This window comes from Pantherophis guttatus, chromosome 16, assembly GCF_059756535.1.
Source record: "Pantherophis guttatus breed Tessera chromosome 16, ASM5975653v1, whole genome shotgun sequence".
Lineage (NCBI taxonomy): Eukaryota > Metazoa > Chordata > Lepidosauria > Squamata > Colubridae > Pantherophis > Pantherophis guttatus.
The window spans coordinates 4,186,997-4,300,891 of NC_142078.1; the positions used below are offsets into that span (position 1 = coordinate 4,186,997).

General features: G+C 47.9%; 1 protein-coding gene and 1 long non-coding RNA gene across 4 annotated transcripts; one reads left to right on the top strand and one right to left on the bottom strand.

The window, feature by feature from the left end:
• Positions 1-1,338: 1,338 nt before the first annotated feature.
• NR6A1 (nuclear receptor subfamily 6 group A member 1) lies at positions 1,339-90,549 on the top strand. 3 transcript variants are annotated; one of them, XM_087879884.1, is made up of 11 exons: positions 1,339-1,479; positions 21,495-21,536; positions 25,109-25,165; positions 68,578-68,808; positions 71,659-71,714; positions 71,921-72,078; positions 72,218-72,448; positions 74,138-74,392; positions 84,905-85,026; positions 88,180-88,332; positions 89,534-90,549. In XM_087879884.1, the coding sequence occupies exons 1-11, from the start codon at positions 1,413-1,415 to the stop codon at positions 89,620-89,622; spliced, it is 1,461 nt and encodes a 486-aa protein (XP_087736010.1). In that variant the 5' UTR covers positions 1,339-1,412; the 3' UTR covers positions 89,623-90,549. The 3 variants fall into 3 exon arrangements, with proteins under 3 accessions (XP_087736010.1, XP_087736011.1, XP_060541006.1); XM_087879885.1 differs by having other exon boundaries at positions 1,397-1,479; positions 72,221-72,448; XM_060685023.2 differs by lacking the exons at positions 1,339-1,479; positions 21,495-21,536; positions 25,109-25,165 and adding an exon at positions 57,198-57,306.
• LOC117658831 (uncharacterized) lies at positions 33,257-43,106 on the bottom strand. Its single transcript, XR_004589344.3, has 2 exons — positions 42,700-43,106; positions 33,257-35,034 (listed from the first exon to the last, which is right to left on the bottom strand). It is a non-coding gene; the product is annotated as an uncharacterized LOC117658831 (long non-coding RNA).
• Positions 90,550-113,895: the final 23,346 nt, after the last annotated feature.

Here is a 113,895-nt window from a genome sequence, read left to right on the forward strand (position 1 = left end):
AGATGTGGCTTATTCTTCTGCATTCAGGAATAACATCTGGGCGGCATCGATCGTCTGAAAATCATTGTCCACTGCCACAGGTAGTGCTCGACTTACGACCAGAATGGAGGCCAACATTTCCGTTGCTAAGTGAGAAAACTTGTTTAAGGGATTTTTGTCCCTCTTTGACGACCTGGCTTGCCACCGTTGTTAAGTGAGCCGCCGTGGATGCTAAGCTAGTCACACCGTCGTTAAGTGAATCTAGCTTCCCCGTGGGACTTTGCTTGCCCGACGGTCGCGAAAAAGGGGAATCGCCTGACTCCTGGACACTACGACCGTCATAAATAGTCGTTTGGCCAAATTTGGCTCACCGGGATTGCTGCAATGGGGTTGTCCAGGGTGGAAAAACTCGTGTCACTTTTTTTTCAGGGCCATTGTGACGTCGGAATGGTCATTCAACGAACCCGTCACAAGTCGAGGACGGCCCGCGTTCTTCTATCGAGAATAAAAACCGTAAAAGTTTTGATTCCACAAAATACGCAATATTTAATTTTTGTAAATCATGCACGAAAAACACCACAAATAGCTGCTGTTGAGCGAAATTATTTTTTTAAATGTTTTTAATGTAATAAAAAGCTTAATAAAGTGTATTGGGAAAAAAAAAAGTTTTGGTTCCATTGGCGGCTACCTCCCCATTGACCTTCACAACAAGCCGAAGAGGTAGGCCCTGATGTGGCTCGAGACTCCTCCCCTTCCTAGGCCACGCCCCCTCTTTCCTCCTCCTTGCCCCTCCCCTCGGGGAAAACCCTTCCCTGACCGGCCAGCTGAGAGAGCGCGAGCAGCTCGCTTTCCCTCTCTTTAGAATATTCATGACGTGGGCGGGGTTCTGACGCCACCGCCCCAAACGGTTGGGCGAACCCATTACCCTCACAAAGGAGGGGGGGATAAAAAGAAATTAAGAAAGGGAAGAAGGAAGGAAAGGGGATATAACGCGAGGTCCAAGACGGGAGGGTCGCATCAAAGATGAGAGGGGTCCCCACTCCCCGGGAAAAAGCGGAGGGGGAGAAAGGGACGGAGTGAGGGGCCGCGCGGGGTGGATGGTCCTCCCCGCCAGGACTACGCTTCCCGGCGTGCTCCCTGGCGTCTGCGCATGCGCGGGGGCTCTGAGGAGAACGGCGGTGCCGGCCGGCCGTTCAGTCGGGACGAGGCGGCGGCGCGGCGGGAGCGTCGCTGGGCGGGCGGGAGGCTCGGTCGGGGCAGCGGAGCCGGCCGTGGCCCTGAGCGGAGGGGCGTCTCCGTGCGCAGCGGCCGCCGAGGGGCGAGCGGGGGGCGGCGGCGGCGGCGATGGGCCCCCGGCGGGGCGGCGGGCGAGGGGTCCGGGCTGCGGGGGAGACTCTGCCGCCGCCGCCGCCGCCCTCCGCCTCCTGAGCGCCATGGAGCCCGACCCGCCGCCCGGCGCGGGGGCCGCCGAGAGGAAGGACGAGCCCCCGCCCCCCAACGGTAGGAGAAAGCCCCTTGGCTGGGGAGCATGGGTGGGGGAGTCCAAGGGGAATGGGGAGGGTCGTCCTCCAGGGAGCTTTATCTTTACTGGCTGGGGAGTATGGGTGGGGGAGTCCAGGGGAGGGGGGGTAATGGGGAGGGTCGTCCTCCAGCGAGCTTTATCCCCCTTGGCTGGGGAGCATGGGTGGGGGAGTCCAAGGGAAGGCGGGGGAATGGGGAGGGTCGTCTTCCAGAGAGCTTTATCCTTCCTGGCTGGGGAGGATGGGTGGGGGAGTCCAAGGGAAATGGGGAGGATCGTCCTCCAGAGAGCTTTATCTTTCCTGGCTGGGGAGGATGGGAGGGGGAGTCCAGGGAAAGGGGGGTAATGGGGAGGGTCGTCCTTCAGCGAGCTTTATCCTTCCTGGCTGGGGAGGATGGGTGGGGGAGTCCAAGGGAAACGGGGGCAATGGGGAGGGTCATCCTCCAGCGAGCTGTATCCCCCCTGGCTGGGAAGCATGGGTGGGGGAATCCAGGGGAAGTGGGGAGGGTCGTCCTCCATCGAGCCTCCCCACGCCCTGATTGGGAATCATGGAGGGGGGGAGTCCAGGGAAGGGGAGGAAATGGGGAGGGTCGTCCTCCAGCAAGCTTTATCCCCCTTGGCTGGGAAGCATGGGTGAGGGAGTCCAGCGAAGGGGGGGGTAATGGGGAGGGTCCTCCTCCAGGGAGCTTTTACCACTGTGCCTGGGAATCATGGGTGGGGCAGTCCAGAGAAGGGGAAATGGGGAGGGTCCTCCTCCAGAAGCCTTCCCCCTCTCCATTCTGGCTGGGAATCATGGGTGGGGGGAGTCCAGGGAAGGGGCAGTAAATGGGGGGGAGGGTCGTTCTTCTCCAGCGCTGGATCTAGCAAAGAGATGAGGTTGGGGAAGTGAGCGGGTGGCGGGTATGTGGGGGTGTTTGTGGGGGTCCCTTCTGCATCCGAAGAGCCCCCCCTCTCCTATAACAAGTTGGGGGGCTTGCAAAGTCTCCTTCATTCCCCCCACCCTTGGCAGGACCCCTCCCTCCCCTACCATGACTGGGACTCATGGGTGGGGGAGTCCAGCGGAGGGGGCCAAAGGGATCATGGGAAAGAAGAAGGGTGTCCTCCAGTTTTGGGGGGGGGGCATGCGCCCATTTGAAGAAGCGAAGGAGTTATGGCTGAGGGGGGGGGTCCAGCCTGCCTTAGAAGAAAGAGACTCCCAATAATGGGTGGGGGGCTCCCCAATTTTTCTTGGGAGTCCCCCCATTATGAGTTGGGGGGGTTTCCAATAATGGGTTGGGGGTTTGCAAGGTCTCCATCTCCCCCCTCCTTGGCAAAGCCTGCCCCCTCCCCCACTTTGGAGGGGGGGTCCTTCCTGCCCCCACCCCCACCCTGCCTTCTAAAGGACCTTCCTCCTCGGGCACTTCCTGTGCGAGGCAGTGATCAATCTCGGGCCGCTCAATGGCAGCGGGTGAATATTTTATAACTCCGGGATCCTGCTTTTTGAAAGGCTCGGGGATCAATAAAAGACCCCCACCCCATAGAAATGCAAGGGAGGCCCTACATTGTGATGGGAAACTTGGAGAGGTGGGGGGGAGGGAAGGGAGGGGGCGGTCCTCTCCTTCCCCCCCACACCACAACAACAACAAAAAAAAACACACCCCAGGCCCCCTCCCTCCCTCCCTCCCTCCTTTCTCCCTTTCCTTTCTTCCCTCTCCTCTCCGCCAACTTCAAAATGTGTTTTTTCCAAGAGCTTTTGTGCCTTATTTTGCAACCTGGGGTGGGTGGGGGGGAGGAGGAGGAGAAGCAGGTCGGGTGTTTATCCCACCCACCCTCTTATCTGGCCTCTGGTCATTGTGTTGTAATTTCGGCTTCCCCTCGATTTTCAAGAGGGAGGGTCCCGTTGCCACCCACCCACCCCCCAATCTCGATTCCCTCCCTGAACTGAATTTGACAAAGCTTTTAACACAACGAGGAGCTCAGGTTCACCCCACTTTCCGAGTCGGGAAGGGGGGTTTGCAGCCTTCTTCCCTCCCCACGTTTTCTCTCCTCTCCTGCAAGGCAAAATCCTTAAAAAAGTGGGGAGTGGGATTGGGGTCTCTCAAGAGACCATTCTCTCTTTGTGTCTTGTCTTTTCTTTCTTTCTTTCTTTCTTTCTTTCTTTCTTTCTTTCTTTCTTTCTTTCTTTCTTTCTTTCTCTCTTTTTCTTTCTGTCTTCCTCTCTCTCTCTTTTCCTCTTTCTCTCTTTCTGTCTTTCTCTCCTCTCTTTCTCTCTCGCTCTCTCTTTCTCTTCTCTCTTTTTCTTTCTCTCTCCTCTCTCTCTCTCGCTTTCTCTTTCTTCCTTCTCTCTCTTTCTGTCTTTCTTCTTTCTCTTTCTTTCCTCTCTTTCTCCTCTCTGTCGCTCTCTTTCTCTTCTCTCTCTTTTTCTTTTTCTTTCTGTCTTTCTCTCCTCTCTTTCTCTCCCTCTCTCTTTCTCTGTCTTCTCTCTTTCTATCTTTCTCTCCTCTCTTTCTCTTTCTGTCTTGCTCTCCTCTCTCTCTCTTTCTCTTTCTTCCTTCTCTCTCTCTTTCTGTCTTGCTCTCCTCTCTTTCTCTCTCTTTCTCTCTTCCTTGTCTCTCTCTCTCTTGCTCTCCTCTCTTTCTCTTTCTTTCCTCTCTTCTCTCTGTCTCTCTTTCTTTCTCTCTCCTCTCTTTCTCTCTCTCTCTGTCTTGCTCTCCCCTCTCTTTCTTTCTTCCTTCTCTCTCTCTCTCTCTTTCTGTCTTGCTCTCCTCTCTTTCTCTTTCTTTCCTCTCTGTCTCTCTCTTTCTCTCCTCTTCTCTCCTCTCTTTTTCTTTCTCTCCTCTTTCTCTTTTTGTTCCTTCTCTCTCTCTCTCTTTCTGTCTTGCTCTCCTCTCTTTCTCTTTCTTTCCTCTCTTTCTCCTCTCTGTCTCTCTCTTTCCCTCCTCTCCTCTCTTTTTCTTTCTCCCTCCTCTCTTTTTTCTCTTTTTCTCTCTGTCTTTCTCTCTTCCTGACTTTCTCTCTGTGTCTTTCTCTCTCTCTCTCTCTCCCCCCCCATTCCCTTTTTGGGTTGGGGTCTCCAGGGAGACTTCATCCTGCAACAAGACTCTACTTGGGTGCAGCCCAGTTTTAGCTCTTCTCGGTCTCCTCCCCACCAGGTTTTGTGTTGCACAAACAGCCCAGAGTCCCACAAAAAGTTAAGTTGCTTCGGTTGTATCCTGAACACTTCGCCCCCCCCACTCCTCCTTCCCTTTTTTTTCAGCTGGTGGTGTAGGATTGCGACCTTAAATTCTAGCCATTGCAGAAAAAGAAAGGGCGTTTTGCTGCTCTTTAAACTGAGCTTCCAGAATCTCAATATTCAATTATCTTCAATAATTTGAAAGGGATTTGAAAGCTGGCGGCCGGCATATTTTTTTTTTTCAGGGGTTGTTAACACTTTATTTCTGCCTGCTCTAAAATCCTTGAGGTTGTTTGTCCTGGAGAAACATGGCCCCTCTTAAAGCTCACTTGATTTTTTAAAAAAAAAACAAAAAAAAAACAAACAAAAATCCACCGTCCGGCTTCAGATCAATTAAATCTGTCGATTGGTGATTAGAAAGCGAGCTTTGCATTGGCTCTTAAAACTAAGACATCGACTTTACGGGGGTCTTTGTGACCAGAGCTTTGTGAGCTGTGGAAATTTCCACTTTTTTTTTTTAGTAGCCCCACGTAGAGATTTCAGGAAATGCTATTTAATGGTCCTACCTCTTTTTTTAAAAAATAAATAAATAAATAAAATGTGTTAGTTGGGAATATTGCAATGATTTTTTTTTTTGTGGGGCCAAGTCAGATTAAGCCAGCGTTCCTCTGTTATTTTTCAGAAAAGTGTGTATTTGGCTATCTCAAGATCTGGCTAACCATTTGCCTAGGTTCAATCTTGTTTCCTTGCCCCCTCCCTCCCCCCAAAAAGCTTGAAAGCCATTTGGGAGGGCGTCTCGCTGTGTTCCCCCTTGCCATAAAATGAGAATATGGAGGACTGGGCTGCGTTTTGTTGAACTGGTGAGAAAAAAAATCCTAGCAGGAAGGGGGAAATTTTTGCAGAGTAAATGACTCTTGCGGGTCCGATTAAAAGAGGACACGGCCAGTTTATGGTCTTTGTAGTGCCTCGAAACTCTTGCCCTCTTCCTGCCATTAGGCGGATGCTGTTTTTGGGGAAGGCCTGGTGCCTCTGGTGGAACTGCACTGTGCAGGAATAGTCTATCGTACCCAGGAGTGTGAGTGCTCGGATCGGTTGAGTGGAACAAAATTTCTTTGGATAAGCAGGAGCTTTGGATTGTGTAGCGTTGTGTCTTGTTGAGTAGAGTGTGGAACCATCACAATGCTCTCAATGCCACTTTAGTTTGGGAGAAATAGCGTGTAGGTAGGTAAGTAGGTAGGTAGATAGAGATAGATGGTAGATGGTTGATAGAGCTAGATGATAGATTATCGAGAGAGAGAGATGATAGATAAATAGATAGATAGATAGATAGATAGATAGAGCTAGATGGTAGATAGTAGATGGTTGATAGAGATATAGATGAGAGAGAGAGATGATAGATGATAGGTAGATAGAGATAGATGGTAGATGGTTGATAGAGATAGAGATAGATAGATGAGAGAGAGAGATGATAGATAGATAGATAGATAGATAGATAGATAGATAGATAGATAGAGGTAAGTAGGTAGAGATAGATGGTAGATGATAGAGAGAGATAGATGATAGATTATCGAGAGAGAGAGATGATAGATAGATAGATAGATAGATAGATAGATAGATAGATAGATAGATAGATAGATGGTTGATAGAGATAGATCGATGATAGATTATTGAGAGAGAGAGAGAGATGATAGATAGATGATAGATAGATAGAGATAGATGGTAGATGATTGATAGAGATAGATGATAGATTATCGAGAGATGATAGATGATAGATAGATAGATAGATAGATAGATGGTTGATAGAGATAGATCGATGATAGATTATTGAGAGAGAGAGATGATAGATAGATAGATAGATAGATAGTTGATAGAGATAGATCGATATAGATTATTGAGAGAGAGAATGATAGATAGATGATAGATAGATAGATAGAGATAGATGGTAGATGGTTGATAGAGATAGATGATAGATTATCGAGAGAGATAGATTGATAGATAGATAGATAGATAGTTGATAGAGATAGATCGATATAGATTATTGAGAGAGAGAGATGATAGATAGATGATAGATAGATAGAGATAGATGGTAGATGGTTGATAGAGATAGATGATAGATTATCGAGATAGATAGATAGATAGATAGATAGATAGATAGATAGAGGTAAGTAGGTAGATAGAGATAGATAGTAGATGATAGAGATAGAGATAGATGATAGATTATTGAGAGAGAGATGATAGATAGAAGATGGTTGATAGAGATAGATCGATGATAGATTATCGAGAGAGAGAGAGAGAGAGAGAGAGAGAGAGAGAGAGAGAGAGATGATAGATAGATAGATAGATAGATAGATAGATAGATAGATAGATAGTTAGATAGGGTTTTCCTGCTTGGACTAGAAGACCTTCGAAGTCCCTTCCGACTTTTGTTATTCTATTCTGTTAATTGAATCTTTTCGGAGGATAAAACTATGCAGGTCGAATATAAAAATAGGTCTTACTGGGTAATGCAAAGCCTTTAAAAAGAATTTGCTTTACATTTGAAAGGGGCTGTTCTTGGACCCCCCCCCCCCCCCGCCCGAAGGATTTGGAGCTCCTAACTTCCCCCTTTTCAAACTCCAAAAACCGCGTTTTGAACTCAGGACAGAATTGTTGCCAAACAAAATCTTCCTTTGGAACGTGCCAGAAATTGTGGCTGGGCTGAGACCTGAAATTTGAAATGTTTCAGGTTCAATTTTGCTTGCTCCTTTCAAACAAACAAACAAAGAAAAACTTTTTTTTTTTTGCAAAAAGAGGAACATTGAAATGGCCATTTCGTGGCTAGCCATATAAGCATTTAAAAAAAAAAAGTGTGTGTGGGGGGGGGTAAGCCAGGATATTCTGATTTATTGTTGCATCTGAATGCCGACCACGATAACACCAACCACTGAATTTCCGATGCAGAGCCAAAAACATTTTTCCATTTGTGTCCTTCAGAAACCCCAAGATTCTGGCATGTTTTTTCTTTTTAACCTACCGAAAAATGCCGAGTCAACTAACTCCTTTTCTTGGCTTGCAAAAATGTGGCTCGCTTGGGATTCTGGCAGCTCTTAAGACCATCCCTTTCTGGCTGAATTACTGACCTAGAGAGAAACAGCAAACTGTTTGCAAACCTTAAATAAACCTTAGCCTTGGTGAATACGATCCTAAAACAGCACCCAGGATCAGCTACTCCCTTTGGGCTCATCCTCGGAGGAGTATTTTAGCTCTTTTTGAAGGGGGGGGCTTCATCCTGTGGCTTATGGAAAGGTGCCCCCTCCCTCCTTTTCAAAAGCACATGAAATGCTGCTTGGGGAAAAAAAAACGGAAAGTCAAAATCTTTTAAAAGAGAGGAGAAACAAAGGGGGGAAATATCCCAAAGTTTTTCTTTTTCAAAAGTCAGCTGGATTTTCTGCGGCGGTTTTTTTCCCCCCTCTTAAAGACGTTTCGCTTCTCGTCCCAAGAAGCATCCTCCGTTCTGACTGAACGCCGGGAGGATTTTATAGGGAGTTGTTATCGGATTTATTTATTTTACTTGTGGAATTATTGTGGGCTTTGTGGATGGAAGAGGGGAGAAAAGGAAAGGCATCGGCAAGATGCGTTTTTTTCTGTTCGTTGTCCAGCAAAGTTTTTTTTAAAAAAAAAATAGGAGAAGTTACACCGGTGTTTGCCTTTCTTGAAATCTTGAGCAAAAGGGAAAAACAAGCTCTCCGGCTGTGTTTTGTAACAATCAGTTTTCATCCTTTTTCTTTTTTTGAACGCGAGTCCACCAAGATTTTTTCCTCCCCTTGGCAGCCTGGTTATATTTTAACCTGGGCCTTTCAAGAGTGGGTCCCTCCCTCCGAACAATAGGGAACAAGGGACCCTTGCTGATCTTTTGCAAATCAACTCTGGGATCTACCAGCAGCTAGATCTACCTGATTTAGCTCCTGTGGGTTCCTGTCGTAAAAGGATCTGAGGGTGGTAATAACCCGTCAGAAGGGCTGCCCAAGGGGTACATGGTCTGGGAGGGGTGGGTGGGTGTGACGAGGTTGGGAAGCCTGCTCAGTGGGGCTCAGTAGCTGTGGGGTAACCCGAAAGGGGGGGGGTCGGAAGAGGCCTTCTGCTCGGGCCAGGGCCCCCCCAATAAGATACCGAGCGAGGCAGAAAAGACTGGGAAAATATTCTGCCCCCTTCCCTTTGTGCGTTGCAAGTCCAAACAGGAGAGGGTCTTATCATTTCCCACCGGTCTCCTTTGCAAACATCGTAAAAGCGATGGGGGACGTGACACGAAAACTATTTATGGCTTTAGATGCCGGAGCTGAGCCTTCGGCCAAACCTCGGCAGCATTTTTCTGGGCGAGCCAGAGGAACGGGACGGCACGAAGGCCTCCGTCGGCGCTCACTCACTCACGTCTGTCTCTGGCTTTTCAAGTCTCTGAAAGCAGAAAAGTTGGCAGTGGTTGACATCCTAGATCAGGGGTCCGCAACCTTAAACACTCAAAAGATCTATTTGGACCCGTTTCCCACAGAAAAGAAAACACCAGGAGCCACAAAACCCTTCCCGTGCCTGACTATTTCCTGAGCGGCCACAAAACTAGCATACGTAGTTGAATTAAGCATTCTGTTTTCTTCTTGAAACTTTTCTGTGCTTGGATTTATCCATGGTTGGCCTACCGGGGGTTGAAAAGCTCAATAAATCACGTGCCGGCGGGTGTCGCACATTAGCAGTTGTGATGCAAATTTTGAGTGACAGGGAGCCACAGCAGAGGTGTGAAAGAGCCACATACGGCTCCAGAGCCGCAGGTTGCTGACCCCTGTTCTAGATATAATAACAGAGCTGGAAGGGATCCTGGAGGTCTTTTAGTCTGACATCCTGCTCAAGCAGGAGACCCTTGACCAGTGTCCCCCCCAAAAAAACCTTTGGGCACCAGGAACCGGTTTTGTGGAGAGATGTGGAAAGGACGTGGTTTCGTGTGCTGCCTGCATTCTGCGGATGGGGCTATGTTTGTGCGGCCTGATTTCTGGCATGCTGTGGCCTGGACCGTGGATTGGGGACCCCTGCCTTAGACCATTCTGGACAAATGGCCACTTTTAAGGTTGTGTCCCTCATTTGCCTCTTCATCTTCTCGGGATTTTGAATTGTTTCACTCCAATGTAATTCCCAGTCGGTTGCTCCATGGTTAGAACCAGAGGTGGGATTCAGCTGGCTCGGACGAACCGGTAGTGGCAACCTGGCCGCTATCCCGTCCTATATCGCTGTGTTTTTGATGCCATATGTGTGGACGGCGCGTGAGAGCGAATTGCCGTGTTTTGTGATGCCGCACACTTGCGCGGATGGCGCCCATGCGTTCATATTTCTGGTGCTGGGCAAACTGGTTGTTACAGTATGGTTAGAAATACTGAGGTTGTATGACTGTATTAGCATTAAAGTTTCCCCTCACACATCTGTGCTAGTCATTCCCGATTCTAGGGGGCGGTGCTCATCTCCGTTTCCAAGCCGAAGAGCCAGCGCTGTCCGAAGACGTCTCCGTGGTCATGTGGCCGGCATGACTCAACGCCAAAGGCGCACAGAACGCTGTTCCCTTCCCACCAAAGGGGGTCCCTATTTTTCTACTTGCATTTTTTACCTGCTTTCGAACTGCTAGGTTGGCAGAAGCTGGGACAAGTTACGGGAGCTCACCCCCATTATGCGGCGCCAGGGATTCGAACCGCTGAACTGCCGACCTTTCGATCGACAAGCTCAGTGTCTTAGCCGCTGAGCCACCGCGTCCCTGTATTAGCATTAATATGGGTCAAACAAGACATCTCTTTCTCACGAGGATGTTTCCTTCTGGGGCCAGCGGAATGACAGGATAAGAAAGGGACCTCGGCGGTCTTCTAGTCCAACCCCGTGTTCATACCATTCCAGACAAATAGCGGTCCAGACTTTTCTTAAAAGCCCGCAGTGTTGGAGCCACCCACAACTTCTGGAGACAAACCGTTCCCCTGCTTGATTGTTCTCAGAGTCAGGAAATTCTCTCCTTGGTTCTAGGTCAGTGATGGCTAACGTTTTTGCCCTTGTGTGCCAAAAGCGGGGGAACGCAGTGGGTCACGTCCGTGTTTGCCCACACCCATAATTCAGTGCGCCCCTCCCCCCCGCTTTTGGCACACAGTGGGCCAGGTAGGCCCATTTTTCGCCCTCTCCAGGCTCCAGAGGCTTTCTTGGCACCTGGGGAGGGACAAAACAGCCTTCCCTATCCCCCCCCTGAGGCCCTTCGGAGGCCGGAAACGACCCATTTGCTGACTTTTGATTGGACCAGAAGGCCCGTTTTTCGCTCTCCCCAGGCTCCAGAGCCTTTCTAGGAGCCTGGGGAGGGCAGAAACAACCTCCCCCACCGGAGGCCCTCTGGAAGCTGGAAACGGCCTGTTTGCCGACTTCTGGTGGGACCGGAAGGCCCGTTTTCGCTTTCCCCAGGCTCCAGAGCCTTTCTAGGGGCCTGGGGAGGGCAAAAACAACCTCCCCCCCCCGGAGGCTCTCCGGAAGCCGGAAACGGCCTGTTTGCCGACTTCTGGTGGGACCGGAAGGCCTGTTTTTCCCTCTCCCCAGGCTCCAGAGCCTTTCTAGGAGCCTGGGGAGGGCAAAAACAACCTCCCCACATCCCCCTGGAAGCCCTCCGGAAGCTGGAAACGGCCTGTTTGCCGACTTCTGGTGGGACCGGAAGGCCCGAAAATCAGTTGGCTGAGCTAGGGCAACACCCGTGTGCCTACCGATATGGCTCCACTGTCACCTGTGGCACGCGTGCCATAGGTTCACCATTGCAGTTCTAGGTTGCTTCTCTCCTGGGTTAGTTGATGTAGATCTGCAACTATGGATGGGAGAACGGTTTCCTCTCCCACCCGGCTGCTGGACACGTTGCTTTGTGCCAGATCCCAGGATAAGGAAGGCATACGTGAGGATCAGGCCTTCAGGCCAGGACAAAGAGCAAATTCCTAATCGCCAGTTTTCCAAACAGCCTTGAAACGACCTTGAAAAACTGCTGGCTCTGGGGTGGGGGGGGGAGAGAATGGGGAGTGGGAAAGGCAGAAGGTGGACGAGGGACTGCGCAGATCAGAAATAAGTCAAGCCGGGTTACAAATTGACCCAGGTTTCAAGGGGGAGGCCCTGAATTTGGGACGGTCCTCTTGGGCTCAAGATGGCCCCTTCTCAACCCAAGCTGGTGATGTATTTTCTACTGAAAAGTCGTGGAGCAAGTGAAATTTTTGGTCTTCCTCCAATCAGTTGGGTAGAAAGCCATTTTTAAGTCTTAGCCGATCTTTTTTTGGATCCCCGCCCAGCGACCCCCGTCCTAGTCGGTAGCACGGCGGTCAGTTCAGTGGTCTTTCAATCAGAATAGAGCTGGAAGGGACCTTGGGAGGTCTTCTAGTCCAGCTCCCTGCTCAAGCAGGAGACCCTAGACCATTTCAGACAAGTGACTGTCCAGTCTCTTCTTAAAAACCTCCAGGGATGGAGCGGCCATTATTAAAAGTCTTTAATACAGCTAGTCCTTGACTTGCGACCAGCATTGAGCCCAGAACCTATGTAGCTAAGTGAGAAATCCGTCAAGTGAGTTTTGCCCCACATTGTACGACTTTTCCTTGCCACAGTTGTTAAGTGAATCACAGCAGTTGTTAAATGAGTAACATCGTTAAGTGAACCTGCCTTCCCCAGTGCTCGTCAGGGAATCCGTCACCCCTATTTCCCCAAAAATAAGACCTCCCCTGATAATAAGCCCAATCGGGCTTTTGAGCGCATGCACTAAAATAAGCCCCCTCCCCTGAAAGTATTTAAACGCATGTGTATCTGGTGCCCACCGTTTCCTCTGGTTAGGGTTAGGGAGACAGAACTGGGAATCAGGTAAGACGGCAAGAGGAGCCCCATCTTGCTCCAGGCGCCCCAAAAGAATAAGACCTCCCCGAAAATAAGGCCAAGCACTTATTTTGGGGTTCAAAAAAATATAAGTCAGGGTCTTATTTTTGAGGAAACACAGTAGGTAGGTAGGTAGATGGGCAGACAAGAATTATTTGTAGGTAGGTAGGTAGGTAAGTAGGTAGATATGGAAGTATTGAAAAATTGTAGGTAGGTAGATGATAGATAGATAGGGAAGTATTTAAGAGTTGTAGGTAGGTAGGTAGGTAGATTAGATAGATAGATAGATAGATAGATAGATAGATAGATAGATAGATAGATAGATAGATAGATATGGAAGTATTTAAGAGTTATAGGTAGATAGATAGATAGATAGATAGATAGATAGATAGATAGATAGATAGATAGATAGATAGATAGATAGACATGGAAGTATTTAAGAGTTTTAGGTAGGTAGGTAGATTAGATAGATAGATGATAGATAGATAGATAGATAGATAGATAGATAGATAGATAGATAGATAGATAGATAGATAGATATGGAAGTATTTAAGAGTTATAGGTAGATAGATAGATAGATAGATAGATAGATAGATAGATAGATAGATAGATAGATAGATAGATAGACATGGAAGTATTTAAGAGTTTTAGGTAGGTAGGTAGATTAGATAGATAGATGATAGATAGATGATAGATAGATAGATAGATAGATAGATAGATAGATAGATAGGGAAGTATTTAAGAGTTGTAGGTAGGTAGGTAGATAGATAGATAGATAGATAGATAGATAGATAGATAGATAGATAGATAGATAGATAGATATGGAAGTATTTAAGAGTTATAGGTAGATAGATAGATAGATAGATAGATAGATAGATAGATAGATAGATAGATAGATAGATAGACATGGAAGTATTTAAGAGTTTTAGGTAGGTAGGTAGATTAGATAGATAGATGATAGATAGATGATAGATAGATAGATAGATAGATAGATAGATAGATAGATAGATAGGGAAGTATTTAAGAGTTGTAGGTAGGTAGGTAGATAGATAGATAGATAGATAGATAGATAGATAGATAGATAGATAGATAGATATGGAAGTATTTAAGAGTTATAGGTAGATAGATAGATAGATAGATAGATAGATAGATAGATAGATAGATAGATAGATAGACATGGAAGTATTTAAGAGTTTTAGGTAGGTAGGTAGATTAGATAGATAGATGATAGATAGATGATAGATAGATAGATAGATAGATAGATAGATAGATAGATAGATAGGGAAGTATTTAAGAGTTGTAGGTAGGTAGGTAGATAGATAGATAGATAGATAGATAGATAGATAGATAGAGAAGTATTTAAGAGTTGTAGGTAGGTAGGTAGGTAGATAGGGAAGTATTTAAGAGTTGTAGGTAGGTAGATAGATAGATAGATTAGATAGATAGATAGATAGATAGATAGATAGATAGATAGATAGATAGATAGACATGGAAGTATTTAAGAGTTTTAGGTAGGTAGGTAGATAGATTAGATAGATAGATGATAGATAGATAGATAGATAGATAGATAGATAGATAGATAGATAGGGAAGTATTTAAGAGTTGTAGGTAGGTAGGTAGGTAGGTAGGTAGGTAGATAGATAGATAGATAGATAGATAGATAGATAGAGAAGTATTTAAGAGTTGTAGGTAGGTAGGTAGGTAGGTAGATAGGGAAGTATTTAAGAGTTGTAGGTAGGTAGATAGATAGATTAGATAGATAGATAGATAGATAGATAGATAGATAGATAGATAGATAGAGAAATATTTAAGAGTTGTAGGTAGATAGATTAGATAGGTAGGTAGATAGATGATAGGTAGGTAGGTAGGTAGGTAGATAGATAGATATGGAAGTATTTAAGAGTTGTAGGTAGGTAGATAGGTAGGTAGGTAGATAGGTAGGTAGATAGGTAGATAAGGAAGTATTTAAGAGTTGTTTATAGGTAGGTAGGTAGGTAGGTAGGTAGGTAGGTAGATTCTATTGTCAAGCATCTGAATGTAAATCAGGAGATTATGGGGTTGCTGCAGTGGTCGTAAATCTGAAAAATGATCATGTCTCTCTTCAGTGCTGTTGTTACTTCGAACAATCTGTTGTAAGTCGAGGACTACCTGTAAGCAGGTGGTCAGAGTGAAGATCTGGCATGGTTCTAGCAGCCTCGTACCACCCCCAAGGTGGTCTCGAGGCAGACCAAGGAAAGACCCTCACAAAATTCACCGGCCGCCTTTCTTCTTGCGTGTCCCACTCGCCAAGTCCAGTTAGCTCCGCCGACTTTAGAAAGAGACGAGGCATCTGTAGAGGTTGTAACCTGATCTAGCCCACCCACCACCCCTAGGACGCTGAGCTGGGAGATGCACAGGATCTTGCTACCACCATATGCTTGTTGGGGAGGTGGGGGGCTTCTCATTTCCACCACCTCCCGCATTTCGGTATCGCATCGTCTTTTCTCCTTTCGCCCTGCCTGCTTCTTGGGTGTCCCAATTTCCTGGGTTTCGGTGTCACCCTCCGAGAAAGGGCACTCTGGGCAGTTGGCGGTGCGCTCATATGACAGCTCTGCACCGCCGGCCAAGCAGAACTCCGGCCACCTGTGACGAGTGACGGGTGTCGGGATCCTTCTTGTTTGCTCTCTCTCTCTCTTTCTCTCCCCCCCCTTCCCACCCGCCCGGAGCCGTTGGCGCAAACGAAGAGATTTCGCACCCGGCCGAACTTTCCCGGCTCCTGGGAAATTTCGAAAGCTGTCCTTTCCCTCCACGAGAACCGAGACCAGCCGCACTTCCGATTTCGACCGCTTTCGTAAGATACACCGCCCATGGGACTTGCGGGTGGGGGTGGGAGGCCAGGCCCCTGAGCCACTGTCCTTTCCAGTTGCGCCACCCGCCCCGCAGAGCCGGGTCTCGTACGGCACGTAAGCGGAGGCGCCAAGCTTCGCTCGCCTTTCCTGCAACTTGGCCCTTGGCGGCTGCATCAGAAGCCCCATGGGGCAAACCGGAGGCTGGAGAGGAGCACAGAGGCACACCTCTCGGCGCTTAACCCCCTAAGGCTCTCCCAAAATGAACCTGAGCTTGCTTGCGTTCCGGTTATCCAAGGCAGGGGTGAGGCCGGCCCCGGAGCTCCTGTCCCCGGCCCTCTCCGCCCTCCTGCCACATGGCCCGGGCATGCTTTTCCAGGCTGACCCCCCCATGGGGAATTGCCGCTTCCTGGCTTTTGGGGAGCTTGGTGCAAATAAAGGTGTAGGGTGGGTGTTTTTTTTTCCTCTCCTCCCTCCTTTCGCCGGCTCGGAGCATGCAGGCCTGACTGCCCCCTCCCCTCCCCACGGGTCACTCTTCAGTGGCCGCCTCGACAAGCAGTAGAGATATGAGGGATGATTCAATCAGGCTGTCTTCACTGCCTACGTGCAGGAGTAGCAGCTGGACGGGGTTCCAAAGCTGGCGGGAACAGCTGGATGAAGGGAGAAGCTGTTTACCACTTCCCTATTTGAAACATTTTTCTTTCTTTCTTACTCTCCCTCTTTTCTTTCTTTCTCTCTCTCTTCTCTCACTTCTCTTTCTTTCTATAGTCTTCTTTCCCTCTTTTTCTTTCTCTATGTTCATCTCCCTCTTTTTCTTTCTTTTTCTATGTTCCTCTCTTTCCCTCTTTTTCTTTCTCTTTCTATGTTCTTCCCTTTCTTTTTTTCTCTCACTCTTTTTCTATGTTCCTCTCTCTCTCTCTCTGTCCCTCTCTCTCTCTTTCTTTGTCTCTCTTCCCTTTCTCTGTCTCTTTCTCTCTTTCTCTCTTTTTTATGTTCCTCTCCCTCTTATTCATTCTTTCTCTCTCTTTCTGTGTTCCTTTTTTTTTCTTTCTTTCTTTCTTTCTTTCTTTCTTTCTTTCTTTCTTTCTTTCTTTCTTTCTTTCTTTCTCTTTCTATGTTCCTCTGTCTTTTCCTCTCTTTTCCTCTTTCTCTTTTTATGTTCTTCTCTTTCCCTCAATTTTTCTCTCTATCTCTCTGTCTCTTTCTATGTTCCTCTCTCTTTCTCTCTCTCTCTCTGTCCCTCTCTTTCTCTCCCTTTCTTTGTCTCTCTTCCCTTTCTCTTTCCCTCTTTTTTATGTTCCTCTCCCTCATATTCTTTCTTTCTCTCTCTATGTTCCTCTCTCTTTTCCTCTCTTTTCCTCTATTTCTCTTTTTATGTTCTTCTCTTTCCCTCTCTTTTTCTCTCTATCTGTCTCTTTCTATGTTCCTTTCTCTTTCTCTCTTTCTCTCTCTCTTTCTCTGTCTCTCTTCCCTTTCTCTGTCTCTTTCTTTCTCTCTTTTTTATGTTCCTCTCCCTCTTATTCTTTCTTTCCCTCTCTATGTTCCTTTCTCTTTCTATGTTCCTCTCTCTTTTCCTCTTTTTCTTTCTTTCTATGTTCTTCTCTTTCCTCTCTTTTTCTCTCTATCTCTCTATCTCTTTCTATGTTCCTTTCTCTTTCTCTCTTTGTCTCTCTGTCCCTCTCTTTCTTTCTCTCTTTCTTTGTCTCTCTTCCCTTTCTCTGTCTCTTTCACTCTTTTTTATGTTCCTCTCCCTCTTATTCTTTCTTTCTCTCTCTTTCTATGTTCCTCTCTCTTTCTCTTTTTTCTTTCTCTTTCTATGTTCCTCTCTCTTTTCCTCTATTTCTTTCTTTCTATGTTCTTCTCTTTCCCTCTCTTTTTCTCTCTATCTCTATGTTCCTTTCTCTCTTTTTCTCTCTATCTCTCTCTTTTTCTCTCTCTTTCTTTGTCTCTCTTCCCTTTCTCTGTCTTTCTCTCTTTTTCGATGTTCCTATCTATCTATATCTGCCCCCCTCTCTTTCTCTCTCTCTTTCTTTCTCTTTCTCTCTAGAGCAAGTTTGGTCCTTGCAGACATCTCAGGATATCTAATTAAATCAGCGGTCCCCGATTGCATATTTCAGAGTCAAAATCAGAATTTGCCTAAAACTGGCTTGTACAGATGTTTTTAGCACAGAAGAACACATTCAATCTTTAGAAGAGCGAGGGGAAGAGAGCAGGGAAAAGCAAATTACAAATACGGGTAATCCTCAACAGTTCATTTAGTGACATTCAAAGTTACAACAGCACCGGAAAAAGCGACCAATTTTCACAGTTACGACTGTTGCAGCATCCCCAGGGTCACATGATCAAAATTCGGACACTTGACCACTGACTCACCTTTATGACGGTCGCAGCGACCTTCTGACAAGCGAAGTCAACGGGGCGGGGAAGGCGGATTCATTTAACAACCGTCGTAAAATGGAGCAAAACTCACTTTAAAAAATTCTCACTTAGCAACAGAAATTTGGGTGTGTATGTATGTGTCAGTTTGTGGTCATACGTCAAGGCCTACCTGTATCTCTCTAGTCGCATGATCCAAATTTGGATGCTTGGCCAGTGTCTCATACTTACGACGGTTGCAGTGATCTGGGGGGGGAGGGGGCTCACCTGATTCCCCTTTTTGACAAGCAAAGTCAGTGGGGAAGCCACATTCCCTAAACAAGGGGTCTCCAACCTTGGTCACCTTAAGATCTGTGGACTTCAACTCCCAGAATCCCCCCAGGCAGCATGGAATTCTGGGAGTTGAAGTCCACAAGTCTTAAAAGTGGCCAAGATTGGAGACCCCTGCCCTAAACCAACATGTTACTAACTGCAGTGATTTCCTTAATGAGGGTCGTTAAATGGGACGAGACTCCCTTCACCACAGTCTCGCTTAGCGACAGAAATTTTGGGCCCCATGGCAGCCGTAAGTCGAGGACAACCCGCATTTCAGGATGGGGTGCGAGGGAAACCCCATCCACTGGACAGATTTGTCCATCTCTTAGTGCTGGAGTTTGGCAAGCCCAGGACTGAAATTTAAACCTCAATTCTAGGCTTTGTCGTCGTCAACCTGGTTTGTTGTGCCCAATCTGCAGCGGCCATTTTGCGGCTCCCGAGTGGAAGTGGCCATAGCACCCAGTGGTTAGGCAAGGTGGACGGGCCCTTCCCCACCTTCCTTCCTTCCTTCCTTCCTTTCTTTTTTCTTTCCTTCCTTCTTCCTTTTTCTTTCTTTCTTTCTTCTTTCTTTCCTTCTTTCTTTCTTCCTTCTTCCTTCTTTTTTCTTCCTTTCCTCTCTTTTTCTTTCTTTTTTCTTTCCTTCCTTCCTTCCTCCCTTCCTTCCTTCCTTTTTTCTTTCTTCCCTCCCTCCCTCCCTCCTTCCTTCCTTCCTTTCTTTTTTCTTTCCTTCTTCTTTATTTTTCTTCCTTTCTTTTTTCTTTCCTTCCTTCCTTCTTTCTTTCTTCCTTTTTTCTTTCTTCCTTTTTTCTTTCCTTCTTTCTTTCTTCCTTCTTTCTTTTTTCTTTCTTCTTTTCCTCTCTTTTTCTTTCTTTTTTCTTTCCTTCCTTCCTTTTTTCTTTCTTCCCTCCCTCCCTCCCTCCTTCCTTCCTTCCTTCCTTTCTCTCCCCACCCCATCCCAAACTCAAACCAAAAGAAATTCCTTCCCAAATCCGGTTAGGCCTGGTTTGGCCATCGCACTCCACACTGTGGTTGTAAAAGTTTGTGTAATCTCCCCAGGGATTACGCTGCGGTGTCTGATTAACTCGCTGCATCTCCTTGAATTATCTCGGCGAAAGGTGAAAGAGACGGGAATCTTTCTAAGATCGGTGGAGAGTCGCTTTCTCCATAGTTGGTGCCCTGATGACCGAACGAGTCCGGCTGCCATTTTTTTTTTAACCATTGCTGATTTTCTCAAGCGTTTGGAGTCGTTTCATCTCCCCAAATAAGTTAAGTGAGATCCAGGGATCTTCTGAGGTATAGTGTGACTTTAGGATATAATCTGGAGAAGTCCACCCTTGGCCATTTTTAAGGCCCGTGGACTTCAACTCCCAGAATCCCTCAGGCAACATGGAAGGAAGGAAAAAGTTTGGGAAGGGCTGGGTTAGGGGCTATGTTGGGGTGTCCAACTTTGACCACTTTTAAGACCTGTGTACTTCAACTCCCAGAATCCCCCAGGCAGCATGGAATTCTGGAAGTTGAAGTCCACAAGTCTTAAAGTGGCCAGGGTTGAACAGCCCCGATATGCCCCCAGCCCAGTTTCTCCCAATTTTTTTTCTTCGTTACCTTAAACTACTCATCCGAAAAATCTTACCAAGCTTCAAGGACCTACCTTAAGTCTCTACCTTTAGCACTGTCCTCACTTTGAAGCGTCACAGAACAACCCCTTCATATCTCGAGGACTAAAAACGACAGCGTGGAATGATTTTCGCGTCCTTCCCACACCTTCCCCGCGGTTGTTTTCATCGATTAAGTTCATCTTATGTTGGCAGATTTTCAAATATATCGCAGGACACTGTGGCAATCTTTTTAAGTCCATTTCAACGTCCCTCTGGTGGTGGTCGTGGGTTGGTGGACTGTGGCCCAAAGAAAGACCACTTTTATCTAATTTTGGATAGTTTGCCCAGGGTTCAGAAGCCCCACCCTTACGCCTTTCCCAAAGGTTGGTCATGGGTTAATAGGGAAGAAGGTCTTTCCTAGAGCAGGGGTCTCCAACCTTGGCAACTTTAAGACTTGTGGACTTCGACTATTCTGGAAGTCGAAGTCCACAAGTCTTAAAGTTGCCAAGGTTGGAGACCCCTGTCCTAGAGTGTCCTTGGTATGATTCCCTGAAGAGCTGGCCAATCCTAGGGTGACTCCCTGACTGAACCCCATCTGGATTGGGGTCCTGGATTGCTTTCAGGCCCACACCTCAAAATGTGGCCAGCGGGACTTTCCTGGCATTGATTCACCAGCATCTTCAGCTAGTATGGAAGGGCAGGTGGGACTTCTTTAGACCTCAAGCTCTCAAGAACCGTCCCAGGAGTTGGGCGTCCTCTCAATTTTCTGCTTGCTTACTTGCCTGGATCATATCTTGGAAGAGGGTCCCTGTCCTGGGTGGGTGGGTGAGTGGGTTTCCAGAGCCTCCTTTGCGTTCGTTTGGCCCGGGATCAACCCTACGCTTCCATCCAGAAGTGGCCAACTTTGGAAGGCGAAGGATGGTGGGGGGACCCTTCCTGTACCCCAAAAAGGCTAGTGATGTCTTGCCCATGGTCTCCTTTGACGAGTTGGGCAGAAGCCCCCCCCCTTTTAAGGCCAGCGTTAAAAAAATGAGTCCCGGTTTATAGCAATAAGGCTATGTTGGGAAATGTAACCAAAAACCGGGCACATTTTATCACATGTGGTGGACTTGTGCTAAAGCAAAAAAACGTTGGGCAAAAATACACAGGTGAAATGAAAAGGTGATACGGAAACATAGATTTTTAAACCTGGACTGTTTTTATTAGGCATAATACCAGAAAAACTTGATAAGCAAAGTATACTGTGTTTCCCCGAAAATAAGACCCTGTCTTATATTTGGAAAAACGGAGAAACACCGCGAGACGGAGAGATAATTAGGAAGATAGTAGATTGTGCAGAAATGGATAGACTTAAAATTAAACGGAACGAAGACACACAATATTGTCAAACATGGAATTTATTTTATCAGCGGTTGGAAAAAAAGGGGTGGAGATTAGAGGTTCGTATTCAGCCGGTTTGATCGGTTCGTGCGAACTGGTAGCGCAATCCCGTCCTATATCGCTTGTGTTTTTTAACGGTGCATGCATGTGCGGGCAAATTGCCGTGTTTGACACCGCACGGGTGTGCGGATGGTGCGCACAAGTGAATTGCCATGTTTTGTGACGCACTGCGCACGCGTGGATGGCGTGCACGCAAAGTGAGTGCACACGCATGCTCACATTTCTGGTGCTGGGCAAACCGGTTGCTACAAGTATGTGAATCCCACTTCTGGTGGAGATGAAGAATGCAAAGCTGTATCATTCATCGAACTAAATACCCAGACGACACAATGTTGATTAAGCGCTCAGAAATGTGATTGATAGAAAATTAATAACATTTATATTTAAAAAAGGCTGTCTCTTTTCTCTTTCAGGGTTCCCTCAAGAGCCTTCAGCCGAACATGACCCGCCCTTTGGTAGGTGTGAAGATGCTTTCTTTCCAACTTGTCTACCCTCCCCTCTTCGGAAGATGAACATTAACAAAACTTATTTATTTATTAGTTCAATTTATATGCCGCCCTTCTCCAAAGACTCAGGATGGCTAACAATGCACTTATAGCAATAGCCTTCATTCTTTTTTTGTATATACCTGCTTATTAGGGCTTTTGGCTCCCCATAAGCGGTGTTTCTACAAAGTCAGCTTATTGCCCCCACAATCCGGGTCCTCGTTTTACCTACCTCGAAAGGATGGAAGGCTGAGTCAACCTTGAGCCTGGGGAGATTTGAACTCGCAATAATTGCAGGCAGCTGGCAGCTAAATGCTACATAACAGCACTTAGTCCGCTGCACCACCAAGGCTCCTTATGAGAGCCCCTCCCCTCTTTCCGCCCCCCCCCTTTTGTCCGGCTGCTTATTCCTCCTTGCTCCATAAAGGACGAACGCCGTTCTTCAAAACGGACAGTCCCATATCTTTTCTGCAACCTGATGGGGATGGTGCAGGTATGAAATTCAATTTTTTTCCCCTACCGGTTCTGTGGGCGTGGCAGGGGAAGGATACTGCAAAATTCCCATTTTCCTCCCTCGCTGCTCAGATATTCCACCGATTGGGCTAAGATCCACTGTCATTGGACTGACTGGGTGCCATTCAAACTTCCTCTACAGCCTGGTCACGCCCCTTTCTTCTGCGCATGTCCAGTCTTTTCACTCAGTCACAGGTGATTAGACTGGTGTGCCTTTTGTTCTTAGGTTAAATTGTTTCAAATAGCAGGATTTTTAGTTAATTTTTGTTCGGAGAGTTGTGGATTCAAGGATATTGCAAAATCTCCATTCCCTCCCCAATCCTGGAGGAAGGATATTGCAAAATCTCCATTCCCTCCCCACTCCTGGGGGAAGGATATTGCAAAATCCCCATTCCCTCCCCACTCCTGGGGGAAGGATACTGCAAAATCTCCATTCCCTCCCCACTCCTGGGGGAAGGATATTGCAAAATCCCCATTCCCTCCCCACTCCTGGGGGAAGGATACTGCAAAATCCCCATTCCCTCCCCACTCCTGGGGGAAGGATATTGCAAAATCCCCATTCCCTCCCCACTCCTGGGGCCAGACAGAGGTGGTATTTACCAGTTCTCCAAACTACTCAAAATTTCCGCTACCAGTTTTCCCGAACCTGCTGAATCTCACCCCTGGGATGGTGTCTTCCCAGATGCTTCCGGCTAGGGATGCTGGGAGTTGTAGTCTTTAAACCCCCTTCCCCCCCCAATATTTCCCAGGTTTCCTTTGAGGCGCCACTGAAGAGTTGAGATATTGGCCAAGTCACGGTCTCACCTGGGGGGGGCCTTCAAAGTCAACTCCTTTCCTGCAGGTTCAGGCGAAGTTCATTTCTGGGGTGGGGAGGAAGGACCCTCTCTCCCCCCCCCCCCAAAATCCATTTTGGTGAGGATAAACAGAGGCAAGGCCAGCCACGGGTCAGGAGAAGGTCAGACCGGGGCAACCTTTCCCCCCTCCCCTGCGGTGTGTCCCCCCTCGCCCCCCAACTCTGCAGTGGTGGCCGGACTTTTCTTCTCCTCCTCCTCTCCTTGCGTTGTTGACCGTACAGCTGTAAAAACTCAAAAAGAACCGAGCCAAAAGGCTGAGAAGGGAACTGGGAGCCGGAGAAGAATGGCACCCATTGTCCCTTAAAACAGGAGAAATAATTGATTTATGTTATGGCACCCAATTAGGCTATAAAAGAGGAGGGGGCACCCTTTAAAGCTACCCCAGGGCTTGATTGCAGCCCCAAAGAACCCCCCTCCCCAGAAAAAGGTCATCAGCTCAGCGTGCTAGATTATTTATTCCTTTCAAAAGCCGAGACAATGCCTCCGGTCAACAATTGGCCGTCCCCCTTCACATCGTGGCCGGAGGAGAGGGCAAAGGTCAAGGAGCCCCCGCCAGCAACAGCTGGTCCTCTCGGGTCAAGCAGTTTTTGATTGGGATGTCCTTTCCAATTTCTCTGCAGGGCAGATCATTCTCCCCCCGCCCCTCGTTGTCGCCCCCCCCCCCATTTTCATAGGCCTACGCCAGGGGTGGGTTCTAATTTTTTAAACTACCGGTTCTGTGGGCGTGGCTTATTTTATGGGCGTGGCTTGATGGTCATGTGACAATTCTTTAGGATTTAGCAGAGGTACTGGTCTACCAGGCTTTTAACTGCTTGCAGAGCTGTACCTGTCTACTCATTCATTTTTGCAGGCACCGGTCTACCCATGTATTTTTGCAGGCACCAGTCTACTCATGTATTTTTGCAAGCATTGGTCTACCCATTTATTTTCGCAGGCACTGATCTACTCATGTATTTTTGCAGGCACCGGTCTACTCATTTGTTTTCTTTTAACACTGATCAGCTGTAGGGCGGCCCTTTGAAGCCCCCCCGGCAAGAGTTTAAACAGTTTTTTTCCCTCTAGCCATCAGCTGGGACTCAGGAGGCAGCAATAGATTGGGGGTGGGACCAAATAAAAGGTAAGAATAACGTGGGGGGGGGCCCAGAACCGGTTCAGTGACGTCATATTGTCACCGCTACCGGCTCGGCCGAACCGGGAGGAACCCACCACTGGCCTATGCCTCTCCGCCCCCCCTCCGCAAGTGCTCGGGGGTATCCGGACCGGACTTGTGCCGGTGTAAAGTTGGTGTAAAGTTTGCAGGCCGAACCTCCCCAGTTTGTAATGGCGCTTTTGGATCCTCGCTGGCCCTTCTGTGGCCAAGGATGATGGGGCTGGTTCTGGCAGCTCCGTTCGGCAAGTCGCGACCCATTTTTTGACTCGCATATCAGCACATGCGCGCCTTGCAAACATCTTAAGGTGCTTTTAAATTGGGTGTTTGTTAGTTTTTAATTTCGTGGGCCAAATTTTATATATTTGTTTTAAATTGTTCTTAAATTTTGTGGTTTATATGTGTTTTAATATGGCTGTACACCGCCCTGAGTCCTTTGGGAGAAGGGCGGTATAGAAGTTCAATAAAATCTAAAATAATCTAAATCTTCCATCAGGTGGCACAGCCATAATCCTCGACCTACAACCCCAGTTGAGCCCCAACATTTACGTGGCTAAATGAGACATTGGTCAAGGGAGTTTTTTGCCTGCCTCATGTTACGACGTTTCTCATCTTAACCATTCATACGGTTGTTAAATGAACTTCACTTGTCGGACGGTCGCCAAACGGGAGCACTTGACCCCCGGGATAGCGCAACTGTCATAAATGCGAGTCCGTTGTCAAGCATCCGAATATAAATCTTGGGGATATATTTTATATATTTCCAAAAAAAACAGGCCGAGAAAAGCCTTAAAAGCGGGTCAGAAAAATCCCCGAAAACGGGCTGGAAAAAAAGCTGCAAAAGGCCCGAAAAAAAGGGAGTCCAAAACTTTTTTTTTGTTTTTGTTTTCCTCTTCTAAATTTAGGTGTGTCTTGCAGTCCGAAAAATACGGTAAACGACACAGCTCTCTATACCTGTTCAACAAAAATCTTAATTTTTTCCCCCAAACGCGTCTTAACTCTCTTTTCTTTCTTTTCTCTCTTCCCAGCTGCAGATGTTGAACAGATGAACGCCCCTCCTTCCGTGCTTCTCTTGAACGCCGGCAGTAAGTGTGACTTTCTCTAAAACGGTTTTTTTTGGGAGGGGAGGTGTCCTCTCCGTTCCCCCCTCTGTACCCATCTGCAGGTAATCCCCAATTTACGACTGCAATCAGGTGTGATTGAAAAATTTCAGCAACTGGTTGCTGGATGTGCGTGGCCTACTCGGCCTCCTGTACCACGCCAGGGAAAGGAGGAGGCATTTTCACCCTCCCCAGGCTCCGGAGGCTTTTCTCAAGCCTCCAGGAGGGCTAAAACAGCCTCCCCCGGGCTCCAGAGGCCAGAAACAGGCCTGTTTCCGGATTTCCAGTACTTCCGGTAGGTCCGTTTTTCACCCTCCCAGAGCCTCCATACGGTCCCTGCACTTACGTGGCATCCAAAACGGGCCGCGTGGAGACTCCTGGGAGGGGAGGGGCGGGATGGGCGGGGCCAGCCAGTCCTTGCAACAACTGTTTCGGCGAACCAGATTAAAATTAACATCCGGTTTGGGTTAAACGGGTCCGAATGGGTTGAATCCCACCCCTGACCTCAATTGAGCCCAGCATTTCTGTCGTTCAGTGAGACATTTGTTCCGTGACTTTTGTCCCCATTATACGGCTTTTCTCGCTAAGCGAATCCCTGCAGTTCATAAATTAGAAACTTGGTTGTTAAGTGGACTTTGGCTTCCCCGTTGACTTGACTTGTGAGAAGGTTGCAAAAGGGGAATCACATGACCCCGGGACACTGTCACTGTCATAAATATGAGACCGTGGCCAAACGCCTGAATTTTGTTCAGATAGCGGCCACCTTTCACCTGACTATCCACTAGAGGGCAGTATCCAGAGTCTACCCATTTTGGTTGCTTCTTCCCTGGCATCAAATCATGGTTTAGGGTTTGTTTCAAGGGCTCTTTTGATTGGCAGAGAATGTCCTCCTTATGAGGAACCCCCAAATCTCCTAGAAATTTTGGGGAGCGGGCTCTCAAAAGTCACCCCTTGCCTTCCCATTCAGAAGTTAGCAAGAGCGAGCTGAGGTTTGCGCCTTCCTGAAGAGGTTGGTCCAGACCAAAATCTATCATTCTTAACTCTCTATAGTTAAAGGTTCCATAAAGCCTTGGTAAGGCCACATCTAGAATAGATAAATGTAAATAGTTTTGGTCACCACACTATAAAAAAGATGTTGAGACTCTAGAAAGAGTGCAGAGAAGAGCAACCAGCATGATTCAGGGACTGGAGGCTAAAACATGCGATGAACGGTTCCAGGAACTGGGCATGGCTAGTCTAGTGAAGAGAAGGACCAGGGAAGACAGGAGAGCATCTTCCAAGATTTGAGGGGCTGCCACAGAGAGGAGGGGGTCAACCTGTTTTCCAAAGCACCCGAAGGCCAGACAAGGAACAATGGATGGAAACTGACCAAGGAGAGATTCAACCTGGAAATAAGGAGGAAATTTCTGACCGTGAGAAGAATCAACCCATGGAACAGAAGTTGCCTTCAGAAGTTGTGGGAGCTTCATCACTGGAGTCTTCCAAGAAGAGTCTGGACTGCCCTCTGTCAGAAATGGTGTAGGGTCTCCTGCTTGGGTGGGGGTTGGACTAGATGACCTACAAGGTACCTTCCAAATCTGAATCTATCTAAGATGATCAAAGGCCTAGAGGCTAAAACATACAATGAACGATTGCAGGAACTGGGCCTGGCTGGTCTAGGGAAGAGAAGGACCAGGGGAGACATGATAGCAGTCTTCCAAAATTTGAGGGGCTGCCACAGAGAGGAGGAAGGGGTCAAGCTATTTTCCAAAGCACCCTAAAGACAGACAAGGAGTAATGGATGGAAACTGAACAAGGAGAGATTCAACCTGGAAATAGGGAGACATTTTCTGACAGTGAGAACAATCAACCCATGGAACAGAAGTTGCCTTCGGAAGTTGTGGGAGCTTCATCCCTGGAAGCTTTCAAGAAGAGCCTGGACTGCCATCTGTCAGAAATGGTGTAGGGTCTCCTGCTTGGGTGGGGTGGGGTTGGACTAGATGACCTACAAGGTCCCTTCCGACTCTGTTAACCTCTCAATCTGTCTTTTGGGGATGCTCAGAATTGCTCCCTCTGCACAACAGCAACGTTGTGTTATAAGCAGAACGCAGGTAGTTCTCGACTTAACTCGCTTCGTGTCCGTTCGAAGCTGTAATGGCACTGAAAAAAGGGACATATGCCGTTTCCACGCTTACGACCCGTTGCAGCCTCCCCGTGGTCATGGGATCGAAATTCGGACGCTTGGCAAGGGACTCATATTTATGACGGTCGCCATTTCCCCGGGTCCCCGCCATTTCCCCTTTTGTGACCTTCTGACAAACAGCACTGATGGGGGAGCAACATTCCCTTAACAAACCCGGTGATTAATTTTAAGACCTGCAGTGATTCACTTAACAACCGTGGTGAGAACGGTCGTCAAATAGGGCAAAACTCCCTTAGCAAATGTCTCACTTAACAACAGAAATTTTGGGCTCAACTGGTCGTAAGTCGAGGAGTGCATCTACGAAAAGACTTAAAACTGGTCGTAATTCACCTTTTGCGTTCCGATTCTGAGAAGCAAAGTCAAAGGGGAAGGCGGGTTTAACTTAAACTGCATGATGCTAATCTGACAATGGCCACCATTCACATAACAACGGTGGCCAGAGAGGTCGTAAAACGGGGCATAACTCCCTTATCAAACGCCTCGCTTAAACAACCGAAAATTTTAGGTCAGTTGTGGTCGTAAGTGGTAAGGATTATCTGCTTTGTGTGTGTCTGGATGTTTGCATTTGTCAAGGCCGAGGATACTTGGGCCTGACGGAGGAGATTTAACAGAGTTGGAAGGGACCTTGTGGGTCATCTAGTCCAACCCCCTGCCCAAGCAGGAAACCCTACACCATTTCTGACAGATGGCAGTCTGGTCTCTTCTTGAAAGCCTCCAGTGATGAAGCTCCCACAACCTCCGAAGGCAACTTTTAGTTTCATGGGTTGATTGTTCTCACTGTCAGGAAATTTCTCCTTATTTCCAGGTTGAATCTCTCCTTGGTCAGTTTCCATCCATTGTTCCTTCTCTGGCCTTCAGGTGCCTTGGAGAATAGCTTGACCCCCTTCCTCCTCTCTGTGGCAGCCCCTCAAATGTTGGAAGATGCTCTCCTCTCTCCCCTGGTCCTTCTCTTCACTAGACCAGCCAGGCCCAGTTCCTGCAATCGTTCATCGTATGTTTGAGCCTCCAGTCCCCTCATCACCCTGGTTGCTCTTCTCTGCACTCTTTCTAGGGTCTCCACATCTTTTTTATAGTGTGGGGACCAAAACCGGATGCAGGATTCTAGGTGTGGTCTTGCTAAGGTCCTGGGTCACAGTGGGGTGTCCAGCCTCCGTCTGGGTGCTGTTTGATCCGCAGTTTGCATTCATTAGCCAGAGGGCTGACCAAACCCAAAACCCACCGACAGCAATGAATGTTGAGTGCAGCCATTATTTCTGAGCAAGGGGTCCCCTCGGGATGACTCAGGCATTGGGTTCGAGAAGCGACAGGGGTCTGTTTGAGCTTTTTGCTTTTTTTCCCCCAAGAGGCAACTGGACTTCCTTGGTTTTTCTTTGAAGGCGTTTCGCTTCTCATCCCCAGAAGCTTCTTCAGCTTCCCGAAGAAGCTTCTTAGATGAGAAGTGAAACGCCTTCAAAGAGGAACAAGAAATGAGGGGGTCCTTGGTGCTCTCTGAGCTTGCCTGTTTTCTTAAGGACGTTTCGTTACCCAACTGGGTAACATCATCAGTGCTACAAGGGAGGAGGAGGAGGATTGTGGGGTCCTTGGTGCTCTGTGAGCTCACTTGTTTTCTTGCAGACGTTTCATGACCCAACTAGGGAACTCAAGGGCCTGGTTGCTCAGCAGACTGATAGCATTGTGATTAATACCAGCTGCCTGCAATTACTGTAAGTTCAAATCTCACCAGGCTCAAGGTTGACTCAGCCTTCCATCCTTTCTAAGGTTGGTAAAATGAGGACCCAGTTTGTGGAGGCAATAAGCTGACTTTGTATAAAAAATATACAAAAGTATGAAGGCTATTGCTTAACGCACTGTAAGCCGCCCTGAGTCTCCGGAGAAGGGTAGCATATAAATCAAATTAAAAAAAAACAACCTTCATCAGTGCTAGATCATTGCTTCCTCCTCCTCCTCCTCCCAATCTCACTCCCTCTAACACCGATGATGTTACTTAGCTAGGTAATAAAACGTCTGCAAGAAAACCCCGCCACCATCCCAAGTCAGAGCCGAAGAAGCTTCTCGGATGAGAAGCGAAACCTCTTCAAAGAAAAAAACCAGAAAGCCCAGTTGCCTCCTGAAAAAAATCTCCTTTGGGACAACCGCGACCTGGAGGGACTGAGAATCTCCATAGGCCTTTCAGCCTTTTTTTTGGGTGAGTTTTCCTTCTTCACGCATCACAACCCGTCCGGTGGATTGTCTGCCCGGAGGCGTTTTTCCGAGGATTGTGATAAACCTCAAGGTACAGTCAACGATCGGTGGTTTCTCCTGAAGGACCAAACTCACCGACAGCGTTGAATGTTCGCTGAAGCTATCGTAAGCCGCAAGAACTTTTCTTCGCGTCGCTCCTGGCTTGCGGTAAGCTGGGCGCGGCCATCTTTGTTGGTCATCCCGGGCAGTTGTAGCGTGAGCTTTGCAACCTTCCTTGGTTTGAAACCATGCCGTGTCCTAACCAGGCCAGCTTTGGAGATCGTACGCTTGTCCTTCCATCTCTCCGGAAAGCCAATCGCTACCGTAGCTTTCATATTGACTTGTCGGCTTATCTTCAACCCTTGATGATGGGAATGATTCAGTGGTGGGTTCCTCCCGGTTCGGCCGAACCGGTAGCGGTGATGATATGACATCACCGAACTGGTTCTGTGCATCCCTACCACCCCCCGCGTTATTCTTACCTTTTATTTGGCCCCACCCCCAATCTATTGCTGCCTCCTGAGTCCCAGCTGATGGCTAGAGGGAAAAAAACTGTTTAAACTCTTGCCGCAGGGCTTCAAAGGGCTGCCCTACAGCTGATCAGTGTTAAAAGCAAACAAATAAGTAGACCGGTACCTGCAAAAATAAATGGGTAGACCATTGCCTGCAGAAATACATGAGTAGATCAGTACCTGTAAAAATACATGAGTAGATCAGTGCCTGCAAAAATAAATGGGTAGACCAGTGCCTGCAAAAGTACATGAGTAGATCAGTGCCTGCAGAAATACATGAGTAGATCAGTACCTGTAAAAATACATGAGTAGATCAGTGCCTGCAAAAATAAATGGGTAGACCAGTGCCTGCAAAAGTACATGAGTTGATCAGTGCCTGCAGAAATACATGAGTAGATCAGTGCCTGCAAAAGTACATGAGTAGATCAGTGCCTGCAGAAATACATGAGTAGATCAGTGCCTGCAAAAATACATGAGTAGATCAGTGCCTGCAAAAATAAATAGGTAGATCAGTGCCTGCAAAAATACATGAGTAGATCAGTGCCTGCAGAAATACATGAGTAGATCAGTGCCTGCAGAAATACATGAGTAGATCAGTGCCTGCAAAAATACATGAGTAGATCAGTGCCTGCAAAAATAAATAGGTAGATCAGTGCCTGCAAAAATACATGAGTAGATCAGTGCCTGCAAAAATACATGAGTAGATCAGTGCCTGCAGAAATACATGAGTAGATCAGTGCCTGCAGAAATACATGAGTAGATCAGTGCCTGCAAAAATACATGAGTAGATCAGTGCCTGCAAAAATACATGAGTAGATCAGTGCCTGCAAAAATAAATAGGTAGATCAGTGCCTGCAAAAATACATGAGTAGATCAGTGCCTGCAAAAATACATGAGTAGATCAGTGCCTGCAGAAATACATGAGTAGATCAGTGCCTGCAAAAATACATGAGTAGATCAGTGCCTGCAAAAATACATGAGTAGATCAGTGCCTGCAAAAATACATGAGTAGATCAGTGCCTGCAAAAATAAATAGGTAGATCAGTGCCTGCAAAAATACATGAGTAGATCAGTGCCTGCAAAAATACATGAGTAGATCAGTGCCTGCAGAAATACATGAGTAGATCAGTGCCTGCAGAAATACATGAGTAGATCAGTGCCTGCAAAAATACATGAGTAGATCAGTGCCTGCAAAAATACATGAGTAGACCAGTGCCTGCAAAAATAAATGGGTAGGCCACATGTACAGAGAGCAATGATGCGCCAACAGCCGTAAAAAAATGTTTACTCAGCGCATACGGTAGTCCAGAGACGTCCAAGAAGGGGAAGGAAGTTTTCATGGAGGGGAGCGTGTCTTTTTTGGGGGGAGTTCCTTCTTTGAAAGCCCCTTCAGAACATGTTCTTTTCCCTCCTCCTCCTCCTCCACTTGTTGGGGAGAAACTCCGATGAGATTTTGCTAGGAGCAGGCTGATGGCGCACGAATGCATATTTATTATTATTATTCTGACGCCCTTTTCTCCGAAACGGTCCCAAGGCAGAACCCATAAAACATCCGCCGCAGACAATACCTTCTTCCTTCCGTTTAAACGTCTTTCCTTACAAGGGGATCTCCCCCTCCTTCCCCCATTTTACTAGTGACTTCTCAGTTTTCAGGTTTCCTTTCAAAGGGCGGCATTTGAAAGAGGACACAGAAGAGTTTTCGGGGCCTGCTGTAAATGTTCCCCCTGGGCATCCGTTTATTGGATGTCTTGGCATACATTTGTTCTAAAAAACCTGGGCGCAGTGATTTTTATCCTAGCTCTGCTATGTGCGGTTGGCCAATTTTTACTTGTGTGGTTATCGCTCTACAAAAATGTTCAGGGAGGCGCGTAAACCAGAGGCTACCTGTTTAAATCAGAAACAGGGAAGGGAAGGGAAGGGAAGAAGAGAAAACAGAAGAGAATAAAATAGACTAGACTAGAAATAGAAATGAAGGGAAGGGAGGAGAGGAGAGGAGAGGAGAAGAGAAGAGAAGAGAATAAAATAGACTAGACTAGAAATAGAAATGAAGGGAAGGGAAGAGGAGAGGAGAGGGGAGGGGAGAGGAGAGAAGAGAAGAGAGAGAAGAGAGAGAAGAGAAAATAAAAGAGAATAAAATAAACTAGACTAGAAATAGAAATGAAGGGAAGGGAGGAGAGGAGAGGAGAGGAGGAGAGAGGAGAGAAGAGAGAATAAAATAGACTAGACTAGAAATAGAAATGAAGGGAAGGGAGGAGAGGAGAGAAGAGAAGAGAGAGAAGAGAAAACAGAAGAGAATAAAATAGACTAGACTAGAAATAGAAATGAAGGGAAGGGAAGAGGAGAGGGGAGGGGAGAGGAGAGAAGAGAAGAGAGAGAAGAGAAAACAAAAGAGAATAAAATAAACTAGACTAGAAATAGAAATGAAGGGAAGGGAGGAGAGGAGAGGAGAGGAGGAGAGAAGAGAGAATAAAATAGACTAGACTAGAAATAGAAATGAAGGGAAGGGAAGAGGAGAGGGGAGGGGAGAGGAGAGAAGAGAAGAGAAGAGAGAGAAGAGAAAACAGAAGAGAATAAAATAGACTAGACTAGAAATAGAAATAGAAATAGAATAGAGCTGGAAGGGACCTTGGAGGTCTTCTAGTCCAGCCCCTGCTCAAACAAGAGAATCTATCGAAGAATAAGGATAGGGTAGGATGGAATGGAATGGAATAGAATAGAAGGGACCTTGGAGATCATCTAGTCCAACCCCATGCTTAAACAGGAAACCCTACCTACACCATTTCTGACAGATGGCTATCCAGTCTCTTCTTGAAAGCTTCCAGGGATGAAGCTCCCACAACTAAGGTGGTAATTGTTCTTTAAAAAAAAAAAAGAAAGAAAGACCCTGCCCTATTATTTTCCTGCCTACCCTAGCAACTCGTCCTCTAATCAATGGGATGGTGCTTTGTTTGGAGTCAGGAAGAGCCTCAATCAAATGCATTCAATTAATGGCGGCTGTGCTAAAAAGTAAGGGAGTTTGCACCTGCCTGTGTGACTCTCTTCGCTCTCTTTGCAGTCTTGACATAATTAGGTTGTCGAGTTTCTGTTTGGCCCTAAAGTACAGATAGTCCTCGGCTTACGACCACAATTGAGCCCAGAATTTACGTTGCTAATTTGTTAAGTGAGTTTTGCCCCATTTTACTTTAATTTTTAACGACTTGCCATAGTTGTTAAGTGAATCACGGCAGATGTCAAGTTAGTAACATGGTTGTTAAGTGAATCAGGCTCCCCCCCCATTGCTTGTCAGAAGGTCACCAGAGGGGATCCTCTGACCTTGGGACACTGCCACCGTCATAAATATGAGTGCAGTTCAGGGGTGAAATGCTACCGGTCCGGTTCGGGAGAACCGGTAGTGATAAGAACTACCAGTTCGGACGAATCGGTAGTAAAAAAAAAAAAAACCTACCGGTTCCTTCGAACCGTATTTCTGACGATCAGCTGTGCAGCGGGGTTTAGCGCACCACAGCTGATCCCTCCCCTTCGCTTCTACTTACCTTCCCAAGCCTCCTTTTGGCACGTACTGCGCATGCAAATTTGGTGCGCGCTGCACATGCGCACACAGCACATGTTTGACATGCATTGCACATGTGCGGACAGCGAAATGGTAGCAGACTGTTTTGGATTTCACCACTGGTTCAGTTGTCAAGCATCCAAATGTAAATCACGTGACGATGCTGCAGCGGTCGTAAGTGTGAAAAACTGTTTCTAAGTCCCTTTTTTTTCCGGTGCCTTTGTAACTTTGAACGGTCACTAACCGAAGTGCCGTAAGTCGATGACTGCCTGTACTTCTCTGTTCCGAGAATACGCGTATCTTTAAAATCTGGAAATTTCAAGGAGATGGCTCTCCAAAGGAGATTTGTCTATCATGGGCTGTGAAGGGCTTGTCTCCCACCTGATCTCCACCAGTAGCGAAGAAGAAGGGAGATTGCTGTCCTAGTTGAACCTACCAGAAAAGTCTCCCACCTTACGTGGTACTCAGCCGGTTCAAACAGGTTTGGGAGAACTGGTAGCAGAAATCCCGCCTGCAATTTCCACTACCGATTCGCCCGATCCGGCCGAATGCCACCTCTGTTCTAAGGTGAGAGACCTTTAGGCACGTTTTTGAGGCCGGGAGCATGCGCGGAAGGCAGGTGGGCACACGGCGAACCGGTAGTAACAAACTGTGAAACCCACCGCTGCCTTAGAGCCTGAATAAGTGGTCTCCTACTCTAGGGAAGCGTGCCTCCAAATCCGAATGGGAAGCGAAAGTGGAGAATATTCCAAAAAAGACTTGTGACCTGTGGCCAGGCTAAGCATCTCAGGTGGCTTCCCGTTGTGTTGTAAGCTTGTTGGCGCGTTTGACGCTTGGGTTGCTCGTTCAAAGGCCGCGAAGGGCATCCTGCCCCACAAAGCCAGACTTCCATCTTCCCCCACCTATCTTTCCACGCCCATTCACCTTCACCTTCCTTAACCAAGAGGACTAACCTCTTGGGGTAGCTTTGGTATATGGTCACCATAGCACTGTATCCTCCTTGGTGGGGGAAAAGCTCTCCTCATGAGGGAAGGTGGGACTTCTCCTTCAGGCCCAAAACAGAAGGAAAAGGAGTTGAGAAGCCAACTTGACGTTCAGAATATCAAAGGGAGGGTAGCAGTCCCTTGCAATCAATCTCCTTAGAATTCTTGGTTTTATTTAGCTCAGCGTGGTGGGAAGAAACCAGTTTCCCTTGGTTTGCAAATATTCCAACATGTCCCGTGTTTATTTTGTAGTGGATCCTTTTTTGGGATCTGTCCTCCCCTAGACAGTGCCGCCAAAGTGCAGATCCATCCCCAAGTCTTGAGGCTTCCTTCCGAGATATCTTGTGAGCAGCCACTATCCAACTGAACGTCTTTAGGAGTCTCCGGAACATCTCGGGGGGTCTTTTCTGCAAAAAAAGCACAGCTGTTAGTAAATCTGAAATTGTGAACATAACAAAAGTTGTACAGCCATGACCAGTCCCTAGCTAGGCCTAGAAGGAAGAAGAGGTTGGTTGCAAGAGTGTGGCAGCTTGGCCTTCAGGGAAGTCTTGCGTTGGGCACCTAAGTAGGGATTGTGGTCATTCAGTTTTGGTCGCCACGATGTATAAAAGTTGTGGAGACTCTAGAAAGAGTGCAGAGAAGAGCAACAAAGAGGATTAGGGGACTGGCAGCTAAAACATATGAAGAACGGTTGCAGGAACTGGGTATGTCTAGTCCAGTGTTTCCCAAACTTGGCTATTTTAAGATGCATGGACTTCAATTCCCAGAATTCCCCAACCAGTATGCCTGGTTGAGGAATTCTGGGAGTTGAAGTCCATACATCTTCAAAGGGTCAAGTTTGGGAAACACTGGTCTAGTCTGATGAAAAGAAGGACTAGGGGAGACATGATAGCAGTCTTCCAATATCTCAGGGGTGGCCCCAAAGAAGAGGGAGTCAAGCTATTCTCCAAAGCACCTGAAGGCAGGACAAGAAGCAATGGGTGGAAACTAATCAAGGAGAGAAGCAACTTAGAACTTAGGAGAAATTTCCTGATAGTTACAAACAATTAATCAGTGGAACAACTTGCCTCCAGAAGTTGTGAATGCTCCAACACTGGAAGTTTTTAAGAAGATGTTGGATAACCATTGGTCTGAAGTGGTGTAGGGTTTCCTGCCTAAGAAGGGGGCTGGACTAGAAGACCTCCAAGGTCCCTTCCATACTCTGTTATTCTATTCTATTTACAAAGACTAGAAGTAGCCAGATCTGACTATCTGCATCTTCATAACGTAGCTTAAGGTTCCTTTCAATGGTAGTTCGTTAGCCCTGCTTTTAAAAAAAATGCCAGGATATTGTCCAGAACCTGGGATTTGAAATTTGGGGGTTGTATTGTGGCCTACCAGACTTGGGACAATGAGGAGGTTGGGGAAGAACTTGGGCCAGTTCTGGAGCCTGGGGAAGGCTCTGATGGATGCTCAGCGTCGGACACAGAGATAGAGCCAGGACCATCCAGCATTTCCTAGCCAGAAAGGCAGCTGCCTTTGGAGTCAGAGATGAGTGAGGAGGAGGAGGAACAGCTGGGGCCGGTTCCAGATGCACATATGCGCAGAGCAGTTAGGAGAGGAGAATAACAGAGGACAAGGAGCCGCCTTGGGAGGCAAAACAAATGTGGATGCTGACTGGCCCCTCCCTGGCTGGGGAATAATTAGGAGGAAAAAGGAGTGGTTATCGTAGGAGACAACCGTTCGCATTTCTGGAAAGTTTGCTCCTTGTGTGTTTCGTGGGACAAAGGCTGCCTTGCCAGAACTGAGGTTGTCTAATTCTCTGTTTGAACTGACTTAATTTGCAGCCTCACAACATAGCATTTATCCTAACGAGCTGATAAGGACTATTGTTTCAGTTAAACTCCTTGCAGGGCTCTTGCCTGGACTTTCTGTTGGGGAAGGCAGTGAATAAAGAGGGGGTTTTCTTTGCGGTCAGAACAGTTTGGATTCTCTTGCTTTGCCAATTTTCTGGCAAGGGCAGGGGTGGGCTGCTGGGGGTTCGCAGGGTTTCGGGAGAACCTCTAGCTAAGATTCTGTGCAGTTCGGAGAACCCCGAAATCCCATTCCTGCTGGTCCCTCCTGCCCCACCGCTCCAAGGAATCCCCATGTGGCCCGTTTTGGTTGCATGTAAGTGCAGGGCATGCACAAAGGCTCAGGGAGGGTGAAAAATGGGCCTACCGGAAGTTTCCAGCCTCTGGAGCCTGGGGAGGCCGTTTTTGCCCTCCCGGAGGCTCAAGTAAAGCCTCTGGAGCCACGGAGCCTCCACCGTGGTGCAGGAGGCTGACTAGGCCACACCCACCCAGCAACTGGGCAGAGAACCTCTTGCTAAAATATTAGAAGCCCACCCCCTGGGCAAGGGCGAGCATCCACAACCAAAGAAGAGACCTCTGCCCCACCCTCCCTCCCCTTGTCCCACAGCAAGCATTCGCTTGATTCTGCAGCTTGGTTGAGGACGCCTGCCTTTCCCTTCCTGATGCACCTCGCAACCCCAGAATGTCCCACCAGCTTGGCCAAATTGACCGAGTTGACCGGGAATCCTAGGAACCCGAAAACGTTCTCGTTTTGAAGATGGCGGATCTGGATTCTCTGCGGGAATAACCTAGAACCACGATGGCGAACCTATGGCACGCGTGCCACAGGTGGGCACACGAGCCATATCGGTGGGCACACGAGCTCAGCTCAGCCAGCTGATTTTCGGGCCTTCTGGGCCCACCGGAAGTAGGGAAACAGGCTGTCCTACCTCCGGAGAACCTGGGGGTATGGGGAAGGCCCATTTTTGGCTCTCCCCAGGCTCCAGAGTCTCTCTAGGAGCCTGGGTAGGGCAAAAACAGCCTCCCCCCCCCCAGAGGCCAGAAACGGCCCGTTTGCCAACTTCCGGTGGAACCGGAAGGCCCGTTTTTTGCTCTCCCCAGGCTCCTAGAGAGGCTCTGGAGCCTGGGGAGAGCAAAAAACGGGCCTACCGGGCCCCCGTGCCAACACATGCCAAAAGTGGGGGGAGCGCGGGAGGGATCACATGCACATGCATAGGGGGCAGGGCACATAGAATTATGGGTGTGGGCACACACATATGTGAACCCCTCCGCCCCCCGCTTTTGGCACGCGATGGCAAAAAAGTTAGCCATCACTGACCTAGAATGTTCCGTACGGGCCTCCAGAGCTCCCTTGTGGACGAGATGCCCTTTCGGCGCCGGGAAATGTCAGTTATGTTTGCCCGAGAGAGCTGGCGGTGGGGAGCAAGATGGCGCCGTTGCCACGTTTGAATGTTCAGCAAAGCAAATAAATTCGGGTTCTGCCGAAATCTAGGTCACGGTGACGGACAAGGCTTGGCCCGGTCCTGAGCATCGGGGATGCCTAATCTGCTTGGTGAGCTCTCGCCTTACATTATGCCTAATTGACCTTAATATTCACTGAACGGAAAAGGGGAAGCCGAAGGCTGCGCAAGTGGAAATCGTTTGTAGAAGCTCTGGTGATGGTGGCAGTGACATAATGATTCTAACGATGAAAACCCCAAATCTCCGGTAGGTCTCTTGGCATCATGTTGGGCTTGTCACCTCGGCGCTGGGATCCGGTTTGTCATCTCAAGTTAAGGAGATGATGCATAAAAGCCTGGTGGAAAAGGAGGCCTCCTGGTTGAAGGAGAAGGTGAAGGAGACCACTGGTTCGGGTTAGAAATGACGGAAACTGGGCGCGTGAGAGCAATGGCACGGAAGGGCGGTTTGGGCTTAGGAAGTCCTCAGTTGGTGAGAAGTTTCCTTCAAGTTTCGTCTTCCCTGTTGCTTTTCATTTAGAGAGCGTGGGAACCAGAAAGGGTTTTATGAAGGTGTCCAGCTACAAGCTTGTTTGGTTGGATCGGGTCATGGAGATGATGATCCACAGCTGGTGGTGACGTAGAATGGATCCTTCTGAAGGCCACTTCCATGCCACTTCCATGCCCAAGTCAGGTCTTTGTCTCAAGTAGGGTGCAGGCTGTGGTTTATGGGGTTTGCCAAGCAGCTCTTTTATAATAATAATAATAACAACAACAACAACAGAATAACAGGGTTGGAAGGGACTTTGTAGGTCATCTAGTCCAACCCCCTGCCCAAGCAGGAGACCCTAGACCCATGATGGCGAACCTATGGCACGCGTGCCACAGGTGGCAAGCAGAGCCATGTCTCCTGGCACTCCCGCTCAGCTCCGGCGCTAGGAATCTCTGGAGGCTGGGGACAGCAAAAAAGTCACCTCCTGTCCAACCGGAAGTTGGGAAATGGGCCGTTTCGGGCCTCCGGAGGGCCTCCGAGAGGATGGGGAAGGCTGTTTTCGCCCTCCCCAGATGCATAGAGAGGATCTGGAGCCAGGTGAGAAAGAAAAACGGGCCTAGTGGGCCATCGCGTGCCAGGAGCGGGGGATAGGGGGGTCACGTTCACATCCGTGGAGCGGGACGCATAGAATTATGGGTGTGGGCCCCCCTTTCCTGGCACACGATGGCAAAAAGGTTAGCCATCATTTCCCTAGACCATTTTCTGACAGAGGGCAGTCCAGTCTCTTCTTGAAAGCCTCCAGTGATGGAGCTCCCACAACTTCCTAAGACAACTTCTGTTCCATGGGTTGCCTGTTCTCACTGTCAGAAAGTTTCTCCTTATTTCCAGGTTGAATCTCTCCTTGATCAGTCTCCATCCATTATTCCTTTGTCTGGCCTTTTAATTTAATTTAATCACGTTACTGGCATTGTACGTGTATACACAGTCTACCCATACAACAAAATTCACTTAACACCCAAAGACCAGGTCCAACACATATAACAATCCCCAAACACACCCCCACCCACCACAAATAATCCCCCACCCCTAAATCACCAAAACGTCCACACAACAGACCAAGTAATGCTGTCCAACAGCTCACGGACGGTGGCCCTTTAGTTCATTGTTGAGTGCAATTATAGCTCTGGGATAAAAACTATTCAGAAAACGTGTGGTCCGAGTTTTGGGGTCTTTGGAGAATAGCTTGAGCCCCCTCCTCTCTGTGACAGCCCCTCAAGTATTGGAACATTGCGATCATGTCTCCCCTGGTCCTTCTCTTCACTTTTAGTCCAAGATGACCCAACCTAATCATGACACTGTTCTTAGTTGACTGGAGGCTTGATGTGGGAGTCCCAACCAGAGGCCATGTCCTCTCTTGGCCACCAGGCATGGTGCTGGGCCAAGAGGGGAGTGAATTTTCTCCCTTGCCTTCCTTAGAAAAGGTCCAAAGCCAAGGTGAACTTCATCACATCTGTGAAGTTTGGAGCTGGCTTCTAGCTCAGTCTCCCTCTGAGGACTTCTATCTTTAAGACAGAGGAACTTCTCCAGGACTTCTGTCTTTAAGACGGAGGAGCTTCTCCAGGACTTCTGTCTTTAAGACGGAGGAACTTCTCCAGGACTTCTGTCTTTAAGACAGAGGAACCTCTCCAGAACTTCTGTCTTTAAGACAGAGGAGCTTCTCCAGGACTTCTGTCTTTAAGACAGAGGAACTTCTCCAAACGCTTCCATCTCTCATCTAAGCATCCCCGATGCAAGAACTGAAAGTCAGCCTTAGAAACTAGCTTCCTTTACCCCTGAATGAGAGTTTGCTGTGCTGTCCTTAAAGCCAAATGATGTCTCTGGCAGTCCTGATGGTCGAAGGCGATCCCTGGAAGCCGCTCTCGTCAAAGAGGCGAGAACCGCCTCGAAATTCAAGAGATGGCTGATGTCCAGAGATGCTCTTCTTTGGAGAATAAGAATCCAAGCCAAGTCAACATTTTAAGGAATATTCCTTACTACATTGACTTGATTTGAGGGGGGGCGGGGAGTTGCCTGAAATCTGGGGTGCAGAGTTTCCATGGTGGGAACTACTGGTTGGACAGATGAAAATGATGACGGTGATGATAAGAAGAATTTGTCCCGTTGGCTTAGCTCCTCAGGAAGCCCTTCATGTCCTGTATAGAGGTCCTTAGGCCAGAGGTCTTCAAACGTGGCAGCTTTAAGACTTGTGGACTTCAACTCTCAGAATTCTCCAGCCAGCATGGCTGGAGAATTCTGGGAGTTGAAGTCCACAAGTCTTAAAGTTGCCAAGTTTGAAGACCTCTGCCTTAGGCCATCCTCAGGGCTCTACAGACAAAAGTTCTGCTTGCCCTCTTAGTTAAACTGGGTTTCTTAGGGGGGGAGCAAATGAAAAAGCACAATTTGGGGATTTTCTCGCATGCAACAGGAAGCCCAGATATCCTGAAAATTGTCCTCCAGAGTTGGCTTTGCTGGACAGCTTGGAGATTTCTCTTCCCTCCCGCTCGCCCGTCATAGCAACCGTGACCAATGTTGGGAGCAGAGAATGGGCAGCTGGGACAGGTCCCTAGCTTGGACGTTGGGTCCCTTTGACCCTTTCTAAGCTGCGGTCCACTCAGAAGGACGTTGGACGCGGATGATGGTCGACCTCCTGACAGTGGGGTAGCCGTAAAGCCCTCGATCCCCTTGGCATTGGGCGAGCGCCCTGTCTTTGAGGCCATGTATGTGTGTGTGTGTGTGTGTGTGTGTGTGTGTGTGTGTCATCCATGCAGGAACGAACAGTTTGCCCCCCCCCAAACTGCAATTTCCTGTCTGCCGAGTCCCGTTCCTGCCTCCCCCTGCCCCCTTTTGTGTGTCACGCCGCGGGCCTGAGAACTAACAAATCTCCATTGTCCGGTGGGCCGAACAGCGATCCAGCCGAAATGATTGCTGTCTGGAAACTATTCAAATTTCAGGTAGTTGGCGATATGAATGGGCTCGCTCCGGCGGCCGGCTGCCTCCTCACCTCCCGTCCGGCCACGCAAGCCAGAGCCAGCTTTCTTTCCTTGGGGACCAAGACTTTGGTCTCCGTCACAGGCTTCTCCCCAGCGTCATCATTCCCCCCCCCTCAAATTTAGCTTCTGGCACAGTTGTCCTGAATTTGCACCCGAGCCCTGTCTTAACAGGGACGATGGATTGTGTGGGGGTGTTTTTTTCCAAACCGAAATCGCAAGGAAGGCCGGCACCGAGGCGGGTTGGGTCGCTGCAAATTTCGGCATCCAACGAAGCGCGAAGATTTGGGTTAAGTAAAAAAAAAAAACACGGTGGAGGGGAGAAGATTCCTGACTTAATATTAAATGTGGGGGTGGGGCAATGACAGTCCAGCATGAGGACATTGCTCTTTGCCCACTCCTCTAATTGTGCCCAGCTGCCCCACCGAAAAGCGGGCATCGAGTCTGCCGATGTCCACGCGGAAAGTCCTCCACTTCCCCCCATCGCTCGAGTTTTGCACCTGGTGCCACCTGTGAAGAAGCCTTGTGATCTTTTGGGGGTCCCGTTCGGAGGGCCCACAATGGAACGCAGCCAGGCAGCATTGGCAGAGGGAAAAGCGGGTCAGCGGGTGGCCCAACAGAGGGGGGGGCATCAAGACAGGCCCGCACGGTGAGCCAAGTCTCAAATTGGGTCAGCTGTGACGGTCTCCGCTCTGACCCAGACTTGCTCATCAAAAGAGTGCGCCACGCCAGGACCGAGCTCCTTCAGTCCGTTGGGGGCCACTTCTGCAATGAAGCTCCCTCCTCCATCCCTCCCTCCCTCTCTCTTCTTCCTCCCTCCCTTTTGGGGCTGATGAATTTGGCTTTTAGGAAGTCGGGCACCTCACCTTTTATTATTTTTATTATTATTGCTCTAAGGCGGTCCCCTTTTTCTCCATCCGTAAAAAACTAAGCTGCCATGCACGCACGGATTATGGGGAGCTAGACAAAAGCAGACGCGACTGGCGGGGAGAGGAAGGGAGGGAGCTCTCTTGGGGAGGGGGCGCTTCCTGTCCCCCGACCCCTGAATCTTCTCCCTCCTCCTCCTCCTCCCTACACTCCCAGCTTCCAAAATTACCTTCCAGGCAGGGGTAGCACATTCCTTTAGACAGCACAAAAGCGGCCCCCCCACCCTCGCACTGCTTGGGGGGAAATGTCTGGCAGGTCCCAAGCCTCCTCTCCCGCCCCCCCTTTGCTGCTGCCACGGCTGGGAGCACCAGTGCCTCACCCTCCCAACAATCCTCCCCCCCGGCAGCAGCTGGCTGACCTGTCTGGTCCAGGCCCGGCGGACAAGTTGAGTTGTCTGGTTTCAGCTCCTGCCTTTGTCCACCTTCGCGACGCTGTTCGTCGTCCATCCGTCTCGATGTGCCTTTCAGGAAAGTGTTCAGTTACATCCAGCTGGAGCCTTTTATACAGTCTCTTTCTTTTTCTTTCTTTCTTTTTCTTTCTTTCTTTCTTCTTTCTTTCTTTCTTTCTTTCTTTCTTTCTTTCTTTCTTTCTTTCTTTCTTTCTTTCTTTCTCTTCCTTTCTGTCTCCGCCGCGCTAAAGTTTTGTCAGCAGCCCCAGCCTTGGACGTCTCTTCCTCTTCTCCTCCTCCTCCTCCTCCTCCTTCTTCTCCTCCCGAGCTGCCCGTCTCCTTCGCCCGTCTGCCAGCTCTTAAGAAAGACGAGCTCTGGGGCGGCGCGTTTGCGGGGCTTCCCTCCGATCCTTCCCTCCGTTTGTGCCTCCCTCCAGCTGGCTCATATTATGAGAAGTATATAAAAAGCTTCTGTTGTGGAGAACAAAGGAGCACGTGCAGAAGTGAGAGCCCAGAAGGAGAAAAACGGGCTGACAGGGCCGGTTAAAACCCGGAGCCACGCGGCGCGCTCCGTTCCTTTCCCCCTGGCTCGGTTTCGGCTCAAAGGCAAGGACCGAAGAAAGGGTGGTTCAAAACGGCTTACCTGGCCTTTTGGGTGGATGGGTGGGGAAACGGGAGGTGGCTCGGACCCTGCTCGCAGAGCCCGCCATTCCCTTTCGGGCAGCTTTGTCGTGCGTTTTTCCAAAGTTGCAGGTGATGCCGGACACGACGGAAGGGTTCAAGGGCGAGAGGGAGAAATCCGTGCTGGCCACTTCTGCCCCAGGGAAAAGGTGGAGAGATGATAATGATCCCGGGCTGCAATCGGCTCGAGACCTCCGCCCCGCCCCCCCCCCGCCCCCCACCGTCCGCAGGGGTTTGTCCCTCTCCGGAGGCAAGCCAGACAGCGGAGAGTTGCGCGCCACAGCCTCCTTCCCAGTCCTGTCTGCTCCACTCGGAATTGAACTATATATGACCCAGATGATGGACAGGAGGAAAGCCCATCATGCGCGGGCCAGGCGAGGCGCCGATTTGCTGAGCCACGGACCGTGCCGGAGTTCGCCTCCTGATTGGGCCAGAGGCCAGAGTGCTGAAATGTGGCTGTTCAGAGGCTGTAATTCGGCTGGCTGCTGGGGTGTCTCATTGTCTTTGCCGGATAAGTGGGGGTGGCTGGGTGGGGTGGGAGGAGAAGAGCCCGCGTCTGTTTTGTTAGCTGGGCCTGGTCGGTCTGAGCCGTGACACCTGTCTGCTCCCCCTCTCCTTCCCCAAGGACCTCCGAGGACCCTTCCCTCCCTCTCATTTCTCACCGAGGGCTGGAAGATCGCAGATGCAGCCTGTCCTGAAACCCAATAGGTGTTCCTGCACAGATCTTCTGTTTGAAGAGCCACTCTTCTTCTCCACCACTGAGGGAAGCTCCTGGTCCGTTCTGGTGGACCTCATTTGTCCCTTCTAACTCCAGAGCTGGGTCGTTTCTCTTCTCCCCCCTCTCCTCCTGACTCTTAACGCATTGAAGTGTGAAGAATGGATTTGAAGAGGGAGGATCTTCCATTTGGGGGTCACCGTGCAAAATCCGGCCCCTGTCAGCCAGCGGACGGCATTATGGTGAAAATCCCAACTTCTCCGTTGAGCACAGGAACGTGGATTTTTAATTTGAGTCCGTTCGGAAACGCGGAGTAAGGGCGTGAGGTGTTCTTCAATGGCCTTAACAGATTAATAAGAGTTGGAAGGGACCTTGGAGGTCATCTAGTCCAAACCCCTGCCCAAGCAGGAGACACTACACCATTTCTGACAGATGGCAATCCAATCTCTTCTTGAAAGCCTCCAGTGCTGAAGGTTCCATAACTTCTGAAGGCAACTTCTGTTCCATGGGTTGATTGTTCTCCCTGTCAGAAAATTTCTCCTTATTTCCAGGTTGAATCTCTCCTTGATCAGTTTCCATCCATTGCTTCTTCTCCTACCCTCAGGTGCTTTGGAGAATAGCTTGACTCCCTCTTCTTTGGGGCAGCCCCTGAGATATCGGAACACTGCTATCCTGTCTCCCCTGGTCCTTCTTTTCATCAAACTAGACATATCCAGTTCCTGCAACCGTTCATCGTATGTTTTAGCCTCCAGTCCCCTAATCATCTTTGTTGCTCTTCTCTGCACTCTTTCTAGTGTCTCCACATCGTTTTTATAGTGTTGTGACTAAAACTGGATGCAGTACTCTAGGTGTAGTCTTACTAAGGCTTTATAAAGTGGTATTAGTACCTCCCTTCATCTTGATTGAACCCCTCTGTTAATGCAATTTAGGATTGCGTTGGCTTTTTTGGCTGCTGCCATACACTCGTAGCTCATATTTAGAATCGACTAGAATAACCGAGTTGGAAGGGACCTTGGAGGTCTTCTAGTCCAACCCCCTGCCTAGGCAGGAAACCCTACACCACTTCAGACAAAGGGTTATCCAACCTCTTCTTAAAAACTTCCAGTGTTGGAGCAGTCACAACCTCTGGAGGCAAGTTCTTCCACCAACAAATAAAGTCTTAGTGGACATCCAATTTAATCGCTTGTCCACTAAGACTCCGAGATCCCTCTCACAGTTACTGCTATTAACCCTGGTTTCATCCAGTGTATATGCGTACTTTTGGTTTTTCTTGCCTACGTATAAGACTTTTTTACTTTTAAAAAGAAAACTTTACTCTTCTCTACATTGGTCTTCTGTTTGAAGAGCAACTCTTGTTCTCCACCACTGATAAGACAGTCCTGATCCATTCTGGTGGCCTTGTAATTTCAGGAAAAGGTGTGATGACTACACAACAATTGGCTCACTCGAGTCCCCAAGAAACCTTCCAAATCTCATCTTCAAACTCCACCTGTAGACCAGTTTATAAGGCCTTGGTAAGGCCACACTTGGAATACTGGCTCCAGTTTTGGCCGCCACGATGTAAAAAAAGATGTGGAGACTCTTTCTAGAGTGCAGAGAAGAGCCACAAAGAGGATTAAGGGACTGGAGGCTAAAACATACGAAGAACGGTTGCAGGAACTGGGTATGTCTTGTTTAATGAAAATAAGCATCAGGGGAGACATGATAGCAGTGTTCCAGTATCTCAGGGGCTGCCCCAAAGAAGAGGGAGTCAAGCTATTCTCCAAAGCTCCTGAGGGCAGGACAAGAAGCAACGGGTGGAAACTAATCAAGGAGAGAAGCAACCTAGAACTAAGGAGAAACTTCCTGACCTTTAGAACAATTAATCAGTGGAACAACTTACCTCCAGAAGTTGTGAATGCTCCAACACTGGAAGTTGTTAAGAAGATGTTGGATAACCCTTTGTCTGAAGTGGTGTAGGGTTTCCTGCCTAAACGGGGTTGGACTAGAAGACCTCCAGGGTCCCTTCCAACTCTGTTATTCTATTCTAGACACAGTGGAGTTCCTTTCCAGTCCCCTCTAGGAACGTGAGCGAAGAACGTGAGGGCAAGCTTTGAGTTATCTCTTGCCTCTCTTCAGCTGGAGAGGATTTAGAAGATGCTTCCCGATACATTTTCTCGTCTTTTTTTTTTTCCCCAAGGGAGGGTTTTTCCTCAAGCTAATGAAGGAGCCGGTTTCCTTAAAAGCCACATTCCGGTTCTTTGAGAAACGGGAGGTGGGTTTTTCCTCCTGTTAATTTCATTCCATTTTCTAGTGTCTCTTCCCTGCAGAGTCTTCTAACTCTTCATTACTTTGGAGAAATAGATTTTTGGCTTTTTTAAGGATTATTCTTCTTTCCTGTGCTTGGCTTTCTTGCTGTAAGGCGAGGGTGTCCCTGCTCTTGAGTTGTGCAAGTGGGGGGGTGAAGAGTAGGAGCCGGTCTTCTCCAAGAGGGTGTGTGCCTCTCTAGGTCAGACTTGGGGGTGGGCTGCTGGAGGTTCGTAGGGGTTCGGGAGAACCTCTAGCTAAGATTCTGTGCAGGTCAGAGAACCTGCATAGCCGCCCTGAGTCTCTGGAGAAAGGCGGCATATAAATTGAACTAATAAATAAATAAATAAAACCCCCAAATACCAGTCCTGGCTGACCCCGCCCACCACTCCCCTCCCCTCCCAGGAGTCCCCACTTGGCCCATTTTGGATGTAGGTAAATGCAGGGCGTGCGTGGCGGCTCAGGGAGGGCGAAAAACAGGCCTACCGGAAGTTCAGAAAATTTCCGGCCCTTAAAGGGCCTCCGAAGCCTGGGGAGGCCGTTTTCGCCCTCCTGGATGCTCGAGGAAAGCCTCCGGAGCCTGGGGAGGGCAAAATCCCCACCTCCACCGTGGAGCAGGAGGCTGACTAGGCCACGCCCACCGTGGCCACGCCCACCAGCAGCCGGGCAGAGAACCCCTTGCTGAAATTTTTGAAGCCCATCCCTGGTCAGACCTGAACCGTGAAGTCCACGGTTTTGGCTTTGGTAAGATGTTCTTCATAGAGCATCTCCATCTCCTGGACAGGGCAAGGCAGAGGGTGGACAACCAAGTACTCCCTGCCAATCGATCTTCATTAGGGATGTTGCTGAAAAGTTTCTTCTCTGAGGGATCTGGTCGACCGTCAGAATTCTGATGAGCCGTTCATTTTTTTTTGATGAACGTCGGTATATTGGTGGCTGCTATTTTAGGAAGCCAATGCAAGGGTGTCACCGGATGGTAAATGTTGGCTGCCAGCCGTTTTCCTGGCTTAGACTTTTGAGGTTCAACCAGGCCCGTTGGTTAGCTGCCAGCCCTCCCACTGTGAAGTCAACCTTTCCCAAGAATAACAGACCTTGGAGGTCTTCTAGTCCAACCCTCTGCTCAAACAGGAGACCTGATACCATTCCAGAAAAATGGCTGTCCAACCAGTCAATAGAATAGAATAGAATAGAATAGAATAGAACAGAACAGAACAGAACAGAACAGAACAGAGCAGAGCAGAGCAGAGCAGAGCAGAGCAGAGCAGAGCAGAGCAGAGCAGAGCAGAGCAGAGCAGAGCAGAGCAGAGCAGAATAGAATAGAATAGAATAGAATAGAATAGAATAGAATAGAATAATAGAAGAGAAGAGAGGAGAGGAGAGGAGGGGAGGGGAGGGGAGGGGAGGGGGGAGGAGAGAGGAGAGGAGAAGAGAGAGAAGAGAAGAGAAGAGAGAAGGAGTAGAGTAAAGTAGAATGGAATGGAATATGGAATGGAATAAGGAATAGAATAGAATAGGGGAGGGCAGGGGAGGGGAGGGGGGGAGGAGAAGAGAAGAGAAGAGAAGAGAAGAGAGAAGGAGTAAAGTAGAGTAAAGTAGAATAGAATGGAATGGAATATGGAATGGAATAAGGAATAGAATAGAATAGAATAGAATAAGGACTGGACTGGACGACTGGACTGGACTGGACTGGACTGGACTGGACTGGACTGGACTGGACCGGAACGGAATGGACCGGAACGGAACGGAACGGAACAGAACAGAACAGAACAGAACAGAACAGAATGGAATTATAGAATAATAATAATAATAATATATAATAGTAATAGTAATAATAGAGTGGGACCAAGGATGAGAATAGAATAGAATAGAACAGGGGATAGGATAGGATAGAATAGAATAGAATAGAATAGAATAGAATAGAATAGAATGGAATGGAATGGAATGGAATGGAATGGAATGGAATGGAATGGAATAAGAATAGAGTAGAATAGAATAGGGGAGGGGAGGAGAAGAGAAGAGAGAAGAGAAGAGAGAAGGAGTAAAGTAGAGTAGAATAGAATGGAATGGAATATGGAATGGAATGGAATAAGGAATGGAATAGAATAGAATAGAATAAGGAATAGAGTAGAATAGAGTAGAATAGAATAGAATAGAATAGAATAGAATAGAATAGAGGAGGAGAGGAGAGGAGAGGAGAGAAGGAGTAAAGTAGAGTAGAATACAATAGAATAAGGAATTGAATAGAATGGAATGAAATAAGGAATGGAATGGAATGGAATGGAATAAAATAGAATAAGGAGTAGAATAGAATAGAATAGAATAGGGAGTAGAATGGAATGGAAATAGAAATAGAATAGAATAGAATTAGAATAGAATAGAAATAGAACAGAAATAAAAAAGAAATGGAATAGAAATAGAATTAAGAAATAGAAATAGAAATAGACTAGAATAGAATAGAATAGGAGCTGGAAGGGACCTTGGAGGTCTTCTAGTCTAGCCCTCTGCTCAAGCAGGAGAAACCTCTACCATCTTAGACCCGTGACTATCTAGTGGTCTCTTCTTAAAAAGCCTCCAGGGTAGGAAGTAGGAAGCATGCCTCCTCCATATTTAAGCTCCCCCAATGGGGCCAAGCCCCCCGTAGAAAAATATGGGCCAGAGTTGGCTCAACGTCGATTGGCATCTCTGGCTATCCAAAGCCCCCCCCCCCTTGGCCCTTTGCAGAGATTTTGCAAAAGGAGCTAATCCGTCCGTGGGTCTCTTTTTGGATGCAAGGCAACCATTTCCCGGACGACTCCGGGCTAAGCCCTTGGTATGTCGAGAACCTTTCCTGCCCCTGGCACGGGGTTACAGGTTGGCAGCCTGCCCATTGCCATGCCCTGGACTCGGCAGTAGCCTCTTGCACGTATTGCGGGGGGTGGGGGTGGGGGGGTGGAGAAGATGTCCCTCCCTCCCCCTTCCTAAGGGGAGTGAGGGTCTGCAAAGCAAAGCTTGCTTCATTAAGGCTTCTGTTGCTCAGCAGCACGAAAGTGGGTCAGGGAGCTGAAACCCGGCTCAGCCAGGCTAAACCGGAGAAAATGTCATTTAAAGGGAAAAAGACACGCACGGAACGGAAGGTCGCCAGGCTGTTGCACTAGGGCAGTGATGGCGAACCTTTTCGGCACTGAGTGCCCAAACTGGAATGCAGGTGCAGGTGTGCTCGCTGTAGCGCCGGAAACCAAAAACGGCCCAGAAAACCAGCCTGAAATCAGCCCGGAAAACACCGTTTTTTGGGCGTTTTTGAGGCAGTTTTCCTGCGTTCCAGCGACACTGGAAAAGTCCCACCGGAAGTTGGGAAATGGGCCATTTCTTGCCTCCGGGTGGCGGGGAAGGCCATTTTCGCCCTCCCCAGACTCCTAGGAAGGCTCTGGAGGCTGAGGACAGCAAAAAAACCCAAAAAACTGGGCCTTCCCCCCACCACCCTCGGAGTGGGTGGATGAGGGGACTGGAGGCTTAAAACATACAATAAACGGTTGCAGGAACTGGGCATGGCTGGTCTAGTGAAGAGAAGGACCAGGGGAGACAGGATAGCATCTTCCAATATTTGAGGGGCTGCCACAGAGAGGAGGGGGTCAACCTGTTTTCCAAAGCACCCGAAGGCCAGACAAGGAACAATGGATGGAAACTGATCAAGGACAGATTTGACCTAGAAATAAGGAGAAATTTTCTGACACTGAGAACAATCAACCAATGGAACAGAAGTTGCCTTCGGAAGTTGTGGGAGCTTCATCACTGGAGGCTTTCAAGAAGAGACTGGACGGCCATCCGTCAGAAATGGTGTAGGGACTCCTGCTTGGGCGGGAGGGTTGGACTAGATGACCTCCAAGGTCCCTTCCAACTCTGTTAATCTGATGCCCCTGTTCTTCTCAGAAACCCGTAGGCCTAACCAAGATAGACCTCAACTCCTGCTCTTCTGCTGCTTCACAGCTGGTCTTCCCAAAATACCCAGAGAGTTGAGATGTCGAAACCCAGGGGGAGAATAGGGGGCAGTATGAAGAGAGGTCCTTCTTCGCCAAGGAGCTGGATCTGAGGATCCCTCACTCCCATTTGCTTTTAATGTTTTACAGGTGGCACTTACCCCCAGCAAGACTGGCAAAAATGTTCGGTAACTTGTCTTACAAAATGCTGGAAATGCAATCAGTCCCCAGGCACATACTACCACATGTGGTGGACGTGCAGCAAAGCAACAAAGCATTGGGAGAAATTACATAATTGGCTGGGAGAGATAACAGAATATAGATTCGAAACCGGAATTATATCTGTTGGGAATAATACCAGAGGTTTACGATAAAGGGACCACATATTTAGTTTTACATATACTGACAGTGGCAAGGGTTATATTTTCTAAAGACTGGGAAAATGAAAAAAACACCCCGCCAGACAGAGAAGTGATTGGGAAAATTTTAGAATGTGCTGAAATAGATAGGTTAACTTTTAAAATTAAAGATAAAGAAGACTCAGAATACTACCAGATATGGAACAGTTTTTATGAGTGGCTAGAGCGGGGGTCAGCAACCTGGGGCTCTGGAGCCACATGTGGCTCTTTCACTCCTCCGCTGCGGCTCCCTGTCACTCAAAATATGCCTCACAACCGCCAGTGTGCGACACCCACCCGGCACACGATTTTTCAACCTCCTTTAGGCCAACCATGGATAAATCCAAGAAAAGTTTCAGAAGAAAACAGAACGTTTAATTCAACTACATATGCTAGTTTTGTGACCGCTGAGGAAATAGTCAGGCACGGGAAGGGTTTTGTGGCTCCCGGTGTTTTCTTTTCTGTGGGAAACGGGTCCAAATAGATCTTTTGAGTGTTTAAAGTTGCAGACTTCTGGGCTACAGAAAATGGGTAGGAATTAGAGGAAAAAAAGACTATGTCTGTATTAAAATAGAGGTGGTTTTCAACTTTAAGTAGGATAATCTACAAAATGTAAATAGGCCAAGATATAAGAAAACCCAGTTTAAACTATTTGGTTATCCTCTTGCGATTATATCTAACACAAGTGTTATCATATTTTTTAAATATTTTTTTTTATTTTCATTTCTCATAAACACATTTACATGTACAGTCATTTTTATCATCTTTCATTCATCTTTTAGCTTTCATTTTTCATTTTTACTTTTTCGGGGCTGCTCTTTTACCCTTTACCTTTACTCCAACCTTTCTTTTTCTCCTTCCCTTCTCTTCCTTCCTCTCTCTCCTCCTACTTCCTTCGTTCTTTCTCTCCTTCTCTTTCCTACTTCCCCTTCTCTTCCCCCACTCCTCTCTTCCTCCCCCCTTCTAACCTTCTCCTCTACTCCTCTTTCCCCTCCCTTTTCTTCCTCTCCTTTTCCCTTTCTTCTCCTCCTCCCCTTCTCTTCCTTCCCCTCTCTCCTCCTACTTCTTCTCTTTCCTACTTCCCCTTCTCTTCCCTCACTCTCTTCTTCCCCCCTTCTAACCTTCTCCTCTGCTCCTCTTTCCTCTCCCTTTTCTTCCTCTCCTTTTCCCTTTCTTCTCCTCCTCCCCTTCCCTTCCGTCCCCTCTCTCCTCCTACTTCCTTCGTTCTTTCTCTCCTTCTCTTTCCTACTTCCCCTTCTCTTCCCCCACTCCTCTCTTCCTCCCCCCTTCTAACCTTCTCCTCTACTCCTCTTTCCCCTCCCTTTTCTTCCTCTCCTTTTCCCTTTCTCCTCCTCCTCCCCTTCTCTTCCTTCCCCTCTCTCCTCCTACTTCCTTCTCTTTCCTACTTCCCCTTCTCTTCCCCCACTCCTCTCTTCTTCCCCCCTTCTAACCTTCTCCTCTGCTCCTCTTTCCCCTCCCTTTTCTTCCTCTCCTTTTCCCTTTCTTCTTTCTCCTCTCCTCTCCTCTCTCCTCTTCTCTTTTTTTATTCTGGCCTTTGTGTAACTGACATATCCCGCATTCATACACTGTATTCCTTGGAATTATTATCCCTGTCACATTTTGGAAGATTATTTGGGTTCTTCCCCCGGTGCAAAAAAAAAAAAAAAAAAAATGAAATTGGAGGATTAACATCAGCACTTTCTCAAAAAAATATTCCAGGGGGTGGGGGGGGGGAAAAGAGGGGATCAGGCCAGCCATCTCTCCAAAAACATTGGGCTGGGCGTTGATTTTTAGTGGCTTCACAGAAGAGCCCAGAGCAGGCCTGCGTGTGTTTGTGTGTCCCTCACTCACTCGTGTTGTGTACCTGTGAAAAAATTAGCAAGTCCTAGGAGGGAAGGAGGGAAGGTCCGTGTGCGTGTGGGTGGTTGGGCTCGCTCAGAAAGCAATTAGAGCAGGACAAATGAACTGTTCTTACACATCAAAGCTTGCGATTTTTCTGCAGGCAGGCCAGGAAAAGACGTGTTAATGCAAAGTGGCAGGAATGGGGAGGGAGGGAGGGAAGGGAGGGGGGGAAACTGTTAAGAAAACACGTAGGACTTGACCGGGAGCAGTCCGTGAAACGCTGGCTTGATGTGATCTAATTTGATGGCCCAGGAAAAAGAGAGGTTGGGAACGTCGCCACTCGGCAAAACAAACTCTTCCGAAATGCCTCCCCATCCCATTTGCGGGGGGGGGGTGTCCTTTGCACTGGGGATGTCGTTCCTCTACGGAAGAGTTTGGGCCTTGTTTGCCTTTCAGGGGTCTCTGAGCTTGGAGGTTGTCTTACATTACCGAGCCTTGGTGGCACAGCGGACTAAAGTGCTGTTAAGTAGCACTTAGCTACCTGCAATTACTGCGAGTTCAAATCCCACCAGGCTCAAGGTTGACTCAGCCTTCCATCCTTCCGAGGTAGGTAAAATGAGAACCTGGATTGTGGGGGCAATAAGCTGACTTTGTATAAAAAAAAGAACACCGTTTGGGGATGGCCGAAAGCCCTACTAAGCAGGTATATACAAAAGTATGAAAGCGATTGCTTAACACATTGTAAGCCGCCCTGAGTCTCCGGAGAAGGGCGGCATATAAATCGAACCAATAAATAAATAAACAAATAATAAATAAATAAACGAGGTAACGTCATCAGGGCTAGAAGGGAGGGGGGTTTGCGAAGACTGTAGGATCCTTGCTTGCTTTCTTGCAGGTGTTTCATAACCCAACTAGGTAACACCCTCAGGGCTAGGAGACGGTAGGGTTTGCGGAGAGGAGAGGAGGACTATGGAGTCTTTGGTCATTTCCTTGCAGACGTTTCATTAGCCAAAACTAGGTAACATTATCAGTGCTAGAAGGGAGGAAGAGTAGGAGGAGGACTGTGGGGGTCCTTGGTGCTCTCTGAGCTTGGCTCTTTTCTTGCACGGGACGTTTCATGACCCATCATCAGTAGTACCCTGTTTTCCCCAAAATAAGACCTCCCCTGATAATAAGCCCAATCGGGCTTTTGAGCGCATGGCAATAAGGCCAAGCGCTTACTTCAGGGTTCAAAAAAATATAAGACGGGGTCTTATTTTCGGGGAAACACGGTAGATAGATAGATAACTGATAGATAGCTGATAGATAGAATAAATAGATACAGATGACAGACAGACAGACACAGACAGATAGATAGATAGATAGATAGATAGATAGATAGATAGCAGAGAGATATAGCAGAGAGAGAGATAGCAGATAGATAGCAGATAGATAGAAAGACAGATAGATAGATAGAAAGATAGATATAGATAACTGATAGATAGATAGAGATAGCAGAGAGATATAGCAGATAGATAGCAGATAGATAGAAAGATAGATATAGATAACTGATAGATAGCTGATAGAATAAATTGATATAGATAACTAATAGCTGATAGAGAGATAGAGATAGATAGAGAGAGAGATAGAGAGATAGAGATAGATAGCAGAGAGAGATTTAGCAGATAGATAGATAGAAAGACAGATAGATAATAGCTGATAGAATAAATAGATATAGATAACTGATAGCTGAGAGATAGATAGAGAGATAGATATAGAGAGATAGATAGATAGATAGAAGAGAGAGAGAGAGAGAGCAGATGGATAACTAGCAGATAGATATATAGATAGAAAGATAGATAGATATAGATAACTGATAGATAGATAGATTAGATAAATAGATACCCTGTTTCCCCCAAAATAAGACCTCCCCTGATAATACCCCCAATCGGGCTTTTGAGCGCATGGCAATAAGGCCAAGCGCTTATTTCAGGGTTCAAAAAAATATAAGGCGGGGTCTTATTTTCGGGGAAACACGGTAGTAACTGTCAGTTCCCCACCCACTCCTGTCTTGTGGGATCTTGTGGGTCTGGTTCCTTTCTGCTCCGTGGGGCCTCCACATTTTTAGCCGAAGGAGAGTCTGGTATTTGGCCAAGAGGGCCTGGGATCTTCCTCAGGAGACTCTGGACACTGGCAGGACCCGGCCTTAGGCTTCTCCCCGAGACCACCTGCCAGCCAACCAGCCAAAGAACCAGTTAATTTTGGGGAAACAGATTGAGAGCAGAACTGTGGGGTCCCTGCCGCTCTCTAAGCTGGGTTGTTTTCTTGTAGACGTTTCATGACCCAACTAGGTAACATCATCAGTGCTAGGGATGCTGACACTGATGACGTTCCCTAGTTTGGGTCATGAAACGTGTGCCAGAAAACAACCAAGCTCAAAGAGCACCAAGGACCCCACAAACTGAAGAGCCTCCTGCCTGGCCTGGACTTCCGAGGGGCTGTTTCCTCCAGCCATTTTGGACCAAAAGTCCGGTGCTTTGTCCGTCCCCAGGCTGCTCGGCCGGGAAGGCCCTGGTCCGTATCCAACCTGAAAAGCCGCCTTCGTGGGACGTGACAGAGGCGTGGAAGGGGAGGGTTCCCTGTGCATGCTGGTGGATTGGCACGGGGTGCCCAGTCCGTCCGGGTCTGCAGAGCTGCTATGGGGACTCCCGGGCCCCAGAGATGCTCCTGGATGCCCTGCTCCATCCAGAGCACCTGTGCAGAGCTGGCAGAGGTGGAGGCCACCTCTAGAAGCACCAGGGAGCAAAGAGGTTGGAAGGGCGGGTTGCGTGGTATGGTGTGTGTGACACCCCACCTCTCCTCTTCCTCCTCTTCTCCTCCTCCTCTTCTCTCCTCTTCCTCCTTCTCTTCTCCTTTCCTCCTCCTCTCCCTCCTTCCTTTCTTCCTCCTCTCCTCTTCCTCCTCTCCTCTTCCTCCTATTCTCTCCTCCTCCTCCTTCTCTTCTCCTTTCCTCCTCCTCTCCCTCCTCCCTTTCTTCCTCCTCTCCTCTTCCTCCTCCTCTCCTCCTCCTCTCTTTCTCCTCCCTCCTCCCCCTTTCCTCCTCCTCTTTGTCTCTTCCTCTCCTCCTCCTTTCCTCCTCCTCTCCTTCCTCCTCCCCGTCTCCTCTTCCTCCTTTCCTCTTCCTCCTCTCCTCCTCCTTCTGTTCTACTCCTTTCCTCTTTCTCCTCCTCTTCTCCTCCTCCTCTTTTTCTCCTCCCTCCTCCCCCTTTCCTCCTTCTCTTCTTCCTCTCTTCCTCTCCTCCTCCTCTCTGTCTCCTCTTCCTCCTTTCCTCCTCCTCCTTTCCTCCTCCTCTCCTCTTCCTCCTCCTCCCCATCCTCTTCCTCCTCTCCTCCTCCTCTTCTACTCCTTTCCTCTTTCTCCTCCTCTCGTCCTCCTCCTTCTATTCTCCTCATCTTCCTCTCCTCCTACTCCCATCCTCTTCCTTCTCCTCCCCCTCCTCTTCCTCCTTTCCTCTTCCTCCTGCTCTTCTCCTCCTTTCCTCCTATTCTCTCCTCCTCCTCCTTCTCTTCTCCTTTCCTCCTCCTCTCCCTCCTCCCTTTCTTCCTCCTCTCCTCTTCCTCCTCTCCTCTTCCTCCTCCTCTCCTCCTCTCTTTCTCCTCCCTCCTCCCTCTTTCCTTCTCCTCTTTGTCTCTTCCTCTCCTCCTCCTTTCCTTCCTCCTCCCCGTCTCCTCTTCCTCCTTTCCTCTTCCTCCTCTCCTCCTCCTTCTGTTCTACTCCTTTCCTCTTTCTCCTCCTCTTCTCCTCCTCCTCTTTTTCTCCTCCCTCCTCCCCCTTTCCTCCTTCTCTTCTTCCTCTCTTCCTCTCCTCCTCCTCCTCTCTGTCTCCTCTTCCTCCTTTCCTCCTCCTCCTTTCCTCCTCCTCCCCGTCCTCTTCCTCCTCTCTTCCTCCTTCTCTTCTACTCCTTTCCTCTTTTTCCTCCTCTCCTCCTCCTTTCCTCTTCCTCCTCTCCTCCTCCTCCTTCTCTTCTCCTCATCTTCCTCTCCTCCTACTCCCGTCCTCTTCCTTCTCCTCCCCCTCCTCTTCCTCCTTTCCTCTTCCTCCTGCTCTTCTCCTCCTCCTTTCCTCTTTCTCCTCCTCCCCCTTTCCCCCTACTCTTCCTCCTTTCCTCCTCCTCCTTTCCTCCTCCTCTCCTCTTCCTCCTCCTCCCCATCCTCTTCCTCCTCTCCTCCTCCTCTTCTACTCCTTTCCTCTTTCTCCTCCTCTCGTCCTCCTCCTTCTATTCTCCTCATCTTCCTCTCCTCCTACTCCCGTCCTCTTCCTTCTCCTCCCCCTCCTCTTCCTCCTTTCCTCTTCCTCCTGCTCTTCTCCTCCTCCTTTCCTCTTTCTCCTCCTCCCCCTTTCCTCCTCCTCTTCCTCCTTTCCTCCTCTTCCTCCTTTCCTCCTCCTCCTCCTCCTTTCCTCTTCCTCCTCCCCCTCCTCCTCGGGTGGAATCCCCCCAATTGTGACCTTAGGGCTTGAACTTTGGGCTCACGTGACCCGCCTGTAAGCTGACCTCCGGAGGAGGGGTGGGCTGCTGGCCCCGTGTGCCCCGGCCCGGGCAGAGCAGCGAGGTATCCCTGCATGGCCACAGGGTAGGGGCAGTGAGCCAAGCCGTGGCCCCCCTCACCCCTCATGGCTGCCCCCCAGCCAATGTGGCCGAGCCCAAAATGGAGACATGGGAAGGTAAGGCTGGGCGTGGGGGAGGGCGAAGCTGGGCTGGGGGAGGGGACTGCCCTTTGAGGAGGGGGCCGGTGGGCCCCTCCATGCCTAAAAGTGCTTCTCTATTGTTTGCCGGCTTCCCAGATGGCCTTTAAGAGAAAGAGGGGGGCGAGTATTTTGGGGAGGGGGCCGTGGGTTTATTCCCTTTGTGAATGCTTTCTCTGCCCCCCCCCCCTCCTGTTTGACACTTTGGGAAAAAGTTTCTTTGCGTTTGTGTTTTTCTCTGGCTACGAGAGAGAGAGAGAGAGAGAGAGAGAGAGAGAGAGAGAGAGAGAGAGAGAGAGAGAGCGCTTTGTGGGGGTCTCTCTCCCTTGGGGTCCCACCTCTGTCCATGCAAACCCCTTTGGGCATCATCGCAAACAGGGAAACCCCCCCCCTTTCTCAGACACGGGGTGGGGGGGGTCCCCCAACTCTCCCAGAAAGTGCTGGACTTGGAAAAGCATGGATGAAATCCCAGGCTAGTAGTAGTTTCTCACTACTGGGGGGGGGAGGGGGGAGGAGGAGGAAGAGGAGGGGGCAACATTAATTGCTTTTGTTTGTGCCTGGACCCCGCTGGAGGAGGTTTCCGGCTCCCTCTGAACTTCTACAGCCCTCCCCCCCAACTCTCTCTCCCCCCCCTTTCTTTTTATTTTTGCTTTCTTCTTGCAGAAGCCCCCTCCTCGCATTTCTCCTCCCCCCTCCCCCATGTTTCTCTCGCTGGGCCTTCAGTCCTGCTGGACGCGGAAGGGAGGGCAGGGTAGGCCCCTTCCCCAAATGGGCCCACCCACCCCCTTTCCACCCGCAGACCCCCGAGATCAAAGCCAGCCAGAGAGAGAGAGAGAAAGGAAGGAAGGAAGGAAGGAAGGAAGAGAAAGAAAGAAAGAAAAGAAAAGAAAAGAAAAGAAAGAAAGAAAGATGGAGGAACCAAAAGTGTGAACATTTGAAAGTTGCCTCAGGAGCCATGTGATTTTTTTTGGGGTGGGGGGAATCCAGCTAACCAGGCTGGGCCAGTCGGGTGGCAAACTGCCATTTTGGGGGAGTGGGGGAGGGGAAGGCCAAGCAGCAGAGGTTCTCTCCCCCTCCTGTGGGATGAATCCTGGCGTCCCCCACCCCAAAACCTCTGCAAAAATGGGTGCCCTGCCCGTCCCATCAGCAGCCCCACTCCCTGCCCTATAGCTGATGCTTCGGCTTCAGGTTTGTGGCTTCTGCTCCCATCATTGCCCCCCCCCCAGCCAAGGATGCCATTGGGAGGGGGGGAGAGAGGGGGATTCCTCTTGGGAAGCCCATGGCGCTCTTGACTTTAATTGACCCAGCTAAGCTGAGTAATAGTTTAATAATAAATAACACTTGGTAATAGTTTAATAGGGGAACATTTCATCTTGGCGTTTTCTAAAGAATAACAAGAAGTTTGCAAAACATTTGACTTAAAGAGGCCTGTCTGTAAGAGTTCCTTCCTTCCTTCCTTCCCCTCCTTCCTTCCTCTCATTCCTGTCTTCCTCCCTCCCTTCCTCTCATTCCTGTCTCCTCCTTCTCCCTCCTTCCTCCCCTCCTTTCCTTCTTTCCTTCCTTCCTTTCATTCCCACCTTCCCTTCCTTCCTTCCTCTCATCCCTTCCTTCCTCTCATTCCTGTCTCCCCCTCCCTCTCCTTCCTTCCTTTTCCTTCCCACCTTTTTTCCTTCCTTCCTCTCATCCCCACCTTCCCTTCCCTCCTTCTCTCCCTTCTTTCCTTCCTTCTCTTCCTTCCTGTCATATCTCCTCCCTCACTTCCTCTCATTCCTGTCTCCTTTCCTTCCTTCCTCCCTTCCTCCCTTCCTCTCATTCCTGTCTCCTCTCTCTCTCCCTCCCTCCCTCCCTTACTCCCTCCCCCTCCCTTCCTTCTTTCCTCCCTTTCCTTCCTTCATTTCATTCTTATCTCCTCCTTCCCTTCCTCTCATTCCTCTCTCCTCCCTCTCTCTCTCTCCTTCCTTCCTCCCCACTCCCTTCCTTCTTTCCTTCCATCCTTTCTTTCCCACCTTCCCTTCCTCATTCTTATCTCCTCCCCCTCCCTTCTTTCCTTCCTTCCTCTCATTCTTATCTCCTCCCTCTCCTGACTTCCTTCCTCCTCCCTTCCTTCTTCCTCCCTTCCTTTCATTCCCACCTTCCTTCCTGTCATTCTTATCTCCTCCCTCCCTTCCTCTCATTCCTGTCTTCTTCCTCTCTCTCCTTCCCTCCCTCCCTCCCTCCTTCCTTCCTTCCTTCCTCCCCTTCCTCAAAGCTAGAAACGGAGACTGAGCCCATTCCCATGGAAGCTCTGGGTAGGTGGGTGGGTGGGTGGGTGCCTTTCCACCCAAACAGTGGAGGGCTTGCCAAGCCTCCAGGCCTTCCTCCCAAACAATGCCTCTGTTTGTCGGCCCCTCGAGTTTCAATATTGCTTTGGTTTCTGCAGTCACGGAGCTGCCAATTGCAGGAGGTTTTCAGCCAGGGGGCATCTGCCTGGCCGCAGCCCCTCCCTTCCCCTCCCCCTTCCTCTAGCATGGCCCTTCGCCCCCTTCCTTCTTCCTCTCCCCAGCCAGGATTGGTGGCTTGGATGGGGAGAGGGCTGAAAAACTCCAAACCCACCCAGGGAGCCCTTTTCATCTCTTCTCTCTGCTCATCAGATAACCAAACACCAAGGTGACGCCTGTAAAATCTGTACAGTAACTCTGCTTGAGGTCCTGGGCAGGAGGAAGAGGAGGAGGAGGGGAGGGCGGCTGGGTGGACCCTCGTGGTCCAAAATTTCCCCCTCCTCCTCTTTATGCTGCTACAACAGACCCTTCGGCTGTAAATAGTTTTGGTCGCCACGATGTAAAAAAGGTGTGGAGACTCTGGAAAGAGTGCAGAGAAGAGCCACAAAGAGGATTAAGGGACTGGAGGCTAAAACATATGAAGAATGAATACAGGAACTGGGTATGTCTAATTTAATGAAAAGAAGGACCAGGGGAGACAGGATAGCAGCCTTCCAATATCTCAGGGGCTGCCCCAAAGAAGAGGGAGTCAAGCTATTCTCCAAAGCACCTGAAGGCAGGACAAGAAGCAATGGGTGGAAACTCATCAAGGAGAGAAGCAACTTAGAACTAAGGAGAAATTTCCTGACAGTCAGAACAATTCATCAGTGAAACAACTGGCCACCAGAAGTTGTGAATGCTCCATCATTGGAAGTTTTTAAGAAGAGGTTGGATAATCATTTGCCTGATTTGGTGTAGGGTTTCCTGCCTAAGCAGGGGGTTGGACTAGAAGACCTCCAAGGTCCCTTCCAACTCTACTCTACTCTACTCTACTCTACTCTACTCTACTCTACTCTACTCTACTCTACTCTACTCTATAAAACATACAAAGAACAGTAGCAGGAACTGGGCGTGTCTAGTTTAATGAAAAGAAGGACCAGGGGAGACAGGATAGCAGTCTTCCGATATCTCAGGGGCTGCCCCAAAGAAGAGGGAGTCAAGCTATTCTCCAAAGCACCTGAGGGCAGGACAAGAAGCAATGGGTGGAAACTAATCAAGGAGAGAAGCAACCTAGAACTAAGGAGAAATTCCTTGACAGTTAGAAAAATTAACCAGTGGAACAACTGGCCACCAGAAGTCGTGAATGCTCCAACACTGGAAGTTTTTAAGAAGAGGTTGGATAACCCTTTGTTTGAAGTGGTGGAGGGTTTCCTGCCTAAGCAGGGGGTTGGACTAGAAGACCTCCAAGGTCCCTTCCAACTCTGTGATTCTATTCTATTCTATTCTATTTATTTATTCCTTCACTCCTGGAAAACTTAACTTCTCACCAGCCCTTCGGCTGAAGGAAAGACTCCATTTTAACCCCGCTGCAGAGCACAGTGGGGGCCAGTTTCTGCCCACTGCCCCTATCCCAAATTTGGGTGGTTGTCCTTTTTTTTTTAAAAAAAAAAAGTTTTATTTATAGCTGCGGTTTTTTGGTGACATACGTAAGTGCTTAGTGAACAGTGTATTGTCTGGGTAAATTCACTTTATACACCATACTAATAACAATAGCAGCATTATTCAGGCATACATGGTTATTATCAGGGGTGGGTTCTAATTTTTTTTACTACCGGTTCTGTGGGCGTGGCTTATTTTGTGGGTGTGGCTTGGTGGTGGGGTAATGTGACTGGGTGGGCGTGGCCAACTTTTTTTTTTAACTTTTAAAAGCATTTTTTCTTTTTCTTTTTTTTTTATTGAAAAGTTTTACAAAAAAGAAAAAATTTCCCCCCCGTTCCCCCCACCCTTTACCCCCCTTCATCCCCCCCTCCCCCCCCCGACTTCCCAGAGCAAAATACAAGGTATTTCATTTAGTCAAACATAAACTAGATTAATCTACTTATCCCCAAAGTACTACCTCCCCCACTGAAACTTTAACTCCACTATCGATAACCAAATACTTCTAATACTAACAGTCATTCATAAGCTATTTGATATTTTCTTGTCTGATACTTATTTTGAATATAATCAATCCATCTTCTCCATTCCGATACGTATCTTTCTTGCATGTGGTCCTTCAAGTACGCCGAGATTTTCGCCATTTAAAAACATTTTTTCTACAACCTTAAGAGGTTGCAGAAAACAATGCTTTGAAAAGTCTCTGACAATCTCAGCTGAGTTGCCTGATCGGCAGAGGCTTTTCAAAGCATTGTTTTTTGCAACCTCTTAAGGTTATAGAAAAAATGCTTTTAAAAGTTAAAAAAAAAAAGCCTCTGATGAGGTGGGCGGGGTAAGCGAGCGGCAACCGGGCCAGGGACCAGTTCGGGGGCGTGGCCAGCCAATGTTATTACCGGTTCTCCGAACTACTACAAATTTTTACTCCCGGTTCGTGCGAACCAGGAGCAACCCACCACTGGTTATTACGCTCTTCCAACTTCTAACATTTACGTCTGCATAGTAATTGTAATATATTATATAGCCCTATACCTAGTAATATTTTCCCCATTTCTAATTTCTACCTCTCTACCTTCTCTCCAAATGGGGTCCTCCTTCTGTGGCATTGAAAACAGCCGTCGGGAATTGGGTTGGGGGCAGGGTGGATATGATTTAAATCACGATTTAAATCACTGGTAAAAAGGCTTGATTTAAATCAACTCGATTTAAAATCATAATTTTAATCTTCATAATCGTAATTTTTAAAGAGCAATTTTGTCCCGCAGCAGCTCCTCCTCTGACTGACTGGCTGTTGACTCACCGACCGTCCCATTCACTTTAATGGGACAGCTGGTGATGCGGCAGAGACACCACAAGGTGAGGGGCCTGGCGAGCAGCAGGTGAGTGGATGCCCACCTGGGTGGATTTGATTTAAATCGAGTTGATTTAAATCACGATTTAAATCATGATTTAAATCACTAGTAGAAAGGCTTGATTTAAATCGACTCAATTTAAATCATAATGTTTAAAGAGCAACTGTCATCTCGGCTACTCCTTTGACCCACTGTTGACTCACCGATAGTCCCCGTGTTGCAGAATATACAGCCTCCTGCTCCATAACTCAGCTCCGTTTCATGCTGAATAAACTAAATTATTTATGTATCTTAAATAGAAAACTATCTTAACGATAGATTTTTACCCCAAAAGTTTTTTATTAAAATAAATTTGATAAAAATAAAAAAAAATCCGATTTAAATAAAAAAATCCGATTTAAATCAAAAAATCTGATTTTTTTTATTTTTTTTAAAAAAAATCATTGATTTTTATCCACCCTGATGCCCACTCACAGGCGCTGCTGCCATGATGGATCTGAAACAACAGGCGCTCTTTTCAATGTAAGGGCTGGCAGTTAGAATCTTTTAATACGATCATTTGCAAACAAGACGAAGGCTTCCTATTTAGCTGGCAGAGCTTGGGATTCATTGAACGAGTTTACCCCAAATGTAAATATTGCAGAATATTTATCACACCCTCACGCTACATAATTAACCTCCATTTCATGCTGAATAAACTTAAATTATGATTGGATCTTAAATAGAAAACTATCTCTAGATAGATTTTGTTTTTTTACTCCGAAAGCATTTTATTAAAATAAATTTGATTTAAAGATTTAAAAAAAAAAAAACAAATCCGATTTAAATTTTAAAAATGGTTTTTTTAAAAAATGTTTTTTAAACAATTGATTTTTATTCACCCTGGTTGGGGGTAAACCCAAGCCCTTCGGCAGAATTTTTTGGGGGCGGGTGTCATAGCCCTATCCACCCAGCCAGTTTCCCACGTCAAGCAGGGTCAGCCAGGGATTCTGGGTTAATGAGGGCTGGGGCCTCGGCGTGTCAAGTTGCTTGCTCTGGGCACCGTGCATGCACCCGAGTTGGGGTTTTGACATCTCTGTTTCAGCCGTGATTAGCGGATGCCCACCGGGGTTGGCAGAGCTCTTGCCTTGGCCTCATTCTGTCCAAATCAGGATGGCAAACTTTAGCTTAGTGGAAAACGACAGCCCTGCTCTTGGGAAGCTGTGAGATGATTTGCTGCTCTCTCTCTCTCTCTCTCCCTCCCTCCCTCCCTCTCCCTCTCCCTCTCCCTCTCCCTCTCCCTCCCTACCTACAACTCTTAAATACTTCCGTGTCACTCTCTCTCTCTCTCTCTCTCTCTCTCCCTCCCTCCCTCTCCCTCTCCCTCTCCCTACCTACCTACAACTCTTAAATACTTCCATATTCTATCTGTCTATCTATCTATCTATCTATCTATCTATCTATCTATCTATCTATCTATCCCTACCTACCTACAACTCTTTAATACTTCCCCCCCTCTCCCTCTCTCTCTCTCTCCCTCTCTCCCTCTCCCTACCTACCTACAACTCTTAAATACTTCCATATTCTATCTATCTATCTATCTATCTATCTATCTATCTATCTATCTATCTATCTATCCCTCCCTACCTACAACTCTTAAATACTTCCCCCCCTCCCTCTCTCTCTCTCTCTCTCTCTCTCCCTCTCCCTACCTACCTACAACTCTTAAATACTTCCATATTCTGTCTGTCTATCTGTCTGTCTATCTATCTATCTATCTATCTATCTATCTATCTATCTATCCCTACCTACCTACCTACAACTCTTAAATACTTCCCCCCCTCCCTCTCTCTCTCTCTCTCTCTCCCTCTCCCTACCTACCTACAACTCTTAAATACTTCCATATTCTATCTATCTATCTATCTATCTATCTATCTATCTATCTATCTATCTCTATCTATCTATCTATCTATCTATCTATCTATCTATCTATCTATCCCTACCTACCTACCTACCTACCTATCTACCTACAACTCTTAAATACTTCCCTCTCTCTCTCTCTCCCTCCCTCTCTCCCTACCTACCTACAACTCTTAAATACTTCCATATTCTATCTATCTATCTGTCTATCTATCTGTCTATCTATCTATCTGTCTGTCTATCTATCTATCTATATCTATCTATCTATCTATCTATCTATCTATCTATCTATCTATCCCTACCTACCTACCTACCTACCTACCTACCTACCTACCTACCTACAACTCTTAAATACTTCCATATTCTATCTATTTATCTATCTATCTATCTATCTATCTATCTATCTATCTATCCCTACCTACCTACCTACCTACCTACCTACAACTCTTAAATACTTCCGTGTCACTCTCTCTCTCTCTCTCTCTCTTTCCCCCCCCCCCAAACTGCTTATTAAGTTGGGTGGCAGCGGGGAGCTTGGAAGGGTTCATGGCTGCCATTTTCTTCACCCTTCTGCCCATCATCATCATCATCATCATCCTCGTCAAAGAGAGCAAAGAAAACAGGCTTAAGATACAGAAGGATCTTGACAGACTTGAACATTGGGCGCTATCTAAGAAAAATGAAATTCAAGGGTGAAAAAAAAAGGAAGGTTCTACATTTAGGCAAAAAAACGCAAATGCACAGGTACAGTATAGGTGGTAGCTCACTCAATAGTAATAACTGTGAGAAGGATCTTGGGAGTCCTAGTGGACAATCACTTGCGTTCTTTGACAAAGTGACAAAATTAGTGGACCAGAAGAATACTGTGGATATAATTGACTTGGGCTTCGGTAAGGCATTTGATAAAGTAGACCATAACCTACTACTAAATAAAGTAGGAAAATGTGGGTTAGACAGCATCACCACTAGATAGATTCGTAACTGGCTGACCAACTGCACTCAACGTGTAGTCCTCAATGGAACTGCATCTATATGGAGGGAAGTATGCAGTGGAGTATCCTAGAGCTCTGTTTTAGGCCCAGGGCTCTTCAACATCTTCATCAATGACTTGGATGAGGGGATAGATGGGGAACTCATCAAATTTGCAGATGACACCAAACTGGCAGGAATAGCCAACACTCCAGCAGATAGGCTCAAGATACAGAAGGATCTTGACAGACTTGAACATTGGGCGCTATCTAAGAAAATGAAATTCAATGGTAGGAAGGTTCTACATTTAGGCAAGAAAAACAAAATGCACAGGTACAGTATAGGTGGTAGCTCACTCAATAGTAGTAACTCTGAGAGGGATCTTGGAGTCCTAGTGGACAACCATTTAAATAGGAGCCAGCCGTGTGTTGCAGCTGCCAAAAAAGCCAACACAGTTCTAGGCTGCATAAACAGAGGGATAGAATCAAGATCAGATGAAGTGTTAATACCACTTTATAAGGCCTTGGTAAGGCCACACTTGGAATTCTGCATTCAGTTTTGGTCGCCACAATGGAAAAAAAGATGTGGAGACTCTAGAAAAAGTGCAGAGAAGAGCCACAAAGAGGATTAGGGGACTGAAGGCTAAAACATATGAAGGAACTGGGTATGTCCAGTTTAATGAAAAGAAGGACGAGGGGAGACATGATAGCAGTCTTCCAAAATCTCAGGGGCTGCCCCAAAGAAGAGGGAGTCAAGCTATTCTCCAGAACACCTGAAGGCAGGACAAGAAGCAATGGGTGGAAACTAATCAAGGAGAGAAGCAACCTGGAACTAAGGAGAAATTTCCTGACAGTGAGAACAATTAATCCGTGGAACAACCTGCCTCCAGAAATTGTGAATGCTCCATCACTGGAGGTTTTTAAGAAGAGGTTCGATAACCATTTGTCTGAAGTGGTGTAGGGTTTCCTGCCTAAGCAGGGGGTTGGACTAGAAGACCTCCAAGGTCCCTTCCAACTCTGTTATTCTATTCTATCTTGGCACTTCAGTTGAGGTTCTGCTGGGCCCTTCTGAAAGCAGGGAAACAAGTGGCAGGAGTAAACATTCACACCTACCCGAGTTCACACTTTGGGGGAAGGAAGCCGAGGCCCACCCCACTCTTTCTAGAGTCCAGAGAAGATGGCTTGAGTCCAGATGTTTCTTTTCTCGTCTGCTTTGCCAGCCCCCATCTCACCTCTCCTTCTGACCCTTCAGGGGTCCCCACCCATTGAAGGAATTGGGTATAGTTTTACGAAAGGAAGGACTAGGGGTGACACAATAGGGGTGTTCCAATATTTGAGGGTTTGCCACTAGGAAAAGGGATCAATCTATTCTCCAAAGCACTTGGAGGCAGGAGAAGAAGCAACCAGTGGAAACCAATAAAGGAGAGAAGCAACCTAGAACTAAGGAGAATTTCCTGACAGAACAATTAACCAGTGGAAGTTATGGGTGCTCCAACATTGGAGGCTTTTAAGAAGAGACTGGACAACCACTTGTCTGAAATGGTATAAAATCTTCTGCTTGAGCAGGGGGTTGGACTAGAAGACCTCCAAGGTCCCTTCCAAGCCTATGATTGTATGTTCTAAGTAGTGTTTCTCCCCTTGTGGGTACTCCCATCACTGGAGATTTTCAAGAAGAGATGGGAAAATCATTTATCTGAAATGGCATAGATTTTCCTGCCTGACCAGTGGGGTGGATTAGAAGACCTCCAGGATCCCTTCCATCTCTGTTATTCTCTGAGTTGGGATATAGGATCGGTAGGTAGAGAGAGAGAGAGAGAGAGAGAGAGATGGATGTATTTAAGAGAGGTAGGTACCCTGTTCCCTGAAAATAAGACCTCCCCGTATAATAAGCCCATATAATCGGGCTTTTGAGTGCATGTGCTAAAATAAGCCCCCCCCGCCAAAAAATAAGCCCTCCCCAAAAATAAGCCCTCCCTGAAAATATTTAAACGCATGTGCAGCCGGTCCCCGCCATTTCCTCTGGTTAGGGTTAGGGAGACAGAGCTGGAAATCAGGTAAGACGGCAAGAGGAACTCCGTCTTGCTCCAGGCGCCCCAAAATAATAAGACCTCCTCGAAAATAAGGCCAAGTGCTTATTTCGGGCTCAAAAAAATAAAATACAGGGTCTTATTTTCGGGAAAACACGGTAGGTAGGTAGATATGGATGATAGTGATAGATAGATATGGATGATAGAGATGGATGGATGGATAGATAGATGATAGATATGGATGATAAATAGATGGATAGATATGTATTTAAGAGTTGTAGGTAGGTAGGTAGATGTGGATGATAAATAGAGATAGATGGATAGATATGTATTTAAGAGTTGTAGGTGGTAGGTACGTAGATATGGATGATAGATAGATATGGATGATAGAGATAGATAGATAGATAGATAGATAGATAGATAGATAGATAGATATGGATGATAGAGATAGATGGATATGTATTTAAGAGTTGTAGGTAGGCAGGTAGGTAGATATGGATGATAGATAGATATGGATGATAGAGATAGATAGATGATAGATATGGATGATAAATAGAGATAGATGGATAGATATGTATTTAAGAGTTGTAGGTAGGTAGATGGATAGATATGGATGATAGATATGGATGATAGAGATAGACAGATGGATAGATATGTATTTAAGAGTTGTAGGTGGTAGGTAGGTAGATATGGATGATAGATAAATATGGATGATAGAGATAGATAGATAGATAGATAGATAAATAGATAAATAGATGATAGATATGGATGATAAATAGAGATAGATGGATAGATATGTATTTAAGAGTTGTAGGTAGGTAGGTAGATAGATATGGATGTATTTAAGAGTTGTAGATAGGTAGATAGAACAGGTGGGTGGATGGATGGATGGATGGACAGATAGATACGGAAAGAGAGAGAGATAGATAAACCAAGCTGCTTCCAGTATCTTAACTTCTACATGGAGGGGATAGAGAGAGATTATACCCAAGAACCCCTTCGAAAGTGCCCTGCTTTGACTCCCACCAGGTCCAGTTGTGTCACGAGGCATATCCTTTTCTCCCCCCCCCTCCCCACCGTTCACCTGGTCATCCTCCCCGCCTTCCTCCCGCAGACGACCGGGTGGACCAGCGCACCTGCCTGATCTGCGGGGACCGAGCCACGGGCCTCCACTACGGCATCATCTCCTGCGAGGGCTGCAAAGGCTTCTTCAAGCGCAGCATCTGCAACCGGCGAGTCTACCGATGCAGCCGTGACAAGAACTGCGTCATGTCCCGCAAGCAGCGCAACCGCTGCCAGTACTGCCGACTCCTCAAGTGCCTCCAGATGGGGATGAACCGGAAAGGTGCCGATCGGGCGGGCGGGAAGCGGAGGGGCCGGGTTGGGTTGGGTTGGGTTTCAAAGTTTTTTACTACTGGTTCTGTGGGCGTGGCAGGGGAAGGATACTGCAAAATCTCCATTCCCTCCCCAGTCCAGGGGAAGGATACTGCAAAATCCCCATTTCCTCCCGATCAGCCGGGACTCGGGAGGCAGAGAATAGATGGGGGTGGGGCCAGTCAGAATTTTTGAGCAGGGGGCTGGACTAGAAGACCTCCAAGGTCCCTTCCATCTTGATTCCATTCCATTCTATTCCATTATAATTGTAATTCTATTCTATTCTATTCCAGTCAACTGTTCTGTTCTGTTCTGTTCTGTTCTATTCTATTCTATTCTATTCTATTCTATTCCATTCCATTCCATTCCATTCCATTCCATTCCATTCCATTCCTTATTCTATTCTATTCTATTTTCCATTCCATTATTCTATTCTATTCCATTCCATTTCTATTTCTATTTCTATTCCATTCTATTTCTACTTCATAGTAGAAGGAAAAAGAGACAGAAAGAGAGGAGAGAGAGACAGAAAGAGAGGAAAGAGACAGAGAGAAAAAGAAAAGAGAGAAACAGAGAAGAGACAGAAAGGAAAGAGAGACAGAAAGTGAGAGAGGAAAGAGACTGAAAGAGAGAAGAGAGACAGAGAGGAAAGAGGGAAGTGAGAGAGAAAAAGAGGAAAGAGAAAGAGAGAAAAGAGACAAAGAGGAGAGACAAAAAGAGACGGAAAGAGAGAGAGAAAGAAAGAGGAAAGAGACAGAGAGGAAAGAGGCGGAAAGAAAGAAAGAAAGAGATGAGAGACCGAAAGAGAGATGAATCATGGCTGACCCCTATCTAAGCAACCTTCCCATGATCCTAGGATGGTGGAAGCTACTTTAGAGAAGTTTCATGGGCGGGGTCTTCAGGCCACAGCCGCTCATTTTAAGAAACGGGGCTGTTTTCTTCCCTGCATCTGGTTGGCACTTGGAGGCCGGCTTCCCATCTGCTTCGGAGCACCCCAAGAGAGCGGAAAACAGGGGGGCAACAGCTGGAGTGGTGTGGTTTCCCCAGGGGGCAGCAGCTGGAGTGGTGTGTGGCCACCAGAGGGCGCCTGAAGGTCTTCAACCAGCGGTGGCCAGCGATGATGCAACACTCAACCGGGAATCCCCAGAAAGCAAGTGCGGACCTACTTAAACAAACAAACAAAAGTCCGTCTGCTACACACACACACACACACACACACACACACCAACATCCCCAAGGTGGAGCCCCTCTTTTCCCTGGCCAGCGGGGCGGTTGAGAACCCTGTTGTCTAGGGAGAAGAGAAAGTTGTACGGATCCATCTCTCTGCTGATCAGGTGGAACCAGGGGTTGGTGGCCTTCTCATCCACAGCTGGCACGATTTACGGGGCTCAGTTAAGGTTGTAAGTCGAGGATTACCTAAAATGCAGAGGTCGCCTTCCGACTGAAGAATCCTGATGGGGGGCACAAAACGTGTCATGTAGCGCCTCCTCCTGGTCAGGAGATCACATAGCAATAGCACTTAGACTTCTATACTGCTCCACAGTGCTTTACAGTCCCTCTCTAAGCGGTTTACAGAGTCAGCCTCTTGCCTCCAACAATCTGGGTCCTCATTTTATCAACCTCAAAAGAACGGAAGGCCGAGTTAAACTTGAGCCGGTCAGGATCGAACTGCTGACAGTTGGCAGAGTTAGCCTCCCATACTGCATTCTAACCATTGCGCCACCACAGCTGATAGATAGATAGATAGATAGATAGATGGATGGATGGATGGATGGATGGATGGATGGATGGATGGATGGATGGATATAGGATAGGATAGGATAGGATAGGATAGATTGATAGATAATAGATAAATAATAGATAGATAATAGATGGATGGATAGGATAAGATAGAGAGAAAGAAAGAAAGAAAGATAGATAGATAGATAGATAGATAGATAGATAGATAGATAGATAAAGAGATAGATAGATGATAGATGGATGGATGGATAGGATGGAATGGATAGGATAGGATAGGATAGATTGATAGATGATAGATAATAGATAATAGATGGATGGATAGGATAAGATAGAGAGAGAGAAAGATAGATGTAGAGATAGATGATAGATGGATGGATGGATGGATAGGATGGAATGGAATGGATAGGATAGGATAGGATAGATTGATAGATGATAGATAATAGATAATAGATGGATGGATAGGATAAGATAGAGAGAAAGATAAATAGATATAGAGATAGATAGATGATGGATGGATGGATAGGATGGAATGGATAGGATAGGATAGGATAGATGATAGATAATAGATAGATAATGGATGGATAGGATAAGAGAGAGAGAGAGAAAGATAGATAGATGATAGATAGATAGATAGATAGATAGATAGATAGATAGAGGGGGGGAGGGGCAGGCAGGCATAGAGATAGACAGCCATAGCACTTAGACTTACATACTGCTTCACAGTGCTTTATACCCCTCCTTAAGATGTTTACAGAGCCAGCCTATTGCCCCCGACAATCCGGTCCTCATTTGACCAACCTCAGAAGGACGAGTCAACCTTGAGCCGGCGGGAATCGAACTGCTGGCAGTCGGCAGAGTTAGCCTGCCATCCTGCATTCTCACCACTGCGCCACCGCGGCTCTATGACCTCTACAGTCAAGGGGGGAGGCGGTCCTGAGGCCTCATGGGCCACGCCAATGTAGAAGTCACCAAAGGGCTCTCTAATATAAGAGCATGGAGGGAAAAATGCTTCGCTTCTACAGAGGGTTAGCTGGGCACCTTGCTAGAGTCCTGACCAGCTTCCTTTTTCCTTCCCTGCCAGCCATCCGTGAAGACGGCATGCCCGGGGGCAGGAACAAGAGCATTGGACCTGTCCAGGTGAGCTGCTACCTTGCAAGGTGTGGCTTTCCTGTTGCCACCAAATTCCCACCTGCTCCCCCCCCCCATCCCCAGAGGGTGGATTTTGCGGCTCTTCCGCTGGCCGAATAGATGGGCTGAGCCACAAACCCAAACCGTCCAATCCAAGCGATCCATTTAACCCTCCGCTCCCCGGGTTTTCTTTCTCCGGGGGCGGGTGTGTGCAGATCTCCGAGGAAGAGATCGAGCGGATCATGTCCGGCCAGGAGTTCGAAGGGGAGCCCAACATCTCCTGGTGTAATAACGGAGACAGCGACAACAGCTCCCCGGGGAACGGGGTGTCGGAAAGCAACCAGCCTTCCCCGGTCTCGACTCCGTCTTCGAGGTGGGACTCCGCGGAGGGCAGCCCAGGCTTTGTGGGGCAGGGAGACCGGGGGGGGGAGGGAGGGAGGGGAGGGAGGCGTTCAGATCGAGGGTCTCTCTTCCCCCTCCCTTCTGTCTCAGCCCTGCCTTGCCTCTTCCAGTAGGTCCGTGGAGATGAACGGATTTACAGTTCTCAGGGATCAATACATGGGCACGCCGGTGTCCACCCCCTACCAGTACCTGCCGCACCTTCTCAGCTGCCCCACTCACACGGCCCTGCTGCCCCCCCAGCCCCGTAGCCTCGACGCCCAGGCCCACGGGCTCCTCATCAGCCAGCTGGTGTCTGCAGAAGACCAGGAGCCCTTGGGCACCCCGATGCTGATTGAAGACGGGTGAGTGGCAGCTCTCTCTCCTTCCTCTTCCTCCTCTCGGCGCTGACGTCAGTCACTTAAATATAATTAAATCTATTGAGTGAGTATTGCGGGCCTGACTGGCGAAAGAAAACTCGGGACCATATTAGTTGGAAGTGTCAGCCTCAGCTGGGGAAGAGGACTTCATCCTGCAATGGGTAAAGGTAAAGGTTCTCCTCGCACATACGTGCTAGTCGTTCCTGAATCTAGGTGGCGGTGCTCATCTCCGTTTCGAAGCCGAAGAGCCAGCGCTGTCCGAAGACGTTTCCGTGGTCTTGTGGCCAGCATGACTCAACGCCAAAGGCGCACGGAACGCTGTTCCCTTCCACCAAAGGTGGTCCCTATTTTTCTACTTGCATTTTTTTTACGAGCTTTTGAACTGCTAGGTTGAGACAAGGTTGAGACACTGCTAGGTTGAACTGAGAAGCTGAGACAAGTAACAGGAGCTCACCCCGTTACAAGGTGCTAGAGATTCGAACCGCCAAACTGCCAAACTTTCGATCGACAAGCTCAGCATCTTAGCCACTGAGATACCACGTCCCTATAAAATAAATAAGTAAAATAGTAAAAAAAAATAAAGAGGGCTACTAGGCCCTCACTTCCCCCGCGCCCCGTTTCGGGCCTAGTAGGCCTCCCTGCAGCCTCCAGGGAGCAAAAACGGGCCTTGGGTGGGCACCTCCCCATGCCCCGCTTCGGGCCTAGCAAGCCTCCCTGGGAGCAAAAACGGGCTGTGGGGGGGCACCCCCCCACGCCCCGTTTCGGGCCTAGCAGGTCTCCCTGCAGCCTCCTGGGCGCAAAAATGGGCTGTGGAGGGGGGCAGCCCGCCCCATGCCCCGTTTCGGGCCTCATAAGCCTTCCTCCAGCCTCCTTGGAGCAAAAACAGGCCGTGGAGGGGGCCAGCCCGTCCCATCCCCCCATGCCCCGTTTCGGGCCTAGTAAGCCTTCCTCCAGCCTCCTGGAAGCAAAAACGGGCCGTGGGAGACACACACACCCCACTCCCCGTTTCGGGCCTAGTAGGCCTCCCTGCAGTCTCCTGGGAGCAAAAATGGGCTGCCGGGGCGCGCTACACCTGCACATGCGCGGCAGAGACTCTAAAGTCAGCTGGCGGGCAGGAGGCGGGCATGTACGCGCAGTGGAGCTGAGCTGGGGCAACGGCTCATAGGTTCGCCATCACGGGTCTAATTCGGTAAAACTCCCAAAATCGAAGTTTCGTTCTTTTCCACTTCAAGCACAAAGTTCAGAAGCGGTCTCCGTGTGGGAACAAAAGCACTTCTATTCTTTTTTTTTTTCTTCAATCCAAATAGCCAATTTTGCCATTTCGGCCAAACTCCCATCCGCTTCTGCAACTGTTCGTCCATGGTAGGAATCAAAGCGCCCTTGCATTTTTGCGCATTCGATACAGTCTTATAGCTGCGGTCAACATAGATAATAACAAAGCTCCAATTTTTTTTTTCCTCTAGTTTCTTTTTTCCATGTTGAAAGGAAAAATTCTGTCTTCATTTTTATCTCCCATTTTCAAAGATTTTTTTTTTTTTGGTATTAAAATGTGAATCGTACTCCAGTTTTTATTTTATTTTTTTGCTTTATCACACGTCCACCATAGAAGATAAATAGTCCCCCTCTTTATTTTTACACTTTATTTTTACTCTTTCCTGTTCCCGGCTCCCGCAGGTACAGAGTGACCCAGGCCGAGCTGTTTGCCCTGCTGTGCCGTCTGGCGGACGAGCTTCTCTTCCGCCAGATCTCCTGGATCAAGAAACTGCCCTTTTTCTGCGAGCTGTCCATCAAGGACTACACCTGCCTCCTGAGCTCCACCTGGCAGGAGCTGATCCTCCTTTCCTCCCTCACCATCTACAGCAAGCAGATCTTCGGGGACCTGGCGGACGTGACCGCCAAGTATTCGCCCTCCGACGATGAGCTTCACAGGTAAAAAAAAGGCTTTGGAGGGGTCCTTGGTGCTCTCTGAGCTGGGTTATTTTCCTCCAGACGTTTCATGAGCCAACTAGGTAACATCATCAGTGTTGGTGAGTGGTTTTTTTTTTTGGACATCTGGATTCTTTCTTCCTTTCGGGGGAATTTCGGCCAAACGGTCTCGATTGCCAAAAGGGGAAGCCAGGATGGGCCCTTTCTTAACAGGGCATCCTAGAAACATCCCCAAATCTGTTTGAAAAGAGGGGGTGCCCTCCCTTGTCCTGCAGTGGTGGGTTTCAAAATTTTTTACCAGCGGTTCTGTGGGTGTGGCTTAGTGGGCGTGGCAGGGGAAGGATACTGTAAAATCTCCATTCCCTTCCCACTCCATGTCCTCTATTGCTGAGCACATTGTAAGCCGACCTGAGTCTTCGTAGAAGGGCAGCATATAAATCAATTTTTTTTAAAAAAAAATTTCCATTCCCTCCCCACTCCAGGGAAAGGATACTGTAAAATCTCCATTCCCCCCCCCACTCCAGCGGAAGGATACTGTAAAATCTCCATTCCCCCCCCCCACTCCAGGGGAAGGATACTATAAAATCTCCATTCCCTCCCTACTCCAGCGGAAGGATACTATAAAATCTCCATTCCCTCCCCACTCCAGCGGAAGGATATTATAAAATCTCCATTCCCACCCGACTCCAAGGGAAGGATACTATAAAATCTCCATTCCCTCCCCACTCCAGGGGAAGGATACTATAAAATTTCCATTCCCTCCCCCACTCCAGGGGAAGGATACTATAAAATTTCCATTCCCTCCCCACTCCAGGGGAAGGATACTATAAAATCTCCATTCCCCCCCCCACTCCAGGGAAAGGATACTATAAAATCTCCATTCCCTCCCCACTCCAGGGGAAGGATACTATAAAATCTCCATTCCCACCCGACTCCTGGGAAAGGATACTGTAAAATCTCCATTTCCCCCCCCCACTCCAGCGGAAGGATAATGTAAAACCTCCATTCCCTCCCCACTCCAGGGGGAAGGATACTGCAAAATCCCCATTCCCTCCCGATCAGCTGGGACTCGGGAGGCAGAGAATAGACGGGAGCGGGGCCAGTCAGAAGTTTTACTCTCAGTTCTCTGAACTACTCAAAATCTCCGCTACCGGTTCTCCAGAACTGGCCAGAACCTGCTGAAGCCCACCTCTGTTGTCCTGGCAGAAGACATTTGGGCCCTTGGATCCCAAATACCCCACAGACCCAGGTTGAGCAGGAGCCCAGGTTGTCCTCGATTTACAACCATTCGCTTAGTGACAGTTTTAAGTTTTACAGCAGCACCGGAAAAAAAAAATTGTCACACTGAACAACTTTCACAGAATCCCCGTGGTGAGGTGATTTACATGCGGATCCTTGACAACTGACCCATATTTATGACGGTCACAGCATCCCGGAGGGGGGGGGGTGTCACGCGATCCCCTTTTCGCCACCTTCCGATGAGCAAACTCGATGGGGAAACCAGTTTTGCTTAACAGCCTTGTTAGCTTCCCCCCGTTGACTTTTTGCACGTCAGAAGCTCGCAGAAGGGGATTGTATGACACACGCACGCACGCACACGCACCCCAGGACGCTGCAACACGTCATAAATACGAATCGGCTGCTGAGCATATGAATATGGATCACGAAAACGGTTGGGAGAGTGGAAAAAAAAAAACAGCCATAAGTCCCTTTTTTTTCAGCGCCGTCGTAACTGAACGGTCACTATATGGAACTGTTGTAAGCCGAGGACCTGTATGTGGTGTTTGGAGAGCCATCCAGGGGTCCCCACTGTTCCCCCAATTCATCCTGGAGTTTCTTCTGTCCCCCCAATTCATCCAGGAAACCTCTCTGCCCCCCCAATCGATCCAGGGGTCCTTTCCATCACCCCAAATCATCTGGGGGTCCCCTCCATCCCCCAAATCATCTGGGGGTCCCCCTCCATCCCCCCAATTCATCCAGGGGTCTCCTCTGCTCCCCCCAATCGATCCAGGGGTCCCCTCCATCCCCCAAATCATCTGGGGGTCTCCTCTGCTCCCCCCAATCGATCCAGAGGTACCCTCCATCCTCCCAAATCATCCGGGGGTCTCCTCTGCTCCCCCCCAATCGATCCAGGGGTACCCTCCATCCCCCCAACTCATCCAGGGAACCCCTCTGCTCCCCCCAATCGATCCAGGGGTACCCTCCATCCCCCCAAATCAACTGGGGGTCCCCTCCATCCCCCCAACTCATCCAGGACTCCCCCTCCATCCCCCCAATTCATCCAGGGGTCTCCTCTGCTCCCCCCAATCGATCCAGGGGTCCCCTCCATCCCCCCAAATCAACTGGGGGTCCCCTCCATCCCCCCAACTCATCCAGGGGTCTCCTCTGCCCCGTCCCTCCTAACAAATCATCATCAGCCCTCCTTCCCAGCTCCCTTACAAGTGTTCGGCCACCTCTGGAGACTTCCTATCATGCAGATGTGAGCATTTCCTTGAACCTCCTCCCCCCCCCGACCTTCTCCAGGGTCTCCCTCCCCAAAACCAGCTTTGAAGAGGTTTTCCCTGCCCCCCCCCCTTAGGGCAAAACCCCGATAAAGGAAAGACTTGTCCCCTTTCCAGATGTTGAGCCTGCTCTTTCACCACCAGCCCCCTGTGTTCCTCCTGGCCACGGGGACTGAGGGGAGCCCCCCCCCATGTCCTGCACATCTGTCTCGCCTCTCCCACTTTCGTTGTTCTTCCTTTGGAAACCTTGACCCGCCCTAGGCTTCGGACTTTGCCTTGAAACTCCTACTCTCCCGTTAAATCAAGCCTTGTCCAACAGCACCCCCCTTCCCCCCCCGCCCAGCTGCACGTTTGCAACGGGGAGTAAAATTTATAGCATCTGGTTTTCTCATCTCCTCCGTTCTCTTATCAGCAGCTGAAAAGGGCCGCACCAGCTGCCAGATTGGGTCTCTGGGGAGAGGCGGGGAGGGCTCTCCGGTGATTCTCTAAGGGGGGGGGGGCAGACATCTCCAGAAAGAGATGCAGAAGACCTGATCCAGGTCCTAGGATGCTTTCCAGCCAACCCTAGAATCAGAATAACAGAGTTGGAAGGGACCTTGGAGGTCTTCTAGTCCAACCCCCTGCTCAGGGAGGAAACCCTACACCACTTCAGACAAAGGGTTGTCCAACCTCTTCTTAAAAACCTCCAGTGTTGGAGCATTCACAACTTCTGGTGGCAAGCAGTTCCACTGGTTAATTCTTCTCACTGTCAGGAAGTTTCTCCTTAATTCCAGGTTGCTTCTCTCCTTGACGAGTTTCCATCCGTTGCTTCTTGTCCTGCCTTCTGGTGCTTTGGAGAATAAGTTGACCCCCCTCTTCTTTTGGGGCAGCCCCTCAAATACTGGAAGATCGCTATCATATCACCCCCACCCCAGGGGTGAAATGTAAAATTCGTTACTACCGGTTCTGTGGGCGTGGCTTGGTGGGGGTGGGGTTAATGTGACTGGGTGGGCGTGGCCAATTTTTTTTTTAACTTTTCAAAGCATTTTTTCTAATGCTTTGAAAAGCCTCTGCCGATCAGGCAACTCAGCTGGGATCGTCAGAGACTTTTCAAAGCATTTTTTTAAATCACCTCTTCGGCCAAGAGGTTGCAGAAAAAAATGCTTTGAAAAGCCTCTGACGATCCCAGCTGAGCCACGCGATCATCAGAGGCTTTTTTTTTTTTTGTTACTTTTAAAAGCATTTTTTCATCGGAAGAGGTTGTAGAAAAAATGCTTTTAAAAGGAAAAAAAAAGCCTCTGATGATCCTGCGGCTCAGCGGGGCGGGGGGGGGCAGGGATTTTTGTTACCGGTTCTCCGAACCACCCGCCGCCATCGCTACTGGATCGGGCAATCCAGTCCGAAATGAGAGCATTTCACCACTGCTCCTACCCCACCCTAGTCCTTCTTTTCACTGGACTAGGCATAGCGTCTTATGGAGATGCTCCATCATCCAGGCTCAAGCTCAACCCTTCCGAGACTGAGTGGCTGTGGCTCCCGGCATCCCGATATAGTCAGTTGACTCCATCACTGACTATTGGGGGCGAGTCTTTGGCCCCCACTGAAAGGGCTCACAATCTGGGAGTCCTCCTGGATAGGCAGCTGTCTTTGGAGGAACATCTGACGGCTGTTACCAGGGGGACCTTTTGTCAGGTTCGCCTGATTCGCCAGTTGCGGCCCTTTCTCAATCGGGATTCCTTGTGCACAGTCACTCACGCCCTCGTCACCTCTCGCCTTGACTACTGCAATGCTCTCTACATGGGGCTCCCCTTGAAGAGCACCCGGAGGCTCCAGCTGGTCCAGAATGCAGCAGCGCGGGTAGTGATGGGAGCAACATGGCGCTCCCATGTAACACTGCTCCTGCGCGAGCTGCACTGGCTCCCGGTGGTCTTCCGGGTGCGCTTCAAGGTGCTGGTTATCACCTTTAAAGCGCTCCATGGCATAGGGCCTAGCTATCTGCGAGGCCGCCTGCTGCTACCGACGACCTCCCATCGACCCGTGCGCTCCCACAGAGAGGGCCTCCTCGGGGTGCCATCAGCCAAACAATGTAGGCTGGTGACCCCCAGGGGGAGGGCCTTCTCTGTGGGGGCTCCTACCCTCTGGAATCAGCTGCCCCCAGAGATAAGGAGAATCCATGACCTCAATGCCTTCCGTCGTTCCCTTAAAACCCATCTTTTCCAGCAAGCCGGGTTGGCTTAAGAAGAAATTTTTAAATTCTTTTAATCAGTCTGTGATTTCTTAACTTTTGGGCCAAAATTTATATATATTTTTAAATGTTTTTTTAATATTTGTATTCTATGTTTTTTATCTTGGCTGTACACCGCCCTGAGTCCTCAGGGAGAAGGGCGGTATATAAATTGGAAATTAAATTAAATTAAATTAAATTATTAAATTAAATTAAATTAAATTAAATTAATTAAATTAATTAAATCCAGGTCTTGGTTGTCCCAAAGGACAGGCTGGCCTGTCTCTTGGCTTGTTTTCTTTGAAAAGGTCTCACTTCTCATCCACGAAGGAAGTGACGAAGAAGCTTCTTGGGTGAAAAACTAAAACAAAACACACACAAACCAAGAAAGTCTGGCTTCCTTTTAGAAAAAGCGTCTTTGAGGCATTCTGCTTCCGTCACCCAAGAGGTGCCAGAGACAATAAGTGGGGTGGCCTCCAGATAAGAATAGAATAGAATAGAATAGAATAGAATAGAATAGAATAGAATAGAATAGAATAGAATAGAATAGAATAGAATAGAATAAGAGATAGAATAGAACAGAACAGAACAGAACAGAACAGAATAAGGGATAGAATAAGGGATAGAATAAGAGATAGAATAGAATAGAATAGAATAGAATAGAATAGAATAAGAGATAGAATAGAATAGAATAGAATAGAATAAGAGCTAGAATAGAATAGAATAGAATAGAATAGAATAAGGGATAGAATAAGAGCTAGAATAGAATAGAATAGAATAGAATAGAATAAGGGATAGAATAAGGGATAGAATAAGAGATGGAATGGAATGGAATGGAATGGAATGGAATAGAATAAGGGATAGAATAAGAGATAGATTAGAATAGAATAGAATGGATAGAATAAGAGAATAGAATAGAATAGAATAGAATAGAATAAAGGATAGAATAAGAGATAGATTAGAATAGAATAGAATTAGAGGATAGAATAAGATAGAATAGAATAGAATAGAATAGAATAGAATAGAATAGAATAGAATAGAATAAGGGATAGAATAAGAGATGGAATGGAATGGAATGGAATGGAATGGAATGGAATAGAATAAGGGATAGAATAAGAGATAGATTAGAATAGAATAGAATGGATAGAATAAGAGAATAGAATAGAATAGAATAGAATAGAATAGAATAGAATAAAGGATAGAATAAGAGATAGATTAGAATAGAATAGAATTAGAGGATAGAATAAGATAGAATAGAATAGAATAGAATAGAATAGAATGGATAGAATAAGAGATAGAATAGAATAGAATAGAATAGAATAGAATAGAATAAGGGATAGAATAAGGGATAGAATAGAATAAGGAATAGAATAAGAGAGAATAGAATAGAATAGAATAGAATAGAATAGAATAGAATAGAATAGAATAGAATAGAATAGAATAGAATAGAATAGAATAGAATAGAATAAGGGATAGAATAAGAGATAGAATGGAGTGGAATGGAATGGAATGGAATAGAATAAGGGATAGAATAAGAGATAGATTAGAATAGAATAGAATTAGAGGATAGAATAAGATAGAATAGAATAGAATAGAATAGAATAGAATAGAATAGAATAGAGGATAGAATAAGGGATAGAATAGAATAGAATAGAATGGATAGAATAAGAGAATAGAATAGAATAGAATAGAATAAGGGATAGAATAGAATAGAATGCAGAATGGAATGAAATAGAATAGGAATAGAATAGAATAGAATAGAATAGAATAGAATAGAATAGAATAGAATAGAATAAGGGATAGAATAAGAGATAGAATGGAGTGGAATGGAATGGAATGGAATAGAATAAGGGATAGAATAAGAGATAGATTAGAATAGAATAGAATTAGAGGATAGAATAAGATAGAATAGAATAGAATAGAATAGAATAGAATAGAATAGAATAGAATAGAGGATAGAATAAGGGATAGAATAGAATAGAATAGAATGGATAGAATAAGAGAATAGAATAGAATAGAATAGAATAAGGGATAGAATAGAATAGAATGCAGAATGGAATGAAATAGAATAGGAATAGAATAGGAATAGAATAGAATAGAATAGAATAGAATAGAATAGAATAGAATAGAATAGAATAGAATAAGGGATAGAATAGAATAGAATGCAGAATGGAATGAAATAGAATAGGAATAGAATAGAATAGAATAGAATAGAATAGAATAGAATAGAATAGAATAGAATAGAATAGGACATGCAATGAAAGAGAAGAGAAAAGAAGAGAAGAGAATTCAATTTTTTATTGGCCAAGTGTGTTTGGACACACAAGGAATTTGGTGCATACGCTCTCAGTGTACATAAAGAAAAAATAAAATACATTCATCAAGAATCATAAGATACAACACTTAGTGATAGTCATAGATTACTAAATAAGCAATCGTATCATACTAGGAAACAAATAAAACAATATAAATCATAAAGATTCAAACAACATGGTTATAGTAATAAGTGGGAGGAGATAGGTCCTAGGAAGGATGAGATGAAGAATAGTAACACAGTCTTAGTAAATAGTTCAACAGTGTTGAGGGAATTATTTGTTTAGCAGAGTGATGGCATTAGGGAGAAAAACTGTCCTTGTGTCTAGTTGTTCTGGTGTGCAGTGCTCTATAGCATCGTTTTGAGGGTAGGAGTTGAAACAATTTATGTCCAGGATGCGAGGAGTCTGTAAATATTTTCCCAGCCCTCTTTTTGACTCGTGCAGTATCCAGGTCCTCCATGGAAGGCAGGTTGGTAGCCATTCTTTTTTTCTGCAGTTCTAATTCTCCTCTGAAGTCCGTGTCTGTCTTGTTGGGTTGCAGAACCAAACCAGACAGTGGTTCTGCAACCCAACCTTGACAGATTCAAGGTGCTGGTTACCACCTTTAAAGCGCTCCATGGCACAGGACCCGGGTATCTTCGAGACCGACTTCTGCCACCAGTAGCCTCCCACCGGCCAGTTCGCTCCCACAGAGAGGGTCTCCTCAGGGTGCCATCGGCCAAGTTATGTCGGCTGGCGACACCCAGGGGGAGGGCCTTCTCTGTGGGAGCCCCAGCCCTGTGGAATGAACTGCCCCCGGAAATACGTAAGATCTCTGACCTCCGGGTGTTTCGCTGCGCATTGAAGACCCTGTTGTTCCGCCAGGCCGGGCTATCAACATAATAATTTTAAATTGGGGTATTTTAAATTTTTGGGGTTTTAAACTGGCCAAATCTATTTAATTATTTTAATTTTTAATCATTGTTGTGTCTTGTGTTTTTAAATTGGCTGTACACCGCCCTGAGTCCTTCGGGAGAAGGGCGGTATAGAAATAAAATTATTATTATTATTATTATTATTATTATTATTATTATTATTATTATTATTATTATTATTATTTATTGGTTAATCTTTAGTGAGACTCACAGCCTTTGAGGCTGGTTAATAGCTCAGCAGCTCGAGTCCTAACCAAGGACCTAGGAACTGTTAAGGTATCGTCGGAGGATGTAAGCTGTTCCGAGTAAGGTGGTTTTTTGTAGAGTCAAAATGTTCAAGTCCGGCAAATTTAGAATTTCTAAATAGCGGGGTAGCCCTTTGGGTATTGCTCCGAGGGCTCCAATTACAATCGGGACAACACACAATTTCTTTTTCCACAGTCGCTCAACTTCAATTTGTAAGTCCCGGTACTACTACTACTACTACTACTACTACTACTACTACTACTACTATTATTATTATTATTATTATTATTATTATTATTATTATTATTATTATTATTTATAGGTTTCCGGTAAAAGTCCTAATAGGAATATTTCTGGTTTCAACTCAATACGTTGTTGTATCATCTCTTCCAACCATGTCTTAATTTTCCCCCAGTACTTCTTTGCTTTTTCACATGTTAGTAAGATCCAGGTAGTTGGTGACACTTCCAACATTTAGCTGATTTATCTTTAAACATCTTTGCCAGCCTCGCCAGTTGTAAATGCCACCTGTAAAACATCTTATACAAATTCTCTTTATATGCAGCTGACATCGTTAATTTATAATTCCTGTCCCACAATTTCTGCCATTTATCCAATTCTGTCGTATAAACCAAAGTTTTTCGCCCATGCTATCATTGTCTCTTTTACTTGTTCCTCCTCCAGTTTCATACCCAATATGTTTGAGTTCTGTTTGAGCAGGTCAGCCCCATCCTTGCCTCAGGGATGTTTTTTTGCAGAATGGATACTCAACTGAATTCCTTCAGTGTAAAAGAAGCAAGGAGAGGATCATATGAGGTTAGACTTAACCCAGACAAGACCGAGTGGCTGTGGGTATTGCCTCCTAAAGACTATGTCAATTGTCCATCCCTGGTTCTGGAGGGGGGGGGAAGAAATTTTCCCCCTCAGAACGGGCTCGCAATTTGGGTGTCCTCCTAGACTCACAGCTAAGATTAGAGCAACATCTAGCAGCTGTGGCTAGGGGGACCTTAGCACAGGTTCACCTGGTGCACCAATTGCGACCCTACTTGGATCGGGAGGCTCTCCTCATAGTCACTCATGCCCTCGTCACCTCACGGTTATATTATTGCAACACGCTCTACATGGGGCTACCCTTGAAGAGTGTTCGGAGACTACAGTTGGTACAGAATGCAGCCGCGCGAGCTATCGTGGGTGCACCTAGATACACCCACATTACACCAATTCTCCGCGAGCTGCACTGGCTCCCTATTGGTCTCACAATTCAAGGTGTTGGTTATTACCTTTAAAGCCCTACATGGCTCAGGGCCAGGTTATCTTTGAGACCGCCTTCTACCGCATAACTCCCAGCGACCGGTAAGATCCCAGAGAGTTGGTCTCCTCCGGGTCCCGTCAGCTAAACAATGCCGGCTGGTGGGCCCGCGGAGGAGGGCCTTCTCTGTGGCTGCCCCAGCTCTCTGGAACCAGTTACCTCCTGAGGTCCGGACCATCCCCACCCTATTGGCCTTCCGGAAAGCGGTGAAGACCTGGATCTTCCGGCAGGCCTGGGGCCGTTGATCTCGCTCTTGCGATCTGGCGAGGTCCGGCCATGGATGGTGTGCATGGGTTTTTAATGTTTTTAAAATGCTTTTATAATGTTTTTTTTTTAAAAAAATATGTCACTGTTTGTATTAGAAAGTACTTTTAGTGGGAGTATACGCACCCAACCAACAACAAGACAGATTCTACAAGTTGCTACATACAGAATTGATAAACTGGGACTATAAATCTTGTATAACGTTGGGTGACTGGAATGGAGTATTGGATGCTAGAATGGACAAGAAGAGACTTTTGCAAAATACTCAAATGCGAGCAAGATTGCCTAAATCCTTTTTTGACATGATGGAGGGTATGGAACTGAGAGACATTTGGCGTGAACGGAACTTTAAAGAATGTATTATTTCTGTTGTAAGCCGCCCAGAGTCCCTTGGGAGTTGGGCGGCATAGAAATATGATTAATTATATTAAATTAAATTAAGGTCATTGAAAATGTCCTCCAACACAATGGAAGGCACTTGTTGTGTCAGGAGTATATAACCAGTGGGTCCCGGCGTTATGCCGTCTTATTTAGTCACGTTTTCTAAGCTGCATGCTATATATCTCTGTATATAAGACACGGCAAATGGCTACTACCTCCAGAATCCCTGCTCCATCGATCTCTCTGCTCCTGCATCTTCTGCTGGGCCCTCCTCCTCCATTGGCTCCTCAAGGCCAGGAGCTGATCTGCACCAGAGAGAGAGAGAGAGACCAGAGGATCTGGGGATCGAGTCCTTCAGCCATCTTTTTCTCCTTTCCTGAAGGTTCAGCGAAGAAGGGATGGAAGTTATGGAAAGGCTCATCTACCTGTATCGCAAGTTCAGCCAGTTGAAAGTCAGCAACGAGGAATACGCCTGCATGAAGGCCATCAACTTCCTCAACCAAGGTGAGCGGCCGCGAGGATGAGCTTTCGCCCTGGCTCAGAAGGTCTGAGGGGGGACAACCTGGGACCCTCCAGAAGTTGCCAATCACATCTCCCAAACGGCCTCATTCCCGGTGGCCCAGTGACAAAGAAACCTGGGAGTTCTCGTTGGCAATTTCTAGAAGGTCTCCAAGTTTCCATCTTGGACCCCAAAGGCCTGACCAAAAAGGCCAGTGAAATGGGATCAAGGAAAAAGAGAAATAAAGCCAGGGACCCCCCAACTCAGAGGGGAAATCCAGCAGGTTCTGACAGGTTCTGGAGAACTGGTAGTGGAAATTTTGAGCAGTTCGGAGAACCAGCAAATACCACCTCTGGCTGGCCCCAGAGTGGGGAGGGAATGGGGATTTTGCAATATCCTTCGCCCAGGAGTAGGGAGGGAATGGAGATTTTGCAATATTCTTGCAATATCCTTCCCCTGGAGTGGGGGGAGAATGGAGATTTTTGCAATACCCTTCCCCCAGGAGTGGGGAGGGAATGGAGTTTTTGCAATATCCTTCACCCAGGAGTAGGGAGGGAATGGAGATTTTGCAATATTCTTGCAATATCCTTCCCCTGGAGTGGGGAGGGAATGGAGATTTTGCAATACCCTTCCCCCAGGAGTGGGGGGAGAATGGAGATTTTTGCAATATCCTTCGCCCAGGAGTGGGGAGGGAATGGGGATTTTGCAATATCCTTTGCCCAGGAGTAGGGAGGGAATGGAGATTTTGCAATATTCTTGCAATATCCTTCCCCTGGAGTGGGGAGGGAATGGAGTTTTTGCAATATCCTTCCCCAGGAGTGGGGGGAGAATGGAGATTTTGCAGTATCCTTCCCCTGCCATGCCCACCAAGCCACAGAACCGGTAGTAAAAAAAATTTCAAACCCACCACTGCCCCCAACTTCATTGCAATCTGAGCCAAAGAAGGCATAATAATACAAGACGGGCGGTGTGGCAGGCCCAAATACGTCGTTGTGATGACCGCTTGGGTGCGCCCAATGCCCACCTTGAGATTTGGGAGGTGGGCGGGGCACACCTTCTCACCTCCCTGTTGGCGTCTTCCTTCTGAGAGACCTGCTTGCTTGGAGATGGACCCAGGAGCTCCTGAGAGTTTGGACGTTGACTGGTCACCTTCAAGAAAATTCTTCGGTTCGCCTTTCTCTCCTGACAGGCAAGACAGTTGTCCTTTGGCCAAATGACAGAGACGGCGGGTTGCATTATAACAGAAGAACAGAGTCGGAAGGGACCTTGGAGGTCTTCTAGTCCAACCCCCTGTTCAGGCAGGAAACCCCATCCCAGCGTTGGCGAACCTTTTCGGCACCGAGTAGGCATGCCGGAAACCGGAAGACCAGGTGGCCGTTGCACATGTGTGTGCCGGAAACCATCAGATCATCTTCCTGGCTCGCGCATGCGCACCAGGCAACTGCTCTTCCGGTTTCCGGCGCTCCCACACACGTGAAGATCAGCTGGCCGGAACCCAGAAGAGCAACAGGGCGACAGCTCACGTGCCCGGAGAGATGGCTCTGCGTGCCACTTCCGGCACGCGTGGCATAGGTTCGCCATTACGGCCCTATCCCATTTCAGACAAAGGATTGTCCAATCTCTTCTTCAAAACTTCCCGTGTTGGAGCATTCACAACGTCTCGATCCATAGATTGAAGCTCTTCCTCTTCCTCCTCCTCCTCCTCCTTTCTTCTTCCTCCTCTCGTCCTCCTCCTCTTTTACCACTCCTCCTTCTCTTCTCCTCCTCCTTTCCTCTTCCTCGTCTCCTCTTTCTCCTCTCCTCCTCCTCCCCTCCTCCTTTCTTCTTCCTCCTCTCCTCCTGCTCCTTTCCTCCTCTTTTTCCACTCCTCCTCTTTTTCCACTCCTTCTCTTCTCCTCCTCCTTTCCTCTTCCTCCTCTCCCCCTCCTCCTCTCCTCCTCCTTTCTTCTTCCTCCTCTCGTCGTCCTCTTTTACCACTCCTCCTTCTCTTCTCCTCCTCCTTTCCTCTTCCTCGTCTCCTCTTTCTCCTCTTTCTCCTCTCCTCCTCCTCCCCTCCTCCTTTTCTCCTCCTTTCTTCTTCCTCCTCTTCTTTCTCTTCCTCTTCTCCTCCTCTCCTCTTTCTCCTCTCTTTCTCCTCCCCTCGCCTTTTCCTCCTCCTCTCCTCCTCCTTTCTTCTTCCTCCTCTCCTCCTGCTCCTTTCCTCCTCTTTTTCCACTCCTTCTCTTCTCCTCCTCTTTCCTCTTCCTCCTCTCCCCCTCCTCCTCCTCTCCTCCTCCTTTCTTCTTCCTCCTCTCCTCCTCCTTTCCTCCTCTTTTACTGCTCCTCCTTCTCTTCTCCTCCTCCTTTCCTCTCCTCCTCCTCCCCTCCTCCTTTCCTCCTCCTTTCTTCTTCCTCCTCTTCTTTCTCTTCCTCTTCTCCTCCTCTCCTCTTTCTCCTCTCTTTCTCCTCCCCTCGCCTTTTCCTCCTCCTCTCCTCCTCCTTTCTTCTTCCTCCTCTCCTCCTGCTCCTTTCCTCCTCTTTTTCCACTCCTTCTCTTCTCCTCCTCTTTCCTCTTCCTCCTCTCCCCCTCCTCCTCCTCTCCTCCTCCTTTCTTCTTCCTCCTCTCCTCCTCCTTTCCTCCTCTTTTACTGCTCCTCCTTCTCTTCTCCTCCTCCTTTCCTCTCCTCCTCCTCCCCTCCTCCTTTCCTCCTCCTTTCTTCTTCCTCCTCTCCTCCTGCTCCTTTCCTCCTCTTTTTTCACTCCTCCTCTTTTTCCACTCCTTCTCTTCTTCTCCTTTCCTCTTCCTCCTCTCCTCCTCCTCCCCTCCACCTTTCTTCCTCCTCTCCTCCTCCTTTCTTCTTCCTCCTCTCCTCCTGCTCCTTTCCTCCTCTTTTTCCACTCCTCCTCTTCTTCTCCTTTACTTTTCCTCCTCTACCCCTCCTCTCCTCCTCCTTTCCTCGTCCTCTTTTACCACTCCTCCTTCTCTTCTCCTCCTCCTTTCCTCTCCTCCTCCTCCCCTCCACCTTTCTTCCTCCTCTCCTCCTCCTTTCTTCTTCCTCCTCTCCTCCTGCTCCTTTCCTCCTCTTTTTCCACTCCTCCTCTTCTCCTCCTTTACTCTTCCTCCTCTTTCTCCTTTTTTTCCTCCTCCTCCTCCTTTTCATGTGCTGTACTCCATCCAGATATTCGGGGCCTGACCAACGCCTCCCAGCTGGAGCAGCTGAACAAGCGATACTGGTACGTCTGCCAGGACTTCATGGAGTTCAAATATCCGCACCAGCCGAATCGGTTTCCAGATCTGATGATGTGTCTGCCAGAGATCCGGTACATCGCAGGTAAGCAACTCATCCAGATAAGGAGATCCTGCTTTGGCTGGAAGATGGGAGTCTCCCAAACAGTGTTTCTTAACCTTGGCACCTCTATGATGTGGGGAGTTCTACTCCCGTCTGGCTGGGGAATGCTGGGAGTTGAAGTCCATGCATCTTAAAGAGTTGACAGATATCGCTTCCAAACCTCAAACGTCTTCCCAAGCGCCCAGTTGCTCTTCTAGGATGAGCCTGTGGAACATCTCAAGAATGTTGGGCTTGTTTTCATCCAGAACCTCTGGAGACCAATAGCCCACCAAGCAAGGGCATCTTTCTGGCTCCTTCTACTTGCTCTCAAATTCTCCAGGCTAAGAGGAGGCAGGTTCTCTTCGAAGAGCCATGGTGGCGCAATGGTTAGAAAGCAGTACTAATTCTGCTAACTGATGGCTGCCAGCAGTTCGATCCTTAGTAGCTCAAGGTTGACTCAGCCTTCCGTCCTTCTGAGGTTGGTAAAGTGAGGACCCAGATTGTTGGAGGCAATACGCTGACTCTGTAAACTGCTTAGAGTGGACTGTAAAGCGGTATATATATATATATCCAAGTGCTATATCTATCTATCTATCTATCTATCTATCTATCTATCTATCTATCTACTATCTATCTATCTATCTATCTATCTGTCTGTGTCTTTCTGTCTGTCCATTTCTCTCTGTCTACCAACCAACCAACCAACCATCTATATGTCTGTCTGTCTCTCTCTCTCGATCTATCTATCTTCCATCTATATCTATCTGTCTGTATCTTTCTGTCTGTCTCTCTCTCTCATCCATCCATCTACCTACCTACCAACCATCTATATGTCTGTCTGTCTGTTTGTCTGTCTGTCTGTCTCTCTCTCTCTCTTATTATCTATCTCTCTATCAGCTGTGGTGGTTAGCGTGCAGCATTGCAGGCTAACTCTGCTCACTGCCAGGAGTTCGATCCTGACCGGCTCAAGGTTGATTCCACCTGCCGTCCCTTCCACGGTCGGCAAAACGAGGACCCAAATTGTCGGGGGTCCAAAATGCTGACTTTGCAAACTGCTTAGCAGAGGGCCGTAAAGCATTGCGAAGCGATATATAAGTCTTAAGTGCTTATGGCTATTGGTCTCCCAGGACGACGCAGGCACAGTAGCCACGATTCATGGAGGGTTGTGTTTTTTTTTTTTTTTTTTTTTTTTTTGCCTTGTTAGGAAAAATGGTGAACGTCCCTCTGGAACAGCTCCCCCTCCTCTTTAAGGCCGTCCTGCACTCTTGTCGAGCCTCCACGAACAAGGAATGAAGCCGTCCTGGAGCTCCGTGACACCCCCAACACACACAAACACACTAACAAGCAAAGAACGGAGTTAGACACCCTGCGACGGGGGGGCAGCCATCTCAACAGCCTCCGGCGGGGCAGCCTTGCCACCGAGAATCCTTTGGGGACGAAAGCAACCTCATTCGTTCGCTCGTCCTGGCCATTTGTCTTTGCATGTGTGCGTGTGTCAGGAGGGGGTGTGTGAGATTTATTTTTTTCCTTTTTTTTTCGTTTTGCTTTCCTCGTTTCATTTTGACTCATTTTTTTTCCTCTAATATTTATTTCACGACAGAGTTGAATGTATGATTTTGTTTCAACCCCTGCACGGTTTTTTCCCCCCACCCCCTTTCCCCCACCCGCCAGCCCCACTGCTTTTTGGGTGGGGCTCGGGGGGGGGTCCCCTCGCAGTTTACAAAATGTGAAGATGTTAGTTACAGTGTTTTTTGGGGGGGATGTTAGACTTTTTTTTTTTTGTACTGGGGAGGGGTGGGGGTGGGTGGGGTTTGGGCTGATGACTAAGACTACCTCAAGGAGAAGGTGCTGCCTGCCAGTTCTGCAGCTCACACCTCAAGGGCACATCCCAGTGGGCCGTTGCCTGTCCCCCCCCCTCAAAACCTCACCCCAGCCGGAGCCCACTCCCCTAGAGAAGTGCCAAGCAATAGGGCAGGGAGGGAGGGAGCTTCCTCCCTCCCTTCCCCCCATCCAAAGCCTGCAGAGACCTCCCTTCACACACACACACACTGCTCATTCATTGCCACACAATCCCCCCACAATCTACAGACAAAACCATTTGGGACACTGCCACCATATCAGGGTGGTTGATCCTAGCATTCCAGGGTTATCCCAAAGGTATGCTTTTTTTCAAGCAGCAACTGGACTTTTCTTGTTTTCAATAAAGGAGAATATTGATAACTCAGGGTTGAAATGAGGGGGTCTGAGCTTGGTGGTTTTCTTGCAGACGTTTCATGACCCAACTAAGTATTGTCATCAGTGCTAGAAGGAGTGAGATTGGGAGGAGGAGGATTGTGGGATCCTTGGTGCTCCCTGAGCTTGCTTTGTTTTCTCGCAGACGTTTCATGACCCAACTAGGGAACTTCATCAGTGCTAGTACTGTAGTAGACTAGTAGATTAGCACTGATGTTACTTAGTTAAGGCAATGAAACCCCTGCAAGAAAGCAAGGAAGTTCAGAGAGCACCAAGGACCCCACAAGTCATCCTCCCCCTCTTCCTCCCCCGCCTCCTCCACCCAAATCCCCTCCCCTTCTAGAACTGATGATGGTACCTAGTTGGGTAATGAAACGTCCTTAAGAAAACAGGCAAGCTCAGAGAGCATCAAGGATCCCTTCATTTCTTGTTTCCCTTTGAAGGCGTTTCGCTTCTCATCCAAGAAGCAAGTGTTTTTCTGTCGAAGCACCTGGTCTACCCCCAATATGTGGGAGGGAGCATACTGCTTCCCTTTCACCTTTCAGCTCCAATCCAGGAGCCCTCAAGCAGTCGCATTCACGGCAAACCATTTTATACCAAATTTTTAAAATTGTAAAATTTTAAAAAGTTTTTCCAAAGCCCCTTTGTTGCATAGCCGGTGTTTTAGGCTAGGGGTCTTCTAATTATTAGTGATAATGATGTTCCAAACGTTGTTACAAGCCTGGGCTGTTGTCACTCACCCGGCTTCAAAGAGCTCCGTTTTTCTCCGCTTTCCTCCAGCACTTTTCTTGCCCGGTTGTCACAGCTTCGTGGCAGCCACCATGGCTGCCACACCCCGCCACCGACTCACAGAGAGTTCCCTCTGACCTCCGAGGAATTTGCCTGTTCCTCTAGGTCGTCCGAGGCGCCCCTCTTCTTCCCCCATCCCTGCAAGACGGGTTCGGTCCGAAGACCCATCGGCGGCGGTTCGGCGGCCGGGGTATTCGCAGGGCTCATCAGAGCCCGCTATTTCCCCGAGTGTCTCGCCACGACGCCAAACCGGAATTCCCCATTTTATATCAAATTTGTATTTGCTGATATATTTGCTTTATTTCACCATCCAGTCAGAGTTGAAGAAGCTTCATGGATGAAAAGTGAAACGTCTCCAAGGAAAAACCAAGAAAGTCCAGGTGCCTCTTGAAAAAAGCACCTTGACCTGGAGGACTGAGGATCTCCATAGACATTGAGCATTCCAGGGGTTCAGCTGAAGTTGGTGCTTCTTCAGTTGGGGGCGGTGGGGAGGGTCCCCTGAATTTTCTCAGCTATTTCAGATCCAGGCCCCACCGTCCACTGTCTTGGACCCGTACTCACACAATAGCACGGAGCTGAAAACGTGGCTTAGTCCACGCCATCTCTTCTCCCCATATACGTGGCTCATTCAAGGCTTGGCCCATCTCTAGGCGAGCGGCTGGGCTGAGACCGATCCAGGAATTGCGGGTGAAGGGGTCTCCTTGCCCACCAAGGGGCCAGGAAATAATTTTGAAGGCTTCACCCCAAAATCTTGCATTCCCCCCCCCACCCCAAGCCTGGTAACAGGTTCCTTGGCCTCTTGCATTTGACTGTGTGTGTGTGGGGGGGTGAACCTCCCCCTGGGATGGTGCTTCCGGCTGGGCTTGGCTCACCTTCCCCCACTTGACGGTTGCTGACAGATGCCAGCAAGGCAGAACGGGTAAAAATCCATGGCTGGGATTGACGGGTCTTTCTGTGGTTCCGTGGGTCTCCCCAGCCACATTGTTGTTTTTTCTCAGGAAAATCCCCCTCCTTCCTTCGAAACCAGAAAATACCTCAACGGGCAGCGGTGCGAATCCGAACGGGTCGCCTGTCCTCGGTCACTTTCCTCGGGTGGCGAAAAAAAAAAGCTCGTTTTTGTTTCATCGCATTTTTATTTCCCTTCCTTTTTTTGGGTTACGGTTTTCTTCCCCCCCCCCCCCCTGCAAAGAGCTGTCCACACCATAGGACCAGGCGTTACCTTTTGGCTGGCTGGCGGGTCTTGTGCAGATCGCTCGCGAGCTGTCCCTGCGGCCAAAAATCCGAGCGTCAAAACCCGAGCCCGACCTCGGGTTCGAGGCGGGAATTTGAACCCACCTCCCCATGGCCAGAAATGGCTTTCCGGCCTCCACTTAAAGACCTCCACAGAAGGGGATATGCACGGTTGCAAACCCACCGTTGGCATCCTTAATGTTACGCCCTTCTCTTCCGCCCCACGAGCGGGAAATAGGGGGTCAAAAATAGCGGATGCCAGGAGCCAGAAAGTAACGTTTGGCCTTGCCGGTAACGCCGCTGTCATCCCAGCCTGCAGAAGGGCTCGGACGAGAGCTGTCCAAACAGGGTAAAACTGAATGTAAGCTGTTGAGGAACTCAGGTATTAGGTGAAGAAAAGTAGGAACGTAGTTTAGATAACGTAGAACGATTTTAGGTCGGTTTCTCCCACCCACCCCCAACCCCGGTAGATGGATTTAGTTTGAAGGACGCCCTTCTTCCTTTGCAATTCCCTTTCTCTTCCTTTTCTCGCGAAAGGGGCTGCATGTGTAACAACTTTTTTTTGGGGGGGGGGGCTTGCTTGGCAGGAGGAGAGGATTCTGGGAGTTGAAGTCCACCCGTCTGCAAATGGTGGTGGAGAATGGTGACTTCAGGCCCTATTCTCAGCCCTAAAGAATGTAAGCAAATAACAGCGAAGACCTCTCGGCTTCTTGCCCCTCTTGATTCCACAAGCAAAGAAATCCCCCTGCCCCCCCTTTTTTTTCCTCCCAGTTTTATCCTGCCCCCATCAACCACTTCTGTAATCGTTGCCAAGAAAATCCCCTGGAATTTCTTTTAAACGTCCCAGGATACGGGGGGCTCGACATTCCGCTTCTAAGTCCTTCAAACCGACTTTTCTCTTTCGTCGTCGTTTTATCGTCGCTGTTTTCTAAAACTTGAACTATTTTTTTTTAAAAAACCTCCCTGCCCTCCCCCCCCAAAGGGCCCTGCCACTCCCTCCCTTTCTCGATCTGCTCCCCCTTTCCTTAAACCCATCGGCGCCCCAAGTCTGCAGAGAGACCCAGGAGGGTTCCCGGGTCGGGCTTCGAGGTGGCAATCAAGGCAAAGAGACGGAGGGAGGGAAAAAAAAGGGACTAGTAGACTGAGAAGTAGATGGGCTTTTTTTTTTTTTTTTTTAAAGAAACATTTGTGGTATTGTAGATGACAATGCTTTCCGGAGGCTCCTTCGGCATGCTGGCGGCCATCGGCGGGGGGGTTCTGGGTTCTCCAGGTGGGTCACCTGGGCGGTGCCCACCGAAACTCAGGGATGTGTATTTAAATAGAACCCAGAGCCCACACTGCCACTGCCACTGCCACCCCCAATACCCCCTCTCCAGGTCTCTTTCCTGGACTCTTGGCCACGGTATCTGAGAGCCTAAAGCAGTATTTATCAACTTTAAGCTGCATGGACTTCAAGTTCCAGAATTCCCCAGCCAGCATGCTGGCTGGGGAATTCTGGGACTTGAAGTCCATGCAGCTTAAAGTTGCCAAAGGTTGAGAAAATCTGGCCTAGAGGTCAACTACCTCTCACCCCACCCCACCCCACCCCACCCCAGCCTGGGCAAGAAACTGCTGGCTGACTTCCGAATCGCGACCTTCCCGTGGGCACCATGAACCTCAACTGAGCCGCCTTCGGGATAGGATGTCTTATTATAATTTGTTTTTGTTTTTTTTAAATTTTCCTTTCCTGTGTATGAAAAAAAATGTATTGTTCTAGTTGTTAACATTATTGACTCGATTTCCATAACAAAACTACCTCTTGTGTGACATCCTGCTGAAGCATCTCCAAAGGGATTATATGGGGAAAGAAAGAAAGAAAGAAAGAAAGAAAGAAAGAAAGAAAGAAAGAAAGAAAGAAAGAAGAAGAAAGATTTTTTTTAAAAAATCCACCTTTTTAAAAATGCCAACCAGAAGAAATATTTGGCAAAGGGCTGTGTCCATCTCTCCTACTTCTCAATCAAGGCTCAGGGTTTTTTTATACTCACATTTTATTGAGATCATCACAATATACAATGCAAATAAAATAGGGAAAGGGGGAAGGGGGGAAAAAGCATTAATTTCTGTATTTAAATGAAGCCTCTGCCATCAATATTCATGTTTCATTTTTTATTTTCACACCCATTATTTTTTTCATTGGGTCTTTCTCTCTCTCTTCAAAACTTTCAGAGCTGAAATCAACAGCAGTGAGGACAAGGGTCATCTGTGTCTTACACCATTCCGAATTTCACACAACTTTAAGTTCAGTCTCAATAATATGTGCTTGGTACCATGTACAAAATCCACTTAACCAACCCCTTAGATAATTCCCCCCCCCCCACGCAAATCCATAACTTCCAAAAGTTTAAACATAAAAGACCCCATTTAAACTGTCAAATGCCTTTTCTGCATCAAAAAATATTAAAATGGCTTGTTTCTGATTACCGTATCGTTAAGTATTCGATAACACTCAAGCCCATTCTCATGTTGTCCCTCAGTTGCCTCTTCTCAGTAAAAGGTAGGTTAGACTTCACGGATAAAACGGCTCCTTGAGCCTTTCAGACAATATGGCATTAAAAAGTTTATCGTCAGCATTTAATAATGAAACCGGTCCACAATTTTCTCGTCAAAGAAAGCATCTTGCCTTTCCTTTGGCTACAGAGCGATAATGGAGGCATCCGAGATCAATGTTGTATGGAATTCATTACATCTTTCAATGGCTATAAAAGTTCACAACTCTTACTATGACTTGAGAAGCCATCTGCCCCTGGCCCTTTGCCTGTTTTCCGCTATTTAATAGCGTCTGATATTTCAAAGGTAGCTTACCGGTTCATAAGTTGCCTTTGGTCTTGAGAAAGCTTTTGTCAAATGTTTTTGTAGATAATCTATTTTATTATTATTATTTTTTGCATATCCGCTTTCTGCAACTCAATTTCTTTATCTTTATCTTTAGTTTCATCCAGGATCCTTCGCATCTTTTCTTGAGATTTTTTTTTCTTGAAATTTCTTCTTTTCTCCAAATGATTGTATTGAATAATCCATCATTAGAACTTTATTTGAATCCCTAACAGTCATTGTCTTTTCCTTTATCCAAATTATTGTCAAAATGTTCATTTAGTTTCTTTTTAAAACCCTTCATAATCATCTTTTTTATAGAATAGTTTAATTTTATCTCCATCAATAATTCAGGATCTTTGATTTTAAGTGTCAAAAGAACTGGATTGTGATCCGAATCTTTGCTCTTGATAATTTGAATCTTTGTTTTTTAATCCTTTGAGTTTGCCCCAGGAAAATGGAATCTTTCTCCTCTTCAAAATATCTATTAGGAAGGCATAAACTTTCTTTCCCCCCCCCCAAAATTCTGACAGGAATTTTATTGAAGTCAGTTATGTCCACATTGTAAATCTTCAGTTTAGATTTGAAGGGGTAATCCAAAATTTGTTCTCTTGTTCTTTATCTCGTAATTCCAATAAAGGTATTTTATCTAGGTTAAAAAAAATTCCACTTATAAAATCTTATAAATTAAAAAAAAAACATTCGTTTCCTTAATGTCCCCTGCAATTTGATGAATTCTACTGAAGGTAGGAGCGTTTCCTTCTCAACAACAAATTCCTTCAATTTGCCAATTACAAAAAAACTCTACCCCAAAAATCCAAGCAGATTCATTAAAGAGAAAAATAAATTCACCAGAAGAATTTAAATCCGTAACGTTTCAGAGGTAGATTTTAAAAATAGATTCAGGGCAGTGGCGGGTTCTTCCTGGTTCGGCCCGGTTCGGCTGAGCCGGTAGCGGTGACAATATGAAGTCACCGAACCGGTTCTCTTTGTTCAGGAGCTGGACCCTCCCGCCCCCGCCCCCCCCGTGTTATTCTTACCTTTTATTTGGCCCCGCCCCAATCTATTGCTGCCTCCCGAGTCCCAGCTGATCGGCTAGAAGGAAAAAAACTGTTTAAACTCTTGCCGCAGGGCTTCAAAGGGCCGCCCTACAGCTGATCAGTGTTAAAAGGCAGTGTGGTGGCAGACTAGTGCCTCCAAAAACAAATGAGTTGGACCGGTGCCTCCAAAAACAAATGGGTAGACCAGTACAGCTCTGCAAGCAGTTAAAAGCCTGGTAGAGCAGTACTTCTGCTAAATCTTAAAGAATTGTCACATGACCATCAAGCCATGCCCACAAAATAAGCCACGCCCACAGAACCGGTAGTAAAAAAATTTAGAACCCACCTCTGATTCAGGGTCTCTTATCCCCTCCTGGCCATTTTCCAATTACAGGGTCTCCTAAATCAGCTCAGCTGGCTGAGGAATTCTGGGAGTTGAAGTTCCACAAGTCTTAAAGTTGCCAAGGTTGGAGACCCCTGCCCTAAATGATACAGCTTAGGAAAGGAAAAAGCTGGCTGCAGCCAAAACCCATCCTCTTTTATAATAAGGTAATATACAGAATGAAGTGCTTAAGAAGGCACATTTAACTGTCCCTTTTAAGAGTCCTTAAAAACAACAGATTTTTCACTATGAAGTTGCACTTGTTGCACTCGGGACCCCATCAGCTCCTTAGCTCAGCTCCAGAGTTTTCCTGCAAGCTGTGGCTCTCCAAGGATCAAAAACTTTGATTCTGAACACTTAAACCTAAGTTTCTTCAGGCTTAGAAAACCTGACAATCATAGCCAGTGGAAATATCCTAACCTCTTTTTCTGGAGACACGATCAAACAGCCATTTTTTTCTACCAGAAATCCGAGATCCAGGCCTTTCTTGCCATGTCTTGATCTGCAAGGCACGCTGACCCAAAGGGGTGGGGCATCATACACCCCCCTCCCCCAAAACTTTACTCAAAATGCTTGCTCGTAAGAAACAGGGTGGCCTTTTTGGACTTGCCAACCTTGTAACCTCACAGTTTTCAATGCTGGCTGAGGCTGATGGGAGTTATAATCCCCAACGTTTCAGGGCCAGGAAATTCATTTAGCCCTGGCAATAGATAGATCCTCCCTCTGCCCCTCCAGCACAGAATAATTATAATTCAGACGTACCCATTTTCCATTAAAATGCTGTTATCTAGCCCCCAAAATAATTCCCTCCCAATTGCAAAATAGGACAATTGCCTTAAGATTTGGCTGCAAATACACTCCTCATAGCCACAGAAGGAGGACTTGCTCTCCCTCTCCCTTCCTTTCCTCCCAATTTTAGGGTATTTACAATTTTTTTTCTGCAGGTAGCCGTGGGGGTCTGATGTGCTGGGAGGGTTTGCTACTTCCTTGTTGCATGCGCGCCCCAAAGCACTCCGCTAACTCAGGGTGCCACAGTCGTGAACAACTGACAGTGGCTCTGCGTGGAAAGGGGCATCTTGGGTCAATGCTGCCCAATCGGGAACTAGGAACAGCCTGCCTGCCAGCCCAACGTCAGCTGATGGGCTGGCAGGCTTTTCCCAACATGTGCATGGTTTTGTCCTTTGCGCAAAGCAAACTCTCACTGCCCAACCCTGTTGCTGGTTTTCCTTGGGCCTCTTCACTCCCTTCGGTCTTTCCGGCAGCTGGGAGGGACTCACACAGCCAGCCACCCACCCTTGCCAAGTAGGAGAGATGGAACTCCTTCCAATTTAGCCGATTTCCCCCCTTAATCCCTTGTTACAAATCAGGGCAGCAGGATGTCACCGCAACATCGCAACTCTTAAGCGAGTGCTTAGCTGTTATGTTTTCCGCCTGCTTGGAGCTTGGAATTCAACCAGGCAGGAACGGATGCCAGGTTTTTTTGAAAGCAGGGGCAGTGCGCGCCTCTGCCCGTCAGAACCTGGCGGTGCCCCCCCCCCGAACAACAGCGGGAACCAGGGGGGCCTTTGGCTGCGTCCGCTTGGTTCCCCCAGCTCTTCTTTCGACTCGACTACCTTTGGAAACATGACCAATAAGTTTTCAGCGTATGTTTAGTGAGTGTTAGATATTTGAAACTTAATAAATGTGAACAGTTCTGCACTGCTCGTCTTTCAAACCTGTTTTCCTGTTTGTCTCCGTCTGCCAAAGGATGGGATTTTGGTCTTGGGCGAACTCCATCTTTGCGTTTCAGAAAGGGGTTGAGGGTTTGGGGCGGCACCCTACAACTGGCAATGGAGCAATTGCACACTTAAAAAAGAGGTTGAGACTCTAAAAAGAGTGCAGAGAAGAGCAACCAAGATGATGAGGGGATTGGAGGCTAAAAGATACGATGAACGGTTGCAGGAACTGGGCATGGCTAGTCTAGTGAAGAGAAGGACCAGGTGTTCTGCCCCAGCTATGGACCCCAAAGAATGTTGCACATGCAAAGTCCGTTCAAACCTTAGTTTAATAAATAAACCAGTCTTTTACAACAACGGCTGTTAATTAACTGCATTAACAGCCGCTAAGAATTCAAAGAATAATAACTGAAAACTTACTATGGTTGGCAGAATGCCCAGAAGCAATTTGCAGGAAGCTGATAAGATAAGCAAGACGAAACGAAGGTATGTGAACTCAGTTGTTCCCTGCAAATTGCTTCAGTCAGCATTCCTCCTTAAATAGGCTAAGGGAGTGGCCAATTGGCCCCAAGCCTTACTCTTGAGGAGACCTCCTCCTGAGGAGCCACTCCTGCCTTTTGGCAGCTCTGCGCGTCCGTGCATCGAGAAGAGGCTCCTCTTCTTCCTCTTCACTTATGGGAGCTTCTGAAGGCCCTGGCTGAATCCCTGCCTCTGGCACCACATCTTCTCCAGCCTTCTCACTGTCCGACTCGAGTGCCAGCTGCACAGGCTGCTGGCACAGCACCACACCCAGCCTCCTCGCTGTCGGAATCAGCTACTAGCTGTACAGGCCGCTGACAGGCCACAACACCAGGGGAGACAGGATAGCAGTCTTCCAATATTTGAGGGGCTGCCACAGAGAGGAGGAAGGGGGTCAAGCTATTTTCCAAGGCACCCAAAGGCCCGACAAGGAATAATGGAAGCAAGGAGAGATTCAACCTGGAAATAAGGAGAAGTTTTCTGACGGTGAGAACAATCGACCGATGGAACAGAAGTTGCCTTCAGAAGTTGTACGAGTTTCATCCCTGGAAGCCTTCAAGCAGAGACTGGACTGCCATCTCTCAGAAATGGTGTAGGGTCTCCTGCTTTGGCGGGGGGTTGGATTCGATGACCTACAACCGAGATGGCGAATTTATAGCCCGCGTGGCGCACACAGCCTTCTGCGGGTACGCGAGCTGTCGCCACAGCTCAGCTCCAATGCCCATGCGTGCACGCCTCCCACCAGCCAGCTGCTTTTTGGGTCCCTGTCACGCAAGTGCGGGGCGCATGCTGGAGACACACACACATGCGCGGAGGAGGGGTCACATGCACATTGCATTATGAATAAGTGCAGGGAAGCCTACTAGACCCAAAACAGGGCGCGCGGAGGTAGCGTGTGCATGCATGGGGGTGGGGGAGCATGGGGAGGTTGCGTGAAGGGCACACGGGGAGGTGTCATATGTGCATTACATAGGCATAGGCGCACACACATGCTGTCGTGTGCGCACACACTTTTGGCACGATGACAAAAAGGTTAGCCATCACTTACAATGTCCCTTCCAACTCTGTTAATTGTGTGGGGGAGCAGGCTCTGTGTAGGGCTCAACAAACCACAAAAGAAAGAACCAGAATCAATTAAGGACTGCAGACGCCGGCGTGAACGACAAGAGACAGGGAGTCTTCGACTTATGACGGCTCATTTAGCGACCGAAGTTAACAATAGCACTGAAAAAAGGTGACACGTCCATTTTTGAAACTTGCAACTTTTGCAGCTTCCGCCCCACCCCCCCACGGTCACTTGATTTACGTACCAGTGCTTGGCAAGTGTCTCGTACTTATGACGGTCGCAGGGTCCCGGGGTTACGCGATCCCCCTTTTACGACCGTCTGTCAAGCAAAGTCAATGTGAAAACCAGATTCACTTAACAACCGTGTTCCTAATTTGAGGACCGCAGTGATTTCGCTGAACAAATGCGACGAGAGAAAAGTCATAAAATGGGGCAATTTTCTCACTTTAGCAACATCAATTCCCAGGCTCAGTTGCGGTCGTACGTTGAGAACTAGCTGTAGTCCTTGACTTACGACCGTGATCGGGACCTGAATTTCCCTCACTAAGCAAGGTGGGGCGTTAAGGAAGTTGTGCCCATTTTCGTGAGCTTTTTTTTTTTTGGCCGCACTTGTTAATTTAATTTTTAATTTAATTTAATTAATTCAATTTATATGCTGCCCCTCTCCGAAGACTCAGGGCAGCTCACAATACATTTTAAAAAATCATTATAAAAACATTAAAAATTAAAAACATTAAAAACTCATTCACGCCATTCATGGCCGGATCTCGCCAGATCACAAGAGCGAGATCAACGGCCCCAGGCCTGCCGGAAAAGCCAGGTCTTCACTGCTTTTCAAAAGGCCAATAGGGTGGGGAAGCGAATCGGGCAGTCGTTAAGCAAAACCAGCATTTCCCCCATTGATATATATATATATATATATTGCTTTAATTTATATGCTGCCCTTCTCCGGAGACTCAGGGCGGCTTACAATGTGCTCAGCAATAGCCTTCATCCTTTTGTATATTTTATACAAAGTCAGCTTATTGCCCCCACAAACTGGGTCCTCATTTTACCTACCTTAGAAGGGATGGAAGGCTTAGTCAACCTTGAGCCTGGTGAGATTTGAACTTGCAGTAATTACAAGCAGCAGATGTTAATAACAGTGCTTAGTCCACTGTACTACAGGCTCTATTTTTTTTGCCGGAGGCCGCAGAGGGCGATCACATCACCCTGGGGTAACGCAACTGTCGTAAATGCAGTGACGGAGCACCTAAATTTTGATCCCATGGCTACGGAGATGCCACGATGGTTTGTTAAGGGTGAGGACGAGTCATAAGTCACATTTCCCAGTGCTGTCGTAACTTTGGGCATTCGCTAAACGAATAGTTGTAAGTCGAGGAATACCTGTAAGCAGCCACCAGGATGAATGCCCTTCAGGAAATGGGGATGCTGAGCCGAGATGGTCGCAGCCACTCCTGAGCAAGCAAATGTTAAGCCAGCTTCCCATGGTGGCTTCCACCTTCCCAACCTCAATCCTTCTGCGTCTCTCTCTCTCTTCCAACTCAGTCAATCTTCTCTGGGCACAGATGTCCTGAATATCTGGAAACATTAAGCAGAGACATTAATCTGAAGCTAATGAGATGAACATGAAATTCAACGTAGAGAAAAGTCAAGTCTTAACACTTAGGAAAGGAAAACCCAAAAGAACACATAATAGACTGGGTGAAATCAGGCTTAAGAGCAGTAACCATGAGAGCGATCTTGGAAGTCTTAGAGGACAACCAGTTAAATATTTAATTTAATTTAATTTAATTTCCAATTTATATACTGCCCTTCTCCCTGAGGACTCAGGGCGGCGTACAGCCAAAATAAGAACATAGAATACAAATATTAAAAAACAGTTAAAAATATATATAAATTTGGCCCAGAATTTAAGAAATCACAAACCGATTAAAAGAATTTTAAAAATATAAGCTAAGAGTGTGCGGCGGCAGCCAAAAAAGCCAATGCAATCCTAAATTGCATGAGCAGAGGGATACAATCAAGATCAAGGGAGGTACTAAAAAGAACCTTGGTAGTACAGTGGTCTAAAGCACCCTGTTATTAAGACCAGCTGCCTGCAATTACTGCAGGTTCAAATCTCGCCAGGCTCAAGGTTGACTCAGCCTTCCATCCTTTCTAAGGTAGGTAAATTGAGGACCCAGTTTGTGGGGGCAATAAACTGAATATACAAAAGTATGAAGGCTATTGCTTAACGCATTGTAAGCCGCCCTGAGTCTCCGGAGAAGGGCGGCATATAAATCTAATTTTAAAAAAAAGAAAAGAAAGAGAAAGAAAGAGAGAAGGAAGGAAGGAAGGAAAGAAAGAAAGAAAGAAAGAAAAAGAAAGAAAAAAGAAAGAAAGGAAAGAAAGAAAGAAGCTGACTTTGTATAAAATATACAAAAGTATGAAGGCTATTGCTTAACGCATTGTAAGCCGCCCTGAGTCTCCGGAGAAGGGCGGCATATAAATCTAATTTTAAAAAAAAGAAAAGAAAGAGAAAGAAAGAGAGAAGGAAGGAAGGAAGGAAAGAAAAGAAAGAAAGAAAAAGAAAGAAAAAAAGAAAGAAAGGAAAGAAAGAAAGAAGCTGACTTTGTATAAAATATACAAAAGGATGAAGGCTATTGCTTAACGCATTGTAAGCCGCCCTGAGTCTCCGGAGAAGGCTGGCATATAAATCAAATTTAAAAAAAAAAAAATACTAATACCACTCTATAAAGCCTTAGTAAGGCCACACTTGGAATATTGCATCCAGTTTTGGTCACCACACTATAAAAAAAGAGGTGGAGACTCTAGAAAGAGTGCAGAGAAGAGCAACCAGGATGATGAGGGGACTGGAGGCTCAAACATACAATGAACGGTTGCAGGAACTGGGCCTGGCTGGTCTACTGAAGAGAAGGACCAGGGGAGACAGGAGAGCATCTTCCAACATTTGAGGGGCTGCCACAGAGAGGAGGAAGGGGGTCAAGCTATTCTCCAAAGCACCTGAAGGCCAGACAAGGAACAATGGGTGGAAACTGATCAAGGAGAGATTCAACCTGGAAATAAGGAGAAACTTTCTGACAGTGAGAACAATCAACCCATGGAACAGAAGTTGCCTTCGGAAGTTGTGGGAGCTTCATCACTGGAGACGTTCAAGAAGAGACTGGACTGCCTTCTGTCAGAAATGGTGTAGGGTCTCCAGCTTGGGCTAGGGGTTGGACTAGATGATCTACAAGGTCACTCCCAACTCTCTGATCCAAGTAATGGTCAACCGCTCCAAAGGCCATAATTTCCTTTGCCCATAAATCAGGCCGGCCTCTAACTTCGGCTTGCTAACGTGCTTGTCTGGAAGGAGCTTCTTTTCCAAGCTGGGTGGGCCATTATTGTCCTTGTGGGGAAGCCCCACATGTGTGCACGGCCGACGGAGAGCGGAGTGAAGGCATCTGGCCAAGGATCCGTCCTCTCCAAAAAGGAACCGAGTCTTGGAGTCATCTCCGCAAAAGCCAGCTGGATTGACATGGCTTGGAAGCTCTGGGATAGGACAAGGATCTCGGGGAGAAGCTCAGCTGGCCGCAGAACATGGACGGATGCATATCTCGAGCGATCCGGGGTCAGCTTCTGGTGCAGGAACTGGATCCGAGTTCTCTGCAGAGCTGAAATTCTGGCAGTCAGTTCCCCTGACAACAAAGTCCCCCGTTGCAGCTATTTCCATGGAGATGCCAGTCCTCCTCCTCCTCCTCCCTCCCTCCCTCCCTTCCCTTCCCTTCCAGAGGTTGACTAATCCCTTCCAGAGATGAAGCTGGTGCCTTTCTCCGTCCAATGGAGGACCACCTCTTGTGACCTGGGAGAGGAGAAAAGGAACCTTGCCCAGGTGGAGCTCCTGTAGCTTTGGGTCAGCTGGGTTAAAGAGCTGAACCAAAGAAAAGGACACGCCAGATGTTTGGAGGTGGGCTTTGGGCAGTGGGCGGAAGCTCTTGTGATTGCTACCTCCTCGGAAGGATTTAGACTAGAATAGAATAACAGATTTGGAAGGGACCTTGGAGGTCTTCTAGTCCAACCCACTGCTTAGGTAGGCCAACCATGGATAAATCCAAGACAAGAAAAGTTTCAGAAGAAAACAGAACGTTGAATTCAACTACATATGCTAATTTTGTGGCCGCTCAAGAAATAGTCAGGCACAGGAAGGGTTTTTGTGACTCCCGGTGTTTTCTTTTCTGTGGGAAACGGGTCCAAATGGCTCTTTTGAGTGTTTAAGGTTGCAGACTCCTGAACTAGAGATACCCAGTTCCTGCAACCGTTCTTTATGCAGTATGTTTTAGCCTCCAGTCCCCTCATCATCTTGGTTGCTCTTCTCTGCACTCTTTCTAGAGTCTCCACTCTAGATTTAAGTTTGGGAACCGGAGGACAGAGGCCAGGGAGCTGGGGAAAAACTCTGATTTTGTGTCACACCCGAAAGAGGGACACTTTTTAGCAGGAGTCTCACATGTGCTGCTCCACATGTCAGCGTCCAACCACATCTGTCCAGGGTTCTTGACAATCACAAAGTGGCTCCTGCAGGTATTTTTCGAGTCTTCCGATGCCCTTCCCCGTTGGCCAAGCTGATTGCAGGCTCAGTACGTGGAGATTTATACGCTGCTCCCCGTTAAAAAGGCCTTCCTACATATTCCCTGGTGGCCACTTAACCCTGAAATACTCTCCCGTTCTTCAGATCTTCTCTTCCTTTTCCAGCAAGCCTTTTCGTCCCCAACTTGGCTTGCCAACAAATCTTCAATATAATCCAAATTTCCCCCCTTTTGATCATCTCCCATTAGTGGTGGGGCAGTGAGCAACTTGGCCAACATCTGACCTCACAGCTGGCTAGACTTCCCCCAGCCTTTGTGGTCATGTGTTGTGTGTCTTCTCAGCCACAAAGAATGCAACTCTTGAACACACGCTTCAGAATAACAGAGTTGGAAGGGGCCTTGGAGGTCTTCTAGTCCAACCTCCTGCTTAAGCAGGAAACCCTCCACCACTTCAGACAAATGGTTATCCAACCTCTTCTTAAAAACTTCTAGTGTTGGAGCAGTCACAACTTCTGGTGGCCAGTTGTTCCACTGATTAATTGTTTTGACTGTCAGGAAATTCCTCCTTATTTCCAGGTTGAATTTCTCCTTGATTAGTTTCCACCTATTGCTTCTTGTCCTGCCCTCAGGTGCTTTGGAGAATAGCTTGACTCCCTCTTCTTTGGGGCAGCCCCTGAGTTATTGGAACACTGCTATCCTGTCTCTTCTAGTCCTTCTTTTCATTAGACTAGACATACCCAGCTCCTGCAACTGTTCTTCATATGTTTTAGCCTCTAGTCCCCTAATCATCTCTGTTGCTCTTCTCTGCACTCTTTCTAGAGTCTCAACGTCTTTTTTTACATCGTGGCGACCAAAACTGGATGCCGGATTCCAAGTGTGGCCTTACCAAGGCATTATAAAGTGGTATTAACACTTCAGGTGATCTTGATTCGATCCCTCTGTTGATGCAGCCTAGAACTGTGTTGGCCTTTTTTGGCAGCTGCTGCACACGGCTGGCTCACAGTTAAGCAATTGTCCACTAGGACTTTTAAGATCCCACTCACAGTTACTACTATTGAGCCTTGGTTGCGCAGTGGTTAGAGTGCAGTACTGCAGGCTACTGCTTGCTGACTGCCGGCTGACTGCAATTTGGCAGTTCAAATCTCACCAGGCTCAAGATCGACTCAGCCTTCCGTCCTTCCAAGGCCGGTAAAATGAGGACCCAGATTGTTGGGGACAAGAGGCTGACTCTGTAAACCGCTTAGAGAGGGCTGCAAAGCACTGTGAAGCTGTATATAAGTCTAAGTGCTATGGCTGTCTGTCTGTCTACCTATCTCTGTATCTACCTACCTACCTACCTACCTACCTACCTACCTACCTACCTACCTACCTACCTACCTACCTACCTACCTATCTATCTATCTATCTATCTATCTATCTATCTATCTATCTATCTATCTATCTGCCATGGTGGCACAGTGATTAAAATGCAGCATTGCCGGCTAACTCTGCCCACTGCTAGCAGTTCGATCCTGAGTCAAGGTTGACTCAGGCTTCTGTCCTTCCGAGGCGGGTAAAATGAGGACCCAGATTGTTGGGGACAAGAGGCTGACTCTGCAAACTGCTTAGAGAGGGCTGTAAAAGCACTGTGAAGCGGTATATAAGTCTAAGAGCTATTGCTATCTTCCTTCCTTCCTTCCTTCCTTCCTTCCTTCCTTCCTTCCTTCCTTCCTTCCTTCCTTCCTTCCTTCCTTCTTTCCCTCCCTCCCTCCCAGTGGTTAGAATGCAGGATTGCAGGCTGACTCTGCCCACAGTCTGGAGTTCGATCCTGAGTGGCTGAAGGTTGACTCAGCCTTCTGTCCTTCCGAGGCGGGTAAAAGGAGGACCCAGTTTGTTGGGGACAATAGGCTGGCTCTGCAAACCGCTTAGAGGGGGCTGTAAAAGCACTATGAAGCAGTATATAAGTCTAAGTGCTACCACCTATACTACACCTGTGCGTTTGGGTTTTTCTTGCCTAGAGGTAGAACCTTTCTTATTTTTCACCTTTGAATAATATTTCACTAATAAGCAAACCCCTCAGTCTGTCCAGCAGACGAAAGCTCTCGGTTGCTCCACACCGCCAGAGCTTGTCCTAATCTGCCCCCTTCAACCGCTGGACAGATCTTCTCGTCTTTTTCGGGCAGGCTGCCATCACTCACTTCTGAAGGCCACCATCCAGCCTGCCATCGCCATCCGGAGGGCAAACATCACACCCGACAGCGTCATTCTCGTTAACCTGATCTTTTGGTGGATCACAAATGTCACCATTGCCTGGAACATCCATTATGGGCCTCAAGGACTCGGCCTGTCAGGCTGTTTTGTCACAGGCTGGAGCGACCTTCAGAGCAGGAGAAGCAGCCCAGATGGTGGTGGGGTCTTCGTCAGCTGGCCGGGCTCTATGTCAGGATTCCCAACGATTTATTTTAAGCCCAAGGGGGTGGCTAGGTGTCGCCCAGGGGTGAAATCCAGCAGGTTCTGACAGGTTCTGGCGAACTGGTAGCGGAAATTTTGAGTAGTTCGGAGAACCGGCAAATACCATCTCTGGCTGGCCCCAGAGTGGGGAGAGAATGGGGATTTTGCAATATCCTTCCCCCGGAGTGGGGAGGGAATGGGGATTTTGCAGTATCCTTCCACCAGGAGTAGGGAGGGAATGGGGATTTTGCAGTATCCTTCCCCTGGAGCGGGAATGGGGATTTTGCAGTATCCTTCCCCTGAAGTGGGAACGGGGATTTTGTAGTATCCTTCCCCCTGGAGTGGGGAGGGTATGGGGATTTTGCAGTATCCTTCCCCCTGGAGTGAGGAGGGAATGGGGATTTTGCAGTATCCTTCCCCCCCGGAGTGGGGAGGGAATGGGGATTTTGCAGTATCCTCCCCCCCCCCGGAGTGGGGAGAGAATGGGGATTTTGCAGTATCCTTCCCCCTGGAGTGGGGAGGGAATGAGGATTTTGCAGAATCCTTCCCCCTGGAGTGGGGAGGGAATGGGGATTTTGCAGTATCCTTCCCCCTGGAGTGGGGAAGGAATGGAGATTGTGCAGTATCCTTCCCCTAGAGTGAGAGGGGAATGAGGATTTTGCAGTATCTTTTCCCCTGGAGTGGGGAGGGAATGGGGATTTTGCAGTATCCTTCCCCTGGAGTGAGGAGGGAATGAGGATTTTGCAGTATCCTTCCCCCTGGAGTGGGGAGGGAATGGAGATTGTGCAGTATCCTTCCCCTAGAGTGAGAGGGGAATGAGGATTTTGCAGTATCTTTTCCCCTGGAGTGGGGAGGGAATGGGGATTTTGCAGTATCCTTCCCCTGGAGTGAGGAGGGAATGAGGATTTTGCAGTATCCTTCCCCCTGGAGTGGGGAGGGAATGAGGATTTTGCAGTATCCTTCCCCCTGGAGTGGGGAGGGAATGAAGATTTTGCAGTATCCTTCCCCTGCCATGCCCACCAAGCCACCCCCACAGAACCGATAGTAAAAAAATTTGGATTTCACCACTGGTGTCGCCCCTCCTATTCTCCAGTTGTGTTGAACAACAATTGTGTTGAACAACTATTAAAGTGTTAATACCACTTTATGATGCCTTGGTAAGGCCACACTTGGAATCCTGCATTCAGTTTTGGTCGCCACGATGTAAAAAAGACGTTGAGACTCTAGAAAGAGTGCAGAGAAGAGCAAGAAAAAGGATGAGGGGACTGGAGGCTCAAACATACGAAGAACGGTTGCAGGAACTGGGTATGTCTAGTTTGATGAAGAGAAGGACCAGGGGAGACATGATAGGAGTCTTCCAATATCTCAGGGGCTGCCCCAAAGAAGAGGGAGTCAAGCTATTCTCCAAAGCACCTGAGGGCAGGACAAGAAGCAATGGGTAGAAATTCATCAAGGAGAGAAGCAACTTAGAACTCAGGAGAAATTTCCTGACAGTGAGAACAATTAACCAGTGGAACAACTGGCCACCAGAAGTTGTGAATGCTCCAACACTGGCAGTTTTTTAGAAGATGTTGCATAACCATTTGTCTGAAATGGTGTAGGCTTTCCTGCCTAAGCATGGGGGATGGACTAGAAGACCTCCAAGGTCCCTTCCGGCTTTTGTTATTCGGACACCTTTGAACTTTTGGGTTGGAGGAGACTCCTGAGACCAGCTCACTTCGCAGGTAAGTACGCAACAATGCAGCGAAAGGGTTACCTGGAGCAGGGGTCTCCACCCTTGGCAACTTTAAGACTTGTGGACCTCAACTCCCAGGAATTCTGGGTGGCGACCCCTGACCTGGAGCACCTTTTGAGTTCCAAACACCGATTTGTGCAGGAGGCCAAATCAGAAAGAGGGCAGGACCAGCCTTCTCTCCAACCCCATCCCTTCTTCAGAGCAGGGTGGAATAAACCTGGCTGACCACCAGGTGTCCCCTTCCCGTCCCTCGTTTGCAAAATCCGTTTGCCTCGAATTGAGGCAGTGGGGTGCCTGCAACCTGGCTGTGTGAGGCACATCTGGCTGTGGGATGGTGTCCCAAGGCTACGTTCGTTGCACGCTTAGCATCAGTGTCGGCGTTCGCTCCAGGACGAGGTCCGAGCTATGGCTTCAAACCTTGGCAGGCAGCGTCTCCAGAGGCAACACGAGCTTGTCACTCTGACCTCCAGCTGGCTTTGCACTGCTGGCAGTTGCCAAGGAGAAGCGCGTTGCGATCGGCTGGGCTGGGCTGGGCTGGAGAGACCACTGACCGCGGTCCGTGTTGCGAAGAAGCCCAAGGCTGAAGCATCTGGTGCGCTTGCTCCGTCCAGGAATTATCACCAGAGTCAGGGACTCGAACCTTGGCAAGCATCAGAGGAAGGAGTTCTCGCATCCTGTGGGGTGGGCCACACCTGCTCCAGCCACGTTCCAGGAACGTGGCGGAGGCGAGAGGCTGAACCCTACTGCAGATAACCAAGAGAGGATGGAGATAGTTGGCCTTATCTCCCTCCCTCTTGGTCTTCATGAAATATCAAGGCTGAACTCAGCACGTCTTGCCAGGATCCCCGCGCGAGTCTCTTCCTGGCCTCCTGCTCCAGCCTCATGGCGGACAGCTTGCTAGGAAGGCCTGGAGAACTTCCCAGAGAGTCCTCCTCCTTCTCCTCCTCCTCCATTCCCACCCATAAGTTCTCCGCGCAGAAACGCCATGCACCTTAAGAGTCTGTGCATAGCATGTGAAAAAACCCAGTGCTGCACCTTAGCTCTTCTAGAAAGAAACGAGATATGGGTGTCACTCAGGGAACGCAGTGTCGGCCCCAAAGAAGGATCGGGGTGCTGAAGGTTAAGCCAACATCTGGATTAGAAGGAAAACCTGCTGGCCATGGCTGAGCTTGGATATTTGGAGAAGGGCAACCAGGATGATTCGGGGACTGGAGGCTAAAACATACGATGGACGGTTGCAGGAACCTGCCATGGCTAGTCTAGTGAAGAAAAGGACCAGGGGAGACAGGATAGCATCTTCCAATATTTGAGCGAGGAAGGGGGTCAACCTGTTTTCCAAAGCACCCGAAGGCCAGACAAGGAACTATGGACGGAAACTGACCAAGGAGAGATTCAACCTGGAAAGAAGGAGAAATTTCCTGTCAGTGAGAGCCAATCTTAGCTTGCCTTCAGAGGTTGTCGGACAGGGGTGAAATCCAGCAGGTTCTGACGAACCTGTAGCAGAAATTTTGAGTAGAACCAGCAAATACCATCTCTGGCTGGCCCCAGAGCGGGGTGAGACTGGAGATTGTGCAGTATCCTTCCCCCTGGAGTGGGGAGGGAATGGGGATTTTGCAGTATCCTTCCCCCTGGAGTGGGGAGGGAATGGGGATTTTGCAGTATCCTTCCCCCAGAAGTGGGGAGGGAACGGGGATTTTGCAGTATCCTTCCCCCTGGAGTGGGGAGGGAACGGGGATTTTGCAGTATCCTTCCCCCTGGAGTGGGGAGGGAATGGGGATTTTGCAGTATCCTTCCCCCTGGAGTGGGGAGGGAATGGGGATTTTGCAATATCCTTCTCCTGCCACGCCCACCAAGCCACACCCACAGAACCGGTAGTATTGCAGGAGCTTCATCGCTGGAGGCTTTCAAGAAGAGACTGGACTGCCATCTGTCAGAAATGGTGTAGGCTCTCCTGCTAGGGCAGGGGGTTGGACTAGATGACCTCCAAGGTCCCTTCCAACTCTTGTCAATCTGTTCTGCTGTTTAGTTGAAGTTGCTCCACATGATTGGTGCCCCACACGTCCCTCTTAAGGTTCCTTGGCTTTCAAAGAGAACCCTCTCAGCAATGTCGGCTAAGCCTCCCTGAACCTTTGTAGAGCTTGTGGGGCTTCCCCCTATGGTGTGTCCCCCCCCCTCAAAGAACAAATATAAAACCCCATGAAGGACCCCCAGAACCCTCCAGTCCACCAGCAGCAGATATTGGCCTTCTGCCTTCTTCTTGTCCACCTAAGCAGAGCTAAGGTGAGGTTGAGCCAGCCAATCGGGAGCCAGAAGACATCCGATCTTCTCCAACCACGAATGGCAGCTGAAGGATCTCTTCTCCTTGGTGGTCCTGGGGGTGGAGCCCCCAAAGATCTTGTCTGCAACTCCGAATTAAGGAGAAACTTCCTGATAATTAACCAGTGGAACAGCTTGCCACTAGAAATCGTGGCCGCTCCATCCCTGGTTGCTTTTAAGAAGAGGCTTATCTGAAATATAGTAACAAGTAACAGAGTTGGGAGGGACCTCGGAAGTCATCTAGTCCAGCCCGCTGCTCAGGCAGGAAACCTATACTAGGGAGCCGAACTGCCGACCTTTCTGATTGACAAGCTCAGCGTCTTAGCCACTGAGCCACCTAGGTTCTCCTGCTTGAGCAGGGGGCTGGACTAGAAGACCTCCGAGGTCTCTCCCAGCTCATTCCATTCTAGGCAAAACTCGAAGACCCGGCTTCAGAAGAAGAATTCTGGGTTGAGACTGCAGGGTCCCTCTGCAGCTGGTCCCCTCCAGGGGGAAATAAAGGGGAGGGGGGTGTTCATGGCAAGACCCCCCCCTCCCAGCCTTCACTTCCCGTGACACCAGAGGCTCTTCAATGCCCAAAGGGGGGGGGGAGCAGAATGGCCAAACTTGGCAAGGATGTACCCTCCTCTCTACCCCCCCCCCACACCCCCTTCCCCAGAAGAAGACTCCAGTTGTTTTAAAATAGCCGGCCCCGTTTTGAGCCTGGCCCAAGGAAGCGGCCACTCGACTCGGGAGCCATTCCTGCTCTCGGCTGAGCAGCTGAAGCCTCCAAAGCCACCCGGCTGAGGCCTTGAGCCTTCCACGGAAGATTTATTTCTCATGACATTGGCACCGTCTCGGAACATCTGGCAATTGGCTGATAATTGCCTCTGACGCAGCTGGAAACGCTCCCTCTCCCTCTCTCTCTACCCCCCTCTCTCTTTCACTCTCCCTCTCTCTGTTTCTCTCTCTCTCTCTTTCACTCTCACTCTTTCACTCTCCCTCTCTCTGTTTCTCTCTCTCTCTCTTTCACTCTCACTCTTTCACTCTCTCTCTCTCTCTCTCTTTCACTCTCCCTCTCTCTGTTTCTCTCTGTTTTACTCTCACTCTTTCACTCTCCCTCTCTCTGTTTCTCTCTGTTTTTCTCTCTCTCTCTCTGTTTCTCTCTCTCTCTCTTTCACTCTCTGTTTCTCTCTCTCTTTCACTCTCACTCTTTCACTCTCTCTCTCTCTTTCACTCTCCCTCTCTCTGTTTCTCTCTGTTTTTTCTCTCTCTCTGTTTCTCTCTCTCTCTTTCACTCTCACTCTCTTCGTTTCTCTCTCTATCTCTGTTTCTCTCTTCCTCTCTCTGTTTCTCTCTTTCACTCTCACTCTTTTCCTCTCTCTGTTTCTCTGTTTTCTTTCTCTCTCTCTCTTTCACTCTCTCTCTCTTTCACTCTCTTTCACTCTCTGTTTCACTCTGTTTCTCTCTCTCTCTTTCACTCTCTCTCTCTGTTTCTCTCTGTTTTTTTCTCTCTCTCTCTTTCACTCTCTCTCTCTTTGTTTCTCTGTCTGTTTCTCTCTTCCTCTCTCTGTTTCTCTCTTTCACTCTCCCTCTCTGTTTCTCTCTGTTTTTCTCTCTCCCTCTCTGTTTCTCTCTCTCTCTTTCACTCTCACTCTCTTTGTTTCTCTCTGTTTCTCTCTCTCTCTCTTTCACTCACTCTTTCACTCTCTCTCGCTTTCACTCTCTCTCTGCTTCTCTGTTTTTTCTCTCTCTCTTTCACTCTCTCTCTTTGTTTCTCTGTCTGTTTCTCTCTTCATCTCTCTGTTTCTCTCTTTCACTCTCCCTCTCTGTTTCTCTCTGTTTCTCTCTCTCCCTCTGTTTCTCTCTCTCTCTTTCACTCTCACTCTCTTTGTTTCTCTGTTTCTCTCTCTCTGTTTCTTTCTCTCTCTTTCACTCTCACTCTCTCTGTTTCTCTCTCTCTCTCTGTATCTCTCTTCCTCTGTCTGTTTCTCCCTTCCCCTCTCTCTCTGTTTCTCTCTCTGTTTCTTTCTCTCTCTCTCTCTGTTTCTCTTTCTCTCTGTTTCTCTCTCTGTTTCTCTCTGTTTCTCTCTTCCTCTCTCTGTCTGTTTCTTTCTCTCTCTCTCTCTCTCTGTTTCTCTCTCTCTCTCTTTCACTCTCACTCTTTCACTCTCTCTGTGTGTGTGTGTTTCTCTCTCTCTCTCCCCTTGCTCCTTCGCTGCTGCTTTCACCTGGGATACAGGGAAGAAGAGGCCTAGGAGACGGATGAGGGGCCCCCGGGGGTCCTTCCTCTTGGGATACATGCAGGCAGCCCACCCCGCAGCACTCTGCAGGCCCTCAGAGGCCCCGGGGCCATCCTCCCTCCCTCGCTGGGCGAGGCAAGCTCCAACCCTTCTGTTCTCCACCTAGGAGGCCAACCAACGTCTTGTATGTGCGGGTCCAAAGTTCCCAAAGACGACAACTCCTCCACCCCATCGCAAATTTTAGGGGGTCGGGGAGAGCCGTCGAGGTTGGGGCCCCACCCACGTTCTTTGGGTGGGAGAATGGGGGGTGGGTCTGCAGGAAAGTCCAAGGGCAGCTGGGGGGCAGCAGAGGGGCAGAGATGCCCTCCATGCAGATGTGGCACCTTCTTGCAAGGCCCTGGTTGCTTAGCAACGAGTCCATGTTCTTTGGCTGGTGGGGAGGAAGCCTTGGGGGCCCCTTCACCGGTGTTGTCTC

What these genes read in the sequence shown, in the direction of transcription:
- NR6A1 (XM_087879884.1), top strand. Translation starts at nt 1,413, where the DNA reads ATGGAGCCCGACCCGCCGCCCGGCGCGGGGGCCGCCGAGAGGAAGGAC. An exon ending in GCTTCTCTTGAACGCCGGCA is followed by an intron (nt 25,166 to 68,577) that starts GTAAGTGTGACT and finishes TTCCTCCCGCAG; the next exon opens with ACGACCGGGTGGACCAGCGC. An exon ending in AGAGCATTGGACCTGTCCAG is followed by an intron (nt 71,715 to 71,920) that starts GTGAGCTGCTAC and finishes GGGTGTGTGCAG; the next exon opens with ATCTCCGAGGAAGAGATCGA.